Source organism: Onychomys torridus, chromosome 13 (assembly GCF_903995425.1).
Source record: "Onychomys torridus chromosome 13, mOncTor1.1, whole genome shotgun sequence".
NCBI classification, from domain to species: Eukaryota; Metazoa; Chordata; class Mammalia; order Rodentia; family Cricetidae; genus Onychomys; species Onychomys torridus.
Window position 1 is genome coordinate 42,501,433 of NC_050455.1, and position 144,179 is coordinate 42,645,611.

Here is a 144,179-nt window from a genome sequence, read left to right on the forward strand (position 1 = left end):
TGATTTGTTGGTTAAAGAAGCATACATAGCCATTTTATTAATGTGACTTTCTTATTGGTTTTGAAAAGGGCTACTTTTGACTTAAAATTTCAGTGGCTGTGCATGTTACAAAATTCTAGAGCATGAGAAATAACATCACTCAGTTAAAAAGGCACAGGCGAGGGGGTAGGGAGAACGAGGTTGAAAAATCAGCAAAGTGACAACTAGGGGAAGGTGCCACCCTTAGCAGCCAGGAGCATGTTTAAATTACACTGAACGGCGTAAAGACACAAAACATCTCATTTTTTCTTTGCATGAAACTGGCCTGACCTTCACAGTTCTGACATAACAGGATGTGTTATTGCCCTGGTTAACACGACTGCCTTTTTGACTAGCAGTTAAGCAAGTACTCAGCATGAATAAATATAGTTAGAAATTGTCAGGGAAGATCCCCAGGAAGAGTGCATGTTAAGCAGTAACGCAAATGTAAGAGCTTCTAGAAAAAGGGAATTCATAACGTAAAGGTCAAACCTGCCTAAGAGAGACTTTCAGGTAGACTATTGAGTTGAAACACCAGTTCTCGTTTTTGTCTTAATAGTTTGTGCCGTATGGTAGCTGAGGTGATGGGTTTTGGTTGAGTGCAGCATGCAGCCTTATTTCATGCTTGATTCAGCAGAAATGTGGATGACTTCTGTAGGACCATGATAAATGGCCGAATTCCCTCTTCCTGAAGCCGAAATGGATGACTAAAGACATAGGCTGTCAAAAAAAATAGTGTAGGTACTTTTTAGCAATGGTGTGCTTTTCCTTAAACACTAGGATATTGTGGGATACTTTAAAATAGAAAAGAGTCAGAAATGCTTATTTTTCAAATCTATCACTGGATACTTAGAATTGATGCCACAGATGTAGCAGAACTTGTACAAAGATCGGAGGATCCCTAATACCATGTCTGAAATGGTACATGAGCCATCAAAGGAGGCCATATCCTTTGGATTTACTTACAAACTTCATAGTAATTTTGTCCTGACCAAATGTGTACATTTCTCAAACATATTGAGCCCTAGGTTTGTGCTAGTCACTCTTTTAAAGATATATGGAGATGTAAAACTTGATTCTTGCCTTCAAAGCTTTGGGGGAGAGCAAGGACGTGGGTTACAATTTCAAGATCCTTGATTTAATCTACTTACAAGGCCCTATTGTCATAGAAAATAAAATTAGCAGTGCTGAGGGAATTTGAGGTTATGAGAGAGTCTATCTGATACCATCCAACCATACCACAGGGAGAAATGTAGGAAGCTTTTAGGGGACCTATAGTTCGAGGAGGGAAGCTTACCAATCTTTGGGCCTGTTTTTAATTTTTCAAAAGATTTGGAAACTGTCACCTGTTCTTATCTGTTCTTCGGGTTCATAAAAATAATTTTACTGGATCATGTGTGCGAGTGCTTGGAACGTGGTATGTACACCATGCTTTCACGGGGGGGGGGGGCATTGTACATGGTGTTTATTTGTTTTGTTGTTTTTCTTTTTCTGGCCTAGAAGCCATGGATTCTAAAATCCGAGTAGGAAAGGTAGAGGTAAAGAAATATTAGATGAGGTTAGCTCTTGGCCAGCTGCAGGAAAAGCTCAATGATATTACTAAGCATTCTGGATAAGGAAGATATATGTTAGTTTTTCAGTTGCGGCTGTAACAGTTACAAGACTAGCAGCCAGTGGATTTGTTATTTCTCATTACTGTGAATCAGAAGCCTGAAGCCTGAAGCCTGAAGTCAGCTTTGCAGAAGACAGTCCTGGAAGGTGGGGGGTAGTTTCTACTGTAGGAAGAAGCCTTAGGGGAGAATGTGTATAAGTGTTACAGCTCTGAAGGGAAAGGTCTCCTGGCAAAGGTATCTGGGCAGTTGGGAGCCAAGGAATACCACAAAGTCACACAGCACAACAAACCTCACCCAAGAGATTTACTGGGAAAGACACAAGAAGGGGGCTGCCTCTGCTTGGAAGAAAAACAGCAAAGAACTAAGCAGGAGGCAGGCTTTATATAGGGTTTCTTGGGGTGGGGGTGGGTGGGAGGTTTTCAGGGTGGTTGGGAATTGGTGGGATTTTGTGGCCTGGTCTTGGGCAAACTCAGGTTTTAGTGAGATTTTGTGGCTCGATTTTGGCCTTTTTTTTCTTTGTAGGGTGGAGCTTGGCCAGCTGCATCTCAAGGGGCTGAAAACAGCTCTTATGGCCATTACAGTAGTCTAGGGGTAGGACCTGGCCACTTGTACCTTGAGGGGCTTACAATATGCCTCTTCAGCATCTGGAAGATAATGACATTACTGAGTCTGTCACTACATTATGGCTAGTGTTCCTCTGACCACGTTAGCTTTTTCTCCCTCTGAAATCTTAACTTGTTCTTTTAAGGGATTCTTGGAATCACAGGTGTCTCAGTGACTTTTCTGTTGTGATGAACACCGTGGTCAAGAGCCAGCAGGGAAAGAAAAGGTTTGTTTCCATTTACAGCTCTTAGGTCACACTCCATCCTTGAGGGAAGTTGGCATAGGAACCCAAAGCAGCAACCTAGGGGCACTGAGACCCTGGAGGAATGCTGCTGAGTGGCTGCAGCAACTTGACAAAAAACTAGCTGTCATAATGAGTTCTACCTGGGTAAGAGCCCAATTAATTACAGGTCATGATCCTTTAATTCAATCATATCTATAAGTCCCTATCATTGAAGCAACTTGACCATGTGGTTCTGGCAGGCCTCACCCTTCTCCCTGATTTCCTCTGCCTTGCTAAAAATCATTAGATTACATTCCTAAAGCTAGTCACCAAGGTCTATTCCCTTACTTGACTACTTCCTCTTTTTTCCAGTGTTCAGCAATCAAAAGCCTCCTTTGGCTTACCTAACTAACATGCCCAATTAAATACCTCATCCTACCATGGAATTTCCTATTTTACCATTTTCCTATGTGCCACATCTGTCTTCCCTCTGTCCAGAGGCAGTTCTTTGCCCTCCTCCCAGGACAAATACCCCATCCCTTTCCCGTTGTTCCCTTCCCCATGTCCCTCATCCTCTATCTCCTGTCTGTCTCTTATTCTCTGTGCTCTGTCCCTCTAGGGAAAATAAATCTCCTCTGTGCTGAGAATTTGGTCTTGGGGGTCCTGAGCTGATACTTTTCCTTTCAATCATCAGATAAATTTACATTGATAGCCTCTAGAGATCACTGTGTGACCCTGCTGGAAGCATTATCTAGCCAAGTACCAGATGTAAAGGTGGAGGAGAGCAGCACTGTTTGTGGTGCTACTGTGTTTTGATCTTCATTTCTAGTTGTTCCTAGCATGTTTGCACCACTGCACGTAGATAGGGCTGCTTGATAAAGAGAGAAGTCTACTGGGGACGTTGAGCTCTTGGCCCTTATGTGACTTCCTGGGGACATGAACAAATTCCTCTCACTCCAGATAGAGTACCATCAACGGACCAAAGTAATGATTCCACAAAAGTGCAACTTGGCAAACAATGAGTTTATTGGTTTTACTCATAGTGTGTGGGAGGGGTTGCCTAGAGGACTATTGGTGCCACAAAGGTAGCTGTATCACCATAATGCATGGGTGAGGAGCCACTGCAGCTGCATCCCTGGAGCTCCTTGCAGAATTGCAGGCAGCTTGGCTGGCCAGATTCTCTTCTCCCTGGCTGCTGCTGCTGTTTAACCCCTTGGGTGGAGTCTTATGAATCTTGTAAGTTTCAGGAGCTTCTTGAGACTTGTAAGTTTTGTTTATTTACTGAGTCTTATGTGCCTCTTCCACCTTTATCATGACATTGATACACAACAGAGCTATATGCTATTCCTGTGAGTCAACAGAAAGTCTTATTAGTTGGTTCTGAATTTAGAATTCTCTCCTATCCTCACATAGGATTTATCTATCAACTGCAATCAATATCTCTCAACTTCACTTAAATGTGTACAGCAGCCCTGTTGTGGTCAAGTCTGAGCAGAATAATGACACACTAAAACTCTTGGGAAGGTTGAGTTTTTTAAAAGACTATATTTTTATTCTTCAAAAGTTTCATACACTTATATGATGTACATTGATCACATCCATCTCCTACCTCCCCTCTTACCCCACTTCCAATCCTCACTCCATCTCCCTCCAAACTTTATGTCCTCTTTTTATTGTATTTTATTCTTGTTTTTAATAACACCCTGGGTCCAGTTGGTGCTGCACACATGCAAATGGGTGTGTGCCATCCACTGAGACATGGGCAACCTACCAGTGGCCGCATCCCTAGGAGAGTGACTCTCTTTCCCTTGGCATTCATCAACTTCCAGTAGATCCTTCAATAGGGGTGGGACCTTGGAAGCTCCTCCCTCAACCGTGAGGGGATTTTGAGTAGTTTGATCTTGTGTAGATAGCCACAGCTCCTTGGGGGTTGGTCTGTGGTAATACTGAGCACAGTGCATTTGTGCTAAGGGGACATTTGAATAAACTTGGATCAGGAAGGAGGAGAAACAAATTAGGGCAGAGGTGACAGTTAAGTGCAAGGTGTGTCATATTGCTTTGTTTTTAAAAATCAAATTAAATCTGAGTCCATGTTCATACAGGTAGGTAAGATACCCAATATCAGCCAGGAATTGGAAGCTCTTACTGGCTCTAGAGTTAATAACTCCTTGAAAAATAAGTCAGGCCAGAAACCTGGGAAGGAGTTTGGTCTTTGCTGAGCACCACTGGTCAGACAATGCTCAAGGTTTTTTGAGCCCATGTGGACCTTAGAAGTGGGTTCCTTTCAAATCCTCTGTAAAATGAATACATGACTTCCTTTACAGTGCAATTTATACATGATGATGACATCTTCATAGTGTGTCAATGATTGTGTAGTACTTTTACTGAAAGGAGCCAAAAAAGTAGCTTTTCTTAATGGTATATCATTTAAAAATGTGTCTCACTCTCTTGACTTGAGCACATCTACTTTAGTGGATAGGTTATAGTATATAATTTCAAATATTATAGCTTAATTACAAATAACTTTGGGAGCTCATGAATAGGTTCACCAGATTTTATTTACTTATTCATTTATTTAATTTTAAATTGTCATTTGTATAAGCCATCTGAACTCATTTACCCCTCTGAGCACTCACAGTATATATTATTTCTGTTTCTTATATAGGAGTGTTGATTATACACATGCTGTATTTCCTTTGAACAAACGACAGATTGTTTTTCTAATATTTTAATTCTGTTTCTGTGTTTTCAGACATGGCTTTGTTTCCTTTGAGTGCATCTAATATAACCCTGCTGTGTATAAGTTACAGTGTGGTTCTAACAGCTTGCTGACAACCTGTATTTTCTGATCTTCCCTAAGTCCCTCTATATTTCCCTGAAATTTTTGTTTCAGAGGTGCTGTAATTTTGAAAGTTCATTTTACTTAGGAAGTATTGTTTTATGGGTGCCAGATTTGTGTGCTGTTCCCCTTATTTGTGTTATGGTCTTCTGTATATTTTTTTTCTTGTTGTGGGGTGGTGGTGGCCTCCTCTGTGACGTATTCTTTTCTTTAGGTTTTTAAAAACTAATTTCCTTTTAAAAGCATATTCAATTGTTCCTCAGCTTGAGCACTATTGCCATTTTATTTTATTCTTATTTAATTTTCAGATAGCATCCCTTTTATTCCAGGCAGGCCTCAAACTCTGCTATGGACCCCAGGATAGCCCAGAACTTCTGCTCTTCCTGCCTTCACTTCATATATGCTAGAGAGACAGGTGTGCACTGCCATGCCTGGTTTTATGTTGGCGATCAAATGCAGGATTTCATGAATGCTAGGTAAGCTCTCTATGGACTGGGGCCACATCCAGCGCCCTAGGCCTTTTTCATTTATTTGAAAACTTACAAGGACTTTATTTTCCCTATTTGACTTCTCAAAAATGTGTCTTGGCCAGGTATGTTCTTTAGTAAGGCTTTATAGCTCTGTTCACTTCCACTCTGTTCTGAGACTTTCCCATAAGAACATTGACTCTAATCTGACACAGGTTACATGGCTGGGGGCATGGTGAGCAGCAACCCTTTTCCTTGACCTGTTTTTATACTCTCACACTTCTGCAGAGGGGGCTGCCTCAGGCTTGCCTTGGATCTTTGCTCTATACATTTTTCTGGAATCGTGTGTTCGCGGTGATCTTTAGTTGCTCCTGCTGTTCCCGATTGCTCGTTTTCCTCCTTGTGATGCTTGGCAACATCTTCAATAGTGTTGCTTTGCTGGGGCTGGTGGTTGTCCTCAGTTCTGCTCCTAAGTTCCTTAGCCGGTCCTGCTTGATGTACTCACCTCTCTATTTGTTTCCTCTCTCTCTTGGTTACTCAACTTTTTTTTGTTTGTTTGTTTGTTGTTTTTGTTTTTGTTTTTTAGTCTTTCTGTCTTTGTGTTTCTTCCACTAACATTTCTGACTTTATTTCATTGCTAGTGGCTTCTTTTTTTTCATCAGGTCCCCTATCCTTTTATTACAAGGTTCTGCTTTGGCAAGCCAGCAGTCAAGAGGAAGCACTGGAGACTCCTCTAGGCAGTTTTGAGTTATGGAGCCTCTTTTTGCTGGTGTCTGCACACAATCTTGATCCATCTTCTGTTCCCTGGAAGGTGCTGGTCTGCAGCAACATTGGATGCTTTTGTCCAGATCAATACTTTTTGACTGCCCAGAACTTGAGGGCAGCTGTTCTCTGCAAACAAGTGTGCCATGAGCCCAAGCACCAATCCCAGGTTGCTTTTTAATTAATGCCTTGAGAATTTCATACAGCATATCTTGATCATATTTACCCCTCACTATCCCCCCACAACTTCTCCCAGACCTGTGTCTCCTAGTGTGGGGCCATCCACTGCTGCATGTTTGACCTACCAAGAAATACAAACTCAAACCCAAATGGGGCATTTCTATTCCATCTCCTTCCAGGGCTCAGAGATCATCATGGAAGGGGGAGGGGCAGAAAGGTCCTAAGACCCAGAGGTCAGAGGGAACGGAAGGAAACAATGTCTTCTGCATATGACAAGACTGCTGCCCTCATGAACTCCAAGCAGCTGGGGTTGGCTTCATAAGATCACAGCGGTCAACATGCTAGCATGGAGTGGGAAGGAGTTCATGAGCCCCTTTCCGTAACTGAGGAACTATGGACACTTCATGACTTCTGGGGAAAAGAGTCAGTTTGCATTTCCTGTACTTAGGGCCCTGGGCTTATCTGCCACTTACTATTGTCCACTGGAAAGAGAGGCTGATTAAGGTGGAGAGTAGCATTTTTTTTTCTATGAGTATAAACACAAATATTTAGAAAATGGTTCGATACTCTATCAATTTAGCTAAACAGTAGAGTCAGTTCCCTCCTGTGGTCTACAATCCCCCCTACCATGGGTTTTTAGAAATCACAGTGTATGTACTTTTCTGTGGAGTGGGCCTCAAATCCGAGCAGAGGGGATTTGGTTATACCCATAACAGTGGTGCCACTATTACACAGGTGAGCACGTCTTACCTGGCAAATGGTTATCACAGTTCCTAGGCTCTCAGTTTTCATAGCGGAGTGAGATCTTTATGCCTTTTATTTCCCAGCAGCCTTTGTACCTCCTTTTGCAATTACAAATGCTGTCTGGCAGAAAAGAAGCTGTGCCAGTCAAGATGTGACAAGACCTTAAGGAAGAGGGTCTTATCATGTAGCTCTGATGGGCAACCAAGAGGAACAACAGGAGCTTGTATTGTTCTGGAGGCTCCTGGGGCCTCCCTGACCACACAGTCATAAGAAAACATTCCACCCCCCATGGTGGGATTTCCAGGAGCAACGTCATACCTATAAAAAGAAAGAATTTGGAAAGAGATATCCTGTAACCCCAGGTTTTTGTAACTATCTTTGTTTATGCCTGAAGCTGATATATATATTTTTTCTATTATTTACCCTCAATGCACAGGAGAACCAGTCATTTGACAGATAATACAGAGGAGGGTTAATGGGAGTGCAACAGACAGTTTGAACTTTACACTATTGCTTTTGAGCATATTTGCACTAAAATTTTACAGCAGAGAGAGAGACCAACTATGAGTTAGGAGATCTCTCTGGCTTACAGGAAGCCACAGTCTATGTGTTCCTTCCTCCCTTCCTCCCTCCCTCTCTTCTTCCCTTTCTTCCTCCCTCTCTTCCTCCTTCCCTCTCTTCCTTCCTTCTTTTCCTTTTTTTGGTAGAGTTTCCCTTGCTTCTCTGCAAATGTACTTCTAACTGGTACACTGCAGTATCCCTGCCATCCTGTTTCACCCACAGCATCTTTCTTGAAGGTTACTATGTGTATGTCCTTACTTAGCTTTACAACACCTACCACTCTGCTATGTGATGAGGCTGACCAAGATTTCTATAGCCTCTCTGTGAATGCCCAGTTGGGCACTCAAGTGAAAGGTGGCTATTTTTGCCATAGTACGTCCTACCTGCACAGAGGCCTGTCTCAGTCTTCTCAGGTCCTGCAGAGGCTGTGACTGCTGTGGATATCTCTCTGTGTAAATAAAGTTCTGATTGGCCAGTGGCCAGGCAGGAAGTATAGGTGGGACAAGAGAGAAGAGAATCCTGGGAAATAGAAGGCTGGGGAGACACCGCCAGCTGCTGCCATGAGAAGCAACATGTAAAGACACTGGTAAGCCACAAGCCATGTGGCAAAGTATAGATAAGCAGAAATGGGTTAATTTAAGATAGAAAAAGTAGATAACAAGAAGCCTGCCACAGCCATACAGTTTGTAAACAATGTAAGTTTCTGTGTGCTTTCTTGGTTGGGTCTGAGCAACTGTGGGACTGGCGGGTAAGAGAGATTTGTCCTGACTGGGCCAGGCAGGAAAACTCTAACTACATGTGACTCTTATAGAGCTCTCTTGTCCTTGCACGGTTTCCCCTGCACTCACCAGCACTTGTGGTTTTGTGCTGTGGTTGTTTTGTAGTGTATTAATTGTCTCTTGTTAAGTAACAAAGTACTTCCCAGTCTGCTGAGTTAGCCATAACTTAGATAATTCTTTGATTATGCTGGTGGATGGGGCAGTTCTGCTGGTCCTCTGGGTTGTTACATGGCTGAAATCAGCTGAGAAGGCTGAGGCAGGTGTGTCATGGCATCTTTATTTATGTTGCTGTTCATCCTGGGTGTCTTCTTGGAATAATATTCCCAGCAGTCCAAGAGGGTGAAAAGCCACAAGGCCTCTGCTGGCTGAGGCTAGCTAGGCACCCAGCATCAATTCTGCTGCATTTTGCTATTCAGAACAAGGGTGACTGCTGTGGAACAATCTTTTTGTACACTGTAAATATGCATTACTCTCATTGGTTAATAAAGAGTGGACTGGACAATAGCTAGGCAGGAAAAGGTTAGGTAGGACTTGCAGACAAAAAAAGAGGGCAGAGTCGCCAGGAGACTCAGAAAGAAGCAAGATGAACAGGCTGTGCTGAAAAAAGGTATAGCCATGTGGTGGAGCCTAGATAAGAAATATGGGTTAATTGAAGTTGTAAGAACTAGTTAGTAACAAGCCTAAGCTATCAGCCAAATATTTATAACATAATAAGTCTCTATATAATAATAATGTGGTTATTCGGGAACTGGCTGGTGGTCCAGTTTTAAGGAATGGCAAAGTCACATCATCTGAAAGTGTTCATCTAGTGGTGGAAGGAACTGTGCATTTATTTTGTCTATCACACTTTGGTTTATCTGTTATGATTCTTAATCTTGTTTTATTTTGTCTACCATAAAGAAAGGAAAGAAAATTTACTTAGCTGCCCTTCAACAAGAGGTTAACTAGAATGAATGCCAGTAGTGATACACACACTCATGCTGATTAAAAACATAATACCGCTTACCTTTTACATCTTAAAGCCTGTACGATAGAACACAGGTAGTGACTCTATTGTGTGTGGAAAATGGCTCAAGCCTCAGTGTCGGGATGCTGAGGCCTAATGTGGGAAGTCACTGCATTAGTATAGTACGAGATGTTGGAGTCTGCACTAGAGGTCAGGTAGGCTCACCTGTTCTGATCCTAGCTTTGGAATGGGGAGAAAATCCTCTCCTCAGCCTCTCTCTAAGTTGTAGTGGTTCTTAAACTGTAAACTTATAGAAGGGTTATCAGGGGATTTTGTAGAAATACTTCAGGAAATTCTTACTTAGAGGTATAAGAGAAGACTTAAGAATCTGATTTTGAGGGACTTTGTTGTGGGTGGCCAATAGACCTGTCCCACCTGGAAACAAACCTGCTCATCTTCCCAAAACTCTATAGGTGATGAAATGCATATTTAAAGTACTCATTGAGCAGCGATGAACTGTCTAATTGCCTGCACCATTTAGAATGTCCTAGAGAATAAGCCTTCTAGCATGGATCCAATGCTTCTGCATCTGCCATTTCGTAAATAAAAGATACTCTAGTTTCTCCAGAACACCATTAAATCTGTTAATTAAGAAGTATTACCTGGGATCTGGGGAGATGGCTCAGTGATGAAGAGCATTCGCTGCTTCTGTAAAGGACCTGGGTTCCATTTCCAGAACACACATGGAGGCTCACAACCATCTGTAACTCCAGCTCCAGGGGTCAGAAGTCCCCTTAAGGTCCCTGCAGGCAACAGGTATACATGTGGTACATATACACATATACAGGCAAAACACTCATACACAGAAGATAAAAATGAGTAAACCTTTTACAGAGTAGTACATTTTTATGATTCCTTTCTGTGTATCATACTTTTTTCCTGTTAGGAAAAGTATAAATGAATTAATATTATAATTATGTTTAGTAAGCTGGAAACCTGCACCTTCCACACTGCAATATCTTCTTGGGAAACTTTTTTTTACTCAAATGTCACCCATCTACTTCAGAGGTCTAAGCAATGAACTGAAAATTATATTACCAAACCTGTGAAATTCAGCGCTGGGACTGTCACAGAAATTTATTTTTAATATCAGAAGAGAGAGTTCAACAATGTACTATTAAACGGTCCTTAATCAATGTCACCAGCACATGACAATGTAATAGACAAGCTTGAAATGCAGACATCACATTTATTAATAAGCTGCTTGTAGAGTTTTGTTATTGTTATTCTGTTACTGTTTTTCTTAGTCTTTGTGGGTCACATTGTAACATGTGGGCCATGTGAGAAAAGACTACAGGCTGTGTTTGGCCCTTATTTATGATAAAAAAAAACCACACACATCAAACTACAAACAAGGTTCATTGTAGATTTTAAAGGCGTTAGCAATTTAGTTGATAACTTTGTTTTTTGTTAGGACAACTCTCTGCTTGACCACTTGATGGCAGCATATACTATGTGCTAGAACTGAACTGCTTTTTTTTTTTTTTTTTTTTTCTTCCCCCCCAACCCCTTTTTCTTTCCTTTATGTTGTTCAGCCTCGTTTAACATTGGTGGTGGAAAAGATTGATAGCAATGCAAATGTATTTATAACCACGAGAGATAGTCCCCTTCCACCCCAATTAGCCTTTGCATTGATTTACTGAGGAAAAACATCTATTACTGAAAAAGTCTTACAGATTAGTGTTGCATTATTTCGTTACAGTTGAAATATCTGCAGGAGAAGTGATCTCACAGATCTCACTTTAATCTAACCAAAACGTACTTTCCCAATAATTAAAAAAAAAATAAAGAGATCCATCATTGAGAATGCTGCTCTAGTTAAGACTTCTGCCCCGCAATGTTTCCCCTTAAAGCCACACACTCACTTATTTGAATACATTCTTAATAATGAGCTTGTGACATATTTTAGATCTTTAAAAAGAGATTTATTCATGAGCTGTTGCTTGCATAAAGCCATTGATCTACCAAGAAAAAAAAAAAAGGAAAGAAAGAAAAGAAAATCTCATTTCTCAACTTCTTTGTGAGAATATAATTATGATCTGAACTGAAGTCTTTTTATTTTTTAATATAAAAAAGCTTCTGCCTTTTGAAATACTCTTTTGTACCCCCAAAAGAATGGAGCTGAGGCTGAGACGCTTCCTGGAGAGAAAGACCTGCCAGTAGAATTACATAAACATGCTGGCAACGCCTTTCCAGGGAAGGTTCGCGAGAACTCCCGTTTGAGATTTACATGGAGCAAATTGGGAAAGATTTACAAGGCAGTTACCATTTAGTGCTTTTGGCTTGAAAGAAGAGAATAGGGTTTTGTTTGTTTTCTAACCAGCCTCTGTTCTCTCCTGGCCCCCATTTCTCTTAAAAAATAATGGCATTTGGAAAACTTTGGTGGCTTCCTGCTTTTTAAGCTGTTAGGGAAGAAGATTCCGGTAATTATAATTCATTACCATTTGAATTTATATGTTGGGGCAAGGTGAAGGTACTCAGCAGTGAGGTTGTAAAGGAAGCTCTGCTGGGGCCACCAGGGCTGCAAAAATGGCAAGAAAGTAACATGGGAAGCCTCAGACAGCAAGCTTATATAAATACCTACCAGGCTGTATATAAATATTCTGGGGCAGGAGACTCCAGTGCTGCTGTCTGTCAGGCTCGGCTCTGTTTTTCCTGAGCTTTGTATATATTTACTTACACACAATTGTACATTTCCTTCTGTTTATATATACTTGGGTATTCTGGGCCTGTGTGAGCGAGACTTATGTTCCACATATATTTTTCCTATAGCTCATCTCATGCTAGCTTTAAAAATGTCTTTATAACAAAAGTAAGTCAAGATTACTATAGAAACCTTAGAGAATATGAATACAGGATATGAAAACACCAGAGGATAATACGTTATTATGTTGTTACTTGAGTATTATAGGCTTCTGGTTACATGAATGTGTTAATATATACATAAATACAAATGTATATTCATTGGATCATATATTAGTAGTGTATAAGTGTTCCCAATCCACATGAGCACAATTTCTATTGCTATACAATCTACCTGTATTTCTTTCTAACACAACAAACTTTCATTAGCTCTTATTATGTGGGCTATTACATGCTTTGATCTCCTAGATAACAAAGCTTAAAATGATGCTACTAGAGTCAACCACTGGCCCGATTGTATGCATATAGATATTTATGCAGAGGACCCGGCTCCAGATGGCCTGATGACAAGAGGCAATATTTTCAAACTTGTATAGGACGTTTAAATCTTGATTTGACAGGCGTAATTGTTGATATGTTCAGTCTCACATGAAATCAATATGGAAAAGAAAAGAAATAACAGCCTTGACAGGTCTTCCAGTCTGGAGCAGTGACTGTCTGTGAAGTCCTGTTAAAGGCAGCAGTGTAGGAGGGGAAAGCTTACATGAACGCTGCAGAGAGGGGCTGCCCTCTGTGTGGAGGTCTTTGTTTCCAACTTCCTTGGCACTCTGAAATATCAAGTGTCGATAGCAAAGTCCTCATCACCGGTGATGAAAGGGATTAAGAATTTATACAAATGCCAACTGCAAAGTAGAAGCAAAGCGGAAGAGTCGACCGACCCAGACCTTTCACGAGCTACTCAGGTGTGTGGGTGTGTGCATGAGTGTGCACAGGCATGTGCATTCATGAATCCTGGTATCGCTGGGTAGCATAGTGCGATCAAAGCCTGGGTCTGGGAACTTGATTCTCTGTCCCAGACCTCCTGATGTGGGGCACTCCATCTTACTCTAGCAAAGCTGACTCCATTATGCTCATCTGGGTCTCATTTCAGGCAGAACAAAAAGTCTCAGAGAAGAGAAGGAAGCAAAGATTTGTTAGCGGTTTGATCCGGTGTTAGGCGAAGAGGAAAATGTTGAAGTGATTAAGGGGTTCCTACCTACCATAATATTTTGGAACTATCCCTAAATTCTGAAGCAACTTTAAGGTCAATTAAGTTCTACAGCCTGAAGAACCTCCTTATGCTTTGGGACAACCGAGAGCTGTGCCAGATTTGCGATTTGTTTGTCTGTTCTGTGTGTTGTTTTACTGTTTGCCTGCCTGGGTCCCATCCCCTGTCACACTTTTATTTGTTCAATAAAAAATTACGTAGAAAGCTGAAATTGACATTGATTTTTAATTTATACAGAAGTTATTACAAATATTTGTCAGTGTCAATTAAAACAGTTGCATTGCTTACAACATATAGGAAATCAAATTCCATAATTGCATTTCACACATGGGGAACAGTGCTGGCTTTGGGGTTTAAAGGCCACTTATGATTAAGCTCTGGGTTTAAATGAAATTGTGCTACATTCTTTTCCTCTTCTCCAAGACTGCAAATGGGATGGACAGGAAACACCGACATGAGGTTAGTATTAATTAGTCACACATATGCAATGCCCGTTTTTGTTTGTTTCCTGTGGTGGTTTGAATAAAAATGTCCCCCGTAGGGAGTGGCACTATTAGGAGGTGTGCTTTGTTGGAATAGGTGTGGCCTTGTTGAAGGATGTGTATCACTATGGGGGTGGGCTTTGAGGTCTCCTGTGCTCAAGCTATACCCAATGAGACAGTTCACTTCTTATTGCCTGAAGATCAAGATGTAGACTGCTCAGCTCCTTCTCCAGCACCATGTCTGCCTGCATGGCACCGTGATGATAACGGACTAAACCTTAGAAACTGTAAGCCACTCCAATTAAATATTTTCCTTTATAAGAGTTGCCATGGTCATGGTGTCCCTTCACAGCAGTAGAAACCCTAACTAAGACACTTCCCTTTCTACACCACATCATCTAGAATTGCCAGGATAACAGCATTTTAACACTAAATCTCTTCCTCTCCCTTGGCCTCTCCACCTCTCAAAATATGGTGAGAAAAAAACTCCATTTATTTAGTAAAGAGACATTCTCCACAGACTGTGTTTTATCAATGGAAATAGGAATGGTGTGTTTGTTTTCTCAGTGAACATGGGAACATGACTGATAATGGAAAGAGTGCTCTTTGTCATCATGTGGTAGCTTCTGCAGTACACATACTACATTGGCAACTTTGATACTTGGAGTGTTCTAGAAGTATAATAGTTTGCTTTCTATTGCTACTACAAAATGCCTGAGGTTTTGCAAAAATATGAATAAAAGAATTTGTTTAGCTGATAGTTTTGGAGATATGAATGTTCAGATAAAGTTGTCTTATATATTTAAGGTTAGAGGACCCTTAAATATACCATAACACAATAGATGGCATCGTGGTAGCAGTGTGTGTCAGGGGAGCATATCACACAGTGAGCAGAATGCCAGGGACATTCCTGGCCAACCCCACTATTTTTATGATGATCTACTCTAACTAACTAGAGTTCCATGACAACCATATTAATTTATTTTGTATGTAATGCCCCTATGGATTATATTGCCCAATGAGGCCCTGCCTTTTAAAGTTTTCATCATCATGGTTACAGTATGGATCAAGCTTCCAATAGAGGAATCATTGAGGACATGCTCAAACCATGTGCAAGCTCTAACAAGTGGCTTGTTTATTGTAAAATGGGAAGATGAAGATAATATCATCTAGGGAGCAAAGCAGGCTTGTGAGTTGTTACATAAATGACAACACTGATCATAAGAGGAAAGTAACACTACTAATCTTCAGTGCTTTCAGCAAAAATACGTTCTTGTTTTGCTTTATTATACTTGGATGTTATAACTATAGAAGACATTTTTTTCTAAACAAAAATTCTGGAGACTGTTGACATTGTTATTTGATGTCTAAAGTCCTAAAATAGGGAACAAGTAAGAGAGTAGATTTGAAAACATTCCAGAGAGATAAACCTGTAGCAAGACTCTCATAGACCAACTAGAAGCAAGATAAAAGGAGATGGGGCGGGGGAAACCAAATAATTACAACTGTGCATGATTTAAAACTGTAATACTGGGGTTGGAGTGATGCCTCCGGGGTAGGTATATACTGCTTTTACAGAGGACCTGGGTTTTATTCCCAGCACCTATGTCATGGAGTGAATCACTGCCCTGTGTAACTTCAGCTTCAGGAGACCCAACACCTTCTTCTGGCTTCTGCAGGCACTGCACACATGTGCACTGATACACACACAAACACACATAATTAAAAAGAAAAGAAGTCCTTCAAACAATAATACCATTATGAGGAAATACATGGATGCAATTGGAAACATGGATGAAATAGTTGATTTTTGAGAATGTAAAAAATTGGTGTTGAAAGAAAAATCCTTAAGATAGCATCAGTGAAGATCAAAAACTCCCTTCCCCTTGCCAGACCCAGACTATTTGATATTAACATTTTACCAGGAATTTGAGCATACCTCTGTATTATGTAGCTTGTTTCAGAAAGCAGAAAAGTATGAGAGCCACCCAGTTCATTACCCTGATTACAAAGCCAAATGGAAAATACAAGAAATATTATGAGCCTTTTTTACTTATAAACTAGAATCAAAATGATAAATTCTAAGTAAGATAATTGAAGAGAATTTAGCAACCTAATAAAACCCGTAATAGCTAGCTAGCATTTCATCTGTCTAAATATAATGAAAACCATGCTACTTCAAAATATGTTGGAAAATGAATAATGTATCTAATTTAATACATAAGTGAGCTTTAACAAAATGAAAAAAAGCCAGCAGAGAACTGGATTGGAAGTGAATATGATGTTGAAGGTCAGAGGCAAAAGCGTGGGTAGATGTATGGTTTACCTAGAGGAGGTTGCTCCTCTCATGATATAGACTGTATGGTCCTGATAGCCACCCAAGATAAACCAAAGGGAGATGGGAAATTTGAGGACAGTGAAGGTGAAAGTAATTCTTAATATATCTCTGCAATGCTTGACAGGAAGGTGTGTGCATAAAGCACACAAGTCAGGCATATTGAGTTCCAGCTGCTAAAGTGTCTTGAAAAGGGGGGATTATAACTTTCAAACTAGAAACAGACACAGAAATAGTTAAGCACAGGTAGGATTCAGTGGAATTAAAGTCCTTCAGATATGCTTTTAAAAGCAATTTAGCCTATAAAGCCATATACTTTAGATTCTTAAGGACTTAAATATCTAAAACCCGAGAAGAAAATTAAGTGATTAGGGAAACTGTACATTATAAGTCAAAAGTATAGTCATTAAAATTATGACATAGCTGGAAGAAAATAGCAAACACTGCGGAAGTCTAGCAAGGGCCAGGAAAAGTAGAAATATGAAGTATAAGAAATGTTATGAGCCTTTTTTACTTATAAACTAGAATCAAAATGATAAATTCCAAGTAATATGAAAGACAAGCACAATGCAGTGTAAACAAAGAGAACCTAAAATAAGTTAGAGAGGAAGTAATAGCTACAAAATAAACATAATTAGAGATGTCAAAGAGATGTCAAATGATAAAATAAATATTTTCTGGCCTCAAATTTTTTAATTTTAGTATGGGTGAACATAAAACTGTAAGTATAAGTAAACGCTCTATATAACAAATACATTATAAAGTCAAAAGTAGAAAGTAACCTGATGTATTAAACTTTGATAAAAATGCTAAAATAATGAATATTTAAATTAAAAAGTTATAATTTCTTTCCTTAAAATCAGCATAGTTGAATCTTCATGTGGGAAGACCATTCCATGCACCATTGAAACTGTTATTCTGATTTTAATAGCAGGAGAGGGAGAAACAGATTTTTCAATTAGAGGAGTAGTGCTGGTTGTCTCTACTTGTCAGCTTGGTACAACCTGCAATGCCTTGGAAATAGAGGGCAGTCCCTACAAGGCTCTGCCTGGAGAACGCTGCTCTGTTTCCACATTTGTGGGGGTTGTCTTGATTGACTTCACGGACACGGGGGAAGACCAGCCTAAAGGCGGGCAGCACTGTTTGCTGGTTCAGAGTTCTGGACTGTAAATGAGTATAGAAAGCCAGCTGAATACCAAGCATGTTCATACTTCTTTCTTTCTGCCCTTGACTAGATGTGACTAACCGCTTCGGGGTCCCACTAACTTCCTTGCAGTGATAGAATGTAGCATGGGACTGTGAGCTAATATAAATCCTTCCTCCCTCTAGTTGTTCTTTCCAGGGTATTTTATCCCCTCAACAGAAATGAAGAAAGGGCAGAAGCCATTCAGCAAAATATTAGTGTATAACTAGTTTGGAACCTTAACAAGCTCAGGGAGTATGGCTTTGAAAGAAAATATTGTATCCAATTTAGAAATAGTACCGTGTATATTACACATATTCAGTTACAGAAACAAATAGGTAGACTGATAGAGAACACACACACACACACACACACACACACACACACTACCTTATAATGTTGGAAAGACACAAGTATCAAAAGTTGGAAGGGGAAAAATAACTGCGGTAGTTATGATTTATAATTGCTGATACTTACAGTTTAGCATACAAAGTCTATAAGTGAAGTAGGAATCATCTGCGTGCTCAATAGCTGAGCGTATCAGATGTACCTAACAGAAGCTGTGATGACCTTTGAGACCATGTATAATGGAGTAACAGCCTGTGTGTGTGCACGCTCTGTTTCCATGCAGTCCCCTAAACGGAGCTACAGAAAAGAGCCAATACTTGCCAGTGTTTCCAGTGGTTCTGAGGGGAGGGAGTAGCAGAAGCCAACTAGCCACTGCTAATGCTCATTCACAGTTGGAAGTGGCTCTGAATCTCCAAAGCAACCCTGGACAGTGAGAACGATTTGGAAGGCTCAGATGGAAGATTCAGTCTTTATGTCGCTGGAGGCCTGAAATGGGCCAAGAAAGGGAACAGTTAACACCAGGAATCATGGAGTGTTGGTAAGGGGGTATGCATAAGAGGCTGCCATCTTGTTTTCTCAGGTGTAATTGATGGAGGGTGGAAGACAACTCAACCTAGGCAGTTCTAGATAAGGACAACCTTTATGTACGTGGAGGAAGGTAAACTGAGGCAAGGCTTCTATGTATCACTTGAACTGGTAATCTCTCTCTCCTCTCTCTCTCTCTCTCTCCAAGGCTGTAGAAGAGCTAAAATAAGACTACATTTGCCTAACATAGCAGAGTATGTACGTTTTCAAGTGTCGATAAAACATATATCAGCATATGCCATATCCTGGGCTATAATATATAGACTTCAATACAGTCCAGTGGAATCAAAGTGTAGATAAGTTTGTCACAAAGAAAATACTTCCAAACACTTAGAAACTGAAGGTCTTCTAAATAAGCCTTGTCCCAAAGGAGCAGTCTCAAGGGAGTCAAAATATGCATAGAAATGAGTGAAAACAGAAGCACATCTGGAGGGAGACAAGGAAGCCATGAGTGAGTGAAGCACATGTGGGGAGAGATGAGGACGCCATGAGTGAGCGAAGTCTTGAGGCATTGTGTGCTGTGGACACGGGCATGGCATGTCAAGGATCTCAGAGCATCACACTCATGAAGGAATGGTAAAGCCTTCTACCCGGGAATGATGCTCAGATGGACGTGGTAGTGCCCTTCCTTCTGGTCCAAGTGTGGATGTTGACAATGTGTGCAGAAAATGTCCACAATAACTTTCTTCCCCTGGATAGTCAATCCCTTACTGAGACCGCTTCTACTGAGACTAGTTAAACTTGTCTACTTGAAACAGGTGCACTGCCGGGCAGTGGCGGTGCACATTTTTAATCCCAGCACTCGGGAGGCCACAGAGAAACCCTGCCTCGAACAACTGCACCCTAAACCCTGCCTTTTGTTTAACTAATCCTGCCTTCCTGTTCAGCTGGATGTGGTAAGTCCACGTCTCAGCTCAACTGCATGTAACAGACCAACTGAGGTTTCAGGTTGCTGTGGTTTCTCCATCTGAAAGCCCAGATCACCTGATCCCAGTTTTCTGTCTGTGTGCCTTTGTCTGCCTTTCCTTCATTCTGTTACGGTCAAGTCCAAGTCCCAGGAGCTGGGCAAGGATGTGGCTACATCCTATCAAAATTTGAGTCCACAGTGAAGTCACTGTGGAATTGACCACACTCATCCAGCTGTCATATTAGTCACCTAAGCTCTTAGAGGAAAAGCAAGAAAAAGAAGAGAGAAATCAGCCCCAAGTAAGAAGGGAGGGTGCAGCTCTGACTAGAAATCAATGATACTGCAAGCAGAAAAATAATAGAGAAAAATCAATGAAATGAAGACTTACTTCTCTGGAAAGATCAACAAAATGACACACTTTTAGCAAGGTTGACTGTTTTGGAGAGGGTTCTCCAGAGAAACGGAACCCCTGGGATGGATATTAAAGAAGGGAAATTAAGTAACTGATTTAAAAGGATTGGCTTACATGATTACAGAAAACAATGACTGTAAAATCTGCAGAGTAGGCTGGAAGGCTGGGGACGAGGGGAAGAGTGGACTGCTGTGGTTCAAGTGTGAGGGCCTCACACTTGCAGAACTCCTCGGGCTTTGGGAGTTCATCTTTTACTGTCTTTGGCCTTGCTTGTTGAAGAATTTGCCTCTTTTAGATTGCAATCTGATGTACTCAAAGCCCACCAATTTAAATGCTACTCACACCCGAAAACATCCCCACAAAAACTTCCAGAATAACATTTCATCCAGTTTTGGGGCATTGTAAGTCAGCCATGTTGACACATAAAATTAGCCACCACACTGATAAAGAAAACATTGGAGTAGACACAAATGATCATAATTGGGAATAAAAAATGTGTAGATGTCACTACCAACTCTAGAGACATTAAAAAGATGACAAAGGGGACCTTAAGAAGAACTTAGTGCAAATTGGACAAAATTGATGACATGAAGTACTTCTTGGCGACTACGACTCTCCCAAAGTGGAAAAAAAATGATTTCAGCAGTCCTGAAACTATTAAGGAAATTGAATTCATAATTGTACCCCTCCAACAAATCACTGAGGCCAGATGTTTTCACTAGTGACTTCACCAAACATTTAGAAAATAATTAGAACGAATTCTCCATAATCTATTACAGAAAACGGCAGAAGGGGAAACGTGTCCCAGTTCATCTTGTGAGGCTACAAAACCAGCGGCAATAAGAAAGAAAAAGCACACGACAATTTCCCTCATAAATAGAGATGTGAAACTACTCAACAAAACATTAGCAATTATAATACAGCAATATGCAAAAGACATTATAGCTCATAACACCTTGGCTGTATTTTAGGAGCAAGGCTAGCTTAGTATTTAAAAGCAAAATCTGCAATGTAGCATTTTATCAGCTTAAAAAAATCACAGGATTATATTAATCAGTGTAGAAAACATTTCATAAAGTAAGTTTTTTATGATTTAAAATTCAGAAAAATAGAAATGAAATAGCATTCTCAACTTGATGAGCATGCACAAAATCTCTGCCACGGACACTATAATTAATGTTGAAATAGTTTTGTCCTCTCAAAATCAGAAAGAAGGAAAGGGTGCCTGCTCTCAGGGTTACACAAGAGTAACCAAGTCTCAGCCACCAAAGTGAAGCAACCTTAGGAGACAAAAGACTTGCAGATCAGAACAAAAGATGTTAAATTGTTCCTAGTTGCTGGGGACATAATTGTCCATGCAGAAACTCTCAATGAATCTTCAAAAATAAAATAGGCCAAAACAAGTTTGGGACTTGACTGAGTTCATCAAGGTCACAGGATACAAGATATACACTACGAAAAAAATCAATTCCATTTTCATATACAATCAATGAACATGGGCACTCAAATTATATGGCTTGTAACTGCTTAAAAAATGAAATACTTTAGTGTAGATCTAAAAAAATCCTGTACCAGGATTGTATGCTGATAAGTACACAATGGTGATTCTCAAAATGAAAGGTCTTTGTAAGTGGAAATGTCTGCACCTGAATTCCAAGTCTCAAAAATATTATGAAGATGGCAATTATCTTCGACTTGATCAACAGGTTTAATGCAGATGTTATAAAAAAAAATTATAGGAATGTATTTTTTGCAGATCTAGACAAGATAATCCTAAGATTTCTGTGTAAAAGGGAAGGATCTATGAGAGTTACAACAATTTTGAAACGACAGCAACAAATCTGGAGTAAGTTCAAGAGTGATATCCTCCTAACACCTCGCATTGTGTGGTGTTTATTCACTGAGAAACAACCATGTGAACCAAGTGGAGAGCTCAGAAATACACTGTCATAAAAATGCTCAACTGAGTCTTGACACCCAGTCTGAAGCAATTAACCAGTGTAGAGTTTTCAACAAGTGATTCAGGAGCAAGTGCACACCTATGGGTTGAACTAAGAGCACAAAACCCCTCAACCTTACACCCCCACCTCGTAAAAAATAAAGTGAATCTCAGGGTTCAATGGGAAACATAAAACTACAAAACTTTTAGAAGGAAATGGGAGCAAATGTTTAGGATCTGGGACTAAGCAAACACTTGCAGACTTTTCACCAAGGTGCAGTGCATAAAAGCAGTAGCGAATGGATTGGGATTCACCACTACAAAGCACCTCTGTTCCATGAGAGACTTGTAGAAGAAGGCAAGCTACAGAGCAGGAAAAGCACACATATGTGACATGGGACAGGCTACAGAGCAGGAAAAGCACACATATGTGACATGGGACAGGCTACAGAGCAGGAAAAGCACACATATGTGACATGGGACAGGCTACAGAGCAGGAAAAGCACACATATGTGACATGGGACTAGGAAAACACATATAGACAAATCATTAGTATCTAGCATATATAAAGAATTCTCAAAGCTCACTATTGAAAAAGCACACAATTCATTTCACACCATGGGGAAAACCATAAAGAGATGGTTTTATATAAGTATGTATGTATGTATGTATGTATGTATGTATGTATGTATGTATGTATTTATTTACCAAAGATAGCCAGAAAAGAAGCACATGAAAAGTTAGTATCAGTGACCAATAGGAAACTAAAACCAAAGCTGCCATGGTGCCTCATTGCTAGAGCATTGGAATGGCTTAACCAAATATGACAACTGGGAAAGCAGAGAACAGAGTCTCTCCCTGCTGCTGATAGAGAATGTGAAATGTCAGAGCCTTTCTGGAAAATACTTTGACAGTTTCTTTAAAAAATTAAGTGTGTAAGCAGCATAGCAATGATGCTTTTGGAAATTCAAATGAGAAAAATGAAAACAAGTTCACGGAAAAACTTGCTTGTGACTATTTCTATTGGAAGGTCATAAACTGTAAACAAACCACGTGACTGACTTGGAAACAACAGCACTTCAGTACAGCCACACCACAAAGTACCGTGTGCTGTAGAAGGACCTTCCATAATAACGCGGCTCTATCTCCAGAGAATGGGCCTGAGGGAGAAAGCCAACACCACAGGTAACAGGCTAGATAGATTCATGTGCATCACCTCACCAAAATGACAAATCATAGACATGTGCTGAGAGTTAGTCACAGGGTGGATGAAGTTGCTGTTGTAAAAGGCAACATGAGAGATACTTACGGTGCTACAAGTCATGACTGTATCCAAGTCAGTGATATTATAAAATACTATAGAGGGCATACAGGAGTGGGAAAAGAACTCATGGCTTTGCATTGAAGGCTTCATTTTCAGTTGAGTTTTGTATATGGTGAAACATCAGTTGAGTTTTGTATATGGTGAAACATCAGTTGAGTTTTACATGTGGTGAAACAGATTGTCTTTCATTCTTCTTCATGTGAAACTCATGTCTCAGGACTCTTGGTTAAGGAAGTTGCTTGCTCTTTCTCTGTGAGTGTTCTTAGCACCTTGGTGTGTGCTCCTAGTCTGTGGATATGTAGACTTTCTTTCAGGCTCCCTATTGTGGTTGGTGTGTGTGTGTGTGTGTGTGTGTGTGTGTGTGTGTGTGTGTGTGTGCTGTTTTTTGGTTACTATGGCTTCCTAGTCATCCATCTTGCTCTGGCCTGTTACATTGGTTAGTGTGTGTCTTCATCAGTGTCTCACTAGTTTAATTAATTCTGCTTCACATTAATTGTGCGACTTTTCCAGTGAGTTTCCCTTCAAGAGATTTTAGCTATTATGGATTCTTTTATTTTCGTCTAGAATTTAAGTTAGTGGATTTCTTTCTTTCTTTTTTTCTTTTTCTTTTTGTTTTTTCATGACAGGGTTTCTCTGTAGCTTTGCGCTTTTCCTGGAACTCGCTTTGGAGACCAGGCTGACCTCGAACTCACAGAGATCTGCCTGCGTCTGCCTCCCGAGTGCTGGGATTAAAGGTATGTGCCACCACTGCCCGGCTGTGGATTTCTATCTACACATTTACTGGGATTTGTGTGTGTGTGTGTGTGTGTGTGTGTGTGTGTGTGTGTGTGTGTGTGTGTGTGACATGTAGGTATGCGTGTGTATATTGTGTGCTTGCCTGTGGGGTCAACATCTGGAATGTTCCTTTCTATCACTAGCCACTTTATTTACTTATTTACTTATGTATGTATGTATTTAGCTATTTATCTGGCACAGGTACCTGACTGGCCCTGAATCTTGTTGTTTTGGCTAGATCAGTTGACCAATGAGCCTCTTGAGACCTGCCTGTCTTTAGCCTCCCAGCATTGGGCTTATAGATACACACTGTCATGTCAGCTCTTACGGGAGTTCAGGGGATGCTAACTCAGGTCTTCATGCTTGCACAACAAACACATTACCAAGTGAGCTATCCCCAGCCCAGTTTGCTGGGATTTGGAATATCATTGACTCTATTGAGCTGCCATGGAAACCCACATCTTCCGAACAGTAATCTCGCTGCCTCTCTACACTCTCTTGAGCCTTTTCTTTCAGTAGCATTTGCTGCATGTTTTTGTTTTCATTAGATTTTTTTCCCACTCAAAACTTTCAGATTAAAACAAGATTTTTTTTTTTTCGGGGGCTCATGTACCTTAGGCTGGCCCTGAGCTTCTATGTGGCTGGGTATAACCTTGAGCTGCTGATTCTCCTGTCTTTACTCCCAAGTGTTGGGATTACGGGCATGCACCACCATACCTCATTTGTATGGCGCTGGGGCTTCAGGCACGTCAGCCCTGATATTTTTTAATATTTTTGTTGTTGTTGTTTTGGGGTTCTTTGAGACAGTGTTTCTCCGTGTGGTTTTGGTGCCTGTCCTGGATCTTGCTCTGTGGATCAGGCTGGCCTCAAACTCACAGAGATCTGTCTGGTTCTGCCTCTGAAGTGCTGGGATTTAAAGGTGTGTGCTGCCACTGCCTGGCTAATATTTCTTAAACTTTGAAAACTTTAGTTTTATTTGTTTCCTGCTGCCAGATAGACAGTTTTATGATTTTTTTCTTTCAAACTTTTTTTTTTTTTTTTCATATTGTCCTTGCCAGGGCTGTTGTGATCAGCAGTCGAGAGAGTCCTCTGTTGTGAGGATAAAATCTTTCAGTATTTCTCCATTAGTCATGATATTTGCATGACTCACAGACATCTTTTTAAAACACAACAAGCCATCCTATCTCTTTCTAGTATTACAGTAATTTTTATCATGAGTAAATGCTTAATTTAATAAAATCATTTTCTTGAGTCTACTAAAATGATCATATGATTTTTCTAATTTAATCTTTTTGCATAGTCAATTACATTGATTTTCAAATGTTAAATCAGCCTTGCATTCCTAGAATAAGCCCAATTTGATCTAGGGAAGAAAGAAAAAGATATCAGCCTTTTTTTCTTTCTGAGATTATTTATATCCTAAGGGAGGGGACATTCAGATCTTGAGCCATATTCTCTCCTTTTGGTCAGAACTGGGTCACACACAGATTCTCAGAATAAGCACTAGTAGATGAGGGTAGGGTGCCTATGACAGCATTAGATTAATCCCGATTCATCTCTTGAGTTGTGTGGGTTGGGAGCCGCTTTCCCCAGAAACCACCAAATCCGTCCTTGCTACACAGTCTGTATTCCATTGACGGGTGAAATTAGGGAAGTGATCAAAACTATGAACAGTTTAAGAAAGACACTATAAGACTGTCATGAATGTAGATACAAAAGCATTAAATGTTAGGAAATTAATCCATCAACAACAAGAAGAAAAATCATAGTACATTTTATCTGGAGAAAAATGCCAGTCAAAGATTGGGACCATGCTTGAAATACAAAACCATAGATATGGAGTAGAATTTAGTGCTCAAATCCAAGTCCACATGGGATCCTGACACTTCACAGAAATGGGCTTAAACACAATGATCCTAAGAAAAGTATTATTTTTTTTTTTGTGTGTGAAATGATATTGGGAAAACAAGCCAGTATATAGAGAAGAGTAATGAATGTAAATTCTTAAGTATGCAGCTTTGATTACAAAAATTAAAACCTTCAAAAGAGTAAAAATATATCAGAAAATATCTCTATGATTTGAATTGTTGAAAAGATACTGAGATGCCAATGTATAAGACAGAATATAAAATAATGAATTTGATTGTAGGAGATTTATTCTATGAATAAATCTATTCAATGAAGAACAGTATCCATGAATAAACTACCAGGGAGTAGATTGGGATAAGTTATTTCAGAATGAAAAGGGTGACAAAGGATTAATGTCTAGAATACAGGGAACCCTTAGCAGTGGTTCTCACCCTTCCTAATGCTGCAATCCTTTAATACAGCTCCTCATGCTGTGGTGACCCCCAACCATAACATTATTTCATTGCTACTTCCATAACAAGTTTCATTACCATTATGACTTGTTTTTGTTTTTGTTTTTGAGACAGGGTTTCTCTGTGTAGCTTTGGTGCCTGTCCTGGATCTTGCTCTGTAGACCAGGCTGGCCTCGAACTCACAGAGATCTGCTTGGCTCTGCCTCCCAAGTGCTGGGATTAAAGGCGTGTGCCACCACCGCCTGGCTACTGTTATGACTCTTAATATAAATATCTGATATGCAGGATATCTGATATGTGACCCCTGTACGGGTTAAGACCCGCATGTTAAGAACTGTTCCCTTGGTAAATGCAGGGAGGCAAGAGAGACATGGGGGAAAGCAGACCTGTAAACCTATGGATTAAAACATTTGATCTGGTGAGCAGTCTAGTTTGATTTAGTATGTGTAGGTCCTATTAGTCACCTATCTCTCTCTTGTGGACCTGTGTTAGGCTCCTAAAGGGGTGTCTGTAGAATATTTGGGTGGTATTTCTCCAGCTGGGCATAGGGAACAACCCAGCTTCCTGTGTTAAGGGAATATAGTCTGGTAACTTTTGGCTACTTTCTGTGCCTTTCTCCTTCCTTGAGGAAGGAGTGTATCCATTCAGAGGGAAATAGCTCCATAACAGACAAGTAGGACTCAGTTATGCACTCTCGGCCAACTCGACTCTGCATTTTAGGCTATAAACTTATTATCCAAGTCCAATAGAAATAAGATTAAAATAATTAAAAGTTAAAATAATAAAAATCAAACCAATAAACAAAAACAGCAAAATAAAAATATAAAAAAATGAATATTAGCAAAGTTCCAGTGATTCTAACTTGTATGCTAGATTCCAAATAAACATGGTTAGCAGTTCAAAGAAATATGAGAGACTTTTGAATAATTATTTAATTAGTAGAAACCACTACATAATCAGCCCTAAAACTACTGGAAATAAATGAATACCTTCTTCCAAATCATAGTAGGAAATTATTTGTGGCAATGTTACTAGTGGTTGGGGTCTGGTCTGGGGGTTTTCTTGTTCTTGGTCTCTTATTCAAAGAATTGAAATAAAGGCTCATACATATTGCAAAGGGGTAAAATACTTTATTCAAAGCAAAGTGTTAACATAGATCAGAAATAACTATGCTGTCAAGATTGAGAGCAGGCCGCATGAATTAGTGTATTCAAAAGCCCTGAAAATGGTTTGGGGCTTCTTTTAATGGGGTTCATGAGAAAGAGTAGTCTGATTGCCAAGGAACACAGTTTGGGTGGTTCTCTATTTAACAGAGAGGTGTTATATAATTATTTCCTCTAAGTGCATGTTCTTCCCATAAGGCATCTGATTGTAGTCATACACACATCCAGTTATGTGTGGTGATATATTGTGTACCCTAATAAAATTTGCCTGAAGGTCAGAGAATAGAACAAGCCACTAGATTAAACATAGAGGCCAGGCAGTGGTGGTACACACCTTCAATCCTAGCACTTGGGAGTCAGAGATCCGTCTGGATCTCTGTGAGTTCAAAGCCACCTTGAACTACATGAGATTGACTCAGTCTAGGAGGGAAACAGAGCCAGGCAGTGGTGACACACATCTTTAATCCTAGTACTTGGGAGTCACATGCCTCTAATCCCAGCACTTGAGATCTCATGCCTTTGCTTGGGAAGCATACACGCCTTTAATCCCAGCTCTAACAAGTGATATGGTGGGCAGAGAAAGGTGTATAAGGCATGAGGAGACAGGAACTAAAGTCTTCCATCTAGAAACTGAGAAATCCTAGAGGTAAGAGGTGGCTGTGGCTTGTTCCTTTGTCTCTCTGCTCTTTCAGTGTTTACCCCCACTTTTGGTACAGGGTTATTATTATAAGACTGATTTAAGATTTGAGCAACAGTTATGCATAGTATTAAAATAATAAATGGTAAAGTCTCCATGAAAGTTTACTTTGGGGACACATTTTGCTTTATTGTGCATGAGCTCCAAACCAGTCTAGACTAGACTGGCACATCGCCTGTCATTCCTGGATGTGCTCTGTGATGTTTTGAATAAAAATGGGGATATTACCAAGGGGTTGCTAAGACTAGTGAGCTATTTTCACTCTTTAAAGCAGGTGTAAGTACAGTTCCATGCCTGGGAGGGTTCTAGGTTGCTAATGGGCTGCTAGGAGCAGTGTGGTGTGAGTGCGTGCATGGGTGCGTGCATGCATGCAGTATGTACAGGTCAGGGTCTCAAGCTTCCACGTGCACTACTAGAAGAGGGGTATGCACATAGCCCAAACCAAGTGGAGTCTTGTGTTCTAAGCTATTCCCTATGCTTCCTGACTCAGCAATCCTTGTTTATTTGCACTGTGTTTCAAGGCTTTGATTTCTAAAAACTACAACTGATGTCACTTGCGATTTTACTCTGTTTATTTAGATTTCATTTTACTCTCCATTTTTTTCCTCCTTATTAACAAGAAATGTTAACATTAAAACAAAACTGTTTTGGTCTGTCTGAGAGTGTCCTTAGAGAAATAGAAACAATAGGACATGTATGAGACATCTTCTAAAAGAGAATTTAAAATGATAAAGATATTAGAGATCATGGATATTGAGAAGTCTCAGGGTTTTCAATCTGCTAGTTGGACACCCAGGAAGACTGAGAGTCAGTGGTATAGACCGAACCTCAGTCTGAAGATCTGAGAGCCAAGGGCAGGGTGAAATCTTGTCCTACCTCAGCATCGGGTAGAGAGGTAGGTCACCAACCGTCTTTCCAATCAGACCCCTGTAGACTGGATAATGGCCACCCCCAGAGTCCAGCCTTATCCCTTCAGTCTGCCAATTCAATGCTGGCCTTTTCTAGAGTCATTTTACACTCACTCACACACACACACACACACACACACACACACACACACACACATAAAGGAAATACTTCATCAGACATCTGGGGGTTTTCTGGGCCAGATGAATTATTACATAAAGTTGACTAGTATTACATGGTGTCCTGGCTGGGTTTGTGTGTTGTTGACACAGCTAGAGTCATCAGAGGAAGGAGCCATGAGATCCAGCTGTAAGGCATTTTCCCAATGAGTGATCAATGGGGGAGCACCCAGCCCATGGTAGATGGTGCCATGGTCCTGGGTTCTATAAGAAGGTGGGCTGAGCAAGCCAGGAGAAGCAAGCCAGAAAGCATCACCCTCCCATACCATCAGCTCCTGCCTCCAGGATCCTGCCCTGTTTGAGTTCCTGTCCCGACTTCCTTCAGTGATGAACAGCAATGTGGAAGTGTAAGCCAATCAAACCCTTTCCTCCCCAGTCTTGCTTTTGGGTCATGGTATTTTGTGGCAGCAATAGAAACCCCAAGACTCATGGTATAGTGACTGTGTTGAAACTATTTTTCCCCATTTCTGCTGAGAATAAAGCTAGTAGAAAAGTTTGGGAGAACAGTGCTATGGTCTGGACATATTTTGTAACAGAAGATTTGATTGGTGAATCTAAGCCATACTATGGCCACTTCATAGACCACACCGAGGTTCCTTCTGATGTTATATGCTAGACTAAGGAGACTTCACATAAACTGCCTTTTTGAATCACTGGGGAAAACTTCCTGTCTTTTATGTGATGCAAGTCACATTCCTTTTCTTCTTGCTTAAAATCTCATTTTAATGTTCGTTTAATTACTTCATGGCCTTTTGAGTAAGATCAAATATAATATTTACTCATTGCTTATTTTTTTGTGTGCTAAGACACAGACGGGATTTTATCAACCCTGGGTAAGTTTTGATGACTTGAGGAGTTCACCAGTATTCGTCTAAGGTTTATTTTTAATTATGTGTGTCTGTGTGAGAATGTATGCATGTGTTATGTGAGGGGAGCCTGTGGAGGCCATAGAGGGTGTTGGATCCCCTGGAACTGGAGTTTTAGTTATTATAGTTGGGAGCCACTGGGCCTGAGTGCTGGGAACCAAACTAGAGTCCATTGCTGAAGCAGTATATGCTCTCAACAGAGAGCAGTCTCTCCAGCCCCACTCACGGATACTGTAATGGAAGAGAAAGCAGTCGCCAGCGCTGAGTAGGACTTTGCTGTTTGTTCACAATGTGACCACAGCCAACATGATCATTTGGGAGCTGTAAACACTGGCCTCGCCATCTGCTGAACTAGAGTATTTTAGCAAGATCCTTAGGTGATTCTTATACACATCATCTGAAGAGCAGCGTGAACTACTTCTGAGGATTCAGATAGCCAGGTCAAGGGAAGTGAAGCCATTTTAAAACTGAATTATTGCTGTAGGGATGTCTGTGATTTGCAATAAACGTATCATATTTCATTCATCGATGAACATAGATTAGGGCTCAAATGTGTGGGGCGCAGACATAAACAGGGCAGGCTAAGGCTCATTTTGAATGAACAGGAGACATAGGAGGAAGCCAGAAGCTGGGGTGAAATATGCTTCTGGTCTCCTGGGAAAGGTTCCAGTTCAGCAGCCTGGCAACAGCATCACAAGTCACAGAGGAAACCAACATAGACCCATACAGAGACTGTGGTCTGCAGGTTTCAGAAGAACCAGGCTTGCTAGGTGATGGGGAGCTTGTTTTCTAGGTTCCCAATCAGGCCTGGGCTAATCCCAGCTCCCTATCTCAGAGTTGACAGCTGTACCCAGGTCACTCTCCTTGGCTTTGTGGCTGGGAGGCCGGGCAGAGAGTAGAGTCTGGAGGCCAGGGATAGAAAGGTTATGACCAGGTCTTCGGGAGTCTGTTCTGTTGTGAGCCTGTGTCCTTTGATGACAGTGCTGTAGGAGAGATTTCAGGTATGTGAGGCAAGAGAGGATTAGGCAGATTCCCACTGTGCAAAGCCAAGAGCTGTGTCAAAGCTTACTCTCAAAGGACCATGAAAAAGGAAGGGCCCCAGGCAAAATCCTTATTTTTAAATTAAAGTTTGTTTTCCCTTCTCGTTTCATACCTGATTATTGTATTACCTCCTTTCCACTTCTCTATCTTCCCCTTTCAACCTCTCCAATGTCACCTATACCCTCTGAAACTCATAACATCGTCTTTTTAAGTTATTCTAACCAATGCACACGGGCGCGCGTGCACACACACACACACAGACAGACAGACAGACAGACACACACACACACACACACACACACACACTGCATTCACTTATGGTTGCTCCTATATGCATGTGGTTAGAGCTCCCTCAAAAAAGGGAATTGTGAATCTCCCCATCCATTATATAGGTCTTGTTTACACAAACATATTGAGATTTCATGGATATAGTATGTCTAGAAAATGTCATGGATGTAGTCATGTCTAGAAGACACTTTCTAGCACATGGTGTCCTGGCCCTCTGACTCTTGCAATCAGTTGGCCCTCTCTTCTATCATGTCCCCTGAGCCTTAGGTGTGGTGCTTTCAGTAGAGATGTATCAACTGGTACGGGGTGCCCCACATTTGCTCAGTTTTGGTATCTGACTGGTTGTAGATCTTGGTAATAATATCAATCTGTTGCAAAAAGAAACTTCTTTGGTGAGGGATGAGAGCTGTACTTCCCTGTGGGTGTAAGGATAATATTTGGACCACAGTTAGAAGCTACACTGAATTAGGAAAATGGCAGTACAGTAGTAGGTCCTCCTCTTGGGTCTATGGACTCTCCAGTGGTAGGGAGTGTACTGGATTTGTAGAACAAGGCATGCATGCATTCCTTCCTACTGAGTGGTTCTTAAGTCCAATTATACAGCTGTTGGTTACTCCTAAGATGCAAGTGCCACTATTGTTCCATTAAATTTGTCTTGCTGGGCCTGGCATTGTCTTGATTCATGAGTTTTGCAACTGAGTAGGACTGTTGATTTCCTTTTCCTCTTGACAGCTTACATAGCCCCTTCTGATGGTATGAGAACTGCTCCTAGGTTAGTTCTGGCTTGATTCTTCCAAGTCTTTGAAGTATGTGGTGTCTTCAGCAATAAGGGTCTTACCTTCAAGTTCTGAGATACAAAAAAAGGCAATGCCAATAGTTTCTGCTGTTTTAGAAGTTTCTTGGACTCCCCTGGCCAATAACTAAAAGAGAAGCTTCCTTGCTTGCCTCTAGGGTTTTAGTTGGGTAGTCTGTAGCACCCTGTGTAGTATAACTCCATTTAAGCTTATATGTGTACACACACTTTATATATGTAGTTTAAGGTAAGCTTATACAAATACACTTCCCTGTGGCCTTTTTAACTGTCCTTAGTGTTCTGTCTTTTCCTTCTTCTTTTCCGTCTGTATTACCATCCCTCTCACCTCCCAGGTTATGTCCCCACCCCTGGTATTTCCAAACACTTGGATTTCCCCATGTCTAATCTTTGTGTTCAAGAAGCTAGAAATACCCTAAGGAAGGAGGAAAGAAAACGCTAGTTACGGGAGAAAAATCTTGACTTTGAGAGGATGGTGTTCCTTCTTGTCTTTATTCCCACAGTGCACACAGCAGTCATTTGTGTCTGGGTGAATGTTACCTCATATCCAAGTGGATGAACAAAGAAGAACACATTCGGAGTGACCCATTCATTGAGGGCTATTTGTGAAATAATGTTAGCTTCAGGTAAGACTTTATCATATCTTTATTATATACAAGATGAAGCTTATCCTTGGGCAAATTCCTTAGTATTTGCAATCCACTTTCCTATGCATGAAGATGGAATGCTAGTACCAACATTAACTGGACTGGTGTCCTTCACCCTTAATTAGGGTGGTGCTAACTAGCTCATGGTAGGATTTGACACACTCTGGCTGTTACAGGATTGCCAACTTCATACATAATGACTGATGTATTTATTCTAAAAGATGAGTCCTCATTTTAATACTAAACCAACATTGCCCTTCAGTCTTCCCGGAGCAGGCAGCTATCATTCTTGAATTGTCAGTCAACTCAGTGACCCTTCAACTAAATTCAAATATCATTGCAGTCCCTGTTCAGTTTCTGTCTCCGTTATGTGTATGTACACTGTCAATCTCTGTCTTAGATGTTTTATCTTTTCATTTCTCCTTCTTGTCCTTCTTGCTGTTCTTTCCCAAGGGAGTGTATATAATATTTTAGCATACTGCCTGGAACGCATGGTTTTGTTGATTTCTACTTGGGGCTTCTTAGCCTGCTTGAACCTGAGGCATCAGTTTGTGTCATTGTGGTACCTATAGTGATGATCCTTGGTGAGTCTGTTTCCTCAACATTAAAACTTTAAATTACATCCCTCACCCCCGTGTGTGTGTGTGTGTGTGTGTGTGTGTGTGTGTGTGTGTGTTTATGTGTGGTGATGAGGGAGGGTGCATGTCAGTGTGTGTGTTGTATGCATGGGGGGTGGGTGCATGTCATGGAACTCATATGGAGGTCAGAGGACAACTTATAAAGTTGGTGCTCTTTTTACACATGGATTCTGGATATTGAGCTCAGGTCATCAGAAAGGTAAGCCTTGACGATGGATCCATCCTCGGTATCTCAATCCACCACCCACTGAGGAGTGGGGCTAGTCCAGTGGTCTTTGAATTCAGGTGCTAAAGCTCTGAAATGTGCTGCTCTTCGGTCCTGACATCAGTCCTCTGCCTGCTCACCCCTGACCTGTGCCAATCTTGCTCGCCTTGTTGCTAAGCATGGAGGTGTTAAGAACTTGTTTTTTAAAATGAGCTTTTAGGTTCACATACAAAGAAAAGGATGCCAGCTTGGCATCTTCATGCACATGGCATTCATGCTCTGTGCTTATTTACCCACCATTGCTTTCTTCCATCCTTGTACCTCTCCAAATGGTTCTCTTTCTTTTACCTAGTTACTACTCCCTCTGCCTTCTCTTTCCCTACCATATGTGTATCACAGTCCTTTGTTTCCCACCTTCCTTAAGATCTCTACCTCCTCTCTCAAGATCTCTCTTCTAGGTTTATGACCCCCAAACATTCCCCTCCTGCACACACACACACACACACACACACACACACACACACACACACAATTTTAATTCAGGTTTCCATTTCACATAATGACTCGCAGTTACATTTTCTGCAAATGTCTTGATTTCATTTTTTTGCCACTTGCTTGAAGTCTGTCTTAGTGTTCTATAGCTATGAAGAGACACCATGGCCACAGCTGTCTTGGTTTGGGTTTTTATAGCTATGAAAAGATACCATGACCACAGCAACTCTTAAAGGAAAATATTTAATTGGAGTGGCTCGCTTACAGTTTCAGAGGTTCAGTCCATTATCATCATGGTGGAACATGGTGGTGTGCAGGCAGACACAGGGCTGGAGAAGTAGCTGAGAGTCCTACATTTTTCAGGCAACAGGAAATCGTCTGTCACACTGAGAGTAGCTTCAAAGTCCACACCCACAGTGACACACTTCCTCTAACAGGGCCACACCTACTCCAACAAAGCCATATCTTCTAATAGTGTCACTCTCTTTGGGGACCATTTTCTTTCAAACCACCACAACAGCAGTGCTTATAAAAGACAGCATTTAATTGGGGACTTGCTTACAGTTTTGGAGGTTTAGTCCATTATCATCATGGTGGGGAGCATGACAGCACACAGACAGACATGGTGCTGGAGGAGCTCAGAGATCTACATCTTGACCCACCAGCAGCAGGCAGAGAGATTTGCCATGATTGGCTTAGGTTTTTGAATCTTCAAAACCCACCCCCAGTGACACACTTCCTCCAAGTAGGCATACCTACTCCAACGAGGCCACACCTCCTAATCCTCAAGTAGTGCCACTCCATGATGACTAATCATTCAAATATATGAGCCTATGGGAGTCATTCTTATTCAAACCAACACAAAATCTCCCTGGGCACATGTACCATTTCTTTATCCATTCATTTGATGATTGATGTCTAGGCTGGTTCTATTTCCTGGTTATTGTGAATAGAGCAGCTGTATGCATGGATATGCAAATATCTCTGTGGTAGGCTAACTTAGAGTCCTTCAGGTATCCAACAATGATATAGCTGTGTTTTAAGGAAGTTCTGCTTCTAGTTCTCTGAGGAACCCTGACACTGATTTCTACCGTGACTGCACTAGTTTACATTCCCACCAGCAGTGAATAAGGGAATTCTTCATGGCTCTTCCTAAATCTTTGTGGCTGTTTGTAGCTGAAGTTTTCCTGGTTCCTCTCAGCTTCTGTGTCCCTGTGTCCCTGTGGTCCCACGGTCTGGCAGCCACTCAGACCCAAGTAAACACACAGAGGCTTATATTAATTAAAACTGCTTGGCCATTAGCTCAGGCCTACCACTGACTAGCTCCTACATTTAAACCCAGCCCATTTCTGTTAATCTATATATTGCCATGTATTCTGTGGCTTTACCTATGTACCATTACATGCTGCTCCCTAAAGGCTGGATGGCATCTCCTGACTCAGCCCTTCTCTTCCCAGAAGGGCTGCTTATTTCACCTATACTTCCTGCCTGGCTACTAGCCAATCAGTGTTTTATTAAACCAGTGTACAAAAGCATTATCCCACAGCAGCTGTTCCCATAACCACCTGCAGGCAGCTGTTTGGACTCTCTTTCCTGATACATGTAGCACCATGCTGAAGATGAGGTTTTCTAGGAGGCTTCCTGTCTCTGTGAGAGTGGATGAGAACACTAACTTTCTGTTTACCAGTGGAAGTCTGAACTGTCTGGATTCTTCTTCACTGCATGGGTCTTGTTTTTCCTTCTGAGCTGTAAGTTAGGAACCTTGAGTCTGAACATTTTTCTTTTGCTTTCTGCTCAGTCCTCTTCCCCTGAGCCAAAGGAAGGCTTATTGTGCCCTGTGTAGCACGTGTTTCTTTATGTCACTCTACACTCTTTATTCTATGGATCACTATAAAAAGTCTGTGACAGTTATTCATGCTTAAGTAGCAGATATAAAGCTTTAAGTGTTTCCACCCACCCCAATTTCTCCCTCTTGCTTGTCTATTGTAAATCCAAGAAAGAAGAAAAAAAAAAATCTCTGAAGAAAAGTGTTTTTTTTCTTTTTCTTTTTCTTTTTCTTTTCTTTTCTTTTCTTTTCTTCTTCTTCTTCTTCTTCTTCTTCTTCTTCTTCTTCTTCTTCTTCTTCTTCTTCTTCTTCTTCTTCTTCTTCTTTTTTTTTTTTTTTGGTTTTTCAAGACAGGGTTTCTCCATATAGATTTGGTGCCTATCCTGGATCTCGCTCTGTAGACCAGGCTGGCCTTGAACTCATGGAGATCCGCCTGACTCTGCCTCCTGAGTGCTGGGATTAAAGGCATGCACCACCACCGTCCAGCTGAAGAAAAGTATTTTATAAATTCATTCATATGTATATGAGCAATTAGTGCTATTATCAAAAGGTCAGTTCCCAACTAACAGCTGTACTTGGGGATAAGTCATATCAATAAAGGGATTATGTGACAGGGTAACTGGTGTCTCCACCATGCACACCCCCATCTCCAATATATATTTGCTGTAGGACATGATCATGATCCATGCTGTGAACCTTGTGTGTGCTGGGCCTTGCTTCTTGGCATTCCCATGCTAAAGATCAGACATTGCATCCTTCATTTCTAATAGCAGAAACAACAAAACCTTCCATGGTTGAAGGTGGCCTCCTAAAGAAGCAATGCAAGCCAAGACTTCACGTCTTATTATTGGTCAGCAGTGTCCTCTGAGTTGAAACATTCCATCTCTGGGAGGGGAGTGCCAAGGATTTAGGAAGTTGTAAAGGGAAGTTCATTCATACTCAGGAAGTAAAACACTCACACATCTCAGGAAGTCCCTTACAGATTTACAAGACCAGTCCCTTCCTAGGTTGAAGAGAAGGGACTCTCTGACCTATCAAGCTACCTGAAAATCCTGCAGAGAGAGAGCTCCAGAGATTCCAGCTCTGAGTCATTCTGGGCTGGGCTTTTGGTGACATGGTTAACTTCGAATCATCCACATTTCTGAAAGTAACCCCTCACCTCACACTACTGTAATCAACTCCAGAAAACTCGCTGGTGCCCCAAGTGGAACTTTGGTGATATTGTTTCTTCGGTCTCTTGTTGGTTCCCTATCTGAGGTGAGTAGACATTCCCATCTCCCCAAGAATAGTGTCACATAACACCCACGTCCTTCCTAAGTCACAAGGAAAGATATCAGCTTGGTGGAGACCAGGTGGTGAGGGGAGCTCACGCTGCGCTGCAGGCTGGAGTTCCTAGCTCTCTGCCTCTACTGCTACTAGTCTGTGAAGTACCTACCTTTCTACAGGGTTGGGCTGGAGTTGGGAGCTGATAACTGGGGTAACTGATAACGTTACCAAGGAAGGAAAGTTCAGATGTCTCTGTGCGCAGTAAAGGAGGCAGATGGAATTCTTATTTGAAACTGATGATGTTTTTGAAAGCAATTTCCACTTAGGCTCATTTCACATTTAATGCCCCGAAAGGTGGCACTTGTACAAACGTCCATGGATGTAACTTTTTGGAGAACAACAGGAATGAACCTCACCCAAAGTGAAACGGCTGACCTGGACTCTGGTGAGTAACTTTTATTTATTTATTTAAGCCTCTGACAAATGTCAACTAAGACTAATTGTAGTGTCAGCCCATGAACATTTAGGGTATATGCACTGTAGTAAGCCAGTTTTGGTTAATAGTGAGAGGATTTACTGTGTTCTACTGTTCTTACCAAGTCATGAGATTCTGTACTAGCTAGGAAACTTAGGTGAAAGAAATGATTTATTTACCAAAACTATAAGAAGGAGGGTAAAAGCAGCATCTTCAGTGAACCAGCATGTGTGTAAGATCTGACACGAAGCCAGGGTGATTTGTGTGCAGGTGAGGCTGGAATTCCGTTCTGCGTCACAGTTCTTGCTCTGCTGTAAGTTCCATGCTGATAGCTCTTCAAGTCATCCCCACGCACCCCACCACACAGAGGAAAGCCCTTCCCATTCCCTGGCATCTGACTTGAGGAGGTTGGAATTTTCTGGCCGACTTGTGACTCTTCTTCAGGAGAGTCAGTGGTGTCCCTTGGACTGCTCACTGTCAGGGTCACTCTGCTTTCTAGCACTTAGGAGAAGCTTCTTTTCTGCCTTCCGAAACCCCAGGCTTACCTGTGTCATTTACTCTAGAATGAGGATTTGGACTGGATCTAGCGAATAAAACAGGTTGCCTGTGTGTGGTATCTTGTTGTGGAGCAAGCAGAGATGCATGTTCTAATGTGAAATGACCCAGGTACTGTATTTCCTGGACCTATCATATCCCACTCAGGTTGGTACGTGTTTCCTATTCTAAGTTGTCATAGCCACATGGGCAGGAGAGCGGTTCAGTAGGTGAAGAACCAAAGATTGTACAGACCAGACACACAAGCCTATTAAAAACCATGGACTTTTAGAGGCGCAATAAAAATTTCAATGAACAGTCCCTCTCCTGTGACTGTGACTGAGACTGTGCTCTTTGTGAATGGATACCTTTTGAGGAGTCTGCCATCATGGGAAAAGGAACGGGATCTCATTGACACCAAGAATCAGTGTTCTCAAAGTGAAGAGCACAAAAGGTTTTATTTACACAGTTTGTTAGGATGAGTATAGTTCTAAACAGAGGAAAACATGTCTCGAGGTCCCGTGCATCTTAAGGACACTGGTGACATGTGAAGCTCCCCAGCCTGTCATGTGATGACTTTGCAATCTGCTTCTCTATCATTTTATTTGTCATCTGGGTTATTTTGGTACCTGGAAATTCCCCAGAGGACAAAGTTCTGCTGTATAAAGAGGATAGTTTGGTTTCGTAACCTCTTACTTATATACCTCCTAGAAATCATGGGAGTGGATGATATAATTAAAAAACAATCTCCTTTGTGCTCATTGCTTCTGATGCTATTTTTCTGAAGCTGAATTTCGCTTCAGGTCACTGTGTTGTGTTTGACATCAGTGCTGTCCAGCTCTAGAACCAATCTGGCAAAGTAAAGACCAGCGAGTAATTGGATTGTTGTTTTGGTAACTCAGGGGGCCTCCTCCCAAGTACTAGGGATTGAACCCAGGGACTTGCATGTGTTAGGCAAGCACTCTGCCCACCAGTTACAACTCAGAGAGTTTTTGTTTTGAGACCAAGGTTTGCCGAAGCAGGAGGGACTTTAAACTTGTATTGTTCAGGCTGGCTGCTCACACTTACAGTCCCTCCTGCTTTGGCTTTCTAAATGGTCAGGATTTACAAGTGTGTGCCCAGGCCAGGCTTGCTTTACCTCCTAATGACTTGGTTTTGGGATATATTTTTATTGTGGTTAAGTGTGTGTGTGTGTGTGTGTGTGTGTGTGTGTGTGTGTGTGTGTGTTGCTTTGTGCCTATTTTGCTTAAGAATCTCCATTTTAATAGCTAATTTGCACTCACTCTAACTTTCTAGCACTGTAGATATACCTAGAAACACGTACTAAAATAAAATATCAAGACAGAGTGAACTGAGGTGTTGGAGACTGTGGGCTAGTACAGTAGACGGGGTCCTGTGTGATCAGAATTGGCCACATGTGAACCCATATTCCTGCATCTTACTGCACCTAAATGGGATCTAGGTAAGATTTTAACACATTTATTGCATTTGATTAATTTATTTTTAGATTTTTAAATTCTATTATTTAATTATTTTATGAATATGGGTGTTTTATCCGCACATATTGTGCCACATGCATGCCTGGTGCCTGGAGAGGTTAGAAGAGGACATTGGATCCCTTGAAACTGAAGTTACAGATGGTTGGGAGCTGCCATGGGGGTTCTGGAAATTGAACCCAGGTTCCCTGGAAGAGCAAAAAGTGCTTAACTGTAGATCCAACTCTCCAACTTGACCTTAACACTTGGAGCCTTGGTTTCTCCACCCAAAATATCCAGGGTGTTTTTTTTGTTTTTTTGTTTTTTTTTTTTACATGAATGCTCTGATAAGTCCTTAAGTGGTATTTTACTAATCTTAATTCATAATGCGTGTTATAGACAAGAGTCAGATGTAGCCAAAATCTGATCAATAAATAATAATAACACCTTGTACTTTCCATAGGAATGTCTTTTGGTTTGTCCTCAAACCCCTGTGTAATACTATTTACAATAAGGTGGCTTCAGCTTTCTAAGCTGTCATCAGTTAGAAAGTATAGTTTTCCAGGGTTCCTGAGATTCACTGGCAGATTCACAAAGGGAAAAACTTACAAAGTAGAGATGTAGCTAAGAAATTGGCAAGAATGACCCCAAAAGTGCAACCTAGAAGTCTGGGTTGAGTTAGATTTCCCACATTAATTCTTCCTTTATAGTTCCCAAGAGAGGGATGGGTGCTATCCAGGGGCCCATGACTTCTGACCCTCCACTCTGCTTTCTCTACTCATCTGTTGGTAGCTGTCTTAGCAATGTCTTTTTTTTTTTTTTTTTTGGTTTTTCAAGACATGGTTTCTCTGTGTAGCTTTGCGCCTTTCCTGGATCTCTCTCTGTAGACCAGGCTGGCCTCGAACTCACAAAGATCTGCCTGGCTCTGCCTCCCGAGTGCTGGGGTTACAGGCGTGCGCCACCACCACCCGGCTACAACTAACTGTCTTTATACTCTCCACTTTCTGCAATAAAATGTCTTCTCAGAATGGGAACTGGAAGTTCTCCAGAGAGCAAAAACCCAAGCATGGAACTAAAATTTACCCACTAACCAGGAGGTTGAGGTAGGGATATAGCTGTATCTTACATATACTCATATAGACAAGATTTCCAAAGTAGAGAGGGTGAGACTATGCACAAATAATCCAGATCAGAATACACACATATGTACATACATGCTTGCACACATAATCCTAGTTTAGAGTGACTCTGACTATGCTTTTATAACTATATTAGATTTTTAGCACTTTGGACATCTGTATGAAATATAGGCACATATCTATATCTATATAGGTCAGTAATTATTTCAATGGTCAAACAAATCATCACGTCAACCATTGTCGACATTGGTTATCTAGCCCACCTGTGCAACTGACTTTGTTTTCTAAATGTTCCATGTAGCACTCACTTAAACTGTTCTGCTTTGTAGTGTCTGCTTTGGGGACTTTGGTTCTAAACAATCACAATCGAATATATTCTTTCCAAGCAAGAATTAATTTGTGAGCCCTTCTGAGCTGGAGTCTGAGGTTTTGACTTTCACAGGCTTCTATCACATCTCATTCCTAGCTCAAAGAAGAGTTTAATTACATTCTGTCCAGAATATCCTGGAAGCTGAATATATCTCATATATAATAATTCCAGAAAAAGGGATAGTTTTATTTCAATTAGAATAAACTATTTCTCATTATTCTTCTAATTCATTCTAATAGTCAATGAATACATTCCCCTTACCCTTCTTTCTTTAATCCTTAACTATTATTACCTGTTCATTCTTCCAACAAAATTTCGTCTTAATTTTATTGAGCTCCAAAACAAATTGCCCCTGAGACTTCCGCTATGTGTAGATTGATGTTACGACTATATACACTTTTAGGAAATATTCTCTAGTCATTCCCTTCTACTTCTCATCAGAGAATTACTCCTTTGCACACATCCAAATTTCATATTTCATAACCTACAGGTTTGGCACCTATTTATAAGACGCAGCCAGAAAAGTTGAACATATTTGAGGGTAAACACACACATGTTCAATGCTTTATCACCCATTCACTCTTCTGTTAATCCATCAATCTGCAGCTTATTTTTTAATGCATTTCAAGGTAAATGACAGATAACAGTGTAACCCTCCGAAAGCACCAGCATATATTAACCAGAATTTAATATTGTTTATACTTTTATTCCTTGAATTAGAAAAAAAATAGATGTAGGTGCTGGAGAAATGGCTAGGCTGGTATAGCGCCTTCTGAATGGCATGTGGAGCTGAGTTTGAATCTCCAGCACCCACACAAAAAGCCAGTGCAGGAGGGTGGAGACAGGATGATCCTGGGAACTTACTGGTTATCCAGCTCTGCTGAATAAGTGTGCTCCACATTCAGTGGGATACCATGTACCAACAAATAAGAAGGCAAGTAATCAAGGAAGACACCCAACCCTTACCTCTGACCTCCATACATGCATGTGTAGCATACAGTACACACCCCCACATGAAGATTTGCATATGCCAAACAGCAGGGAAGACAGCCTGAGTGGAAGTTGTCACAAGTGGGGTCACACAAGCCAAGGGGATTTTAACAGGTGAGATAATTTAATATCAGAGTGCTTGCCTTTGCTCATCAAGGTGCAAAGGGAACATTTGCTTCTCAAAGAGAACATGTTATAGAGTAAATGTGTTTTAAGGTTTCAGGGGATATATTTGTCCTATGCTCTAAGAAAATGGTGACTTAGACATACATGATGTGATGATTAATTGTGATTGTCAATTTATTTGAATTATGACATGCTCAGGTAGGTACTGAATAAATGGTTCAGTGGTTAAGGGTGTTTGATGCTCTTGCAGAATATCTTAATTTGATTCCCAACACCCATGTTGGGGGGCTCACAGCTGCTTGTGGCTCCAGCTTCAGGGAATTTGGCCTCTTTGGGCACCTGCACACTGCCCCCGCCAGATATAGACACATACACACGATTTTTAAAAAAGAAAATCCCAAATAATGAAACACACTGCTAAGTGTGTCTGTGATAGTGTCTTCAGGGATGATGTGACTGTGAGTGAGCGGATATAATGATGTAATGATATATTTGATAGATCTATACTATGATGATATCAGTGGGAGATGGCAGAAGTTGGGAGGTGGGCCTAGTCGGGGAGTGGTGCCCCTGGCCTCTTCCTGCATCCCCCTTCTCTCTGATTCTTGGCCAACACAGTGAAGGCTTTTTTATATCACATGCTCCTGCTGCCATGAAGTCCTATTCAAGCACACAGGGCCAAGTAACCATAGATTGAAACCTGTGAAACCATGAGTCCAGATAAATCTTTTATTCCCTTAAATTATATATGTCAGATCTTTAGTCATAATGACAAAATCTTACTCTTTCTTGACACAGAAAGAGAGTCATAAAAAAAAGGAGCAAGAATATAAATGTATGAATCACTTTGAAAATGTCTCCTGTCTTGGATCACTTGTTGGAGCAATCCCGAAGAGTTCACAGCGCTAACAAGACAGACACACTCTGAGAACGGCAGCATTTTCTTTTTCTACTCTTTCAACCTCAGCGTGAATGCTAGTAGATATCTGATCTTTGCTTTGGGTGTTTCCCCTCCTTTCTGCAATCTTGAGAAATAAATATTTCCTTACTAGTTCTTCTTTGGGGTTGTTGAATATTTGCTTTGATAAGAATAATTGAAGATGTGGGAAACCCTTCATTACCTTGCAGAGTTCCATAAATAGAGTACACATTCCATAAATATTTGTTGAATTGAACTATGTTTAATCAACATCTGTTTAAGGCAAATAAATGGAAAACACTATTCACTGGTGTCCAAGCTGCTTCTTTTGTTTGACTTTGAATAAGATTGACTCATCTCACGCTGTAGTTTAAAGAAGAAACTGTATTTAACAACGTCAACAACATCTTCTGAGTCTCACTTTTTAAAAAGGCGTCTCTGAAAAGAGGTTTCATTGAAATAAATCAATACTTACGAATATTAAGATGGTGATAAATGATAGCCTGTAATTGGGTTTATAGACTTAGTTTTTTACAAATTTGATTATTGAAATCATAGTCTGTACATGGGTTTATATAGTTAGTTTTTTTCTTTGTGTGTGTGTGTGTGTGTGTGTGTGTGTGTGTGTGTGTGTGTGTGTGTGTTTGCATGTGAGTGCAGGTGTCTGTGGATGGAGGTCAGCAGGAGCCTGTTGGATGCCATGGAGTTACAGTGGTTATGAGCTGCCTGAAGTGGGTGCTGGGATTCGTATTTGGGTCATCAGCAAAGGCAGTGCATGCTCTTACCTCTTTAGCCATCTCTCTTACCCCTAGTTACTTTTTCTTTTCCTCTAAGTTGAAGGATGTGAAATAGAGTGTTTAGTCTGTGTGGGTCTAGATGAGTCTCATCATGGTGCTTTGAAGTTCATCTTATAGTGGGTATTTATACAATAGAGGAAAGCAAAAGTTTCCTGCACACTAGGATTTTTCCCTTTAGAGAACTGTTACAGGCCAGAGGACAACATGGGTGCCAGCTCCCCCTTTTTGAGATATAGTCTCTGACTGTATCTGGAGCTCCCCAGGTAGGCAAGGTTGCCTCGTTGTTAAGACTCAAGGATCTGTCTGTCTCTATCTTCTCAGGGCCTGGATTGCAGGCACATGCCACATTATCTGGCTTTTTTTCTTGGGTGCTGGAAATTGAATCCATGTAACTCATGCTTGTGTATAAAGTACTTTACTGAGCTGTCTCACCAGCCCTTAGGGCTCACAGTCTTCATATCTCCAGCATGACTCTGAATATGAAGAGATTCCAGCCCCTCTAACTTGAATGGGTTATTGAACTTCAGGTCCTTGGTGCTCAGTTTTTTTTAAAGCTTCCCAGCTGCTGTTTCCAGCTGTGCTTTCTGTAGTACAGTCCTGTGCATGGATAGCTGTCAGCTTAGAAGAAAGATCTGTTTACAGATCGCAGGCTCTTGCCATTATGGCCCCTGTTCTTTGAGATTTAGCCTTCACATCTCAGCCTTTTGGCTGCCAAGCCTTGCATCTCTGCCTTGTCAGTCTATTAGGACCACTGCTTTTTTTGGAAGGCTTCATTTATCCTTCACCTCTGCAGCATGGGAAATGTTCTTAGATGGGAATAAAAAGCCACAATGTCTGTAGACTTCATTTGCTGTCACATAGTCGCTGGAATACCCTGTCACTGACACTTCTGTGCCTCTAAACAGTTTTCAATGGTGTCCAGCCTCAATAATTGCTTTGAGCAGGAGAATAGGTCCAATAACATCTGCATTGCTATAGCCAGATTTAGAAATCCAAAAGAAAGTTTTTTAGGTTAGAAAGTATTGAATCTTTAATGAAACTAATTTTAAAATCATTCAGGAGTAGAGACATAACTCAGCTGATAGAGTACTTGTCTGGCATGTGTGAAATTCTGAATTAATTTTTAGCATGGCATAAAACTCAACATGATGGCACATCCTTTGAATTCTGTCACTTAAGAGTTAGAAGGAGGATTGGAAGTTCAAGGTCATTATCAGCTACATTGTGAGTTTGAGTCCAGCTTGGGATATGAGACCATATCTTAAAGGAGGAAAAAGCCATTCAGTGTTTGATAGTTATAGTTGAATGTAGTTCTTGTTCAGGATTTTTCAGTCTTAACCTAGAACTAAAAAAAATGTAAAAGAAAAAAATTAGCTATGTGGTATGAGAAAGAAGAAATGCCATTTTCTACCAATAAATGCATAGAATCTGCATGGATTTCATGCAGTTTTTGTGGATTACAAAATATTTTTCCATGGATTTTTTTTAAGCTTTGAAAAACCTTTCTTAGTTCATAGACTATCCAGAGATGATATCGACTATAGAGCATGGTTTTCTGCATCTTAGTACATCTGAGGAACTTAAACATTTTGGAACTGGGGGCGGGTGCAGATAGCTAGTGGCTAAGAAAATACACTGCTCTTGAGTGGACCAGAGTTTGGCCTCAGCATCCATATGGGGTGGTTCACAACTGCCTGTAATTGCAGCTCCAGGAGAGCTGACGCCCTCTTCTGGTTTCCGTGGGCATCTGCACTCATGTGCACACATCTACACATAGACATAGTCATAGACACAGACAGACAGACAGATACAGACACACAGACACAGACACAGACACAGACACTCTCTAAAATAAAATGAATTGGAAAGAAGCCAAGAGTTGTTTGACTCCTTTCTTTGAATTTGTCCTGTCTCCAGATGACAAACTTCCTCTGCCCTTCTGTACCTTTCTGTGATACACTCCTTGGTCTAGAGTAAGTTACTTCTGTGTGCTTTAAGTTTCTTACTAGAAAATATAGATAATTGTAATCATGGCTCAAGGCTGCTTTGATGACAAAGTGATTGGATAAACTTGAAGTAATGAATGTGGTAGTCTGGTTATTTTGAACTATGGGTGGTAGAAAACTCAAGGGAAATATAGTAAAAGCTCAGAACATCTCATGAATTAAATACCTCATAATTATTGTATTAGTATAATTACTCTTTTTCAATATTGTCATTTTCAATTGTCAACATATTTTAAAGTCAAATTTCAGTTGTGTCCTGCAAGCTTTGGTATGCTGTGTTTTGTGGGGTTTTTTTTTTCACTTATCTCAAAATATTTTCATTCTCTTGTGATTTTTTTCTGAGATTCTTTGGCTATTTAGAGGTATGTTTTTAAATTTCCACATGTTGGTAAATTCACTAAATTTCTGAGATTACTAATTCCTGCCATTTTGGCCAAAGAATACATGTTGTTAATTTCAACCATTTAAAATTTATTTAGGCTATTTTTGTGTGTGCCCAAGAATATGGTGTATCCAGGACAAAGTCGTTTGTGTGCCCTTGACATAGATCTGTGTTCTACTGTTGGGTGCTGTGTTCTGTATCTCCAGAGATACTCTTCAATATTTTCCTTCAATTCTGCATATATTTTGGGTTCATGTAGTAAGGTGGAAATGTCATTACAATTTTGAATTATTGATGCATGAATTATCTTATCATTATAACATGTCTTTAATCTTATGAAAAAGTGTTTGTCTTAAAATGTTTTGTCTGATATTACCAAAGTCATACTAGCTTTCTTTGGCTACTGGGCTTGCAAGGTACTATTTCTCATCCTTTTCATCCTTTTCACATCATCTTTTAATCTAGCGTATTTTGCACAGTTGAATCATATTTCCTTTTTGTGTGTATGTATGATGCATATATATCTGTGCTGTGTATATGTATGTGTTGTATGCATGTGTGTACACTCAGGTGTATATGTGCACGTGGAGGCCAGTGGTGGACACTGGGTGTCTCCCACTGTTACTCTCCTTACTTCCTGAGACAGGCTCTCTCATTGTTTTGCCTAGACTGGCTAGCCAGCAAGCCTCTGGAGTCTTCCTGCCTCCCTCTTTGCAGGGCTAGGGTACCCAAGAATGTTTTCACATGGACATTGGAGATATGAATGCTGGTCCTCATGCTAATACAGCAAACATTTTACCCACTGAGTCACCTCCATTAGACCAATATGTGCTTTTTTGACTAGAGTGTTAATAGTTTCCTATAGGTTCTATAACAAATTACACATGTTGGTGGCTCAAAACAAAACCAATTTATTCTATTATATGAAGTGGGAAAAATCTGAAATCTAGCATGCCTTTACTCTCTCTGGCTGTAGGGGGACTAATCCATTCTTTGTTGCTCTCAACTGAAGAGCACCATCATTCCCTGTTTAGTAATTATATGATTTCATTCTCCAGTTAGATCTCTAGTGGATGTAGATGAATTTATAAACAGTCTTATTGAATAAGAAACATAGAGCCAAATACAGAGGTAATAGCCAAAGAGATTAGAGAAATAGCGAAGACCCATGGTTACCTTATCTTACCACCCCAGAGAGAGTTTCTTTCTGTCTAACTTGTGTTTTTATTGCCTTCCTGTCCTGCCATCTCATTGGCTCTAAGCCCAGGCACATGACTTCCTCATCACTGCCTGTCTATACAGATCTCCAGGTCTCTATGGTTGGTCTAGCATTAAAGGCTCTTGTCACCACACTTGGCTGTCCTTGACCACACAGAGACTCTGCCTGCCATGTGTTTGGATTAATGGGCATGTGCTACCACTACCTGACTCCTGTTTATGGCTATAATCTGATCTCCAGGAAAACTTTATTAACATACAAACAAAATCACATTTCAGCACGATTAAAATATCATCACAAGTGGACATCACATTGTCATCTCCTTTGCCTGTATAGAGACCTTAGCAACAGCCTTATCAGGTGGATTTGACCTCAAGATCTTTAATTTACATTTTCAAAACTATTTTTTTCCAAATGAGGTAACATACAGTTTCTTAGAATTAAGACCCAGCCATAAACATTTTAGGATTACCATTCTGCACACTGTAACTTTCCTCTGGACCCCCAAATGCTTGAAACATAGTAGATGTTAAAGTAACTTGACCTCATCCCCACCACTCCATGATTCCCAATGCACTATCACACCAACTCCATCCCATATCTCATCTAAGTGCCATCATCTCAAAAGTTCCAAATTCTATCTTCTGAATTATAGTACTCAGACCCAGCTGAGATTATGATTATGATCCATCCAGGGACAGATTTTGCTTTTAATTTCTTTCACTATATATTTTTTGTAGTCATTTCCCTCATGGTTAAATTAACAGTTTAACTTAAACTAATCTGGTTTGCATTAATGCCAAACGGTCCTTGTACAAGTATAAGTCCATTCTTTGCACACTTCTTTACATAATTATTGTACAACAAAATATATCTTCCCATAATGTAATTCCATGAAACATGGTTTTATAACCATTGCTTTGCACAGTTGTCCTATAAATCAGAAAGGGCAAGAGAAAAGTTATAAAAATGTATTTTCACTGCCTGAGATTTGCCTGTGTAATCATCTTTGCCAGGGCTCTTCATTTTTCTTTGTATGAATTCAAATTTCTCCCCTGTATTTTTTTTTTTTCATCTACTTAAAAAGAATCCTTCACTATTTCTTAAAGGTTTCCCTATGGACTATACCTAGAATCCTAGCACTTGGGAGGCTAAGGCAGAAGGATCAAGAGTTCAAGACAGGCCTCACCTATATAGCAAGTTAGAGGACTTCTAGGGATAAACACGAGACTATCTAAAAAGTAAAAACAAACATCCCCCACCCATGTCCCTGACTGTTTTCAGTATGTTGACTATGTCAGCCCAGTCTCTCCAGGTTTCTGAGGAGAAATCTGCTGTTAATCTCAGGAGAATCCCCTGTATATCATGAACCATGTTTGTTTTGTTGTTTTCCAGATTTTCCCCTTGGTTGTTGTCTTTAAGAGTTTAACTAGTACATATTGAGATGTTGATATCCTTGAGTTCATTTTACTTGAAGTTTTTTGAGCCCTTTGGGTCATATAATAATGTTTCTCATAAAAACTGGGGAGTCTCCAGCCATTATTTCTTCCTTTATTCTTTCTGTTCTCCCTGTCTTTTGTATTTGTGACTAATTAGGCACACACTGCTTTGCTTGATGGGCCCCCCGCCAAAGGGTATGTGAACATCCATAAAGTAGTCTTTATTTTTCCTGTTCCTCAGACTCACTATTCTTATAATCTAGTCGACATACCCTTCTTATTTTTCCTTTGCTTAGCATTGAACCTAGCTTTGTGCATGCCAAACAAGTGTTTATATTCTTGGTTAAAATCTACCCCTGACCTGACACACCTCAAAGTTTGTTGGTTGTGTCTTCTGTCAACCAAAATCAGCTGTGAAGCTGGCATAGTGAAACTTTTATTTCTACTTATGCCAATAATAGACTATGCATTTTATTACAGCTTCTTAGCTGCTGATCTTGGCTGATATTTGCTGACATTATCATTCTACTTTTCACCCCCCTTTCCTCACCCTCCTCCTTCTTCTCTTCCTCTTCCTTCTTCTCTTTGATGCTGAAAATCAAATCCAGGGCCTCGTGCATGCTACCATTGAGCTACACCCTAAGACCAATGTGTGCTTTTATCTATTTAATAATTAATTTAATTTTAATTAAATTTTTCGGTACTGTGCACAGATCCAAGAGCCTCCAAGGTGCTAAGCTACCTCCTCTGATCTATATCCTTAGCTCCCTTTTCAACTTTGTATTTTGGGGCCATGTCTTGCTAAGTTGACCAGGCCACCCTTCAATATTCTCTCTAGGCCAGGCAGGCCTTAAGACTGCAATTCCCCCTCAGCCAGGGTTGTAGCTGTGTGTGTGTGTGTGTGTGTGTGTGTGTGTGTGTGTGTGTGTGTGTTACTAGTAGTAGTAGTAATAGATATAAATACTTTTGTTTTCTTGGAGTGGCTTTAGGCTCATAGTAAAACTGAACAGAAACCACAGCAAATTCTTTTACCCTGTTCCTCTTTTCACACACATTTTTCCACCATCAGCACACTACACAGGACGGTAAAATTGTTAGAACTCAATGAACCAATAATTATGCATCCTTATCACCTACAGTCCACACTTTATGTTGAGATTTATATGTGGTGTACATTGCCTACTCAAAGGAGTCAAATACTCAAAGGGGGGTTGCTTCATAGAGCATATTAAAAGAGGCCCCAGCAGGCCAGATTGAACCAGAACGGAGGTACTTGTGCTAAGTGCCATGTAATCAAATTTAAGTTTGAAATGGACCAGCTTTCTAGAAAAGGCAGATTATAGCCAGCCCAAGTCCACTCTGTTTTAACCTGTAGGGAAAATAACCTTGACACTACTCATCTGGTGTTTTGTTTCTGTTTTTGCTTTCTTCAACCCTTTTCTGTTTACAAACCTCCTTGACTCAGCTCATTAGAACACACACATACTCTATGATCAAATTCACCCCCTTCCCTTCCTTTCCAGCTCCTCCTCTAGCCTTTCCATGACTTTTCCCTCTGACTTCATGTGCTCTTTTATTATTATTTTTCTTTAAACCCTCTGTTTCCACTTCATGTTGACTTTATGTGCATGGATGTAGTGCCATCTGATGGAGCATGGGTAGTCTCTCAGGGTTGCATATCTGAAGAACACTGAGGATCCCTCTCCAGAAGCCATTGATTGCTACAGCTTCTGAGCTAGAGGTGGAACTTTCCCCTCAAGCTAGGCTGAGATTTTGGCTAGTCTGACCTTGAGCAGGTCTTCTGCATGGAGTCCTAGACTCTGTGAATTCATGTGTGCAGCAGGGCTGTCAGGTCAAACAAATGCTCTTTTACTGTAGAAGTCTGCTGCTCGGACTTTAGACTCTGCTTCCCTCTTCCACAGTGGTACTTGAGCCTTGGGGGAGAGGGTACGATGTTGATGTCCCACTTACAGCTGACCACCCGACTGTGTCATGTTTTCTGCACCATGACCTGTGGTGGGTCTCTGTGAAAGCTGCCAACTACTGTGAAAGAAGCTTCTCTTTTGAGAATTGAGAGATGTGCTAATCTGTGGGTATGACAATACATCATTAGGAGACACGGTAATACTATTTTCATTTAATAATAAAATTATTAGTATTAGGTTCTCTCCTAGGGCATATGACCTGGCCAGACATGGGTGTTTGGCCCAACATGAGTTCTCTTTTGTGGGGTAGTCCTTAAATCCAATCAGAAACTATTTGGTTACTCTGGTAACATTTGTGGATATCATTGCACCAGTGGGCATATCTTGCTAGCCAGTCAGTATTGTAGCACAGGTTGTTGACTAGGTTTTTTTTTTTTGTGTCTCAGCAGCATGCATAACACCTTCCAATACCATGAAAGCTAGCCATTAGGGATGATGTCACCTTGAGTTTTTCCATGTCCCATGACTCAGGTATGTGACGCCTTCAGCAACAGGATCTTACCATTAAGTTTTGGAGGGTAACCAAGAGCACTGGTCAAAGCTTGTATTGTTTATGGGGGATGGTGGTCTGTGGACACCACTGACTAACAATTGAAAAACAGGTAACCCATGCCTGTGGCTGAGATTTTTATTTCATAACCTATTGTATGTGGAGGAAGCAGTATCCCTTGTTATGGGTTAATTCTATTTAAACTCTTTTCATATATATTTGTGTTCATGGCTATATGTTAGAAAGCTTCTACAGCAATGGGTTTCCATATGGCATTTTCAAAGGTCTTTATAATTAGTTATTCCTCGCCACAGTCACCTCTCTACCCTGCTGTCCTGTCTTCTTACCCTGTTTAACCTTCCTCTTTTTATTGTAAAATTAAAACTGTTAATATTTGTTACTATTATAATATGTGTGCTAACTGCTGTCATATTGATTTTGTGGTGTTTCTTTGACTTCCTTTGATTGACTGTCCTGGTATTGTTGATTTGTTCTCTATGACATCTTGGCTGTTTTTATCCAGTAGACTACATCATTCCTTCCAGGATTCCCTGTAAAGTTGGCTTAGTGGTTATAACTTCCTTGGTTCTGTTTTTACTATGGGAGTTTTTAATTTATCCTTTAGTTTTAGTAGATAGTTTTTCTGAGTCTAATAATCTAATCTGATTGTATACATACATACATACACACACACACATATATGTATACACACACACACACACACACACACACACACACACACACATATCTTTCACATCTTGGAATACATATTTCCAGCCCATTCTGGATTGAAAATTTTCTGCCAAGTAATCAGACATTATTCTGATGATCTTGCTTTTGTGAGTGAGTTGACCTTCATTTCTTGCAGCTTTTAATACCCTTTCTTTGTTCTGAGCTCTTAATGTTTTTCCTATAATATAACATGAAGCATTTCTTTTCTTGTCCTTTCTATTTGGGGTTCTATGTGTCTTTCATATCTGGATGGGCATCTGTTTCCCTAGGTTCTGAAAATTTTTCTTCTATGATTTTACTTAAAATATATTATATGCCTTTCATATGACATTTCTCCTTCTATGCCCATAATCTAAGGTTTCAGCCTTTACATGGTGTCCCAGAGTTTTAGTGATATAATTTTTCTGCCCTGTCTTCTAGGTCTGAAGCTCTGTTTTCCACATGATCCATTCTATTGATAAAATATTTTTTTTTACAGAGGTTTTATTTGACTTAATTGAGTTTTTAATTTTCAACATCATTTCAGGCTTTTTCCCAATAATTCTCTTTATTAAATTCTATTTTCACATCTTGTATTGACTTCCTTAATTCATTCATCTTTTTGTCTTCTTTGAGTTATTTGAACACCCTATCTTTTTTGTTTTTTAATTCTTGGTTGGAAAGTTCTCTGAGAAAAGGAGTCTGCTACTATGGGATTACTCATTTGTAAGAGAGACATTTCTTGGCTTGTCATGTTGACTCTGATTTTGTGTCTAGATTTTCACAAATGGAGTTAATTGAGTTGAGTGTGAGTGTGAGCCTGAGGCTGGTGGTCTGGGAATTACTCATCTGGCAGTGCCAAGAGCTAGGGGAACTGTAGAGGTGCAGGCAGGCTGTTTGTAGCAGGAAAACCCTTCCTGGTAGGCACTGGGAGCTAGATAGACCAGGAAGTGTAGACCGGGTAGTCAAGGCATGGTGGGCCCCTCACCCATTGACAGTGGGAACTGAACTGACTGAGAAGCATGAGCCAAGTGCCATTCTATTTTTTCTTTTTTTATATATATAAAATGGGTTGATCCTCAATTTTACAATTGTAAATGAAAGCCAATCAGATCTTTGGGTGCAAGTTTATTTTGTGTTTTGATAACTGCATTTCTTTCTCAATTCTATTCATTTGCTTCAAATACAGAAATAATCACCAGTACAAATTAATATCTTTCATTATAACAATTTAAAAATAATTTCAGTATAAACTTACTCTTGTGTAGGTATTTACTATATTTTTGTAGACATTGAAACTGTATGTTATATTGTGTATAACTTTTTGTTTTACTCAACTGAAAGGCTCCAGGTGCTTCTGTATTAATATGGGTCCAATTTATTAATTCTCATTATAGAGTATGACACACTTAGTCCTTGGTTAATGAGCATTTAATTTTTTCCAAGCCTTTGCTCCAATAAGTGATACTATTAAGAATATTCTTATGTAGGTTTTCTGGGGCTTGTGAGCAAGTGTCTGCAGAGGTCTAGACAGTATAAGTCCAACATTTTAAAGTTGAATACATCATGTATTACTCACTATCTTTATCATATACTGGTACCAAATCTCCCTTCCAGACAATGTGTAAATCTAATTATTCCACATTTGTCATCAATCTTTGAGGTTGTCTGACTTCAAAATGCTTGCAGTGTAATAGACTAATAGATTAATAGTATAAAATTATACTTTGTTGCTATTTTAATTTGCATTCTGCTAATGCAATCCCCTAGCTTTGAGGATGAACCCCTTCTTATAACTTTGTTGGTTACCCAGATTTTCTCTTGCTTTTTATATTCTTTGCTCCCCCTGCTTTTTTAAATTCAGCCTTTTCTTTCTCATTAGTTTACAGGAATGCTTTATGTCTCCTGAATACAAATTCTTTACCGAACATGTGCCTTCCCCCAATTTGCAACTTGATTATGGTTGTGTTTGCAGAAGCTTTTAATTATTCTGTAGTAAAAATAGCAATACAGATTTAGGGTTGTATCCTGTTTAAGAAATTCTTCCCCTCTTCAATCTCCTACAGACAATCTTCTCTGCTTCATTATTCGACCTGTTACTGATTTTTATTTTTAGTGTGAGGTAAAGAGCTCATTTTGTCTTATCTCAAATTCATGAACAATGTCTGAATCCATTTATTGACTGGATCATCCTTTCCTCTCTTGCAGTGCTTCTTGTCTTCAGCCTTATGTGGCTGTGCTAGACTGGGATGTATAATGACAGGACTCTTGCTCTGTTTTGGTCACTCACATATCCCATGCACCACAGACAGTGCCTAGACACAGAAGCTATTAACATTTACTAGTGAATGAACAAAAATGTGGATGGCATCTCTGGTCTGAAACATAAGCAAGCGTGGCTTCTAGGGCATTTAAAGGTATCTGGTGTTTTCTCTTTGTTCTCAGACACAGTCAGATCTCTGAAGGGTCACAGACATCCTAGGCTGCTTCTTCATCTGAGAGCAATAGCCCCAGAAATGCCATCTGTTCTACTGAAAAGAAAAAAAAACTGTCCCAATATAATTAATAGTTACCGCAGAATTCATTACATAGGCTTTCGCAGTAATATACAGTTCTAGGAAAGCGAGGATGAAGGATAAAATTCCATTGATCAAGTGTACCAAGTACATTTCACCCTTTCCCTTCCCTTTCTACCACATACATGCAGACACTAATACACACACACACACATACACAAACACACACACATATTAGTTTTAGTTATTGAAATCAAAATATGATTATATCATTTTCCCTCTTCCTGTTCCTCCCTCCAAACCCTCTCTCAAAAATCATAGCTTCTTTTCCTTTAAGTGTGTGTGTGTGTGTGTGTGTGTGTATATATAATGTATGTATAATATGTAATTACTGTGGAACAGAATATTTAACTATGTAAAGATGTGTTACATTTCTTTGTGTTGCATAATAATTAACTATGTAAAAATGTTTTGCATTTGTTTATGCTTCATTTGTTTAATAATATAAATATGTGTTGCTGTTTCACCTTGCCTGCCTAAGGCACCTGACTTATCTAGTAAAAAGCTGAATAGCCAATAGCTAAGCAAAGGAGGGATAGGCAGGGCTGGCAGGGAGAAAATGGGAGCCAGCCAGCCCACCAGGGGCTAGATAGCCAGACACAGAGGAAGCAGGAAATCAGGATGGACAGTATGTATGTAGAGGTAAATGAGCCTCAGAGCAGCACATAGATTAATAGAAATAGGTTAATTTAAGTTAAAGCCAAAAAAAGAATAGTTAGCTAGAAACAAGCCTAAGCTAAGGCTGAGCATTCATAACTAATAATAAGTCTTTGTGTCATGATTTGGAGGCCGGTGGTTCAAGAAAGTCTGCTACATATAAAAATTATATATATATATATATATAAATTATATACATACATACACACACACACACATATATATATATATAATTTCAATGCTGACTACTTGGTATTGGAGGGAGACTGGGGGACTCTTCTCTGAGGAAGACTGTTTCTCCTGCTCTCAGCATTTATTAGCTGCCTGTAGTTTTTGTCTAGGGCTAGGGCCTTGTGAGATTTTCCCCTTCCATGTTAGCCTGACTATTAGGTGTTGTCCTTGTTTAGGTGTTGTTTAGCCATCCATGTTGTTGAAACTCCATTGGTGTAGCTTCCCTGACATGCCTAAGAGACTAGGGTTCACAGGAGACTGGATCTCATGGAAGACTTCCTGTTCCATTTGCTCTTACATCTTTCTGCCACCTCTTCCGTAATGTGCCCTGAGCCTTAGGTGATGGAGTTGTGTTGTAGTTGTATCAGTTGAGGCTGGACATCACATGACCACTTGTTCTGTGCATTTCGATCAGTTGTGGTTTTCTGTAATAGTCTCTGTCTGTCTAGGTTTCCAACACCAGGCAAGATTGCCCTCTTGTTGAGTGGGTCTTAAATCCAATTAGAGAGATGTTGGCTACTGTCAGGATATGCATGCTGTTTTTGCACAGTGGGACCACCATGCCATTCTGGTCACTGTCATAGTTCATAGTTGTCATAGCTGGGTAGGACCATTGTTTTCTCTCTTCCCTTGGAAGCTTTCATGGCACCTTCTAGCACCGTGAAAGCTAGTCTTCAGGGAGGAGACTATCAGGTCAGATCCAGCTTTGATCATCCAGGTCCTGTGTCCAAAGTGCTGGTATCTTCAACAATATGGACTTGCCTTTCTTCTGAGAGGCAGGCAAGGGTAACAGCAATCACCCACGATGTTTTAAGAGTCTTGTGGACTGTCTTGACCAACAACTCAAAAGGCTTTCCTTATGGCTGGTATTTGAGGTTTTGCTTAGGTAGTCTATGGCTCTTGAGGGGAATTTTGTCAGCCCAGGTGGAAAGTTTTCACTTAAAATATGTATGTCTATCTATGCACATCAATTATATGCATTATGTATAATTTTAGGCAAATATGTGATAGTATGATTCCTTAAGACTTTTCAGACATCCATACTGTTATTTTACCCTCTTCCCATCTCCTTTTCTACTGACTCCCTATATTTTCCTTAAAGGTTCCTTCTTGTTTTCACATTGTACCCTGCTCTTCCTGTCTCTAGTCCCCATCCTCCATGGTCTCTTTGTACTTTCCTGGTTTCCATGGCTAATCCAATTTATGTATTCATATCTGAAGATTTGGAGTTAGGAACCACAGATAAGAGAGAATATGTGACATTTTTCTTTCTGGGTATAAGTTACCTCACTCAATATAATCTTTTCTAGTTCCATTCAATTACCTGCAAAGTTCATACTTTCATTTTTATATGCAGCTCTATGGTATTCCATAGTGCATATATGTTTTCACTATCCATTCATTAGTTGAAGGACATTTATGTTGTTTCATTTCCTAACTATTGTGAACAGCTCAGTAATGAATATGGCTGACCAAGTATCTGTGGAGTAGGATGTTGAGTCTTTGGGCATATGTCAAGGAGTGACATAACTGAGTTTTATGGTAGATTTATTTTTAGCTTTTTGAAGGTTCTCTACACTGATTTCTATAGTGGCTGGACCAGTTTGCAATTTTACCAACAGTCAATGAGTGTTTCCTTTCCCTGACATCTTCTCTAGCATTTGTTATCAGCTGTTTTGTTTATCTTTGCTATTCTGAATGAGGTAAGAAGAAATCTCAAAGTTATTTTGACTTGCATTTCTCTAATTGTTAGGGATGATGGTCATTTTTTGAGGTATTTCTTAGTCATTTTTATTTCTTCTATTGAGAACTTTCTGTTTAGATCCCTAGCCCATTTTTTGAGTGTGTCTTTTGACTTTTATGACTCTTGTTGTTTTAAATTCTTTATGTGTCTTGGATATTGATCCTCTATTAGATGATTAGTTGGCAAGATTCTTTCCCACTTGGTGAGGTTCCTCTTTACATGGTTGATTGTTTCTTTAGCTGTACAGAAAGTTTTTAGTTTTATGAAGTCCTACCTCTCAATTGTTGGCCTTAATTCTTAGAGAAAGGAGTCCTATTCAGAAACTCTTTTCCTACATATACATCATGGATGATGCTTCACATGTCTTTTTCTAGTAGTTTCAGTCCTTCAGGGTTCATGTTTAGGTCTCCAATCCATTTGAATTTAGTTTTTGTATAAGGTGGTAGTAGATATGGATCTAATTTATTTTTCTGCATATGGAAACCCAGTTTTCCTAGCACTGTTTTTCAAAGATGCTTTCTTTTCTCCAGGGTATGTTTTTGGCATCATTGTCAAATATTAAATGGATGAGGTTATATATACTCATGTTTGGGTCTTCAATTTTGTTCTATTGGTCTACATGTCTGGTTTTGTTGTTGTTTTGTTATTTTGTCTATTTATTTATTTTTTTTGCCAGTACCATATTGTTTTTACTACTATGGCTCTATAATATATCTTGAGGTTTGGAATTGTATTCTACTCAGCATTGTTCTTTTTGTTTAGGATTGTTTTGGCTATCTGGGGTCTATTATGGTTTTATATGAATTTTTGGATACTTTTTTTTCCTATATCTATGAAGAAATGAGAATGAGAATTTGATTGGAATTGCATTCAATCTTTAAGTGGCTTTTGGTGCAACGGGCATTTTCACAGCATTGATTTTACCAGTCCGTTAGCACAGGATGTCTTCCCATTTCTAGTGTCTTTCTCTAGCTCTTTCTCTGGAAGTTTAAAGTTTTCATTGTGGAGATCTTTTACCTTCCTTGTTAGGTTTATTCCTGGATATTTTATTTTCTTTGGGATGTTGTAGGCTCTCTCTCTCTCTCTCTCTGTGTGTGTGTGTGTGTGTGTGTGTGTGTGTATGTGTGCCCATGTGTGCTTGTTGGTGTACAGAAGAGCTATTGACTTTTGTAAGTCGATTCTGTCTCCTGCTACTTTGCTGAAATTATTGTTCATTTCTGTTCTGGTGAACGTTCCACCTCAATCCCCTTTACCCATCTCTCTCTCCCCAAACCCTGCTTCATCTTGGAAAGCCTGCCAAACATGGTACCTCCCCCAGAGGATATTTAAGGTCTGGCCCAAGACTTCACCTCATGGTTTCTCCTCTTCTCCTGGGACCACCCAGGAATGCTCTGCTCAGATTGAACCCGAACTTACTAATTTGGTCTGATTTGACTTATTGCATTGGCGGCGGCATTACTTTTTCTGGTAGATTTATTTTATGAATCTCTTTTGTGGATATCATGTCATCTACAAATAAGGATAATTTGACTTCTCTTCCTATTTGTATCCCTCTAATTTCATTCTTTTCTCTTTTTGCTCCAGCTAGTGCATTGCACATAAGATTGGAGAGGAGTGGGGATAGTCGATATCCCCTTCTCATTCCTGATTTTGTTGGGATTGCTTCAACATTTTATCCATTTGGAATGATGTTGGCTGTGGATTTTTCATATATAGCTCTTATGATGTCGAGCTATGTTCCCTCTAGGCCCACTCTCTCTAGGACAGTAGTTCTCAACCTTCTGAGTGCTGTGACCCTTTGATACAGTTCCTCTCGTTGCGGTGACCCCCAACCATCAAATTATTTTGTTGCTCCTTCATATCTGTATTGTTTTACTACTGCTAAGAATTGGAATATAAAGCCTGATACACAGGATATCTGATAGAGAGCCCTGTGAAAGGATCATTCAACCCCTACAGGGGTTACAGCCCACAGGTCAAGAATCGCCGCTCCAGGACTTTGATCACGCAGGCATAGATCTCGCTTTTATATGAGTATGTACAATGTCCTCATGCTTGTGAGGCAAGTGCTTTACCAGCTGGGCCCTCTCCTGAGCCCGCTTTGCTTTTGCAAGGACTATGGCTACAGGGATTTGGAAGGAGGTGAGCGGCAGGTGGTATTGGGGGAACTGCAGTCTCATGGGCCACAACAGTGGTCACATTCATTTATGGAACTTTCCAGAAATATTGTCCTCCATGACTTCATTCAGTTCGAAAGGAAAAGAGTTTGAGTTTTCATTTTTATTGAAAATGACTTAAAAGGGCTCCTCTGATTGGAGTAAAACTATCCTGGGAAGATGTATTAGTTTCTTTTTTCATTGCGGTGACCAAACTCCTGAAAAGAAGCAACTTAAGGGAGGAGGGCTTATTTTGGCTCATGGTTGGAGCGCACAGTCCATCCCAGCAGGGAAGACACTGGAGTGCACAGTTTATCCCAGCAAGGAAGGCATTGGAGTGCAGTTCATCCCAACAGAGAAGACACTGGAGTGCAGGCCATCCCAGCAGGGAAGACATTGGAGTGCAGGCCATGCCAGCAGGGAAGACACTGGAGTGCAGTTCATCCCAGCAGGGAAGACAATGGAGTGCAGGCCATCCCACCAGGGAAGACACTGGAGTGCAGGCCATCCTGGCAGGGAAGACATTGGAGTGCAGGCCATCCCAGCAGGGAAGACACTGGAGTGCAGTTCATCCCAGCAGGGAAGACACTGGAGTGCAGTTCATCCCAGCAGGGAAGACACTGGAGTGCAGGCCATGCCAGCAGGGAAGACACTGGAGTGCAGGCCATCCCAGCAGGAAAGACACTGGAGTGCAGGCCATCCCAGCAGGAAAGACACTGGAGTGCAGGCCATCCCAGCAAAGGAGGCATAGCAGTGGGAGTGCTTTAGTTGTGACAACAGGACCTTAGCCTATTTTCTCGTGTCTAGGTAGAACAGGAAGCAGACAGGACAGAAAGCAGACAGAGTTGGGTTATGGATCTCAAGACTACAATCCTGCTCCATCTACCCCAAGTGACCAACTTTCTCCCAGCTGAGGATCTACCTCCTAAATGTGTCACAGCCTTCCAAAATAGCACCATTGGCTGAAGACCGTAGCACAAATCTTAAAGGGTCTTATTAATAAAAACAAACCTGGAGCCAGGTATTGTGGTGAATCCTGGAAGATCAGAGAAGCAGAAAAAGCCACAGCCACCTCACCTTGCCAATTCCTCAGCTGATCCTGTTTACTTAGACTGGAAGCCTTGGAGTCTTCATCCAGAGTGAATCTCAGCTGAACTGTTTGTTGCTCAAAAGCCTAAAAGCTTAACCAGCTCTAGTTCCTGGTTTTCATGCCTTACATACCTTTCTGCTTCCTGCCATTATTTCCTGGGATTAAAGGCTCTTTTTACCACGTCTGGCTGTTTCCAGTGTGGCCTTGAACTCACAGAGATCCAGATGGATCTCTGCCTCTGGAATGCTAAGATTAAAGGCGTGTGTGCCATTATTTTCTGGCCTCTACATCTAGTGGCTGTTCTGTTCTCTGACCCCAGATAAGTTTATTAGGGTGCACAATATTTTGGGGAACACAATACCACCACAGAAGACCAAGTGTTTTGATACATGAGCCTGTTGAGGAACACTTCCCATTCCAACCGTCACAGAAACAACAGTGGTGTTAGTTTTACATAACCCATGTAATTGAGGAGAACCTAGAAAAATCATGTTAGCACCTCAGTTAGAAAGTCTTACTTTAGTGAAACCTTTCTGTCCATTGAGATCACTGCCATAATGTCACAGAAATCAACATCTCAGCATAAGCTGGTGTCTATTTAGTAGTGCAATAGTGTAAATGGCACTTGGAGCTGTCTGGTGAAGTCCCTCCGCTTCTGCTAGGCACACACACCTTCATTTATGCACATTGGGACATAAAATGAGTTACTCAATATGGATCAAACTGCTGCTGTAGTCACACCTGATAATGTACCTGTGAGGTGGGCCAAGAGTGGAAAGAGAGTGCAGGGGGATCCCCTGACCTGTTCCAAGGCAAATTGCTCTGTTAATAATCAACATTCACAGGTTTTAGCTCAATAGATAAGATGTGTCCATCCAGTGAAGGAAACGACATCACTTGGTCCTTCTCCAATTCTCCCTGGCAGGAAATTTTCACTTCCCTCTGACGGGAGAACTGTGAGTTCCTCTGCTGTGAGACCTTAATTCTTCACTCCTTTCTTACTTCCTATGGAGGATGAATCAGATTCCCCCCCCCCCCATCTCCACCATCAATTCTTTCCCAACTCCTCGCCCCTCCTATCTAAAGCATGCTTACAGTGTGTATCATAAAGCTTTATGTTTCTCTCATTTAATTAACTGAAAGGTCTTTAAGAGTCAGGATTCGGCTTCATTTGACCTGACAATTGTGGGCCCAGGATAGTACCTAGAGCCAGAGGGAGCAGAATGTGTAAAGTGGCAGGAGGCAGAAGCATGGTGCGGTTCACTGGCTGCTGGTGGCATAACATCAATTTCCTGTCATCTGGACTGGCTGTCTGTGATTAATCAGTTGCCTTTCTTTTCAGTTTGTCCACGGACTCCTTCATTTTTGTTTGTTTTTATCTGTCTCCAGATTTCAAATGTTTATAGAAACGGGTAGACTAGGCATACATGTCACTTTTAAAGAATGACAATTTATTTAAGTCTCCTTCTAAGCCCTAGCCTGGCCTGAGTCACTGGCTGCCAGTGTCAGAACAATTTGTAACATTAAGCAAGTGCTAAGTTCCAAGTGATGAGTTGGAGGGGGCGGTGAAGGCTGTAAGCTTGCCAATGCATCAGAACTGGTACATTGAGCTGGGTTCAGTATGAGAGCGAGGGTCTGATAGTTGGGTTATCAGGATGCAGTGGGGGCTGGGGGCAGCCTGCAAAACTAACTCAGCAACATAACACTGAGCCTTTTACTGTGAGGTGCGATGTTGTCTTCAAGTAATGATATTTTTTGAAAAGATGGGCAGCTAGTTATTAGACACACATCAATATATAGGACGCTGAAAAAGGGAACTGTAAATAGGACGACATTTACTTTTACTTTTTTTTTTTTTCTTTGCTGATGTGATATTTTCTTTGATGGATTATATTTCTGGGGAAAAGGAGGTTTTGGGATAAGGAGCATGTCCTTTCAATTTGAAAAATATGAAATGGGTTAAGAGCTCCTGGGGACTTGGCTGAGTGATCAGATCTGGGAGCTTTGTCTGTCTCTAAGACATACATTAGCTTCTCTTCGAGAGTGGATTGGTCCTTGGAGCCTACAGGAAGCAAATGTTGACAGCAGCGCTTAAATCAGTGTGGCGTTCTTTACTGCAGCCTTTTTTGCCTTGTAGAGACATCGTGGCCATGGCTATTATATACTCCCCACACCAACTGTAGATTACATTTTCCAGGTGAATAGAGCCGGATGCCCTTAGAAAATACGACATCCCTGTGAGAAATTATGTAGCCCAGTCTAGAGACCTAGTCCTAAACAATTACCAAATAGGGCAGCCTTCAGAGGCCACACCATGCTAAGGCTCACAACCAGCTCCTGCCACCGGAACCATTTGTTAGGCAGGAAACATATCGTTTTTGGTGGCATGTTGTGATCTCCCCATCCACTGGGTCAGATGGACTTTAGGTGCTGGGCCTGACAAGGACTTTTTTTTTAAAGATTTTATTTTTTGTATGTACAGTGTTCTGCCTGCATATATGCCTGCAGGCCAGAAGAGGGCAACAGATCTCATTATAGATGGTTGTGAGCCACCATGTGATTGCTGGGAATTGAACCAGGACCTCTGGAAGAGCAGTCAGTGCTCTTAACCGCTGAGCTATCTCTCCAGCCTGACAAGGACTTTTTTCCTTTTCTTTCTCTTTCTCTTTTTCTTTCTTTCTTTCTTTCTTTCTGTCTTTCTTTCTTTCTTTCTTTCTGTCTTTCTCTCTCTCTGTCCCTCCCTCCCTCCCTCCCTCCCTCCCTCCCTCCCTCCCTCCCTTCCTTCCTTCCTTCTTCTTTTGCCATTCTGGCAGTTGTTAATCTAACATAAGCCACCGCACTTTGAAGGAAGGTTGTGGACACTTATCACATGCTCACTCTCTCTCCTTCCTTCCTAATTTAGAGTCAAGAGTCTTAGAAAAATCAGGTTCCCTGTGTGCTCCATGTTAAGTGCTGACTCATCCTTTTCTAAGGCAAGCAGTGTCTTGGTTTTTGCTTACCTGGCTACCCCATCATTTTTAATGCTCTGGTCACTTTTTAAAATGCCTTGGGGAAGCAAGCTGGCAGTGGGCATGGGGAGAAGAAGAAATTTATGGAAATGTTTGCTGGGCTGTATTATTTGCGAACATATTGGGGGTATTTATTATCCTCCCAACAGACGGGCAGTTTCACCATCTTAAAACTGTCATTTTGATATTTTGTTCTAAGCAACAAGCTTATGTCAGAGTTTTGTAAACAAACACCGTAAAAGCTCTAAAATGATACATTAATAAGCATAGCACTAATTTACTGATATGGCTAAACTGTATACTCCTCATAAAACATAACAAAGTCATAGAGTTTTAGTTTGGTTGATGAGAATCATATTTGTTTAATACTAATTCCTTTAAAATGTTAATTTAATTCCCAATTAGGCATCTGTGTGTGGGCTTGTGCACTTCAGTGAGGGTGCCCTCAGAGGCCAGAGACATCAGATTCCTTGGAGCTGGAGTCACAAGTTGTTGTGAGTCACCTAATATGGGTCCACTGCGAGAGTAATCCATGCTCGTAACTGCCATGACGTCTCTCTAGTCCCCTAATACATTTCTAAAAACACCCCTGACACTTTACCCAAATAGCTGCCTAGTTTGAGCAGATAAATATTAATTAGGTTTCAAGGAGATGTGGCTCCTTACTTACTCGAATGGTTTGGGGCACCATGTGGCGCTTGAGCCTAGTTTATACATTTAGTCATTTGGATGTGTTTTCAAACTGACAGAGCTTCCCAAGCCAGGCCAACACCCTTAGTACCTTAGCCATAAGAGGAATGTTCCATGCCACGGGAAGATACAATTGTGCAAAAGGAACAGAATAGAAAAAAGGAGGCTCTCAAAGTGACTTTAGGCACAGCATCACTGGATGTGTCCCTTACTGGTGCAGACATCTTATTTGCTTTCAAATAACTGCAAGCAAGGGAATAATATTACCGTTTCAGACACCAGAGAATAAAGCTAGAAGAAAGTAAATACTGGGCTGATGACTACAAAGATGAAAAGTAAACAGCCCCAAACTACACTTTTCTCATGCCAAAGCCTTCATCCTGTGCTGGCTAGAGCTTTCCAGCTCAGTTCCTAGGGTGAGCCAGCCCTGCTGTCCACACTGCCTTGACTTCAGAACTCATTTCATTTCTGGTGACAAGGCAGACACTGTGCCACATTTCTCAGGATTTAAGTTGATAGTTCAGTAGAGACAAAAAAGAACAAGATGGTTTTAGAAGTGTCTCCAAGGCTATATTACTTAAGAATTTATGTGTTGAATTCATTATTTTTTTTCCAGCAAGCTGAAAGCTTTGATGTCTCCACTATTACTTTGAATTTTCTAGGTTAAGAAAACACTTAAAGGAACGCTCAGTTCGACCTCGGGTGTTACAAATAATTTGAACATTCCCCCACGAGGCGGAATTCCTCGCAAGCGTGATCATTTCAACCTTCTAATTTGGTAGTGAAAGTGTGAGCTCGGACAGCCTCTGAACTAACCTGGCCCTTGGTTTGGGGTGTGACCCTTCTGTCCAGGATGGTTCTCAGCAATGCTTATTAAAATGAATCAAGTGTCCTGTGAGCTGACCTTGGGTGGACAGTGTCCCAGGTAGAACTGGTCTGTGGCTATTAAATGACATGTTGAATGCCATCTGCTCTCTTCAGACCTTCACAGTTGTGTCTTGTCAGCCCCTGAGTGGCCAGTGCCCTTCAGAAAGGAGACAGACAGTGCATAAAGGCATGTTGCTTGAGAAGCAGGGAGAGCCTTCCAAAGGGCAGCAAGCAAGTGGTAGATGCTGGGGGATATTTTTATTCTTTCTCACAGGAAAGAATATGAAGCATGTTTACTCCAATATAAAGTAGAGAGCTGTGCCTATTTTTTTCCTCTGAGCTATCTGTGCAGAGCTCACCATGCTGGCAGCTGCAACGCATTCATTTTTAATGCAAGCCTTAAATAAGGATGATTAGTTTTGGCTGGAAGTTATAACGAGCTTTTAAAATTTATAACTTTCAGATGTTAACTTTTTATTTATTGATTGTGTGGTACCCAGAACCGAGCTCAGGGCCTTGCATGTATCAGGCAGGTATTGTACCTCTGAGCCACAACCCCAGCTCTCAATGAAAGCTTTAAAACAAAAATCCTACTTCGTTTTCCTGAATACATTGTTCTTCCCCGGTCTCTAGTCCAAACTCTAGGATCCAATAGTCTTGCAGACTGTAAATAAGAGCAACAGCCTCTTAATCTGAACATAAGCACGGAGGCAAGGAAATGTAAATCATTTCCATGTTCGGTGTGGTGTCAGCAGAGAACACCTTGTATTGGATGCCTCCATGTTCAGAGTTCTGAACTCCTGTTTAGAACACTTTCCTCACTTTGGGCTGTGAGCAGCTCTAAGTCAACCTTCAAGAAATGTATTCTGAGCTAATCTAATAATGTAATATAACACAACAGAGGATACAGGGCACTTTAAAGAGGCACTTGAGGATCAACTTTCATGAACTAGGTTTTTGAGAAGTCTTTTGATCACCTTTTCTTTTCCAAATTTTTATGGTTACACTCAACCCCATGTCTGCAGCAAGTCTCCTGGGAATTCCAAAGAATTCCCAAGTATTCCAAAGAAACCTTTAACCTGTGTTCAGGGTTACAAGGTAGAAAAGGAAGATTAAACAGTTGTATACATACACCTAAAATTTCAGCACTGATTATTGTTTTGTCTTTAATCAATATTTTCTAGAAATTTCTAGATTCTAGAAACCAATGCCATAGTTGATTGGATGTGTCATATTTACTCCTTTTACATTGAGGTGTCAAGTTGGTATCCTGGGATACTGTGCCAAGAACACATCAGTGGAAGTTTTGTTTGGGTTTCTCTTTCTAAATTTCCTGAAGTTTCTATTTATATTGGATTCGATTAGAACACGTTTCTTGAAAGTTGACTTGAATTTGTTCACAGATTTAACAGGGGTTCCATTTTAGAGAAAGTGAAATTGGTGCATGAAAATTCAAAGTGCAGTTAGCCCACGCAATGGCCCAATAATGCTTTTAGAACCAAAGTTCTAAGTGCTATAGCAATTTCTTTTATGGGTACAGAGATATGTAGATAAGAGAAATCCTACAGTGGCTGATTATATGCAATCTCAGAAACACTAAGAAAGGCCAGCATGGCTTCCCACTTATGAAACAGATATAAATTGGGGCAGAATATTATGAAAATGTATTATTGGAGAAACATAACGAAACAGAAACGTTGGCCGCAAGCTTTAATATCCCCTCTGACAGATACTGTGCTTGCTTTGGTCCAGTCTTCCCTTGTTACTCTCTGACCAATCTCGATTGTCAAATCCATGGTGATGATAAGACTGGAAATCTAAAGTGCACTTACCAAATTGTCTAGTCGTCACTTCCCATGCAGCCATAAAGTGGTTTAGTCTTTGGGTATTTTGTGATTTTACTCACACACTTCTAACATACAGCATTATGTTACCTCATGGCACAGTTTTGCCCAGTATTACGAGGCGCACTTTGGTTCACAGTGTATTTGAATTGTTTAGGATTCAAAGTAAGGGGGCTGGAGAGGTTAAAAGCACTGGCTGCAACCCAAGTTCTATTCCCAGAACCCACATGGTGGCTCACAACCATCCATCTCCAGTTCCAGGGGATCCAATGCTTTCTTCTGGCCTCGGCAGGCACCAAGCTTGCAGATGGTACACATACCTATATTCAGGCAAAACATTAGGTCACATAAAATTAATAAATCCAATAAAATTAATGTTTTTATTCTAAAAGAAGATTCAAAGAAGAATATAAGAAAGATTAGCTAGCACTCAAACAGGCTTCAGTAATTGCAGGCATAGTGTTTTACATATTAACATAATCCTGGGGGCTGGAGGGATGGCTCCTTGGTAAAGAGCTCATTCTTTTTGGAGAATCCAAAAAGAACACCCCATGTCAGACAGTCCACAAACACCTGCTACTCCAGCTCCAGAGACTCCAGTGTCCTCTTTTGGTCCCTCTGACACTTGCACTCATGGGGACACATAATAATTAAACATATTTAATTAATATTTAATAGTACATAGCTAATAAAATACGTTTCTATGTTTGTGCCGCTGTGCAGTAGTCCTTTAATAATTTCTGGGCTTAGTCAGAATATTGCTGGATTAGGAGAGGAGCTGGAATGTCACTTCCTCTCATGTTTTCTGCACGTGTCTGCAAAGATCAATTAGTGTTTCTTATTTAAAAGCGAGGCTTGGTGCTTGCCTTGATAGTGAGTAGAAAAAAGATACAATTTCTTTCTTACTTTTATAGAACAGGAGACCTCGATAACTCTGTTACAGCTTATGTAAGAATCAGAGTGATGGCTGGGGGAATTCAGGAGTTAGAGAAAAGAGGATGTCTTCTGTACTGATGGTCCTGACTTAACCTCCATACTGCCTTTCACCAGGAAGGCCAGAGGCTACCACCTTAGCAGCTGTACATAGAAACACCATAGGTCTAGGCTGGGAATGTACCATCAAGACATGTTGACACCACTGCTCTAAGCCTGGTAATAGCTGCTGTATTAAAACCCAGCATTTCACAACGGTTGTTTGCCCAATAACGTAGTCTGTTTCGCTCTACTCTGATAGTTTATTTAAGTAGTCTTTTCCCCATGTTTCCCCACGGATGCTGGAAATAATGTCTGCATTTCCACTAGCTTGTATTCCGGTTGTCAGAAAGTCAAAACACAAACACTAGCTGAACTGACTTAGTTACATCTTAACATGGTAATTGTTAAGGCACTTTGTAGGAGAAACCCACCCTCCCCAAAAAAATCACACAAGAAGTTATTATTATGCATATGCATTTTTAATGCCCTATTCTCTGTATAACCTTAAATTACAATGCAGGTTAAATTTCCCTTGCTGATTTATACGCATAATGTAAACTCTAGACACAGTTAATGATATTGCAACGTAAAACTGTTCCATGGCAGACTAAAGACCTTGCTTAGCACTGCAAAGCTCTGGGTTCATTTCAATGTGATCATTGAGGCACTATGCAGAGATTATGCATTTATTGTATTTTTTTCATGAATACATGAATGAATAATAAGTTCAACAAACAAGAGTTTCCTACTGGGAATGTCAAACAAATCATTCTGCAAAGTGTTCTGAATTTCAATCAATCACTCTCCACAGCACTTGCCCCACGGCTTCCTTCGGCTTCCGCGGAGTCAGCACTTGGAATCAGTGCAGTCTTGGGTGGGAGGTACAGGTCAATGGAGCAGAGTGTCCTCGGGTTTCTCACCCTAGCAGCTTTTCCTGCAAGAATCATTCTGGTGGCCTCTATCCATAAGGGCCTAGGCAACTGGTGAGTCATATTCCCACAGTTTTGCTTCAGCTACACCCTAGCTGATCCTTAGAATCTGGGATCCAGGGTGCTCTAGCAGGTGGCCCACTGGAGAAAAAGTACCCACTGGAGATGAATGAATTGATCAGCCCAACACCAGGAAACAGCACCACAGGCTTAACACTTGAGACCCTGGATGAATGCTTTGAACTAGGTAGCATGAAGACGCCGGTACAAGTTTCAGTGTGGACACTAGAGTCTTTGAGGAGCTGAGTTGAATTTTAGCCTTTGGGGTAGAGCATCACTGATCTCATCTTGGGAGTTCACTATTAGTATTATATGGAGTTTTGACCTGCATAAAAAAAGGGGAAGATGAGCCTGGCAGGGCCAGACAGTTCTTTATTTAGAGTTGTTTGTGCAAATGTAGTCGGGGAGAAGCAACTTTTTGGATGAAGCTGTTTCTTCCTCCAGCTTCTACCTACTTTGTGACCTGAGGCAAATTCTAGTGCTGAAGCTCCCTGGTGAGAGATGACTGAGGTACATTGTCTATAGCTCCAGGCAGCTTGCTTGGTCTGAAATTGGCCCACCTACCAAGAGTACTTGCTATTCATCACCTACCAAATCAATGAATATGTAACAAATTTGGAGTGAATTCCAGAAGCTGTGATAATCAGATTTCTACTTCAGTATAAATGAACGTCCAGACTCCCCCGACCAATTAAATGTTACTGAACAATGCAGTTGCTTATGTTTTATTTACAGCCTCCAAAAGAAGAACATTATTCTTTATTAGCTCTAATTAGATCCTCCTGGGACAGGACCTATCTTATATCTGCTGTTACTTGTCAGTTTTTGTTGTATACAGCACAGTGGTTATTTAATAAACCTGGCTGTTTCTCCTTCCAATTCTCAAACATTTATTGTAAAAACAAACAAAAAAACTGTAAGTTGCAGACTTATCAAGGTTTGTTACAAAGATGTTGTTGCACTATGGGTCTGATATGAATAGATAACATATTTCATTTCATTTTCTATAGCTAAAACTGGCTGGATAGGATGTGACGGTTGTTTTAAGCTTTAGGGACAGACCTAGGCTTATCTATTTGTGGCTGGGGAGTGCTTTCAGTTGAAATGGGCTCTCAGATTCCTGCAGTGGGAATGATTGTCCTGGCCATGGGCAGATCAATGATGACACCATTGTGAGCCTCAGTTTCCTTGTTTGTAAAATGTAAAGTTGTACAGATTGCTTCCATGGACCCCTCTGCTGATGTAGCATAGATTTTAGTGCACCAAGTCTGCACGAGGTTGAAGTCCTCAGTAAATTATTTAAGCTGTCTGTGCCTAGGGGACCTCTCCTGTGAAAAGACAATTACAAGGATCAAAGAAATTTAGAAACTCAAATATTTGAATGCCCCAGTTGTGATGGCTAGTCTTTATTGTCAACTTGATAGAATTTAGAACCAGCCTGGAAAGACATCTCCAGGTCTCTTTGAGGGTGGAGGGTTTACCAAAGGAGGGAACACCCACCCACCTTGAATGTGCTTGGAACCATGCCATGGGCTAGAGTTCCAGACTGAATAAAAAGGAGAAAGTGAGCTGAGAACCAGCACTCACTTCGGGACTGTGGATGTCATGTGACCAGCTGCACAGTCTTCCTGTTGCCATGACTTCCTGCCATGATGGGCTGCATCCCTCAAACTGTGCACCCAAATAAACCCGCCCTTAAGCTGCTGCTTGTCATGATTTTGCTCACAGCAATTAGAAAAATGACGTGCCAGGTATTTCTGCAAACAAGCTGCTGATTCAGACTCCTTTGGCTTCAGCAATGTCTTGTTTATCGAGTAGTCAGTATGCAACTGGCAGGAATGGGCTAAGTCTGATTTGTAGCTTATAAAAATGTAACAGTAAATATATGGTGAGCATACTGTAATTATCTCCGTTTTACAGTTGTGGAAAAATGAGGCTGAGTGTGGAGATAGTCGTGTCTGCTGGTCAGTTACTGAATAGGAATCTAAGTCCAACACGGCACTAACATCAAATTTTGTCCCACCCTCTCTGGAGGGCTCCTTTGGGAGTAGATCAGGCCTGCAGTGTTTCTGGACAACAAAGGAAGGAGGAAGAATGGGCGTGTGTGTGTGTGTGTGTGTGTGTGTGTGTGTGTGTGTGTGTGTGTTGGGAGCAGAGGTTGATATAAGGGTAGTTTGTTCATCACTCGATCTTATTTTTTAAAGACATTAAAATTGTTTTAAGCAATTAATTATTTGGCTATGTGTGGTATAGATGCACAGGTGCAAGTGTGCACATGTGTTGGCACAGAGGCCACAGGAGAGTTTTGGGTGCTCTCCTCTATCACTCTCCGCCCTATTTCTTTGAGGCAGGGTCTCTCCCCAACCTGGATCTTGTATTTTTGAGTCATGATGGTAGTCAGCAAGCCCCAATGATCCTTGTATTGTTGCTCCCTCGGTACTGGGGTTACAGGTGTTCATAGGCCCACACCCTGGCCTGTCACATTGGCGTTGGTATCTGAATCCCCACATTCATGGTTGCAGAGCAAGTGTTTTTGACCACCACACTGTCTGGCCCCTACCTTATTTTTTGAGCCAAGGTCTTTCCCTGAACCTGGAGCTTCCTGATTTGGCTAGATTGGCTGGCGAGCAAGCATCAGGGATCCCCACCCTACCAGCCCTGGGATTACAGGTGTGTGTCACTACATCCAGCTGTTTACATGAGTCCTTACACTTGCAGGACAAGCACTTTACCCACCCTGAAGCCATCTCCTCAGCCTCAGAAGGGATCTCTACACCTCTGCCTAGCTACCTGTCACTTGGTGTCTGTCCCTTGTGCCACTGACATTGACACTTAGCTTCACATTTGTCCAGTTCTGTCTGAAGGAGTCCCCATTCCATAGGAATCCATGGTGCGGCCTTGATTCTGAATCTGTTCCCAGTTCAGGTTGCCGAGATTGTGGCATTCCCTTGTTTGCCCCCGCCCTGCCCTTACTGTACTCTTCCCTGTCACTGTGTTCTCTTTTCTTCTTCTTTTTGGTCTCGACGGCTTCCTGGGAACAAAGGGGAATGTGGCTACCTCTCTCTTTGGCTCACATAGAGCACGCAGAATTTCCTGTGTTCCAAGTCCTCTTTATAGTTTGTGTGTGTGAGCTCACACGCTCATGTTCGAGAGAGCCAGAGGCTACCTACTTCTCTCTTTAGACCACCCGCCAGCACATCCTTAATGCCTCCAATAGGCTATTGTGACCAAAACATCCATTTCTGACCCAGAACTCCAGCAAGCCCTGGATTCTGGTAACAAGAGAAAACCTTGGCAGATTGTCTTTCTTGTCCATAATCCCTTTACACCCATATCTTTGAAGTCCATATTTGATGTCTCAGAGGGGTGCCTTACTCTCTGATGGGCAGGCAGTGCAGCTGCTCCTGTTAGGTCATTGACTGACAAACTCAAATACTTTGTTATGGTATTAATTTTAAATAAAATTCTGCATTTAGTACCCTTTCAGCTCAAGTCTTGTATGATTCTCTTAACTGTTATAGAGAGGTGATTAACAGCTGAAAGAGCATTAGATTATCTAAACTGGGTTGACATTTGCACCTGTAAACCAAATAGACCTGATATTTTACTCCGTCTCAGCTACAGAGTGAAGGAGAAATTTATTTCTTCATCGGAAATTACAACAGATGTTCATGTCACTCTGCAGTGTTTCTCATTTTCCCCTTTCCTTACTGCCATTAGGTGAGAATATCCAGATGTGTATGTGTGAGCATAGTGGGAAACTAATGGTCAGGGCACTATTTTAGCTTTTTGCTACTGGGGTCAATGTCAGAGGGCTTAGTTGCTGGTTAGTTGGCCCATGTGCAAGAGAAGGCTACGATGGTGTTGGGCCTGGATGTCAGAATACCTTCCTTCCTTTATGGTGGATAGGAAACAGAAACAGAATGTGGTGGTCTGAATGAAAACGGCCCCCAAAGGCTTACGGGGAGTGGCACTATTAGGAGGAGTAGCCTTGCTGGAGTAGGTGTGGCCTTGTTGGAGGAAGTGTGTCACTGGGGTGGGTTTTGAGATCTCAAACGCTCAGGCCAGCCCCAGCATTGCTCAGTTTTCCTATTCCCTGTCAATCCAGATATAGAACTCTCAGCTACCTGTCCAGCACCATGTCTGCCTATGTGTTGCCATGCTTCCTGCCATGGTGATGATGGACGAAACTTCTGAACTGTAAGCCAGTTCCAATGAAATGTTTTCCTTTGTAAGAGTTTCCATGGTTACAGTGTCTCTTCAGAGCAATAGAAACAGTAAGACAGAGAGGGTTGAGATAAGATTGTCACAAGGTCCCGCCTCAAGTGATCATTTCTTATAATAGGTCCTGCCTTTTGAAGTTTTCAGAATCTTTCAAAATAATGCGAATGTATATGGACCAAGCCCCAACACATGAGCCTTTCAGGGTGAAATTTTATATCAAAAACACAATAGGGCCTTTATTGAGAACTGGGGCACCCGGAATTGTAAACATATTTTGTTACTCTTAAAAGAGGATAATGTGACATGATTTGACCTTATACAGCTGTAGAGATAAGACAGATTATGATCATATGCCCCATAATTTTAGATATGATGGGTGTACATATCATTGTCAAGCAGGGGCTAGACACAGGAGAATTTTTCTATAAGCCCCACTATGTCTATGGAGCATGGCTCTGCATCAATCTGTAAAGGAGCTGCTCCCCAAATCTACACTTTGGATTTCATCAGCTCTGTTTCCTGTCTTAAGGGTTCATACTGACAGTTAAAGTGATCTTGGCCCATGGCACTTCTGATGCCCTCTCTGAAGTGTCTGCACACATAGACCATCGTCACAAGTCTTCCTTCCTATGGGTGCGTCCTTCACAGTGTCAGCACATTCCATATAAACCCGGTGGGTTTCCTAGTGTGTCCTCAGCTGTCATCTCATCTGAGGACAAGATCTTTATTCTGACTGGTCTATTGGATCGTCGTTTTTACCAGCTTCTGCCTCTCAAATGCAAAGTTTTTCTCAAAGCAAAATTCATTATCTCCTCCCCCTTGCTCCAACCTACCCCTCCTACCAAGCCTTCTCTCTGGTCACAGACTAACCATGCTTCTTTCTGTAGTAGATACTTTAAGGCGTGTTAGTTTTGTTTATGTTACATTTGTTTAACTCTGTGAAGCTGTGTTACTGTGCCTGCCTAAAACACCTGATGGTCTAATAAAGAACTGAACAGCCAATAGCAAGGCAGGAGAAATAGAGATAGAAAGAAAGGATAGGCAGGGCTGGCAGGCAGAGAGGATAAATAGAAGGAGAAAATTAGAGGAAGATGAAGATCTAGCAGCCAGAGGAGGAGGAAGACTCCAGGGGTCAGGCACCCAGCTACACAGCAAGCCACTGAGTAAGAATAAGATTGACAGAAGTAAGAGAACAGGAAAGCCCAGAGGCAAAAGATAGACAAGAGGACTTAAGGAAAACTGGCAAGAAACTAAGCCAAGCTAAGGCCTGGCATTCATAACTGAGAATAAGCCTCTGTGTGTGATTTATTTGAGAGCTGGCTGACACCCCCCCAAAAGGGCAAAAACCTCCAACAGTATCCTTTCTCCCTCCCCCTCCACACCCTTCCTCTCTTTTATCTTTCTCCCTCTCCATCTTTCCCTTTTCCCCTTCTCTCTCTCTCTTTTTTTTTTTTTCTTTCAAGACAGGGTTTCTCTGTGATGTTTTGGTGCCTGTCCTGGATCTTGCCCTATAGACCAGGCTGGTCTCGAACTCACAGAGATCCCCCTGCCTCTGCCTCCCGAGTGCTGGGATTAAAGGCGTACGCCACCACCGCCCTGGCCTTTCTCACATTTTTAATCCAACCAGTGCTATCAAAGTCACTCCTACAACTAGATTCTTTAAGAAAAAGATTTTGTTTGACATTTTAATCTGTGTGTGGGTATGTGTACTCGAGTACAGGTGCCCACAGAGGTCAAAAGGGTGATTTGAATACCTTAGAGCTGGAGTTACAGGTGGATGGATGCTGAGAAGCAAACTTGGTTCACTCCAAGAGCGGCAAATGCTCTCAACTGCTGAGCCATCTCTCCAATCCTACTTCAGGTTCTTATAATCTCTCATTGGAGAGCTTCACTGTCCCCCAGCTGGACACCCCATGTTCAGCCTCTTCTGTAAATCCATCTTTCCTATCAGTGTCAGAGACAGAGTTTAAAATTCAGTTCTTATGTTGGCTTCCTTACCACACACTTGGAGAGGCTCCCTTTGCTAGATTTCTACACAAAGTGGACAGCTCTGCTGTCTTATCCATGGGATGCTGTCCCTATATACCCACAGTGCATCTGCTTTTCACCTGTTTTCTTATGCATTTGCTAATTTTTTTTTGTTGTTGCTTCAAATGTGCTGTTAGGAAGCTGAACTGAACAGATTATGTCTTTTTTGTCCAGTATTGAATCCTGAGGAGCTCAATCAATGTTAAACACAGAAAAAACCTGAAGGAGTAGACTGCTACATTAAAGGACTCAAAAATACTGGACAGAAAGAGCTGGTGTTTCAACCTCTTAGTCATCAGCCTTACCTTTTCTCTCTCTCTCTCTTTTTTTTTCTTGAAGATGAATTTTTTCATACAATGTATTCTGATTACAGTTTCCCCTCCCCACCACTTCTTTCTGGTCCTCCCCACCTACCCAACTCCACACCCTTTCTTTCTCTTTCCTATTAGAAAACAAACAAGCATCTAAAAATAATAAAATAAGATGAATAGAACAAAACAAACAAAAAACCCAAACAGGTAAAAACAAATCAAAGAAAAAGCACAAGAAACACATATAGACACAGAGACGCACATTCACACACACACAGAAATCCCATTAAAATGAAGTTGGAAACTATAATATATAAGCAAAAGACCTGCAAGATAAACAAAAGTAGAAAAACAAACAAACCAAGAAAACCACACAAAGCATTAGGAGACAAGACCCTCCAGAAATACCATTGAGTTTGTTTTGTGTTGGCCATCCTACTGCTGGGCCTGCCCTTCCTAGTGGTTTATATGTCCAGTGAGCCACCATTTTAGAAAACTAAATTTTCCTTTGCAAGTGGCTGTCAATTGTAGATAGTGTCTGGGTTGGGGATGAGGGTTTATGCCTGCTTCCCTTCTCAGGATTAGGACCCTTAGACCTCTGCAGGCCCTGTGCACGTTGCCACAACCTCTGTGAGTTCATATGCATGTCAACTATGTTGTGTCTAGAAGGTCTTGTTTCCTTGGTGTCTTTCATTCTCACTGGCTCTTGCAATCTTTCCACCTCCTCTTTCAGAGTTCTCTGAGCCTCTAGCGGAGGGATCTGATGGAGACATCCCATTTAGGACTGAGTGTTCCAAGATCTCTCCCATTGTCCAGCTGTGGGTCTCTGTATTTCTTCCCATCTATTGCAGGAGAAGGCTTTTCTGAGGATGGCTGACACTGATCTAAAAGTATAGCAGAATGTCATTAGGAGATATTTTATTGTTCCTTGAGAAGAACAGTAGTATTTGTTTTCCCCTAGGTCCATAGCTTATCTAGTGTCAGGTTCTTGGCTACCTGAACAGTGTCAGGCATGGGCCCCATCTCATGGAGTGGGCCTTTAATGCAATCTAATAGTGGTTGGATACCCATGAGTTTTGTGCTATAATTGCACCAGCATATCTTGCAGGTAGGTCACCATTGTAGATCAAAGCATTTGTAGCTGGGTTGGTGATTACTTTTCTTCTCTGGTAGTGTGCAGAGTACCTCCCAGTACCAGAACACTAGTCAGTAGGGGTGAGGCTCTAGGCAGGCAGTGGCTTGACTTCTCCATGTTCAATGAGTTGTTCAGGTGTTGTCTTCAACAATAGGACCTTACCATCAGTTTGTAGAGAGTAATCAATCGCCCTGGCAATAGTCTAGGTTGTTTAGAGATGTTCAAGGGCCCCTTTGGCTAACATCTCAATTAAATATAACCCATTCCCAGCACTGGGGGTATCAAGAGATGTTTAATTGGGGCATTCTCTCCCCATTATTTGGTGATTACATTTAGATTTCTTTTATATATGTATATACTTTAAAAAGCTTCTACGGTATTGTTTCCATATAACCCTTCACTGAGTCTTAGTTTTAGTTGTCCCTCCCCATATTCCTTCCCATACTTTCCTCGTCCCTCCCCTTCTCCATTTCCCCCTCCTGTCAGGGAATCGTCTCCCCCATTTATCCATTGCTATCTATTCTGTTCCCATTCCTAGGGAGATCCTTCCCTCCCCAAGTCCGTTACTTTATACCTTTCCTCTGTGGTTATGCCATTTGTAGCCAGCTTGTCAAAGACTTTAATCACTAACATTTACATATAAGCAAATACATACCATATTGGTCTTTTTGGTCAAGATTTCCTCACTCAGGGTAATTTCTCTCTAGATCCTTCCATTTACCTGTGAATTTCATGATTTCTTTTTTTTTTTTTTTAAACAGCTAAGTAATATTCTGTTGTAGAGATGTGTCACATTTTCTTAATTAGTCATCCATTGCTGGACATCTATGCTGTTTCCAACTTCTGGCTATCATGAATAGAGCAGTAATGAACACAGTGAGCAAGACTCTCTGTAGTAGGCTGCAAAATCTTTTGGCTATATTCCCAAGAGTGGCACATCTGTATCTTGAGATAGAGTGATTCCCAGCTTCCTGAGGCACCTCCACACTGATTTCCATAATGGCTGTAAAAGTTTTCATGCCCACAGCAATGGGTGAGTGTTTCTCCTGCTTCACATCCTCCTCACCAGCATGAGCTGTCTATTTTTTTTTTTTTTTTATCTTGGCCATACTGACTGGTAAAAGATGAAATCTCAAAAGTAGTTTTGATTTACATTGTCTTGAAAACTAAGGATGTTGAACATTTCCTTAAGTTTTCTCAGTCATTTGTGTTTCATCTTTTGATGAACTCCCTGTTCAGATCAGTTTTTAATTGTTTTTTTTTTTTCTTGATGTCCAGGTGCTGCAAGAGTCAACAGAGGTATATATATATTTCCCACAACACTTTCCCTTTTCTGTCTAAATAAAAGGACTCTAATCCTAATACAAAGCTGTATACAATAACAATTATCAAATATAGTCCAGAATAAAGAAAGAGTAATAACATAAACAAAAATGGAACTACAATCAACAAGAACAACATCAAGCAAGAAACACATACTAAATGTCCAGACCAAAGGTAATTGCCAAGTTACAGAGATTACTCCAATCTAAATCTTGCACCTTATATGCTCCTAGTTAAGACACAAAAGTATTGTAATTGTAACTATCTAGTCTTTAACCCCACCAAAGACCTGAGAAGGAAAATAATAATACCTGAGTAAGTAGGAAGTGCAAGCAAGCAACTTCCAAAACATGCAAGAAAATGACAGAAACAGCTGGCTTCCTGGACAGTCACCCAATGTTTCTCTGTAATGGTGGGGCATCTGTCTTTGGCTACATGCTTTGAATATCTGACAGCCATTTTCAGAAGCAGGAAGATTTGAAAGACTACCCTATTCTATCTTGGCAAGGTTCAGAAGTCACTTTTCCTTGTGCCCTGTTAGTATGGAATGGAGAGCATACTTATTGTCAGCAGTCTAGGCAAGGGCAGTTCTTTGCCCTACTGGCCATTTTTTGCCAAGAAGAAGACAAGCTCCATATGGAGTGTCTTCGATGCCCATCATCCTCTCAGGAGTAGATCAGTGCTGCCAGGAGCAATCATGCCTCACATCAAAAGAATTCTAAGTTATAGAATCATTTAAATGCCATATTCTCTGGGTCTTTGAAGTGTTTGAAGATTATCTATCCATCTGAAATATCCCTGTTTCCCTAGAAAATCTAACATAGCTATAAGTTTGACAAGCAATGTTGTGGGAATTCATTCCATTCAGCCAATGACCTTGGGTTATCTGGCCCAATGGGCATGGCCCTTTCTAGGTACATGACCAATGAAAACTGAGGAGGGGTGCACTTGTTCTCTCTTGGGTGGTCAAGATGGAGTAAAACAGCGTGAAGCAGCTTGAGGTTGGTCCCCTTCCCACCTGGGACAGAAGGAGAGGGCAACAGCAGCTGGACCGGCAGGATGGCAGCAGCAGTGTCTTCCTTGTTCTATATTAGTGAATCTGTTTCCCCACTGTACCCTTAAAAATATATATATATATCTGTGGGCTCTCACATCATGTGGCACCTAATGTGGGATATGAACCCATGACCCTGAGATTAAGAGTCTCATACTGTACCAACTGAGTTAGCCAGGCTCAGAGCCACCTGGGCCAGGAGAAACTTTCTCTGTACAAGTTTTGACACTCACCAGCGATGAGCAATGGGTGAGTGTCTTCCCTGCTTCACATCCTCCTCACCATCAGGAGCTATCTTTTTTTTTTTTTTTTTTTTTTTAATCTTGGTCATTCTGACTGGTATAAGATTAAATCTCAAAAGTAGTTTTTGATTTACATTTTCCTGAAAACTAAGGATGTTGAATATTTCTTTAAATTTTCTAAGTCATTTGGTTTCTTCTTTTGAGAACTCTCTGTTCAGATCAGTACCCCAGGTTCTAATTGGATTATTTTCTTAATGTCAAGTTTTTTTTTAAAGTTCTTTATATATTTTAGCCATTAGCCATTTATTGGATGTGTAGTTGGTAAAACTTTGCATTCTGTTGGCTTCCACTTTGTCCAAACGATGGTGTCCTTTGCCATACAGAAGCTTTTCAGATTCATGAGGTCTCATTTATTAATTGTTGATCTTAGTGCATGTGCTATCAGTGTTCTGTTCAGAAAGTCATTTCCTGTGCCAATAAGGTCAAGACTGTTCCCCACTTTCTCTTCTATCAGATGCATTGTATCTGACATTTTGCTGAGGTCCTTGATCCGTTTGGACGTGAGTTTTGTACAGGGTGGTGAGTATGGATCTATTTGGATTCTTCTACATGGACCAGTCCTGTTTGACTAGCACCGTTGGTTGAAGATTCAGCCTTATATTTTCTCTTCTAAAATATCTGATGATCTGGGTGTCAAGGAGGATGGTTTTTACTTGTTTAGCCTTGAGACTTAATTAAATATATGTCAAAAGGAAGCTGATATTTTCTTTGGCCATAGGAAGTAATCCAGTTCTTGTAGAGGGTTTGATTTTTCTGCTTGATTCTGACCATATAAAGAAAACTACAACAGTGCTTCTCACATGTAGCAGCCATACAAATCACCTGGGGATCTTGTTTAGGTATCTGCTGTGCTTTGTGGGGGTCTATTGGCTCATATGAGTCTGCATTTCCAACAGTTTACCAGGTGATGGCTATAGTGCCAACCCCTGAACCTCATTCACACAACATAGTGTCAGGTGACCTCTTAGAGTGATGCTGATTCTTTTCTTTTACCTGACCATTTGCTGACTTTTCAATCTAATGATTCTATTTCATTATAGTCTCCAGAAGTTGTCGATTATCATATCAATATTTAGAACTGGTGATCTTAATGTTTATGCAAATCAAACCCTAGTACATACAGACCAAGGACAAACTTGATAACCAGAATTGATATTCAAGTATAACATGTGTCTTCCTGGGCCTCATTTCAGAAGAGTAAGTTTTTTAAACTGTCGATCAAGTAATGATTATTGGTCAGTGTTTTGTAGAGGATGAATTCAGTATAATAAATCCAAAGGAATACCATACCTGACCTGGGAAATGCACCCTAAGGACATGGAAGTCACTTTCAGTGAAGACAGCTGCTTCCCATTATAGCTGGGTGTCTGAAATCAGGTCATAACTATATTAGCTGATGTCTGATATATATAGACTTACTGTATTGGGAACAGCTAAATCTAGACTCAGAATCTCTCTATTATTTTGTAAACTTTGAGTTTAAAGAATATAAAGTGGGATTAAGCACATACCAAGTCAACAAGAAGCATGACAGATGTCATTCAATGAAAGCACAGACTAGGTTTCAGTGTCTTTGCATTTCTGCTCTTATATCAGGCGGCCAGTGTTTCACTGCTGGTCAACACCTGGCAAATTGGCTTGTGGAGCCATCACAATGTATCTGTGGAAAGACGGGTACATATTTTAGTCATATAAGTGTGACCCCTGCAGGATATTGATTTTTGTGTTTTAGAAAGCTGACAAAAAATTAAAAAGAAATAACAACAGCTGGTAAATGGCTTGGCTCATAGACATTTCCATGTACTACATCTAATCTGCTTAAAAGTGCCTTGTTGGTAGTTCAAAGAACATAGGCTGATTTTCACTGTAATTGGATCAATGGGCACATGGGAGCTTACTGAGCTGGAAAGAAACTGGGATGGTCAATCTGGGACCAGAGCCCTTTTATGTCTCTGGCTAATGGCAGTGCACAGATCCTTATGAACAATGCTGAGTGTTGAATTATTAAATGAGATGGTTGAGGAATAGTTTTAAATTTTAATTAACAAGTCCTTCTAAGTCTTTTAAAGGACCCTCAAATTTCAGCATCCCATAGAAGACCAAGCATGTCATAAACATTGTCTGTTTGGGTAATAATTAAAAAAAAACAACAACAATTTTTCCTGTCTCCAAACTTAAGCTGGAGGCTCTTTGCATGACTGTTAATGTTGGAAGAAGTGGGCTCACTGGACTGCTATAATACTATTTCTGAAAGAAGGTTCTCAGCTGATCCCTGACTCCCTCAAAATGAAAAAGAAGATGTGCAGGGGAAAACAGATATTCCACTGTTTTTATTTATTAAGAACCTGTCTAGATGTTGACATTTCAATCCCAAGGGCTCCCAGGGTTCTTTTGGGGGGAAAGAAGTGAATGGTGAGTGATCTGCCAGATTCCTTAGAGCTGACATTTTTTGGTATGGATCAGGAACTACCCTTGAATGATTTCACACTCTTTCAGGGTGATAGGGGTGAGAGAGGCCCCTCTGTAAAAATGGGAGGTGGCTGAGGAGGCCTGCATAATGCTGAAGTGTGGGGCCAAAAGCCATATAGTCTTTGATTGTCAGGCTTTTCCCCTTGCTTTTCAGTGGGACGGCAGCAGGAAGGCTGCTTTGGCACACATTCATATGTTTCTTAAAGTGCTCTGGAGGCAAAACAAAACATCTTCTTCAAAGGCTTCCTCTGTGGAGTCTATTTCAGGACTAAACACTTTCAACTCTGTGATGACTTTAATGAAGCCATGTCTGTTTTTCTATCAAGGTCAACATCTCCTCGAGGTCCCCAGTGAATTCAAGGGAAATGTGTGAGTCAGACTCCATGAAATCACACTGAGACTAGAATGGTGTTGTTACACTGTCAGACCCAGGCCTGGCTGTTTCTACAGATGGCTGTTGTACTGGGCAACAGAGGAGCCAGTGAGAATTAAAAATACATGCAAGTGTGTTTTGAAAAGGAACTGATTAAGGTAGTTTTCACTGAGAAACTAGCCCCAGAGTTTAGGACATCTGAACTCTGCTGTTAATATCTTAATCTTGGGCAAGTGACTCATCAGTTTTGGACTTCTATTCTCCCATTTAAAAAAAAAAAAAAGGAACCACATGAACTTTAATGTCCCTTTTGGCAAGATGGTTCTCTAATTTCCAGACAATGAGCCGGAAAATTCTCTGAAAACTTGTTTTAAACGTAGCAACAATCTGATAAAAACCAATGATGTAAAAACGTAATCACTGATAGATGCATATGGGATTTGGGGTAGTATGTGTTTCTTAAATGCTAATCCTCAGTAAATTGCTTGATCATTTGGTATGCAGCATGCTGTAGTGTATTACATGTTGTATTTATATTTTATATTTGGAAGTGCCATTGAACATTGCATATGGCTGCTCTGGTTCTGTCAGTAACATTCTCTGTGCATTCCATATGTGAACAGCATCACAGCCCTTGGATGGCAGTATCCCTTTACTCTCGGTAATGGCGGTTTTGATTTGTGCAATTAATGCATATGCATTTCATAGTCTTGTACTCTTCTGAATTACATCCATAGAGAGAAAATAGTGTTTGGAGCAGTACTATATGGCAAAAAGTTGTTTTTGAAACCACCCCCCATCTCTGTCTCTGCCTCTGTCTCTTTGTCTGTCTGTGTCCCTCCTGTCTAGTTAATAGAATCTAAAGAAGATTATTTTCCAGAGGAAAATCTGTAGTATTATTATTAACTTTCAGGAATGGTTTTATATGTATACATGTACATATGTATATATATATATATATGTATATATATATAAACTTTTATATTATTGACTCAGTTAAGTATAATTTCAAATATTTTAAATTTCAAATCTCTACTTTTGATATGGGCACATTTTAATTGTAAATACTTATTTTGCATATTGATACCATTGTATCATGAAGACTTTAAAAAAGATTAAAGTTTATGTCTGTTAATAATTCACATCCTTTTGGTTCCAATTTTTATGGTCTAATCAAGGTGGAATATATTAGTAAATGCTCTGCCTTGTGTAAGAAGGCATTGGTTTTTATTGTTATGAATCAGCTAGAAAGTATCTCATTTTCAAAGAGAAACACAGGACATATGCTTGCACATTCTGTTACCAGCTAGCAATCCAAATGGGGAAACCATTTCCATGAACTGAGTGAGTTATGTAAGTCAAAGGACCTTCAACATACTGACAGGACTAGGCAGTTCACTCCAGACCACCCCCTGGATGGTGTGCACTGTGTAATGCTTTGAATCAGAAGTCTTCTCCTGGCAGAAGGTCATTTGTCTTTAGTCAATGACCTAACCAGTTCATCTAGGTTACTTTCTCTAGAAAAATCCTCCCCTGCTCAGCAAGGCATGCTTACTGAAGACAAAGAGGCCCTTCTCTCTTGCTGTGGGTTGGAGTGTGCAGTGTGTGTTCAGCTGATACTCATGTTCCTTACTCTTTTGGGGGTTAAAAATTGCTTTTGGTTTGATTGTTTGAAAAAAAAAAAACAACCCTCCAGTATTTTTTCTCATGTCTGAAACGGTTCATATTAAAGTTTTCATAATACCCTTCAGTTTCTGTGTTAAACTGATGTTTAAATTGGAAAGAAAGTGGGAAGCTTGGCAGTTTAGATAATTCGCTTCATCTGGTGGCCAGCTAAGTTAACAACCACATCATATGCCAACACTTAGAGAGGATGAAAGGAACCCCCGGGGCACCGAGGCCGCGCTTCAGGAGTGGAAGGAAAATACAGTTAGAGTTCTTTGTCTCATCCTTTTAGTCTATAAAATGGTCAATTATTTTGACCGGAATCCTGAAGTGTTAAAGGAACAATTTATAGGCTGCACAGTAGCTTAGCTGTGAAGCAGAATGCAGATCAGTGATCAGTATTCTGGACAGAGAGTGTTGAGTCCTATGTCAGCAAATGATGTCTGGTGTTCCCTTGCCTTGAGTGCCGCAAGGAAGTGGTGATGTTGTTAGCATATGAATAACATCAAAGCTCTCTGTGGGAAGACAGAGAGAGAGAGAGAGAGAGAGAGAGAGAGAGAGAGAGAGAGCAGCCTCCTCTCTTGGATGAACAGGCCCACTCCCCTGGCTGTGTGTCCAACCCCAGAACAGTTTCAATCCAGACTAGGCAGGTTGATATTCAGCAGCAAGTGGCTGGTACAGGACCACACACACTATCACTAAAGAGCAAATATTTTTACATCAAATTACCATCCTACGTGAAGAGCAGGGAGACTCATTTTTTTTTTTTTTAAGATTATTGGAGGGTGGGTTTGAGGTCTGCAAGGTGCTCAGAACCTGATTACTATTGCCCTGGACAGGGTAGCTGATCTAACTGTTGACAAGAGAGTGGATAACTACCTCTTTAGCCCTGAATTCAGGCATGGTTCTTTGCTGCTGCATTCTTCAATCAATACTGACATGCTGGCCAGACACAATTTAAAAATAATTTGGTGGTCCCATTCTTCTCCCCTGTGCGTCTTATTTGAGCATGATAAGCCACTTTCTTCAAGCCCCTCTGTTCCCTCCTGTCTGGGTGACCAAGACACGCTACTGCTCACTCAAAATGGAATTTAGCTCGGCAGCAGAATTACTGGGGCTTTTCAGAGCACCAGCCACGTCAGAGAGCCTCTGGGATGATAAACTGTATGATGGCCCATAGCCCAGCAAGTAATTCCAGATGCCTTGGATGTTTAGTCTATTAGTTCACGGGAACATGTTAGAAATAGTTGGTTTCCATTAATGTTCCAGTTATTATTGGCTGAGATGCTTAGGGTATGATGGTGCTAGTCATTTTGGGTAACAACTTTATTTATAGGGGCAGTCTTTTCTGAAAGGTACATGGCTGGGATTTCATTTCTGAGCTCATCTGTTACGCTGACCAAAAACGTCTGTCAGAACTTAGATCAATGCCGTGCGCTGTGTTTTCATTGTCATGACTCTTGGACTCTTAGAAAAACAAAACAAAACAAAATCCCCCCCCCCCCAAAAAAAAAAAAACCCTCACGTTGCCAGTTGTTATACTAACATTCAGCAAAGTTTAGGTTAGCTGAATTCCAGCCCGTGGTTGAGAAAAGCAGAGCATATTGTTGACATGATTGACTTCCAGTTATTTTGTGTGGTTTCTTTTGCGTGTTTAGAGACGTTCTCTGTTTATAAGAGCAGAGAAACAACACATTGGTGTTTATAAAGATCTGACCATCCTATTGACGGCTTCGTCAGGATCGTAGTGGGATAGCGTTTCTTCCTTCTGGTCTCCCACCCCATATTCAGTGACTGCTCTCACACCCCCAGAGAGTGACAGACATTGAGAATCTGAGTCTTTGTCAGTCACGCTTTCTGACGGTTAGAGTCTGGGTTGCTTCCAAATGGGAGGTTGGAATGAAAAGGAAGGGCGCGAAGACTTCCAGGGTATGTTAGGGACACCACATCCAAGTTCCAGATTTTCTAATTAGCTTTCAGAAGAAGTGAGCAAAAAATTACAACCATGTACCCGGTTCAGCTCAAGTTTCCAACAGAGCGAATATTTAATAAGCATTAGTGTTCGTATTTCCAGAGAGATGCATGTTAGGATTTGACTTCTTCTAGTCATATATTTAAGCTCCAGGGTCACATATATTCTCATTCTCACTGCCACTACACCCATTTTTTCCCTTCTTTTTTTATTTTTTATTTTTTTTATTTTTTATTTTGCCTGACTCACACATTCAGTGGGAAATGCCTTTTCCTTCCTGCTGGATTCTTTTCTCTGAAGAAATAGCCTCTTTCATAGCTATCTGAAGAAGTTGAGAGAGAGAGCTTATTTCATTCAGTGATGGCTGGATTTGTGTTTAGGCAGTGCAAAGAGCCTGCTTCATGCTCTACTAATTATTTTTTATAATATCCCTTGGTAATTCTTTACCCATCTAAAATAATCCTTTATGGACAAGTTAGGAGGTCGGTAAGAACCATAGGATTTTAGTGATCAAAAGGATAGTCTCACTAGGCTGAGGCAGGAGGATCACTTCAAGTTTGAGATTAGCCTAAATTACATAGTGTTACTTAGTGATGCCAGACTTGAATGGACTAATGGTTTTACATGTCAGGGAAGTCAAGGATCACCGGCTATCCTGATAGTTGGCTATTAGACATCATACATAATTGGTAATCTGGATGCTAGCTAGCAACAACAAGATGACCAGCCTGAGCTCTAAAAATAAAAAAATATCATATTAGCAGATTTAAAAAGATCACTTTGCCACATGCTGTTTTGAGGCTCCATAGAGTATCAAAATATTGTTTCCAGTACAGTTCTGTGTTACTTAATTTTAAGTCAACGGGCTAGAATCATTTGGGAAGAGAGACTCTCAATTGGGAAAATGCCTCCATCAAATTGGCATAAGTTGAATGTATACAATTTATTTTTTATATTAATACAATCTTACAATTATGATATTTGAGATTTTGAAGTATTGGGATTTTTAAAGAGTTGAGGGAACTTTCAATGCATTATATTTCTACTATAAAATAAACATGAAACTTAGGGGGCAAAATTATGGTTTTTAAGTTTAATTTAATTACCTTGAATATATTGTAATTTATCTATTTAGTGTGTATGCTTGTGTGTTTGCATAAAGTTATATCTTTTTAAGTGTTGTATATGTGTGTTAAGTTGCCAAGGGGTTTATTAATTATTATTATCATTATGCTTGTTTTTTTTTTTTTTTTTTTTTTTTTTTGAGACAGGGTTTTTCTATGTAGCCCTGGCTGTCCTGGAACTCACTCTGTAGACCAGACTAGCCTTGAACTTGGAGATCCACCTGCCTCTGCCTCCCGAGTGCTGGGATTAAAGGCACACACCACCACTGTGCCCAGCATATGAGTGGTTTTAATGTCAACTCACAGTAACTTAGAATCCCTTGAGTAGGGACCGCACCTGAAGAACTGTCCTGATTGCCTTGATTGACGTGGTAAGGCTGATCGCAATGGGGATGGAAGCTTCTGGTACCAGCTCAGATTAAAAGTATATTTCCGAAGGGATTTTATTTTCTCCTTCACTCTCTTGGCTTTCTGTCCTGCCACAAAGTTGATGTGCGCTGTTGTGGCTGCCTTCTTTGACAGTAGAGTCAGTTTTCCAAGCTCTCCTTGTGGAATAGCGACCAGGAAGCTTCTCTTCTGGGCTTCGGGCACCAGATTAGGACCAGTGAAGTGCCCTATCTTTGGACTGAGTAACTACCATGTGGCTGTTGCTCCCGTGAGATAAACAAGTTGTGTGGGACTGCTCTGACTATTGAGGCATTTAGTTTCAATATCAAATGAACTACCAGGTTCTCAGCTCTTGGGTATGAGTTAATGATTGTTGCTATTTTAAAGCTAACGTACATTTCACACACACACACACACACACACACACACACACACACACACACACACACACTTCTTAATCTGTGGGTCATGTCCCTCTTGGGGACCAAATGATCTTTTCACAGGGGTCACCTAAGACCATCAGAAAATACAGACTCCTAACCACAGTTATGAAGTAGCAATGAAATAATTTTATGGTTGGGGTTCATCACAATATGAGGAACTGTATTCAAAGGTTGAGAACCTTTGCTATAGAGAACGCTGAGACATTCAAAGAAGCTGACTCCTTTTCTTTTCTTGAATAATAATTGAATAAGGTCATCTTTCTGTCCAGGTATCAAGACTTGGGTACTTGATAGTTTGCCCAAAGTCTAGTGAATAATGTAGGCTTTCTCGTTCAGCTTTGAAAACATTGGTTATCTACTGTGAATTTTCCTGAGAATCACCTTTCTCAGATTTTGTCACCACCTTGCTGTCTATGAAAGCACTCCTTTTAAAGTCTGTAGGCAAATTTCAAGCTACAGACTTATAAAATGTGTGTGTGTGTACGTGTGTGTGCATGTGTGTGTGTGTGTGTGTGTGTGTGTCCGTGTTGTGTATGTGTTTGAGAAAGAGACAGAGAGAAAGAGAGAGAGATTACATTTCCATACCTATAGGGATTAGCAATTATAGTTGAATAGCAATTTCAAAGGAATCCCCTGAGTGTATTCACAAAGTTGGCTGTATTATTTTAGTTGTCTCACAAAGTACTTCCTCTCTGTTTCTACAACATGGTACTTCATAGCACTCACTTGAGAATGACTCCACTGTACACACGCTGGCAGTCTAGGAGGTAGTTTTTCAGCTATTTCACTCACCTTCACATTTAAAAAAATATGTATATGGATTTCCTTCATATTAGAATGATGTGTTTTGACAAAGTGAAATTAATTTAGGAAGTTAATAATCAAGAGCACATAAATACCCATATACTTACACAAATTTTAATGTTACGTGTATGACTAGAAAATACCTCAAGATTCAAAGTGTATATCACATACATTTTCAGTACTGCACTATACGTGTATAGTATCCCTTAAGTAAGGTTTTGTTTATAACATGGAAACAAATGTTTCAAATACTAAAATATTTCACAATCAAATTGGTTTTTTTGACTGATATCGGGGTGTCATGAGTGTAGAGAATTATAAACAGGTCTTAGTGAATCAAAATCAGAAGTCAACTCTTCATTTATTTATTAATCTTGCTACACATTTATTGAAGGTACCATGCATAAAGACAAGGATAAGCCATAAAACATCAAATAGCCCACGGACTAAATAAGAAATGGTAAAGTCTTGGATGAAGACAGGGTATGGGGTATTCGGTGTACAGGACTTTGTGAGTTATGAGGACAAAAGCAGAGGCCTGTAACCTCAACTTTAGGATCTCCACCCCAGCCCCCAAGGTGATGTGTCTGAGACTCATCCCTAGCTATTTCTGAAATCAGGTTCCTGCTTAAAATGTTCCCAAATAGAGGCCACCACATTGGTTCTCTTCTGAACTATTCATGCTGGCCCAGGGTAGCCTTGAGAGGTCAATGTGCCCTTGGCACAAGGGTAGTTTGTAGCACCCAGTGTTGTCGTGCTTTGGATAGGGAGAGGTGACACTTTAGGCAATGAAATGCGACTTAAAACAATATATGGGCTCAGGTACCTCTATAGTTCCCCAGAGTGTAAGAATTTTAGCTGAAACATTAAAATAATGTTGACTGTGAAGCGCAAGAAAGAAAATCCATTACTTTTTCGGAGACAGGGTTTCTCTGTGTAGCCTTGGCTGTCCTGGTAAATTCCATGCCAAGTGTGCCAAGTGTGCAGACTTGGGTTTGCATCTTCAGAGCCCAAGTAAAGCCAGCTGTGGTGGTACACATCTGAATTCCCAGTGTTCCTCAGGAAAACGAGAGGCAGGAACAGGCACATCCCTGGAAGCTTGCAGGCCAGCTGACCTGGCCTCTGTATCGCAAACAACAAAGAGACCCTATCTCCAAGCCAAGTGGGAGATGGGAATAATAACCTAAGGTCATTTTCTGATCTCTACATATAACCTGTGGCATGTGCAACCTCCCCCAACACACACACACACACACACACACACACACACACACACACACACACACACACACTGCAGAGATGAAAAATTAAGACTATGTTCAGCTATGACACCTATGAGGTTTCAGATATAAAATCTAGGAATGACTGAGAAAGATAGAAACTTGCCAGATGCCTTTATCCATCTCTAACTTGTCAAGGCGCAAGTGTGATAGACCAGAGTATAAAGTCATGGGCCTAAAGCATGGAACATGGAAGAACAGTGGAGAGAATGCAAGGGCCCGGGACTGCTGGGAGGCACCTGTCTGTTGAATGGAGGAGGACATGGTGGGCAACATCAGCGATATGACTAGATTCCTTCTTGCTGAGCTTTTCAGTGCCCCCAGGAAGGAGGCGAGTGAACAACGGGATGGCTTCATCCTGGACTAGGGAATAGCAAGCACCTCATATGACTTCTGAGTCAATTTAGGAGCTGGGAGCAGCAATTCAGAGGCCCAGCGTGACTAGGAGGAAGGAGCCAGAGTACATTTCCCAGCAATCCAAATTCTCAGGCAGTCCCGAGCTCTCTGAGCAGATATGGAAGCAGGATGATGTAATGGGCCCTGATCCTTGGAGGCAGTATGAGAGTGCCCCCCCCCCCCCCCCAGAAGTGGAAAGTATGGGGTTCTGAAGTTATGATGGCTACACTCCAGGAATGTAAAATGAAGAGACTAAGAGGTCTCTGTGCAGTTAGAGTTAGGTATGGGGCTCAGGCTGTGGAGCCAGGGAGCCTTTTCCCTGCTCTCTTTGTGGACCACTCAGCAAATCCTCAGACATCAACTTACTCTGTCAGCATCACTTCTGAGAGGAAGATGACAGATAGAGCCTTACTGCACAGATAGGAGCTATCTTTAAATTGTAGCTGGTTATAACAACCAATGTTTCTCCCTACTCCCCCCCTCCCTCTCTCCCTCCCTCCCTCCCTTCTTCCTTTCTTCCCTACTTCCTGCACTTTTAATTTTTCATCTTCTTCTTCTTCCTCCTCTTTGTGCCTCACTTGTTTTAAGATAGTGTTACGTGACTCAGGCTGACCTCAAAAATATCATATAGCCAGGGGTGGCCTCGAACTCTGAATCTTCCTGCCCCGACCCTGAACTGCTGGGATTTTGGCGTTGGCCCGCATGTCTGACTCGGAAGCATTTATAGTTCCAATAGAACACACTCCTCCATATAACCGTTTGTCATGCGGTACACGGGCCTTCCTCCTCCTGGACTTCTGGTTTCCTCTGTGAGGGTCCTTGTTTCTTCCTCAAGGCACTGGCGGGTCACTCCCAACACTCCATTATAGGGTAGGACATTACCTTGCTTTCCTAGTTCTCCTTCATCTGGATGGTGAGTACCTATTTCAGATACTATAGGCTGTTACTTTCTTAAACAATCCAACTGTCTTAATGGAATGCAGTATGTCCCCAGCCAAATGGTTGGAAAACTCAGCCACATTTTGTAATGTTTCTTTCTTTCTTTTTTTTTTTTTTTTTTGCCACTTCAAAAATATTAGAAGAAAACAAATCACGCTTGACAATCCCTTGCTATTAAAATGTACTTCTGTTAGTGCAGATCACCCAGGGCATAATGAAACTAGAGGCAACAGATGTATCCATGCATTCTAGCATCCTGGAATTATGCGTACTATTCTGTTCTGAATCATGACAATTTCAAATGTTGCTATGCATTATTTTCTATGGCAATTTTCAACATCTCCACAAAGAAGGGGAAGCCAGCCCTCGCTCGGCCCTAACTGCAAGTTTAAAGACATAGAAAAGCAATAAGGTCAAATCCAGCTCATTTCTTTCCAGAGGAAAAAAAATTATAGAGTTACTACTTTGAGACATAAAATTCTATTATTGATAAATATGAGCATAGTTCTTAACTTGTAGATTCATTTAGGCAAGTTTTCTGTAGATATTGCCTAGGGAACATGGAGGTAGGGTTAGGTTGGGTAAGCTGTTAGAACACAAGGTGGGTCAGAATGAATATTTTTTTTTTTTTTTTTGTTCTCATAGAGTACTCCAGCCATGGAAGATGAGAAACCAATGGGAAAATAAGAGACGTGTGTCTGACAATTTTCTTGGATTTTAAAACAAAATTAATCGTTCTCCTCAGTAGAAGTTCAGAACTATGTTGATTACATGGAGTTCTAAGGTTCCTTTCTGATTTTGTTCATGTGTTGCTAGGTTCTTCTGAATACAGGCTTAACATGCCTTTATTTTCTAGGTTTGACTTACTTTGTTTCCGAGCCTGGAGATGTGGAGAGGAAAACACTGTGAACCTCCCGTCTGTACATAAACTGCACGACTCATCACTCACACTCCTCTCAGAAAAGAAGGCTGTGGCTATTATGGTCAGAGCTAAAGATAAGTACAGATATCAAATTCTCTGGGTGGTGGTGGGGGGAGGTAAATACTAGTTGTTAAACATCACATAATACTCCATACATATGTGCATTTTATTACACCAACTAAAATGTTCGCAGAGGAAAATAGTAAAAATTGACTCAGTTATGTGGGCATGAGAGCCTTTTGGTTGCTGTAGAAAGACAGAGAGTGGCTCTTGATGCCATCTTCTAGACAATTCTGCTGTGTTAAGATGGTGGTTACAGTTACAGAATGAGAGAGATGTGGCCCCGTTAACTCATGCCTGCAATATAGGAAGATCTGCCAGAACACCTACCATATTGCTCACTTGATATAAAGTGGGTTCAATAGTAGACAGACCAGCCCACTTCAAACCTCTTTAAAAATGCCTTCTGTGACCACCTTAATTGCACCTCTATGGCTCTTGTAATTAAATTATCTCCTGAAGTATAACAAAATCATAATTATTTTCCTTCTACTTTACCCTGTCGTATGGTTTAGAGAGACAATGATATTTCTATTTCATTCTGCAGTCAATATCAGTTCCACTGAGTCACTAGGGGTGTGTCCTGGAGTCACAACAGTATGTTTTAGGTAAACAATCAGAAAATGCTGACAGATCTTATAAAATATCCCAGAGTTTATTATTGTTTTGTTTTTCTGGATGGCCACTTTGCTCTCAGCCAGGCAGCCTACCGAGTAGAGATGCTGGCTTTGAACTGCATTCAAAGAGTAACTGGAGAGGGTCTGGGCTGTGGCAAAGATTTGAATATTTCTTCCCACTAAAATGGGAAGTCATGGCGTATTCATAACTCCCAAGAGTTGCAGAAGTACGACACAGCTGGTATGATTAGTAAGACACTTGTGTCCCCAGATGATGTGACTTGGTAACTATGCACTGAATGTTATTACCCACAAAGCACTTCAAAACAGAGAAACTGGCTCCATTGACCGTGGCTTCTGTTTCGTTATGCCTAGCAACCTTACAAGTACAGGAGTGGAAATGTTAAAATGAAGGAATTAAGGTATATGGGTAAGGCATAAGGTAACTGTACCCAGAAATAGTCCTGCTATTTTGGAAAATGAAGTTCAGAGTATCTACTGTGGGAATTTAATAAAACTTTTCATCTTCAATATAAGATAGGCCATAAATCAATGAAATTTAAATAGCTCTGCTCTCTTGAACACCTGCTTATCTGTCTTGAGAAAATTCTGCGGTGGTTTAACCATCATTTTACAACATTAAAAAGTAATGCTCGCTAACGTAGTTCTTGAAAAGGCTATTAAAGTTAAGGGCCTGTCAGCCATTCTATTAGAAACCTGATTTCCAGGAGTTTAATATAAACCAGACATCACATGTAATAAACCCTAATGCAGAAATCTGAAGCTGGAATCATCATTTTCTCTATTTAAAGACCATTTTTCCCCACCAAGACTGTCTTTAGCCTTGGAAAATATCTTTTGGATAAGTTGTAATTTTAAAAATTTACCAAATGCTCTTTTTTCCCCCTTCCTGTGATATTTTACCTCTGATTTAAGATAAAAGTCCTAAGGAAGAAAGGCTTGCCTGAAATAGCTTCTGAATGGAGTTAATCTACGCATTAGGAAAAGAACACTCTCAACAGAATTTCTTGCTTCTTTCTCCATAGAAGAACCTGTGATCCCTGTGTGGTACCTTGCTTTTGCATTTTTGCTATGACAATGACCACAGATGTAGTGGTTCAGACTGTTAATTCTCATCTCTGTTCTGGAGGTTAGACATCCACGGTCCTCATCACTGGACCACCGTCACCAAATCAAGCAAGGCTGCCTCTGCTGGAGGGTGTGAAAGGAGGGTATTTCAACGCTTTGTTTTTGGGGACTTTTTTTTTTGTTTTTGACACAGCTTCACTCCTCTGGGTCATTTCCTCCACCTTCAGATTCGTGCTACAATCCACGCTTTTACTGGAGTGCACCTGAGGCTATGGGCCCCATTTAAACAGCTGTGTGAAGGCATTTTAATCATCTAGGACGTGTCTTAGGATGCCCTAAGTGTTGGTGTTTGTTTAGAATGAGAGAGAAGTTTCACAAATGAGCATTTTAGAGCCCTATAGCTCTTGAATAGTCCCAACCTTAGCATGGGCTTTTCCTTTTCTACACAACTGAGTTAGCAAGGAAAGATCTAAGGGCGGCTGGGGGGGGGGGGGTGGAATCTAAAGGCTGGACATATTCTAAAATTAAGTCTAACCTGGGAGACAAATATTGTCCATCTGAGTTCCAAAACTTTGATTTGCATGAAAAACAATGAATAAAATAAATAAAAAAACTGGGAGGGAAGAGTGTGGTTTTGAGGGGCGTGTTCCATGATGGAGAATTGCTGAGACAGAAAGCTCAGGAGCATTCCTGAGAGGTATCACAGTCCTTCTCTACCTTAGTGCTCCTCCACCGCAGTGCTCCTCCACCGCAGTGCTCCTCCACCACAGAGCTCCTCCACCACAGAGCTCCTCCACCACAGTGCTCCCCCACCACAGTGCTCCTCCACCACAGAGCTCCTCCACCACAGTGCTCCCCCACCACAATGCTCCTCCACCGCAGTGCTCCTCCACCACAGAGCTCCTCCACCACAGAGCTCCTCAATCACAGTGCTCCTCTACCTCATTGCTCCTCCACCATAGTGCTCCTCCACCACAGAGCTCCTCCTCCGCAGTGCTCCTCCACCACAGAGCTCCTCCACCACAGAGCTCCTCCACCACAGTGCTCCTCCACCACAGTGCTCCTCCACCACAGAGCTCCTCCACCACAGAGCTCCTCCACCACAGTGCTCCTCCACCGCAGTGCTCCTCCACCACAGAGCTCCTCCACCACAGAGCTCCTCCACCACAGAGCTCCTCCACCACAGTGCTCCCCCACCACAGTGCTCCTCCACCACAGTGCTCCTCCACCACAGTGCTCCCCCACCACAATGCTCCTCCACCGCAGTGCTCCTCCACCACAGAGCTCCTCCACCACAGAGCTCCTCAATCACAGTGCTCCTCTACCTCATTGCTCCTCCACCACAGTGCTCCTCCACCACAGAGCTCCTCCTCCGCAGTGCTCCTCCACCACAGAGCTCCTCCACCACAGAGCTCCTCCACCACAATGCTCCCCCACCTCAGTGCTCCTCCACCGCAGTGCGCCCCACCGCAGTGCTCCTCCATCACAATGTCCCTCAGTCACAGTGCCCCTTCAACACAGTTCTTCTCCATCATACTGCTCTTGTACCACAGTGCCTCTCCTTCAACATCCCCCTCCATCATAGCCCACCCTCCGTAATAGTGGTCCTTCTGCACAGTGCCTAAAACACCAGTGGTGTTAGTGTCTGATGTCTGGGATGTACTCCTGATCTTCTGGTTCCAAATACTTGGGGTCATGTCCTCTCTCTGGCTCTGCCCTCTTCAGCAGATACTCAGGCTCAGGCCAGTTCCATTCCTTATCTGCTGCTGTCTATGGGAGTAGTTCCACAGAACTGGGGGTCTCCAATATGTTGGTGTTTCCACTCAGTTGGGGATATACTCTCAACCAATGGCCTTCTGGCCTCTCTTCAGGGACTCTGTCCCTGCCACTTGGTGTCAAGCCTCACCTTCTCTCTAGAAGTTTTTCATTTTTTCAGCTGCCATGCTGCCCAAACTTGTACCCAGTGGAATATTTTTCCATGTGACCAAGTTCTCCCTCTGGCTTGAGATGCAGCCCTGGCCCCCTTGGACCACAGCGACTGTGTCCTGACCTGCAGAAATACATTCCAGGAGATGTTTCCTCAATTATGTTGGTCACTTATTGATAGATCACAGCTGATTTTTTCAGCCCCAATTAATCAGTATTGATCACTACAGTAAAAGTTTTACTTGAATGTTTCTGGCTTCTTGTTAATCAGTTTTGACTCTTTAGCCCCAGTTGAACAGAAATCACAGCTTCTTAACAAAAAAAAATATCACATGAGCAGCCCCAGTGGGGGAGTCTTTGCTTCCCTCTGAAACTTTGCAAGCTGGGCTACATTGTCTACACCTCTCTCAACATTTCTATCTTCCAATTTCCCATAGTAGCCCACTAAGCTCTGAGCACTCGATGGCTTTTCCAGCTCACTGTCCCAAACACTTTTACAATCCTTCACAAAAGCAGTGTGGTTAGGTCCATCACAGTAATGTTCATTCTGGTGCTACCAATTTCTGTCCTAGTTAGCTTTTCCTATTGGTGTGCAAAACACTGACTGAAACCAGCCTAGGGAGGAAAGGGTTAATTTCACCTTCCAGGAATGTCAGGGCAAAGAAGGTGAGAGAGATTATTATGTTTGATGGATGGGAAGGAAGACTGCAGGATATAGGCTGTTGGAAGCCATCTTGTCCAGGGTACACAAGATGGGAGAAAACAGTGGGAGAAAAGGGGAAGCTAGAGGAAATTCCTTGTGGAGTTGACAAGGAAGGTCCCAGAGTGGAGGTAGCAGGAATGGGTTTTCCAAGGTCGATTTCCCTTGTATCAAGAGGGACTACAGAAAGGTGCTCCTGTACGTACCTCACATAAATCAGATATCCAATGGCTTTTTTTCAGCCCCTTTTTATACTTGTATGAAGATTTCATACTTCCTCCTCAAGTTAGGCTCACACTTCTCTGAAATTCAACTGCAACCACATTGGGAATTGCTTTCCCAACATTACCTGGCCTTTTGTCCTTTAAAAATAAGGAATAAGCTTGCCTTATCTTTTTTTTTTTCTTCTGATTTCATTTGCTTAATGACTTGTCTTCTTCAACTGAAACATTCTCCAAGTTTCCTGCTTCCTCCTGCACTGCTCCACAATTTGGGTTACCAGAACAGTCTTTGTAGTTATCTGCAGACCTCTAATCCGGACCCTAACTTCTGTACTTCCTATTTAACTTATGGCTACAATAGCTAACAGTGTTCTCCAGACACCTTGATTTCTGGAGCTCATATCAAGTTGCACACATTGATGGTTATCAGGAGAGCAGAATTTCTCCATTGGCTTCCTTTAGCTCTTTGACTTAATTGAATCAGCTAACAGATACCTGTTAAACGTTTTCTACATGGAGACACTGTTGGTAATGGGTCACATTGGTGTTTATCAGAAGGAATCTTGACTTTTTAGCGCAGCTGTGTTCAGCTTTATCCCCTCTCTTTCTCCATGCTGCCTTTAGATTTTGTTATTTGAATTTTTGGAGTGTGAGGTTATATAGGTTTAGTTTCAGATGGAAGGGATACAGTCATCCTGATCACAAGCAGAAGCCTAGACTTTGTGCTTTAAAACTTGTAATTGTGTCCATCTGGGACAATATTTTATGGCATTCAGTGGCTTACTTAGCATTGATCCTAGTTTCTAGATTTCAATAATTTATACTCTGAAACTTCTGATAATCCCATCTGAGTACCTACTATGTGCACATTCTTTTCTTTCAATTTCTTTTTCAGGAAAAATAAAGACTTCCTTAGAGTTCAAGGGAAACAGAAAAGCAAATGTTTCGTAGAGAAAGCATTGGCTCATTTCTGTTCCCTTATCCCTCCCCCCTCCTCTGTCCCCTTACTCTTCCTGCTGATTTATTGACTTGAAAAATGAGGGTGTAAAGAAACAACAGAGCTGTGTCTGTGTGGCCACAGCACTGTCCAGAATGCTACCATGCAATCTGGAGAACACGTATGTGGAGTCGTCTTACATGTTTATCAGCCATGTGAATTGCAATGTCTTGGTTTGCTAAAGGAAGTAAGTAGATTAAACTCCACTGCCTCTAAAAAGGGCCCTTGGATGGAAAGCCCCCTGCTCTTACCATGAAAGCGGCTTGTTTGGATGGGTTATTTGATTCCTTTGGCTTATGTTATTATTACAGGATTGGGTTCGTGTGTAAGCCTCGAGCCTTATGGATGTGATCGTACCATTATGTCATGACTTTCGAGTTGTTTGAAGTTAACTGCTTATTTTATTAGAAAAATGTCTGGACTTTTGGGACAGAGCCAGTGTGTCTCAAATTTCATGTGTTGTGAATAATGGATGGCTTTTCTCTCCCTCTAAATACACCTCGCATAGATTTTATTGATACTCACCAGATTTGCAATCTGGAGTGCCCTCGATTCGGCACAGATGTCTGGTTCTAGTCCTCTTCCGTTGTCATGGGAGTCTACCTAGTGATGCTCCATCAGCCTGTAACCCTGAGCTTTTAATATCCAGCCCCAAAGGAAACTCATACTATAGTCTCAAAGCCTCCCAGCTACTGTGTCTGGCACTCCCGAGTCCTGTGGGCTTTTCCTTCTCCTCTCCAGGGATCCAGCACTGAAATAGTTTCCAGGCCATGCAAGACAGGCAAACACATTATTCTGGATCAAAACAACCTGCTTTCTTTTATTCCAGGATCTTTCTGTAAATCACTAACATCTGTCAGTAACATGAAACCTGCAGGCTTTATGAAAAGGATTTCCGTGAGGACTCTTGTAGCCTCTACTTCTCACTGATCTGACATAATTTAACCTGGGCACTGCTCTGCATCTATTTACCTTGAAGTTTTGATATATTGTTTACAGGCTATTTTTGGAGCCACTGTGGGGGAAATTGCCCATGTGCAGTACATTGCTCAGGACGACCATGTGTTTTTAGTGAAGCTTCAAACAAAGCCGTGCAATGGATGCTAATGTGAGGAATCTCTCTCTCCCTTTCTCCTCACTCCTTGCATCCTGAGCCAGGCAGGCAGCCGGTTGTGTGTGTGTGTGTGTGTGTGTGTGTGTGTGTGTGTGTGTGTGTGTGCCAGCCACACTCTGGAGGAGAGGAGAGGCTGCATACAAACGTGCTCTCTGGCTGCCTGTCAGAACAATGGTAAACAGCACACCTGTCGGCTCTTGGCAATCAGAGACGGTTAAAATGACTAACATTGTTTTCCAGGCTTTCTTTCCTTGATGAGCATGTCACCTGCTACAATTCTTTCTCCTTTGGTTCTACAAAGGCTTAAATTTCCCCCTAAAGGTACCAAAGGGAATGGAAACAGTTTTACTGCTGGTGCTAATAAAACAGCTTCCTTTAGGGAAGGTAAGTTTTCTTGTAGGACACGATTCATAGCTGTTTCCCCACTCCCTTTCCCTACCCTGGTCCCCTTCAGCCTCCCAGGCAGCTGACAGGAGTCCTCTCTCTTCTAATCTCTGCTCTGCATCTGCAAGCGTTTCCCACTCTGGCTTCCTAGAGGCAATCCAAAAGCCCCTTCAGCTAATGGCTCATTTAGCGATCAATTTGTCAAATAATGTTCACAGATGTTTTTCTGATGGAGCAGCATGCAGGGCAGGTAATGACTGAGTGAGTGATCACTTGTGATAGGTGACAGGATCAAGGCACTCCCTGCCTCACCACATGGCTCAGAGGTTGAGGTTGCTGGTCAACCCTCAGTGAGGACAAATTTCGTTTTATTTTTCAAACATTCAAAGAGCCCTGTGATTCCATTTCAGCTGAGACCTGGGCTGGCAACTTAATCAGTTCCACACTGGAAGAGCCACACTGGTATGATGTGTAGGTTCAATTTAAAGCAGCATCGCTTTTGACTGAGCTTCCTAGTTTGTGAGCTTTGATCAGAACTCTGCGGCTTGGTACAGAAAAGGCACACAAAATATTATACACGCAATAACATCAGAGTTGCTTCAAACAGTCTTGATACCTGTTGACATTTTTCAGCTTCAAACACACTTTAGAATCAGTCCAAAGAGACATGGGTTTTATAAGAAACATGGGAAGCTTTGTGGCCATTAATCTACAATGATCTGTCAAAGGTCTAGAAGAATGGAATCCAGCTGAACTTGGCCTAAGCCAGGCTGGGACCGTCAGCCAAGCAGCCTAAGATTCCCAAAGCAGTACTAACTACACTTTCGTTCATGGCCTTGAATTGTTTCCATCAGCTTGAAAAGCGTTATAAAACCTACAATCAAGTTAGTTTCTGGGGCATTGTGTTTTGAATACCGTTTAATAGGGTGTGACAAAACCTCATACTTTTTCCACATGTTTTTACACTGTAGGCAGATCTTACGGGGTGCTGGGCACAGTACCAAGTGCTGTGAACAGTACTGGAAGCTGTGGAATTAGCCTGAAAGGAGCAGTCACAGACAGCTGGAAAGCTCAGAGGATGAGGAGAATTTTAAATTTACTCCTTACCAGATTCTCTATCCTTTACTTCCAACCCAGTTTGGAATTGGCCAGAGATAAACAAATCTAATTATTTCATATGCAAAGAAGGAAATCTTGTCTCTGAATAGAAAAGATGAGCTTGAATACAGATGGATGGAAGACATTTAATGAGAACATTAATAAGCAGAGATGGGCTGGATATCCGCAGCTGCGGGTGTTGTGGAGTAAGGATTTCTGTTCCCTTTTGATGAGCAGAAATTGAACGGCTCTTCCAACTTGATGCCCCAAACCTTTTTTTTTTTTTTTCTCCTCAAATGAGCAGGCTCATTTATTTTAATGAGAGTTTTTGACTGAGGAGAGAATGCGGCTTAGCTGTGCAACTGCTCTTAATCCATTTCCTGCTGTCTGAGTTGTCTCTTTTTGTGGGTGTGCTGTCTTCTAACGCTGTATTGGATGGCTCAGGAACAGGCTGGCCCAGTGCTTGTTAAAACTGCTAAATTTGCATACTCTGGTCATTTCCTTGATTGGCATGCTTGTGACAGGGGTGTTTTCGGTGACTCACAGAGAAAGGGACTGCTCAGCTCTCATGCGTCACATTCCTAGAACAGGTGACCCAGCGACCATCAAGATGTTTGTGAGTTGTTCCAGCTCCCGGTATTCTGCTCAGAACAGGAATAGTGAACTCTCTTCTCCCACGTTTTGTCTGAAAGCAGAGTAAGAAATAGTTTCTCTTCTCCCACGTTTTGTCTGAAAGCAGAGTAAGAAATAGTTATGGTGGTGTCTCCTTAGTCTGACCGCTGTGTGCAGGAGACCAGGAGGTTGTAATTCTTCATTAGCTTAGATGTTGAAGTTCTCCCTTGGATGTTTGACTAGGATGTGTGACTAACTTCTCCTAAGCAAACCGATTTGCCATTCTTTCGACTCATTTATTGAGTACTGCACTAACACTTAGAGGATATTTAATTCATTTCTCAAAATGGGTCTATGTGTTTGGTGGGGGTGTTCTTATTTTATAAGTGAAGTATCTAAAGGTTGGCAAGATGAGAAAAAACTTGCCAAAAAGCAGTGATTGGAGCTGAAATCTCTGAAATTCATGTTGCTATAATTTTTAATTAAAAGTATCTTGTTAGATGGAAGGCAGAATCTCACCAGGTTCTACCCACAGACAAAGAATTATAGGCAACTAAGGAATGCTGAGTGGAAGAAATAGTATTCCCAAGTGATGAGCCCACTAATTGGTTATCCAATACCAAGTGATGAGCCAGAAATCATATATATATATATATATAGTAATACATACATATATACAAGTAATATTATATGGACAGAGCTGATTATGTTAACATAATATTTGAGTGTACATATGCACATACATACTGTACAGGAATTGAACTTGAATTCCTCTACATTGCATGTATTAGATTATTTCTGAACTCTTTTTCTTTTTTGTAAGACAGAGTCTCTCTATGTAGCCTAGGCTGACCTTGAACTCTGGATTCTACCATCTCAGAATCCAAGTACTGGGATTATTCATAAACATGAATTTCTGAGCCTTTAGCTCAGTCTTGACTTTATAACATAGTGATTAGAAAACCAAGATTTTGAGCGCTGGAGAGATAGCCTAGTGCAGAGGACCTGGGCTCAGTTTCCAGCATCCACACAAGGTGACTAACAACTGACCTATAACTCCAATTCCAGAATAGCTGATAATGCTTAGCCTCTGAAGGGACCTGTATCAATGTGTTGCACAGAAACTCATACAGCCACACAGTACACATTTAAAAAATGAATCTTTAAAATAAAGAAAATAATTGAATATCTTTAAATTTTCTCAGTCATTGAAATTTGTGTATTCTTAATAATTCAGTAAGAAATATTCTTGTTGTTTGGTTTATCTTCATTTAAACTTTCAAGGATTTCTTACTGGGGTACAAAATCAGTCATTGCAAATATGTTTTTCTATTTTTCTCCATATTTATTTATTTATTTAAACAGGCCATTCATGATGCTGAATTTTTGGGTAAATGAGCTAGCTGATTGTAGAGTTTTTGTTTTCTATTTAGTCTTCAGGTTGGACTTTTCTATACTCTTTATAATGTCTCCTATAGTTTATTTTAATAGTTCATTGGTTTTGTTTTTATTTTAAATGATTTTCAATCTATAATTAATTTTTGTAATAATAAATTTATAAGATTTAAAAAATGCTCAGAAAAATGTTTAGAGTTTTCTTCACTGACACAGCATAGAAGAGGGCATTGACTTTTCACCATGAAATATGATATTAGCTGTGAGATCCTGTAGAGGATTTCCAACCAGGAAGTGGGCTATCTTTTCAATTCCAGGTTACTGAGAACTTTCCCATGACTGGTGGTTGAATCTTGTAATTTTCTATTTTATGCGTATGTTAAGAAAATGATATATACTTTATATTTTTATTCTCTTAATATAATGCATTGCAGAGTTTGACTTTTTAAAAGGGTAAACTATCATTGCATTCCTGGTACCCTTTTACATCCCACTATATCATGCCATATAAGTGTGTGTGTGTTCATAAACCCAGGTTACTAATATTAAGGATTTTACATTTATGTTTATGAGATATTTTTGTCTATAGTTCATTTTTTTTGAAATTCATTTGTCTAATTTTTGGTTTAAGTCACAATTTGTAAATATATTTTTACCTTTATTTTCTGAAAGATGATGTGTAAGATTGCCATTAATCTTTCCTTAAACATTTCATAGACATTACTAGCAAAGTTCTATGTGAATTTTTCTTCTGAGAATGTTCCCAATCACCCAGTTTGAGTCTTTTTGTTGAATTCAGTTCTGATCACAAGCAAGCAAGGAGTAGCTCTTCTAGTTTTGACAAACTTGGGTGCTTATGGGCTGGGCTAAGAAATCCAAAACCTTACAGCTCAAAATCCTGAGCATTGCAGAATATTTGTTTAACTACACAAAGATGCGTTGCATGTGTTTAATTATGTCAACATGTGTTGTTGTTTCACCTTGCCTGCCTAAGGCACCTGAATGGTCCAATGAAAAGCTGAACAGCCAATAGTAAGGGAGGAGGTATAGACAGACCTTCCAGGCTGGGGAGTAAATAGGAGGAATTTAAGCTTGAAGAAGAAAGAAAAGGAGATAGCAGGGATGTGCCAGGGGCCAGCCAGACACAGAGGAAGCAGGAAAGTAGGACATGCAGAATGAAAGACAGGTTAAAAAACCCCAGAGGCAAAACATAGATGAATAGAAACTGGTTAAATTAGTTAAAAGAGCCAATGAGACAAGTCTAAGCCAAGGCCGAACATTCATGATTAACAATAAGTCTCTGTGTCTTTATTCTTTGGTGGCCCAAAGAAAATGCCAACTGTAGCTGAATACTAGAAACTTGTCACTCCTGGCTTCAAAGGCCAGTATCCCACAAATCTAGTGCAAAGAGGCTCATTGCTTTGGGCAGCTAGTGCAATTCTCAGTTCTTCACAGCAGCCAGGAGTGCTGTGGCCAGCACCAGTTGGTGTTATAGTAACCTTGGTATCAGGGCCATGGTTTCCAAGCGCTGTAATATAGCTCTGGGGCCAAGGGACTTGCTTCCTGGCACTTGTCTAGTGACATGGGCCTGCAGTCTCTCAGTTTTGGTGTCATAGTCTTCCACGTTCCAGATACATCATTTTCCCTGTCTTCTTGCCTTGCTTCCAGCATCCTTTGTCTCTCTGGCAGTTTCTCATGCCTTTGCGTCTTGCAGTGTCAGACCCTCGTTGCTCTCTGGTACTCTTGAGCCACCTTTTGGCCTTTGCTGCTGCTGTCGCTGCTATTGCTACTGTTGCTGGGTTTTTATTTTTTGTTTGTTTGTTTGTTTTTTGTTTTTTTCCTGGTCCAGAGCTCAGCCTACTCTACCTATGAAAAAGATCACAAATAGGCAACAAAAGTACTAGGAAACTTTTCATAAGGAATATTGTTGCAATGCCAGTGGAGGAGAACAGGAAGACATGTTCCAACTGGCTCAAAAGTAAGCTTGGTTATATAGCCAGAAAGAGGGGTGTAGTATGACTGCATTATGCAAATCAAGAGTCGTATGTTCACCAATGACTACACAGGATCGGTTTCTACCAATCACAGCCCTTACATAGGGTTATTCCTAGGCCTCAGCCTTGTACTGATCACAGACTTCCTGCTGAGTTATTAACTTAAGATCTCCTCTCCTTGCCTGAGTGAGAACAGCTGTGGGTAGAGCAGGGTCAACTACAGTTTACCCAGGCACAGGCTGTCTGGAGTGGCCATGACTAGAACAAAGATTTCTGGAGCATGACTTGTGGCTTCAGTTGTAATGTTCCTTTTAGCTGGAGTGATAGATTCCTTAAAGGGCTAGTGGATGATTTAAGATAGCTAGGCTGTGTTGGACATGGTCTGATTGTTTGGCAAGAGACTTCTTGGCCAGTGGGTTTCTACTTGATGCAATGAGATGGGGGAAGGGATATGCCACTCAATCAGTTAAATAACTCATTCAGTTCAAAATAGTCAAAGGAGAAAAAATGAAGGCGTATATGTCATAATCAAGAGACAAAGTGGCAGGTTTGAGAAAGGAGCTCGTACAAAATTATCTGCTAGGATGGACTTTATAGGGAGAGAGCCTGATGCTCATGGGGTGTTGCAGTCAAATCTTGAAGGGGGAGAGCAATTAGGGTGGATAGAGCATTACATCAGAGGTAATATGATCGTGGACTTGAAGGGAGAGAGAGACTTTCTTTCCATTTCCTTAGGAGAAATAGTTTAAAGCAGAAGAGGGAAGATAGTTGCCAAACACAAAGTGAGGTGGCAAAGTGTGAAGGGAGACTGAAGGGCAGAGACGTAGTCTTCAGAGAAGCTCCCCAAGCAAAGCACAGTTTCTGAGTTTATAGATGTCTAGACGCTGGCAGGAAATTGTATGCCACATGACACAGTCTGACCCAGCTTAAGTGACCAGAAGCCAGGGACTGGGTAAGACCATCTTGTAGCTGTATCTTCCCCTGGAGATCTGAGACCTGTGTACTCTAGGCTTCACAGCAGGGGCCTGTCAGCAGCCGGGGTTGTAGTTTGAGGGTCTGTGATCTAACAGCATATATACATCAAGGAATTAACATGTTATTAACATTCCAGAGCAGTTCCATTCTTGCAGTGGCCACAGGGAGGGCTGAATCCTCCTGACCTGCGTTAGAAGGATTTTCCTTTAATAGAGCTACTCATGTTTTCAACTTATTCTATGTCAGTTTGGAACTTATTTTTTTTAACAAGGAATTAATACATTTGCATGATCTGTTGTGGTGATTTCTTATCTGTGTCCCCCAATAAAGTTTATCTGAGGATCAGAGGAAAAAGTCAGCCACTATATTAGACACAGAAGTCAGGCAATGGTAGCACATGCCTTTAATCCTATCACTTGGGAGGCAGGGATCTGTTCAAGGCCACACTGGGAACAGAGCCAGGCCTGGTGGCACATACCTTAAATCCCGGCACTAACCATAAAGGTCTGGAGATCTGTACAGACAGACAGGAAGTGACAGAGCTGAATTGGAAGAGGAAGTGATGTAGTTGGATAGAGAGGAAATGTGTTAGCAGAACAGAAAGGAATACAGGCATACAGGAGAAAGGTCTCTTTGGAAGCTGCAGAGTTGGTGAGGTGAGGTTGGCTTGTGACTTGTCCTGTTCCTTGAGACTCTCATCTTTAACTCCAATTTCTGGCTTTTTTTTTTTTTATTAATAAGACCATTTAGCAATTTATCTTTTAATAAATGCTGGATTTCAAGTGATAGCTCTTTCAACAAAAAACCATTTGCTTGCTTGCTTCCTTCCTTCCTCTCTCTCTCTCTCTCTCTCTCTCTCTCTCTCTCTCTCTTTCTCTCTCTTTTTCTTTTTCTCTTTTTCCTTCAATGGTCAGGTTGAGCTGATAGCCAATTTTATAAATAAGTCCAAGAAAACAGGGTTTGGCTTTCCTCATTATCTGCACCTGGTCCTCATCAAAAGGCTGAGAATCGATCCCCTCTCCCCATACGACTTGTTTTAGAAAACAGAGAGCAACGAGCCAGGCTTCATTGATTTCTGTTCTATTTATTATTTTTGCTCTACTAATGATATATTTAGTTTGCTCTTTCTTCTTTTCCAACTTCTTAAGGTAGGGCATAATATTATAGTTTTCTTCTTAAAATTATGCATTTCTTTCCAACCACTATTTCAGGAGCATACTACAAGTTGATATATATTTTCATTATCATTCAATTATATTTTCATTCATTATGACTCGGGTTTTTTTTTGACTTCTTCATTGGTCCTTAGTTAGTTAGCCATATGTAGTTTAGGAACTGGGGAGATGGCTTGGTGGGAGGTGTTTGTTATGCAAGTGAGGACATATGTTGTATAAGTAATTTGAATTAAAAACTCCACCACCTCTGTAAAATGAAGACATTACTGAGAATGCCTATAACCCAGTGTTGTACAGGGAGGCAGGTAGCTCCTGAGAACTTGTCAGCCAGCAGCCTGACTGAAATGGTGAGCTCCAGGTTCATGAGAAACCTATTCTCAAGGAATAAACTAGAAAGCAATAGAGGAAGATACTCCCAGCATCCTCCTTCGCCTCTACATGCATGCATATGTATATATACCCAACTCACATACACACACACACACACACACACACACACACACACACACACACACACATATATATATATATATATATATATATATATATATATATATAGAGAGAGAGTTTAATTTTGGAATGTTTGAGAAATCATATTGTTATTCATTTCCTATTTGTTCTATTAATATTAGATTTGCATGCTGCAAGATTTCAAATGACTTTATTGTACTATTGATGCTCAGCCTGTGCTAACTTCATCTTTTATATGAACTTGGAGAGAATGTTGTTCAATATGGTTTTCTGTAAATACCAACCAAATTAACTAGGTGATGGTGTTTTTCAGGTGTTTTATATCCTCATTACTGTTAGCAATATTTTTTTTGTATCAATTACTAAAAAATCACTTTTTAAGTTTCCAACTATAGTTGCAGATCTTTTTCTGTGCTTCACTTTAATTTTCTGATTATTGTGATTATTTCATGGAGTTTGAACCTCTGTTATGGGGAGTATATGCATGCATTTTGTTTTCTTGCTACATTGATATTAATATATATGAGATATTAATTATAAGTATGAAACATTCCCTCTGCATCTCCAGTAATCCTGTCTTAGCATCTACCTTATTAATATTAATACAGGCCCACTTTTTAAAAATGCTTTCTATTTATATGGGATATCTTTATATCATTTTATTTAAAATTCATCTTTGTTTAATAAATCATAGACTATAGAGTATCCAGACATGTAGGTATTAATCATTCATTTATGGTCCATGATTAAACTCATTACTATTTACTTTCCAACTTTTATTTTTTAAAACAGGTACTACTTCAGCCGTATTTTAAGTTGCAGCCAGGAAAGGGTGATGAATCTGTTGAGAGAGCATGGCATTTCCTCTGTCTTGGTGTTTGGAGAAATGGTCTGTTGGCGCAGCCAGCACTGGTAGGGGTAAAGAAAAAAGTTAAAGAAATGTGCTATATGAACTTTGGAGAAATGGAAAAGTTTTATTCCAATGCAGTGAGCTAAGAGACAAGATCTTGTTTGGGGGAGAGTTAAATTTATATAAAGTAAATAAATTAAAGAGATAGAACTTTATTGGTGAAATTATTAAGGCCACTCCACGTAGTTAAAAGGGAGGTTTATTTTGTGGGGTAACTTACAAATGAAGGGGTAGGTTGCAGGGTCTGGCAAAGGTATAGCGCAGTCTGAAAGTGTTCTCTGGAGAACTCTGCTCTGTCTCCCTCCAGCGTCCAGGGTCCCGGAACCAAGAAAGCACAACCTCCTCTGGATCCTCAGTCTTCTGCTCCCTCCTCTGCCCCGCCTTGTGGGCGTGACCATTACCGAAGCCTCAATGGGGGTTGGAACTTCCAGGCCAATGCTGGTATGACTATCCACTACATCTCCCCCTTTTGTCTAAATAAGAAAGTTCTAACCTAATACAAGACTATATACAAAGAGATGGTTATCAAATATTGTCCAGGAGTAATGAAGGATAATGACCTAGATAAGTTGGAATTACAATAAGTGCAAACAATATCAAGCAAAAAACACATAGTAAAATCCAGGGAAGTCTAGGGCATGGGTAGGTGGTGTGTTACAAAGATCATTCCAAAAGGTGTCCTATCCTAAAGAACCTAAGTCTATTACTTAATATATTCTATCTAAGATATTATATATGTATATATACTCAATTCCAATCAGCCTTTTATGCAGTCCTGCTGGGGACAGCCACTAGGAAACCTAGTGGGCTTCAACATTTCTTTTATGAGGGGCACATGTGAATGGTACACAATACTGCTAGAGACAGAGGTAAATACTCTGGGTTGATACTTGATGGGAAAGTCAGTTTCTTTGGCTACGTTGCTGTTTTGTGGTCCTGTTCATGAGTTCGATACTGTTCCCACTAGTAACAGAAGCTGCTTGGGAACGCACAATCAAGTGAACTTTGAAATTATGTCAGAGTGGGGACTTTGAGTCAACTGATTATGAAAAGTTCTTGTATGTCCAAAAAGAAGGCTGATGTGCCAACATAGGATGCCATTGGCTGGGTTCATGACTTCAGTTGTATTTGTATTGTCCGTGATGATTTTTCTGGTGATGATATTGACAGGCCACAATATGAAGTACTAAAGAGGCATAAATAAGCAAGTGGGTAAGTAACCAGTGGCAGAATTAGAGTTGACAGCTGTCACAATGAAAGGACAAGCCATCTGCAGTCAACGGCATTCTCCCAGGCTAAGATGAGAACGTAGAAAAGGCTAGAGCAGTGGTTTGGAGGAAGAAGACTTGAAAAGAGACAATGAGCTGATATTTCTTCTCTGATATGAATATTGATGGGATCTTTACAATCTCTTAATACCTCTGAGTTCTGACAATTCCTCGGCTACTGGGGATATGACCCTGTCCTATTTCATAGACTTTAAGGTGCAGCTTAGATAAAGTATATGCCAGAAGTTTGGTGGGGTAGAGCTGCACTCATCTGCTGTGCTTTGGCCACACCTGTGTGGTGGTTGGTGCTCAAACGAGAATGAGGCAAAACTCCCACCGCTGAAGGGAGAGCAGTTTTCTGCTTCTGAAAGTATGGCAATCGTGTATGCCTTTTTGAAGAAAGACAGCTAGGAGACAGTATGAAGAGGAAAGCAGAAACCATGAAAACACTTCTCTCTCTGAAACAGCCATTTTCTCAGGATGTGATCACACGATCCAGGCTGGCCTCGAACCTGTGGCTGATCTAATAAACTACTTAGCATGTGTATGTGTACGGGTTTTCATTCTAGTGCTCTGGATAATCCTGACTGGTACAGAATCGCTTTCTTTCTTCTTTCTCATAAGTTCTTCCACCCAACTGTCAAGCTTTGTCTTGCTGTTGTTGTTATATTGCTCAGGTCACTTTGTATTCTATAATCAAAGTTCCCACAGTTGCTTAGTCTCGGTTCTATATAGTGTCAACTATATCTTGTTTTGAATACATCTCTAGGATAAAACACACACACACACACACACACACACACACTCACACACACTCACACACTTGTTCGGAGGAACCACAGACATGCTTACACATCAGGGAGAAACCCAGGCAAATGCGTCTTAAAGGACCAATATCTTGAAAACAATAAGCTGTGTAAGACCAGCACCCCAAAGCACTTGGCTAAATTATTAAGATACAAAGGGGCTAAGAAAGATGCACCTTTGGGAGGGGGGTGTAAAAGAACACAATTGTAGCTCATGATATGACAAGGAGGAAGGTCTCCAGCAAGCACTGTAGTTCATCACTTAAGGACATCACAAAGTCGCATCCTAGAAATGAAGGGAACCTACTGGAGATGACAGTGGAGCTTGGTCAGACTCAGACTAGATCAAAATAGAAGCCATGTCCTCTTCACCAGCGACCAGGGAAGTGCCTGGAGCAGGCCCTGTCAGAGCAGCTCTGCTCTCCCACTGTTATTCATGTATGGTTTAGAAGTAATGCAGCTGCCTCCTAAGATAGGCATATGCATCACAAAGCACAGTCTGGAAAACTAGTGGTAAAAATAGATTTAGATGTCCTGCCCGGCTAGGGTGATGGGCAAACACAGATGATAACAAAATTGTTGTTAATATATTCAGAAAAACACATCAAGATGGAAATTTACCAGGAAACAAGACATTGTTATATTAAAAACAACAACAACAACAATCAAATAGAAAGTATAAAACTAACGACTTCTCAGATAAAGGAGTAATCCATAATCTCTGGGTCTGAGCTCTGTATCAGTCCTCTCCCATCTTTAATGGGAAGCCATGTTTCTTTTAACCAATTTTCCATTACGTTTTTCCCAGTGATCTTCTCTGTGAAAAGAATAAATACTCTGATGTATTTTGAGATAGTCCCAGCTAAGCATAAAGTGTATCAGACTTGTGAAACTTCATTATCTTATGGGAGGAAAATTAACAATTTCATATGACTTGATTGAATATGTGGTTGAGAGCTATTTTCTTTACAATTATCTTTAGCATTTCTGAAGTAATGGTGGCACTTCTAAATTGTCCTTTAAAAGGGCCATCTTCCATTTGTGCAATTGTGTATTTTATTATTTCTCAAATAAAGGGGTAATTTTGATCTAATCATAGACTGGGCTTTCCAATTTTATTTTTTGAATATAAACATTTCTAAGGTGACAGTACCATATTTAAGAAATTTGCAAAAAAGCTAAATTACATATTTTAAGTTTGTTGAAAATCCAGTATTATCTTCTGATGTCTGTTTTCCATGTCAAACATAAAGAAAAACATATCTCACTATGATATCACTATATTGACGTCTTCAGTTATCACACAAAAGTATCATTGACTTTCATATTAGTTTTCTGTTGCTAGGAGAAAATGCCCCTACAAAAAGCAAGTTAGGGAAAAAAATAGCTTTTGGCTTATCGTTTTTTGAGGGGCTATAGTTCATCATGGTGGGGAGGGCAGGAGGCAGGGGTGTGAGGCTAGCCACACAGGAAGCAGACTGGTCACATTTCATCCACATGCAGGAAGGAGGGGGAGGTGGGAGGGGAGGAAGAGAGAATAAACAGGAAGGGGAGGGAAAGTATACAAACTCAAAGTTTCCCCTGAGTGACATACTTCCTCCAGCGAGCCTCCACTTCCTACAGGTTCCATAACCTTCCTAAACAGCAGTGCCAACTGGAGACAAGGTATACAAATACATGAGCCCCCCTCCCCAACTCCCATTGGGAGCATTTCTTGTTCAAACCTCAACAACTACTTAATCGAATGCATTCATTCAGACATCAGGCTCTGAGTAACTGCTGCAATCATGTTCTCATGCTGGAGAAATTACAAATCTAGTGGTAGAGGCAGGCATCTTTCATCTTAAGAAGACATCCAAGGCAGTATGAGTCTGAGCATGAATTTCTTATCTCCTGGAGGTTGAGTAAAGGTTTGGGAAAGCTCTGTGTTCTACGCTGTCTTCCTCCCTCATCCAAGGGTCTTCCCAGCCCTTGCTCTTTCCTGGGGCTACTTCTTTGTGATGCTCTGCTCAGGGGTGAAGAAGGCTGAGTGCAGATATCTCCTTCTAAAGCCCTCAGCTTTGAGTTGCTCATACCTAGGGTAGGAAGAGACAAGGAACTGTCGAAGGAAAACCAAATTTCAGACTGAGCATACACAACAGTGGGCATTCTCAGGCTCTAGTGCATACCAAGAATAAAGGAAGGGTTTAATAACATGTAGGTTGTGTGGCACTGGATGACTGTCAGAAATGATTGCTATCTAGCTGGGCTGAGGGTACATACAAGTTTCCCCCCGGGTGAGGGTGAAACTGCTTGTCTAGGTGAAAACCTCTCCCCAAGAGTTAAGTTTTTCTTACCAGCTGGAAGAACTCGGCTTTTGGAAACAAAATAATAGATAAACTATATGGTGATACCCAAAGATGTGATAATTCCTAAAAATGTTACGTCCTTATTTGGTAAAGTAGGGTGTGGAGGTAAGAAGGCAGCAGTATTGGTAGCTGGTAGGTAATGTAAGCGAAAATTTTGATGCTTTCAAATGCCAAGTCCTTCAAATACAAAGGAAAGATGAAAACACATACATAGGCTTTAAAATGTAATGTCATCCAGCATGTCTTTCCTCCTTTGATAGGCCATCCGCTTTCAGTGTTGCCTTAAAAAGAGTTGAGGGCCTACAGAGACAGCTCAGCAATTAAGATCACTTGCTCCTCTTACAGAGGACCTGGGTTCAGTTCCTAGCACCTACATGGTGGCTCACTACTGCCTGTAACTCCAGCTCCAGGTCATCTGGTGCCCTCTTCTGGTATCTGGGCACATAGTGTGCATGTGGTGCATGTACAACCTTACATACTTTACAAACAAAGTATATTAAATATAAAAAGAATTTAATTTGAACTTGTATTTCTTTGGATAAAGTAGGAAAATACTTCATGGGTGATGTGTATATATAAGTAAATATATGTTCAAATGCATTTGCTTGACTGGAGCAGAAAGATGAGGATTTGTTAATGACAAATGAGAAAAACTGGTCAAAACAATTTTTGAGAGTTTTCAATACTAAAATATTAGAATTTTAAAGTGTTTTTCTATGAATAAACACTTCTGTGTCTTTACATGTATCACCTCAATTTTAAAAAGGCAGCTGTAGCCAGGTGCATTTACACACAGGTGTCACCTCAAACTCTGGAGGCAGAGGCACAAGTTCAAGGACAGCCTGGGCTACATAGCAACAACCTCAGAAAATGAAAACAAAGATTTATCTTGAGAAGAAGCTTCTTGTAGCTTCTTGAGGCTGGCCTCAAACTCCCTATAGAGCTGAGGATGCCTTTGAACTAATCCTCCTGCCTCTTCCTCCTCCTCCTCCTCTTCCTCCTCCTCCTTCTCCTCCTCTTCCTCCTTCTCCTCCTTCTCTTCCTCCTCCTCCTCCTCCTCCTCCTTCTTCTCTTCCTCCTCCTTCTCCTCCTTCTCTTCTCCTCCTCTTCCTCCTCCTCCTTCTCCTTCTCTTCCTCCTCCTCTTCCTCCTCCTCTTCCTCCTCCTCCTCCTTCTCCTCCTTCTCCTCCTTCTCTTCCTCCTCCTCCTCCTCCTTCTCTTCTCCTCCTCCTTCCTCCTCCTTCTCCTCCTCCTCTTCCTCCTCCTCCTTCTCTCCTCCTCCTCCTCTCTTCTCCTCCTCCTCTTCCTTCTCCTCTCCTCCTCCTCTCCTCCTCCTCCTTTCCTTCCTCCTCCTTCTCCTCCTCCTCCTCCTCCTCCCTCCTCCTCCCTCCTCCTCCTTCTCCTCCTCCTCCTCCTTCTCGCCTCCTCCTTCCTCCTCCTCCTCCTCCTCCTCCTCTCCTCTTTCCTCCTCCTCCTTCTCCTCCTCCTCCTCCTCCTCCTCCTCCTCCTTCTCCTCCTCCTCCTCCTCCTCCTCTCCTCCTCCTCCTCCTCTTCCTTCTCCTCCTCCTCCTCCTCCTCCTCCTCCTCCTTCTCCTCCTCCTCCTTCCTCCTCTCCTTCTCCTCCTCTTCCTCCTCCTTCTCCTCCTCCTCCTCCTCCTCTTCCTCCTCCTCCTCTCCTCCTCCTCCTCCTCCTTTCCTCCTCCTCCTCCTCCTCCTTCTCCTTCTCCTCCTCCTCTTCCTCCTCCTCCTCCTTCGCCTCCTCCTCCTTCTCCTCCTCCTCCTCCTCTCCTCCTCTCCTCCTTCTCCTCCTCCTCCTCCTCCTTCTCCTCCTCCTCCTCCTCTCTTCCTCCTCCTCCTCCTTCGCCTCCTCCTCCTTCCTCCTCCTCCTCCTCCTCCTCCTCCTCCTCCTCTTCCTCCTCCTCCTCCTTCGCCTCCTCCTCCTCCTCCTCCTTCTCCTCCTCCTCCTCCTCCTCCTCCTCCTCCTCCTCCTCCTCCTCCTCCTCCTCCTCCTCCTCCTCCTCCTCCTCCTTCTGAGTTTTGGGATTATAGGCACGAGCCCCCTCACACAGCTGTTTTTGTTTGTTTTGTTTTTAAAGCTACTTAGAGAGGTCAAGGCCAGCTGGGACTATAGGTGAGACCCGTCTCAAAGGCAAACAAAGAGAATCCCACCTTTTCAGATGCTAGAACTGAGCTAAGCTGAGCTTCCCAAGCCACAGGTCAGTGTGGCCGTGCTATTTCTCAAGTCTAGTTTCTATTTTTGATGCTCCCAAGGGAAGTTATCTAGATATTGGGATTGGTCAAGCCGTGGGGATGCTATGAAAAGGAGGGGGCTATCTGATCTTCTAGAGTTGCACTGTCTGACTTCTTGTAGACAGCTGATTTGGATAATCACAACTCTGTCAAACTGATTTGTAAATCCTTAAATTTTATATACACTCCTTAACAAATTCATATTTGCATGTTTGGCTTTTGTTTTCTGTTTTTCTGTTATCAATTATACATAATTATAGATATGAATTACCATACATATGTATGATACTAGGTTTCTTTTTGGCCTATTAATGCATGTGTACAGTGGATTTTGATCATCTCCCATTTCTCTCTCTTGTCCTCTCCTATTGATCCTTTTCATCCTAGCTACCCTCATTCTACTCTCCCTCCCTCCCTCCCTCCCTCCCTCCCTCCCTCCCTCCTCCTCCCTAACCAACAAGTTTAATCAGGATCATGCGAGAGGGGTTATTTACAGGAGAATGGACAATTTACCAGGTGCTTCATCACTGAAGTAAGACTCCATTCCTCCTCCAACAACAATTAACTACCCATAAGTCCTCAGGGAGGGCCGGGGCCTCAGGAGGCCCTCCCTCCTTTGGAACAGGAAGTCGACCCATCCCTTCTAGCACAAGTACTCACAGCTGCTGTGGGTTCAAGAGTCTGATGGTGTTCTATGTTCAGAAATCAGTGTTGCAGGCTGATCCCACCCCTTCCTTCAGCTCTCACATTCTTTCTGCTCTCCTCTTAAAATTGTCCCCTGAGCCGTAGAGAGGGTGCTACAGATGTCCCATTTAGGGTTGAGAATTTCACAGGGCTTTGGCAAGTTATGAGTCTCTGTGGTAACTGCTGCCCAAGGCAAGAAGGTTTGTCTTGTTTTTTGTTTTTATGTCATTGTTTCACAAAGCACCAGCCTATGGGGATAAACATAAGTACTTGGAAGGTAATCTGATCTCGCCAGTTTAGAAAAGCAGCAGCAGTAGCTATCCCACTAAGACCTATTCCCTTCTCGGCCACAGATTTACAGTGCCGGATGGAACTGTTTCCCATGCAGCAGGCCTGAAATTCAGTAAGAAGTGGTTGGTTGCCCACATCACAGCTATGCCACTATTGTTACCAGTGAACACACCATGCCCGGCTGATCCTAAGTACAGCATGTGAGGTTCATAACTGAGTAAGACGTGATGGTGATTCTCTCCTAGAGGCCTGTTCTGACATTATGAAAATTCGTCAGCAGGTAAGAAGCTTCTAGACCAAGGCCAGTTCAACTTGAGTTCCCTGTCTTTCAACCAAGATTATATGGCATCTTCAGCAATATTTGATTGCTGTATATTTTTGAAGGAAAGCATAGCCTTCACTCACTTTGAATTCCCATATCCCAGACTATCCTTGAATTTACAGTGATTCTCCTGGCTCAGCCTTCAAGTGTTAGGATTATAGGCTTCAGATATTATAACTAGCTAATGGATATATTCTTAGTAAGTACTATTTGAAAAGCAGAAATTAACAATATGATTGGTATCTATATTCAGTGTTGGCTGTCTCACATCACTCAATTTTCTGTTAAACATAGTTATTTATTTTCTGGGCTTATTATTATCTCTGGCTGAACATTGAAAACTATTGTAGAATCTGTATTCTATATTCATTACTTTTCTGTTTCTGTGATAAAACTCTGTGACTGAGGCAACTTATAGAATGAAAGGTTTATTTGACTTCTAGTTCCAGAATCTGTCATGGCAGGGAGGCATGGCAGCAAGCAGAGTCTTGGCTATAGTACAAGCTGAGGCTAATGTCTTAAATCACAAGCAGGAAGCAAAGAGAGCAAACTGGGAATGGCCTATGGCTTTAAAACTAACCTCCATGACATACTTCCTCCATCAAGGCCTAAACTGTTTAAGTCTCCCTAAACAGTACCACCTACTGAGGAAGACACATCCAAATGCCAGAGCCTATGGTGATACTCTTATTAAAACCACCACAGCTTTTGAGCATCATTGTCCATTTAATTTCTGCAGGTGAGTCTAACATGTATCAAAAGTTGAGAATCATGGCCCTATCTGTGAGCTAGAGGTAACCTTTATATCATGACTCAAGATTTGATTGACTTTCCTACAAAGTCCAGAGGAATGAAAGTATGTATGAAAGCCTTTTGTTTTCCATATGCCTTGATGAACTGTAATTTCCACAACTTTGGCAAACAAAATCATGAAATAATGCTGGGTGCCATTTATTGTCAGCTGGTACAGGAATCATATCTCTCCTTCAAATGAGCTTCATATTACATATGCAGATTAGGAACCAATTTTAAGAGTGACAAGTTGTGACTGTAGGGAGAGGAGACAGATCATGTTTCATCAACACGACAACAATGATGGACATTCTCAGAGTCTTGCTGGCAGCCAAGTCGTTGACAGTGATGCACAGATCATGTAGGTGCCAGGTTGCTTGTTGTGTTATTTAAACTGAAGGGAGCTTCAGGTTAGGAGCTACATCGAACCTACATCAAAGTGGACATGAGTCTTGAGAGTTGGGCTCGCCTTAAGAAAGAGGTTGATTAGTGACACACAAACTTGATTAACCATATAAATTACTTGGTGCCACAGATTTCAGTTTAGAATCAGAGGTTCAGCTCTAAGAGTGGAATGGAATGTCACTGCGTATGGTTGTTAAGCTACCATGGCTATGTTAAAAGGCTAACCAACAATTTCTTGTCTGTGGTACAGTGCTGATGCAAATTTAGAGTTATTCTTACAATATGGTATATACATGTATTTTTGTTCTTGTTTAAAATATTGTAGCTTTACAATATATTCTAGACTACTGAGGGAAACACAAGAAAGACTTTGGTAAGAATTTCTGTGTTTAAAACATAAGAAAAGAAAAGGAAAAGCAGAATTTGTCTGGAGTAAATGTCTGAGGGATCAAAGGAACAGACTGAGGGTACATGGAAGGCTATAGCAAGTCAGAGGGGGGTGTGATGTGAACTGTGTTTGTTGTGGTTTCTTATACCTGCAAATACTGAATTTAAAAGTTAATCATGGTTGGTTTTCATTTTAAAATTAGCTGATGATTCTGCAAACTGCTTATGTTAAAAATGGAGATATATGTGTGTGTGTGTGTATGTGGACATGTACATGATTTGGATTTAACTACATATGTAAACGTAAGCAAGCTTTAACTGTATGTATTTGTATGTAACTTGAATTCAACACTGCATATGTGTGTAAGTAATTATTGTTTAGAAAAACATGTTTTAAACAGCAACCACGTGGCTTTCATCCATCTTGGCTGGTGACCTCATAGGCAGCCATGTGGCTAGCAGCCATCTTTTACTAAGGTTATAAAGATTTATTCAGGTTAACAAAAGCTAACTTAGAGATTTACACCTAAGTACTTATGTCTTTACCAAGTGTCCAAGATTCTGGAGAATTTAAATAGATGGCTACATGTGTTTAATAAATAAGGTATTTGATAAATATTAAAGCTGCACCTCAATGCTTTTGTACACAAGAATTTAACTTGCTCAGGCAGCTAAACTTTGTAATTCAAGAGCCATCCAGGTGATAGTCCCCAGAAGCACCAGCCACAAGGAAATGGAGCAAGCAGGCTATGTATAAGCTGATAAGGATAGGGTAAAAAAGGATAGTCTCTAAGTAAAAGAACCAAAAGAATTATGAATGAGTCAAAGATATTAAACTTTGGGATTGTTTACACTTTGGAGCTTGATTTTACTTTATGCAGATTGTGGCGATGCTATGTTTTCTCCTCCTTAAAGTAAAAGAAGGTATTTTGTTTTTGATATTGCAGAAAGACATTTGAGAGATCTTAACCTTGTTAAGAACAGTTTTTAAAATATTTAAGTTTATAAGGGCTATGGAAAATTTTAAATGAATAAAATGCTCTATATTGTTAATATTTGGACTTAAAATAAAAGGCTAAAAATTAGGGCTTTAGAATAGCTTCTGACTCCATGAGTCTTAACCCTTTGGGGGTTGAAAAACCCTTTTACATGGGTAGCCTAGGACCACCTGTATGTCAGATGTTTGCATTGAGATTCATAACAATGGCAAAACCGCAGTTATGAAATAACATTGAGAAAGTTGGGAACCAGTGACTTGGAGAATGTTTCTCCTTACCCAAGATACATTCAGGCTCCTTGTGTTTGCTAAGTTTGTTAAGCTTAAACTATTTGAATAAACTTTTATATATATATATATATAGGTTTTTCGAGGCAGGATTTCTCTGTGTAGTTTTGCGCCTTTCCTGGAACTCACTTTTAAGGCCAGGCTGGCCTTGAACTCACAGAGATCCACCTGGCCCTGTCTCCCGAGTGCTGGGATTAAAGGCGTGCACCACCACTGCCCGGTGATATTTTGTTTTGATTTCTTTACTGAACCCATATTTGATGCTAGAAGAGCTTCAATTTAAAATCATCATTTTAAAGGCTACTTATTGTAGACTGTTAGAGAACATAAGTAAATAGTCATAAATAATCAAGTTTTTTAAATTGTAGTCATGCTAAGTACTGATGTAATTGATTACAGGGATTACAGCTTTACTCAGTCCCTTGCATATATTTTCAGGGTTAAACTTAAAAACAAGTAACTAGAAACAAAAGTTATCTATTCAGATATACCTGGACAGCCCTCATACTTCAGAGATTTGCAGAATATGGGATTTAAAATGTTGACCTAAAAACTTATTATATCAGACAGACTTCCAGATCCTAGAAGTGACCCAAGGTCTCCAAAGAAGATTCTGTGCTGTCATTGGTACTTGTGAAGTGGGGAATGTGAAGGCAATACAGGCTCCATCTTAGGGTAGGGTCACCATCTTAGACCACCTGCTGTACTCAGTTCCAGGAAAAACCTCAGGAATGTGCCATGACAACTTGAACAGATACAGGGCAATATGCTCCGATAGACATTCTATCTGCAGTTTATGGTCCTAGAAGCTATCTCAATAATCCTACTGAGCAGCCCAGATAATCTTGTTCAGTGAGTTGTGGTTCCCACCCAAAGTCTAACCCAATGGTTTCAAATGTGTAAGTCTAGACCAATAGTTTCAAAAACTCACCTTGCCCCATATCCCTTCTACCCAGTCCCAAGTTGTCAATTCCTGGCTTGTGCTTTTTCCCTCTAAAAACTGTCTATGCCTGGGCTTATGGCCACCACATTTTCCTCCATCTGCTGTGTGGTGGCCCAAGTTGAACCTGACAATAAAAAGAACCTTATGTGCTTGCATTGGAAATCAGCTCCTTGGTGGGCTCTGGGGGTATCGAGAAATGGGTACAACAATCTGAGGCAGAGTGACTTCCATAGTGTAGGCTGGTGGGAGCCTGTGTAGTGTTCACCTGCCACCAAGCATTAATGCAACAGCTCCAGAAGTGCCAGGTAACTTTTCAAATTCATGCCCAAAGAGTGTGAGCTGCAAACCTAGATTACCAATAGTTTGGTGTTGGGTAGATACTTGCAATGAAAAAAAAAAAGTTATATATTGCTGTTTTTAAGAATCAAGGTTTCTTTTTAACTTCTTTAACAATGGGGATTATTTGTAAATGTTGAAAAGGCAAAAGCCTTTTAATCTTTGAAATCATGTAATCCTGTATTTTATCGAATACTATGTTTTATTTACTCTTGATTGTTGTGTATAACTGTTCCTGCCTTTGTCACACGACAATTCAGTCACTCTTAGCTAAACTTGAAACAGTTTTGGAATTCTGAAGAATATAATTTTGCGGTGCCTGTTAGACAAGCAAGTTGGTCATGTTAAAAGTGATTTGAATGCAGGGTTTTGGGTTGGGAAGAGCAAAGGGATGATTGACATGGCTGACATGTTACAAATCCTGGAGTTAGTCATTGGGATGCAGATAAACTCAAGCAGAATTCTTGAGAAGCAGTTTTTGAAGGTCCCTGTGGAGCAGTGAAGCCAGAGACCTGAACAGCAGTCCTTCTGAGTTGACAGTTTAACTGAGCACTTTAGAGATTTCCCAGCGTATTATATTTCCTAGAACAATGGTTCTGAACCTGTGGGTCCCAACCCCTTGGGGGTCGGATGACTTTTTCACAGGGATAGAATATCCGATACCCTGTGTATCAGATATTTATACTACAATTCATAACAGTAGCCAAATTACAGTTATGAAGTAGCAACGAAAATAATCTTATGGTTGGGGTCACCACAGTGTGAAGAACTATATTAAAGGGTCACAGTATTAGGAAGGTGGAGAACCACTGCTCTAGATAATGGGCTGATGCCTTGCAGTGAGTGTGATACTACATCTACAAATGTGGCATTGCAGGGGCATGACAGATGTCGTTCCCCTGAGACACTGAATTCTATAGTGCCCAATTTTCACTAGAGAGCAAAGCACCCCGGAAATCTGCTTCATCTGTCCTGCTGGACATGGCACTCCAAATATGGTACCTTGGCATCTGAGAAAACTGCAGAAGCAGGAAGGCTACTCTCACCCCCACCCCATGTCCTCCTGAAGCAGGGCATGAGATCTCATGTGACAGTAAAGAGTATCCTTGAGACAAGACCTCATGTAGCCCCGGCTGGCCTCAGATTAGCTAACTATGTAGGTGAGAATGACCTTGAACTTCCGATCTTCCTGCCTCCACCTCCTGAGAGCTGTGATTTCAGGTGCATACTCAACACTCAGTTTGTGAAGGGCTGGATGTGAATCTCAGGCTTGGTGCATGCTATGCTAGCTGTCTGCTAACTGGTCTATCTCCCTATTCCAACCCAGAAGACACAGGAGAATGCAGGCACACCTACCCTCTCCCCTTTGTCTAGCCATACTTCTCTGCAGCTGTCCTATTCTTTATCAACTGAGTATAAAACTATGTGCTGACACGCTTTGGGTCTTCATTTCCTTATGAGAACTCTTGGGTTACATAAAACTCCTATCAAATAAATGTGCATGCTTTGCCCTTCTTAATCTGTCTTTTGTTATAAGGTGTCTTAGCCAAGAAGCTGACTCATATGAAAAAGAAACTATTTAGGACACCACAGAGGCCATGATAGCCCTGCTGTCACACCAAGGTAATTGTCTGCTGCAGCAGCAGTCCAGGTGGTAACCCTGCTGACGCCAGGTCAGAACTTCCCCTCAATGGGCGACATGTGTTAGAGAATCCCTGGCCAACAGCAGCACTCTACAAGAGGGATGGGTCACCTGTGGGCTGGCTAAGAGGCCAGCAGACACTTTTTATGGTGAGTAAGAATTTGAAGAGAGAGTCTGCTGATATGAGTAGGGGACTTCTGTGAAACACAGGCTTGTCTGTGGTTGCTCCAGCACGTTGGCAAAAGCTGTGGGAATGAGTGACAGCATTGCTCTAGCTTAGAGGTCTTTGTGCCTGAGCAGAATGCAAGTGAGCCCTCTTCTATACCCAAAGAACATGTGTCATTGCTGCTGGCAATGGCAGGGGGAGACCACCAGTACCATAAGAATGCACAGCTATTTGTGTGTGTCCAAAATGGCTGTCCACAGGCTGAGTCTCTGCAAACCAATATTGGTCTTTGAAAAGAACCTCTATAGTGTGGGAGGACATTCCAGTCTTACTTGTTTTAATTGTTTGAGGTTAAAAAATGAATTTGATTCAATTGAGGAAAAATTATAGGGGCAGTTAGGTATTTATTACATAAGATAGTAACTCCAAAGACTCAAATCTGGTGATCTTTGGGCCATGATTCTGAAGTGAGACTATAGGTCTTTGTCTACTGAGAAGGACTTTCATTTATTTAATGCAAATATTCATTTTTTTCATTTACAGATGGTAAATATATACTTATATTGATACCAAGTAAGTATTGTAAGAAAATGATTTGATGAGAGCTAAGCATATCTTTTTGTAACAAAAAGCCAAAAGAGACATCATACTTATGGCTTCATGCAACACTGTAATTTTGGGGGGGAGGTGAGGGAACAGGCTTTTCTATGCAGCCGAGTCTGGCCTGGTCCTCACTACTTCCTCTTTCAATCTCTTAGGTGCTGAGATCACAGGCATGAGACATCATGTCCTGCTCAGGTAACATAATCCATCACATAATGTATGATTTTTTTCTCTCCTTTAGCAAAGGTCTATACTGTCGAGTCATTTTTGTCCTAACATCTGGAGATGTGCCTGCACATGCCACAATGTTTCCAGGTAGGTGGTAGTTTATATTGGGGCCGAATTATAAAGCTAAGCAAATCAGAAATCAAGAACCATAAACAAACTCCTTAGAAGCTTTAAAATCAATAATAATAATAATAATAATAATAATAATAATAATAGTAGTAGTAGTAGTAGTAATGTGTGTGCTATATGCATATGTGCATGCATCTGTGAGTGTGCTTAATGAACTTACTTTTAAAGAGCAACAACTTGTTTAGAAATGTTTTACATTGCTGTGGATTTTATTTTATTGATACAATTTTAAACATAATATAATACAAGTTTAAACTGTATATATATTTCTACTCTTGTTTGAGGTACTATATTTATGTAACTCATTTAGATTATAATGGATAATTAAAAAATACAGATTAATAATTAGTCTTCTATGATAGCCAAACTTATAGTCATATTAAGTTTTCTAGGTATACATAGATACAATCCAATTAGATAGGTCATCTTCAAACACTTCAAAGACCTATAGAATATGGCATTTAAAATGTTTTAAAAATTTAGACTTTCTGGACACTTTATATGGAGTTTATCTTATTCTTGACAAAAACAGTCATTTGGGCAAGAAACTGTTTTTGCCTGAACTGCTTGACAAAATGATGTGCTGAGTGGACATGCAGGACCCATAGGAAGGTGACCACTGAACTTTGCTTGGCAAAATGGTCCTTCAGGTTCCTGCTTCACTGAGGAAACTGACAGACATTCTACAAGACACAGAGAGAAGAGACTGAGAGACCCTAGGCCTGTGAGCTGAAGACAGATGCCCCAACTTTACAGAGGAACTTGGGATGACTGTCCAGGCTGCCATCTGTCTCTGCCTACTCTTGCAAGACTCCTGAAAGTTGCTTGTATCCTTCTCCCATTTCTCAGGCAATATTATATCCTTCTGAGGTCTTTGATGTAGTTGAAGACTAGATAGTTATAATTTCCTTAGTTATGATAAAAGATAAGTTAGATATGAAACATTAGACTCACAAATATAGGATAGATAAAGTATCTTTTTTAATTTTGCCAAATACAAATAGACTAGATATTATAACTGTAATTCTTGCTTGCTAACTGTTTTATTATTTATAATTTTACTATGTTAAAGTTAAAACTTTCCTTTTATTAAAAAAAAAAGAAAAGAGGAAGTGCTGTGGATATCACTTTGTATGCTCTGAATGTGTTGCTCTAATTGGTTAATAAATAAAGTGCTGATTGGCCAGTAGCCAGGCAGGAAGTATAGGTGGGACAAAGAGAGAGGAGAATTCTGGGAACAGGAAGGCTGAGTCAGGAGTCACCAGCCAGACACAGAGAAAGTAAGATGTGAAGGCAGAACTGAGTAAAGGTACCAAGCCATGTGGCTAAACATAAGTAAGAAATTTGGGTTAATTTAAGTGTAAGAGCTAGTCAGTAATTAGCCTGAGCTAATGGCCATACAGTTCATAAGTAATATAAGCCTCTGTGTGTTTACTTGGGTCTGCGTGACTGTAGGCTTGGTGGGACCCAGAGAGAAACTTTCCAGCTGCATGTGCTTGCCTATGCAGGTGCATGTGGAGGCCGGAGGTTGATAGGCTATCTTCCTCAGCTGCATCTCCACCTTATGATTTTTAGGCAGAGTCTCTCATTGAGCCTAGCTGGCCAGTGAGCCCCTGGGATCTCCCCCCTTTAAAAAAAACTTCTTTATTAAATCTTTGGGCATTTCACATCATGCACCCCAATTCTGTTCACCTTCCAGTTCCTCATGTTCCCCTCATCCCTGTTGCATGACCCCCAATGAGAGAAAACAAAACCAAGTAAACAAAAGCAAGAACAAAAACTAAACAAAAAAATCCAAATAAACCAAGATAGAACAAAAACCTCACCAGAAACAGAAAAAACTCTACTTCTTCTCTTCTGACTCTCCATCACCTCTCCATCCATCCTGATGACATTGGAGGCTTCAGTGTGTCACAAAGTCTACCCCATTTGTCCCATCAGTTAGACTGGCAGCTGTTCATTGGGATGAGTCACAGGTCTGGTTCAAGGCCCCTGGTTTTTGGTACACCATCTTCACTGGATCCTAACCAGAGCTCTTTTGGGGTATCCTCTGTCTTAGAGATCTTGCAAGTATCTTAAAGTAGGACCAATCCCTTCACGACCTCCAGTAGGACCTAGATGGGGTAGATGCTAGGGTGGGCCAATCCAAGACCCAGTTGTGGGCTTAAGTGTTAGCTGGGCAGGTCAGATGGAGGCACTGGACTACCTGTCTAATGTGTAGTGGTGGAGTCAGCTCCCTACAAGCATGCCCTCAGGGTAGGTTTATCCTCACCTGTGATGAGGGGTAGGGGCCCTCTCTCCCAAGTGCAGAGACCAGCTCTCTTGCTGTAATGGCTCATGGTAGGCTAGGCCACCTTTCCCAGGGCAGTGAAGGGCAGGGCTGGCTCAGTATAGCCCTCCAATTTCATTTTGCATGATTCCTAGGGCCTTCTGAGGTGACACTGGCCACAGGCACCAACATAGACCCCAGCTACAGATGGACCATGAACACAGACATGGCCCTTGGCAGCAGCTTAGGCCCAGGTGACATCCTGGCACTGGGTGGAAGGAAGGGCCACCCAGGAGGGAATGGTTCCAGCATCCATGTGGTCACTGGACATCACCAAGGCCTCAGGTTGCCACCCCAACCCTGGGGCTCTATATGACTATTAGTGGCTGTTCTGGTGGATGCTCCACCTTAGCTCCCCTCCCCCATCTCTCTCTCCCAGAACCCTGTCCTATCTCAAGCCCACCAAACACCAATCCTTCCCCACTGATACTCAAGACCACTCTCAGAGGGTATTTAAACTGCACCTCAGAAAACTGATCTTTGGTTTTTTTGTTATCTCTTCCCCGTCTCCTCTCTGGCAGCTGGTAAATCACCCATGAACGCTTTACCCATAAGACCTGACTTTTTCCTTAATTTGATTTGATTTGGATTACTGTGTTGGTGGAGAGGCTTATGGGTTGCAGAAACGTTTCAGTGGCGGACCTCAGGTCAGACCCCCAGCAGTGGTAGTACCATGGACCCTAACATGGTCCTTAGCTGCACCTGGGTCTGGATATCACCAGTGCTCTCAGCGAGGGCATATCTTCAAGACACTAACCTGGCCCTTGATCTTGGGTGTCTGTATGGCCTTCAATGGCAACAAGAACATTGGATATTAGCACAGACTCTGGCTGCAGTGGGGCCACGGACTCTGACATGGCCCTCAACTACAGTTCAGGCCAGACATCGCCATATCATTGAGTAGTGGCACAGGCCACTCAGACATGGATGCATCCTGGTCCTCCAACACCAACCCAAACTCAGGTGGCTAGTTTGACCCCGGGACTTCTTCATGGCTCTCAGTGGTAACCTGAGCCATATATGTATGCCAATCTGGACCCTGGCTGCTACAGGGCCAGTGACCCAGACATGGCCCTCAGCAGCAGCCTGGGCCTGGATGACACCCTGGTCCGGGGTGATAGCATATCTATATGGCCCCTGCTGTGGTGTGCCCCCCCCTGACTCCACCTAAGCTGCAGGCTCTGTCCCAGACCCCAGACCTCTGTATGGGTGCTAGTGTCAACCTGTGCCACAAAGTTCAACACAGACCCCAGCTGCAGGTGGGCGACAGACCCTGACATGCCTCATGCAGCAACTTAGCCTGGTTGACATCCTTATTCCGAGTGATAGGCCAGGCGCTCAGAATATGACTCTGACAGCAGCATGGTCCCTGGACACCAACAAGGCCACAGGATGTAGCCCAGACCCCAGACTTTGTGTGGCCTTTGTTGGCACCATGGGGACATGGGCATCAACATAGACCTCAGGTGTGGTAGGACCATGGGCACAGACATGGTCCCCTGTAGCAGCCTAGGCCTGATTGTCACCATGGCCCCAGATGATGGCAAAGGCCACCCAGATCAGTATGGCTCCAGAGGCAGCATGGCTTGTGGGCCCAAACTCGGACCCAGGAGGCGGCCTAGCCTACTGGAGTCAGCATGGCAAAATCAATGGTAACAGGAGACATGGATATCAACACAGACCCTATAGACTACTGTAAGACCCTGTAGACTACTGTAAGACCCTGTAGACTACTGTAAGACCCAAGACCCACACATGGCCTTTGGTAGCAGCCTCATCCAGACTGGCAATAGTGCCAGGTGGTAAGCAGACCTTCCTCCTCAGTCTGCTCCTCATCACCTTCACCATAGACCCAGGTGGCAAGTTAGCCTCCAACATCTGCCCAAACCTCTTCATCTACCTTCTTCCTTTATGTCTTTCCATGGCATATGAACCATTCCAATTCTCTTAACTCTCCCAATTCTCCTCCCCTTATTTCCTTAAAATGAGGGGGCCCACACGCCTGACCCAAGGACTTGGGCTGGCTTTCTTCTCACTTGCTGGGAGATCCCAGCAGGCTAGGCCTTGTCAGGGATCTCCTTTTTAATAGCCGCTTTGGTTCAGGTTAAAGCTGAGGAAGTGTGTAGAAAAAGACTAATGTTTGGGCATTTCATCCCATTTGACATAGACAGCAGCCATCAAAAACAACTCTCAAGTCCCTGTTGGGATGGGGGTGGGTGGGTGGAGGATTTTTACTGTTTCTGCTTTTGGACAAAGCTTAACCCATTGCATTTTAGTATCAGGATTTTGTACTTAATGCTGTAAGTTTTTTTTGTTTTGTTTTGTTTTTTGATTTGGTTGTTTTGTTTTGTTTTTCTGTCATGATGGGAATTAAATGGAATAGCTGTATGCCATCCCACAGGGATTGCTCTCCAAAGGTGGTGTAGAATGCCACAGGGTTCACCTGCAGTCTCATGGTTTTGGGGTACATCATGAAATGAAGACTTTGGTCCCCTTACTCCTTGTCATTCTGCTGTATGATACCTTCTCCTGTGGGCTAACGGAGTATTTCCTCACCAGGTACTAGCAGCTTAATCTTGCTTCTCTCCCTCCAGGGCTGTGAGCTGAAATATTTTAAGCGTTATAAATTATCCAGTCTCAGACAATCCGCTATTGAAGCACAGAACAAATTGGTAAAGGGAATGAAAATAGATTACATTTTCCTAAGCTGATAAAGTTGGTTTGCCACATTTTCCATGAAATTGGATTTTATAGATAGTTACATCACATTAGTTGCTTCTTACAGGCCATTTTGTATCTGTGGGATATGGTGGTGGTAGTGGTGTGTGTGTGTGTGTGTATAAGCAGGAGTGTCTGAGTATGCAAAGACATCTGGTATAAGCTATTGTCTGGCATCCCCTGTGCCCTGAAGGAGTAGGTCCTGTAGAAGCCATTCCATAGCAAGGCAGAGGAGCCTCCAGTGAAAGGTCAACCTGACAGGGGTGGGGGGAGGTCTGTCACTGGGAACGTGGTCAGGAATGGAGGCTCTGCGGTGGTGGTGGAGAGGACAGACCCAAGGACAGTCTTGAACTTGGCACTTCAGCCTACCATTTGTTGGACTTTTCTGACACCTTTGGAGAACAGGGTTAGCTGTTCTGGAAACTCTGAAGACCGTGTGACGCTCATGTGGAGGACCCCTCAAAGGACAGAACGGGACGGAAGCTGTGACTCACAGGAGGGAAAACTTCAAACGGTCGCGGCTGAGCATTGTGGATGACACGGGCGTCATGCCTGGAGATGCCTGCAAATGGTGGACTCACAAAGCACTGACATTTGAGTTGGTACTATGAACGGGACCACATCTGCACCCATAGGACCATGCGGCCAAGAGAAAACTCCGTCTCCACCTCTATGATTACTCACAGAAGGGTAATTATTTGTCCACACATCTGCTCCCCTGCTGTGTCGGAAGGCCCTGAAGGCCAAGAGACCACGTTTTATTCATCTTTGTTTTCTAGAGTCTAGCCTTTGCCTCTGGTGGACAGTAGATGTTCATTAAATATAGTTTTTAAAGGGCAGAAAAGAGATTTTGCTCTATTGAGGGTTACAGGAATAACTATGTGAAATGTAAAGTTCCTTGGTCAGGTTTAGGCTAGTTTTTTTTTTTTGTTGTTTTTTGTTTTTTTTGTTTTTGTTTTTGTTTTTTTAAACCATCCTAATCATCTTCTCTGTCGCAGGTTAGTGCTGTGGATGGGGATAAGATTGGTGAATGAGCTTTTCCTGCCCAATAGGAAACTTTCAAATTAGAATTTTAAAAGGAATCTCCAAATGTCCCATTAGACTAGGGCAGTCATTCCGTTTATGTATTGACTTATTTTTATTATTTATTTCTTTATTTTTGAGAGAGGTTGTATAAAGGAGACAGGCAATCATTTCAACATCTGGAGCTGGAAGGCCCACAATGAATGTAGCATACAATATAAGCCTTGGTTTCTCAATGCACTGGGCTCTCTACACATCTGCTTTCCTGTGGGGAGAGGACCAGCCAGGGAGCCTGGAGAGGAGGTGGCTGGGTTGTGAAAATAAAGCCAGTGTGAGAGACCGAAGGGAGGTTAGCAATGGCTGGGCTCAGCCGCTTCCACAGCTCTGCCACATTCCTCAGAACAAACAGCTATTAAAATCCAAGCACACAAAGCCTGTAGCTGGCTTAGTAATGACAAGCGCTGTCAGCACACTATAATTAACACGGGGTGGTATAATTTATAAGGAATGCACTATGCAGTTGAACGCCAACACGAGGGTGGGGCGGGCGGTATATCTGCTGCTAGCCTGCAGAAACAAAAGTAGCCTCCTTTTAGATGTAAGCAGCTTTCCTTCCAAATGCTCTTTAATTAATCTTTTCTCCCCCCACTCCCAGAAGCCTTTTGGCACACCGAATTCTGTGCAAGGCAAGAGTGAGCCTTGTCGGTGACCCTTCCCCTCCCTTCCCCCTCCCGTGTTAATCAAGAAGGGGACATCTCAGCAGATTGTCTTCACTGTACGTAATTAAGCAATTCTGAATGCTCACTGAAACTCCAATGGGATGGCACAGAGCCCGGTAATATGACAGTTAATGGGATGAGACCAGCACTTACTCTGCCTCTGTAATAAGCAAAGGCTTTTTGCTTTCCAGTGGAGGGCAGGAAGAGAGGGAGGCAGTCACCAAGGAGAACCACAGCGACATGGGCTTGTTGGGCACGGCTCTCCGCCTTTGATGATTGGCTCCCGAAAGGAACATGCACCCTAAGTGGAAGGGATGACCTCTTCCTTGGCCTTACTCAGTGGTGACACTAAACAGTCCCAGAAAATAGTTGTAATGGAAGGCTTTCTTACACCTTTCTCTCTCTCTCTCTCTGTCTCCTGCAGACCTTTAAGCTGGAAAAAAAAAAAAAAACAACCTGCCTCAGTCTTACTTCCCTGATGAGGAGGATGCTTCAAAACGCGGCGAGTTGCTTGCTTTCAGAGGACGGCTAACATGAGCATTGCCATAAAGGACCCTTTGCTACGTCTGCGGTTTTCCTTTCCCTCCGCACCCATATCTCTTTACTCTCCATAGAGTAAAGAAACCGGGGGAGCTTGACTATGAAGCAGAGAAATACAGTGATACATGTCAACAGCTGTTTTTAGCCTCATCACCTTGCATCTCAAATTAAACATGCTTGTTTGTTTTGTCCATGGAAGAACTTCATGAGAAAAACCTCTGGGCTGCCTGAGCTGTGGGAATAGCAGGCTAATGTGGTCTTTAAATGATCCTGCAGAGGAGAAACATATCAGACATTCATCTGAGAGGAAACCAAGCAGCGCCATGCATCTGCAGTCTGTGCTGTGAGACATCATGGGAGCAGAGGCACAGGGAAGAAATGCCCCTGGGATTCAGGAGCCAGTTCTAGGGATGACTCACAATCCTTTAAAACAGTGGTTCTCAGCCTTCCTCATGCTGCGACCCTTTAATACAGTTCCTTGTGGTGTGGTGACCTCCCAAGGATAACATTATTTTCGTTGCTACTTCATAACTGTAATTTTGCTACTGCTATAAATTGTAATGTAACTATCTGTGTTTTCCAGTGGTCTTATGTAACCCTTGTGAAAGGGCCATTTGAACTCTAGAGGGGTCACAACTTATAGATTGAGAACCACTGCTTTATGCTGTAACTGTCTGCAAAGAGATGCTGTAGAGGAGGGCCTTGTGGGTTTAGGTTTTCAGGAAGGAAGGGGTAGGGTGGTGGCCCCATAGACTTGGCTTTTCAGAAAGGCTTTGGTTTGGAGTTTGGGTTTATATCCTGGGCTCTGCTACCAACTTCCCTGAGTTAGTCCCATTATTTCTTGAAGAAGCAGCCAGAGAAATCTTTCAATGTCTTGAGGCTTTCAGATTCAAGGGTATCGTGAGAAGCTTGGTCAGCGTCCCAAATTCTATTTCTTGGGGGGATTATGTTCTTAGATTGGAGATAGCATCTGGCTCCTGAGTGTGTTTGCTCTAGATTCCGCTGGGAATGCAGGTGTTTCCTTGAGAAATAGGCTGGAAACAGTATGAACCCCCCTGTTTTTGAAAGGCACAGCTTGTTGCATTGGAAGCCTTCACTTCCTTCCCAGAAGGACAAACATAAGTCCTTTCATTTACATCCATCATATTTTATCTCATATCCAGAAGCCTTTTAATTTCAGCCGAAATCGCAACATATGTTATCTTGCTCCAAAACAGCAAACGGTGGCTTAAAAATATATGTATGCATTTCAAGTGCTCACTGTCCAAACAACATATATGTGTGTGTGTGTGTGTGTGTGTGTGTGTGTGTGTGTGTGTGTGTGTGTATTTCCACCCTACTCATATGGCACATATTTCAGAGAGGGTTTTCTTTCTTCTTTCTGTTGTTTTAAAGCATGAAAGCACAAAGCAAATGTAAAGAGAATCCAAGAGCATTTTGTAATTCTTGAAAGGTTAATTGTACTATTTATAGACTAAACTGTAAAGCAAAAACCCTCGGCATGACCCTTCAGGGTCACCATAGTAATAGCAACCTCAATGGAGCCCTGACCAGTCATGAATTACTGTCTGTGATACTGAGGATGCTGACAGTTCAATCACAGCACTGTTTCAATAGAGAACTCCATATATTTAAAGCGCTGATACTGTTTTCCCTCTAAATGACAGCCTTGACAGATGGGCCGAAAGCAGCGCAGACGTTTGAACAAGGAAATAGAGAAGGAACCTGCTGGAAGCTGGGCTTCATGCAGCCAGCCGAGGATGATGAATAGAGTGTGATTGTGTCTGACAGGTAGTAATATAACTATTCGTTCACCACAGAACACCTGGAGCACACTATATTAAATGGTACAAGATGGAGAGATTCTGGGACAAGAATAGGAAGTGTGAATCCCAGGCAGAGTTTAGGCACAGCAATATAAAGGGTCAGGGGTCAAGCAATATAAACTGCCTGGGAGAAGGCTATAATTAAATGATTTGCTTACTAAAGTGTTTCTAATGTTTTGCTAACATGTCGCCAGGATCATTACTTCGGCATGTCTGAACACTTGGAATAAAAAGGCAGCCTCCCCTACCTTCCCCTCTCTCTTTCTCCTTGGCAACACCGGGATTTCTTTCCCTCGCTGGCCTCATTCTCTTTTCCTGCCTCTGCCAGGACCCCGAATGATAGTCCTGGAGAAGACAAGAGAAAGCCCGAGTGGCTGGAGGGCCGTCTTTCTGATAGAAGGATGGCTCCCTGACCCAGTGGAGTTTTGTGGGGAGGACGCAGAATGGGAGCAGGGTTATCGCTGGGCCATAGCACGGGTGCCTTCCTCCAGAGGTGGGGGAGGAGAACGTCAGCTGGAGGAAGAGTGGGCTTCGGAGAGGGAGAAGGACTCTGTCTTCCAATACTCATCTTTTGCCTCTGGCGTCAGCCAAGGCACTGGAATGTTACTGAGCAGCAGAAGAATTGTTTTGAAAGCCGAGTGCAGGGATGAGGAGGCGCGGGGGTGGTGGTGAGGAATATTGGATGGTTTTCGGAACACCCTTCTCCAAGCTTCTGATGCATCTATGACTAAATATTTCTACACCTGCTTTTGAATCAATTTTTAATTACGTCGTGTGGCTTGTCACGCTCTGAAAGCTTCATTTCTGGAAAGTGTCAGGTCACATAGCACAGCTGAGCAGACGCTTTCGGATTTGGTGTTTTCTGTTATCTATGTGTAGACCACACACATCTACAGACGTTAAGAGAGTACCAAGTTCTCTGTGTGTGATTAAGTATTCACAGACATACTCTCCAATCAGAATCCCCCTTCCCAGGAGGCTGTTGTCCCGACCAGTCTCCTCCTAAAATCCCTGGGAAGGAGCCCACTCGGCAGCGGCTTTTCCATGGGCACATGTTCATCAATTGCCACGTTAAATTAGTTTTGCTTGTCAATTTCTTTATTCACAGAATCCTGTGGCAGCTAAGGAAGGTTACAAGGCTTCTATCACTGTTCTGTTGGCTGGGTCCCTCTGGGACTGGGAGGCCGGCCACTTTTGTCTTTTCAAACCCCATTTCCCCCTTTTGTCTCGGAGGCTGATTTACCTGCTATGACAGCAAGCTCACTGCTCTGGGAACCCAGCTTCACAATTTCAGATCTGCCTGGCTCATGAAAAATGCATTGCAAATAGGTCCATCCTCTTCGCTCAGCCTGCTGCTGAGTGAGAACATGGAGTTAACACTTACAAAAGATTTTGCACATGGCCCCTCTGATGAGCTATGGAGAACAAAATCCACCCCCACACGCACCTAAATCTAAATCCCACATCTAAATCCTCGCTTCTTAATCCCTTGTGTGCAGTTGGTGTTACTCAGCTGTTTTAATTACTATGGGTTACTGAGTTAGGGACCTACCTATGTCTTAAAGACACCTACAGATAGGTATATTTTATCTTATAAAGGAATATTTGACAGTTGATAGCTGTATTCTTACCTCAAAAGAATGAGTTTTAGTGAATTGAGCAAATGTGCACAATCTTATTTGGTGAGTGTTTTATTATACTCAAAAGTTTATCAGAAAAATCTCATGTTTTTTAGCCTCAGTTAAAATTTCTCTAAGACATTGGACTTCCTATGGACATTTGGTGCACCAGATTTTTACAAGCACCTAACCAAACATTTCTCATTCTTGTCTACCTTCTTTAAAAGCGAGCTCTTTTGACTGAATTGGGCACAGTCACTGTAGCCTGGTATATCCCTTTTTCCTCTAGCCGAGAGCCTGCATGTTGCTAGTGCAGCCAAGAAGGGAAAGGGGGCTGTTTTGCAAAATAAGCAAATTGGATTATTCAGTGTGTAAATAGGCGCTCGCTCTCTCTTCCCATGTAAATCAGGAAAAGCAATTTGCTTATGTAGGGGGAAAAAAAAACTCTGTACTGCTGTTCACAGCTCCCCTATCTTGGCTGGCATTGGGAGTTCATTATAGGCGAGAAAAAGGAATTTGCTAGCATCCATATGGCTGGAGACAGTAATTAACTAATTTGCTTCCATTTTCCACAGCTTAAACAAGGTACTATGAAAACTATTCTGTTGAGTAATTTGAAATCTTGTGTTGTATTCATATTAAGATATGGATAGGAACACTACGTTCTAGAGTCTCTATCATCCATTAAAAGGAAACTGCACACAACTTTGACCAATAATTTCTGATTTGCGTTTAGACAGAGTCAGACATGTGCATCCCAAGGACACATTGAGCCTTGGTTTCCTTTAGGGAACAGTGGTCCATGGTTACCATGGTTAAATGGGGGCATCATTTGAAATAGGAAGAAGCTGCATTGCTTCATTTGTGCACTGAGGAAAATTGCTAATTTTTAAGAACTGGTTTCATCTCCTGAGAGTAAACCAGAAATGTGGTTAAAATTAATATGAGCAATTTAGCAGTCTTAAACTCACGCTGATTAGGACTCCTTTAATCATCGCTAAGAGTGCGGAATTACAGAACCGTAGAGTTGAAAAGAGACTTAGTTGGCGTTTTTTTGTCCTCTTCTCTTATTCTAAACACGAGCGAGCTCAAAAGTTGTGCATTACAGTGCTACACAGTGGCTGGTGAGAGTGAGAACCCACATTTGCTTCAGCTGAAATTAGGGCCTGTTTCACTCCCTGTGGCAGCAAAGAGCTGGAACGCAAAAGCTGCCATTGGAGATGTTGCCCAGGTCTGCGAGGGACTCCATGGCCTGAGGTTAAAATGGTTTCAAGTTTGTTTAACAACCTACATGAGCACATGTAGGAATGGTTCATTCATATTTTTACCTATTATTTTCTTCTTCTAATGATATCAAAGGTGGGCATTCTTTTTTCTTGTCTTCTATTAGTCAGGATGCAAACCCCGAATGGTTAAGCAAAGAAAAATGGAAAAAACATCCAAAAGCTCTGTGTGAGGGTTGTAGTCTCTAAATAGGGGATCTTCCAAAAAGGAAATTAAAAGACAAGACAGACAAAAAGAAGAGAGAGAAGAGGAAGAAGAAGGAAGAAAACATGAAAAGGTCCAAAGAGACAAAGCCGTGGACTGGGGGCAGGGTGGGGAAGGAAGGAGGAGGTAGGTCTCAGGGGCAGATTCTCATGTTTGACGTTCTGAGCAGTGTTTGACCAAAGATTATGATTTTGTCACACACTTCTGGATCAGTGATATTTGCAGCGCTCCTCACACCAGCTAAGACAGCATGCTCTGAAGCAAACCCGTGTCCCTAGGCAGAATGAAGTCAGGTCTATCAAAACAAACCAAGCATACAGCCAATAAAATGGCAGAATCACATCTTCCCATATTTTTAATTTATGGGGGCAAATTATAGGGGATCAACTGGAGGAAAAGCGGATTTAATGAGGCATTTTGCTTAACATTGTATTTGAAAGTGCAAAATGGCATGCTTGCAGTGGGAAGAGCAAGGCGGAAATACAGCAAGAGAGCACTGTGCTAGAGCTTGTGGGTAAATATTAGGCTTGAAGATGAACAGCTGCATTTCAGAAGTATTATTGATTGGAATTTTCTCGGAAAGCACCATTTTAGGACACATCTACAGGATTTATTCCATACAACAGAGCCTTGAAGTCTCGGTGGCAGGATCTACCTTGCTTGGCCATCAGACTTCAATTAGATAATGACCATGGCAAGGAGTGAATAGTCCAAAAGTCATTCATTCATCATCCTCTGTACATGACACAGTGTGGTGGGTGTTTCTGATGCTCCATGCACACTGAATTAGGTCATTGCTGAGTCTGTTGGCCTCTGAGAGGGGGTGGCGTGCATTTCCACGTGATGGTATTGCCCTCCTTTCCCTCCCCATTCCTCTGCAACAGCACGGATTGTTCCCGATCCCATATTGCACTGGGATCCGAATTTATGTCCATGGATTAGAAGCAAGAGACACCGCCACAGTCCATAATCAGCTCATTAGCATTCTGCTCACGTGAGCCCGTGTGAGTACAGTTTTCAATGGCCTAATGTGACAGGTAATCATAAATTAGTATTTGCTTTAGAACAACAGCGGCATACACAGCCTGCAAGCTGAAGGCTCCGTAAGTAGCGCAGTCCTGTAATGAAGTGGAAACTCATTAAGCAGATACCACCTCCTTCACTGAGCTGCCGAAGCCGCAGACAGCCCAAATGGAAATGTTTCCGCAGAACACTGCAGTCAACCACAAGAAGTTCAGGTTCATTAGCTGTGGCACAATCTACAGGAATTAGTCAGAGTAATAATTAAATAGTTGCTTGCTAATTTATCATTTTACATTTGTTACTACATTTGCATAATGTGTGTCCCCACCCCATCCCTGGTTACATGAAAATGCTATCATCTATGTGTGAGAAATGAAAATGCTGCTTTTTTTCCCCTCTCAAAGACTTATCAGAAATGGCCTGTCTTTGGCAGTTGGTTGGTGATAGCCTTGTTTGCCTCAAACATTTCAGCTGGAAGCTAGGTCCCTATATAATATTGGCATTGTGTCATTTTGACACACAGTACTTACGAGGCCATCCTGGGAGATGCTAACAGCCCAGCCTTGTCCTTAAACAACTGGGGGTGCACTGGGTAAAACAGAAACCCAGCAGCCGATATTGCTAATTTAGCCTGCTGTTCGAATGAGCTTTGCATGCAACTCTACAATCTCAGTGTCCAAAAATAACAGAACCCTAGAGTGACATGTAATGGCCTACAGAGGTCAGGAATGGCTTCTCTGTGGGCTTGCTGGGGTCCTGGTGCATGATCTGCCTTTCCTGAGGGACAAAGTCACATCACCTCTTCTTTGCAGGGAAGCAGTTGTATGTAAGACTTTTGGAAAGCACTGAATTTTGCTTGACTTGGTAGATTTAGGCTTTCGAGAAGGAATTAGAAAAAAAAATGAGGTCTTCACAAAGTGTTCTTATAACCAAATGGTTCAGAGGATGAGGAATGGGAACAGTTGACAGGCTGGAGTGGGTAGGAAAAACCAAATTGCAATTGGAAGGAGACACCCTGCTGCTTACAGGTCCTGGTTCTGTTTGGCTTGGTTAATGATGTGGTGATAAATTATTCAGCAGAACAGCAGAGAACAAGGACAATTTTCAGGGTTTTAATTAATTATCTTTCATTGTTATTGATATGGGGTCTCTTTATAATGCAAAACAAGCCAGGGAGTGCTTTCTCTGTGTTCACAGTCTCTTCTTTCCCAGGGAACGTTGGTCTTGGTAGCAGCCTAGCCTCTGAGGACATTGAGAGGTAGAAACCAAGTGTGGGGCTAATGCCAAAGGAGGATTGTCTTTATCTGCTAATGTTTGGTCAGAGTAAGATGACAGCTGGAGGTAACAGTCCTCTCTTCTCTCTGCATCCTTGTCAAGACCATTTGTACCCCTAATGCTTTCAACCCCACAAACTGATGAAGCATTCCATGACTCTTAAGTCTTGGAGTGCATATACACAACACCTACCTTCCTGCTATGTTCTGAGAGAAGGTGAAGACAGAAAAGCATTAGTGGCCAATTAAAAATGAGGATGCATAAACTGAGAAGAGGTGTAAAGCACATTATGTTTATGACAGAGCAAGCAGGCGATGCAAACTGCCATTCGGTGTGTTGGCAGGGGCCATTAAAACTTCCTGGTGAAGTCAAAACAGGCTTCGTGTGAGGAGTCGCAGAACATACATATCGCCTCAGCTCTGTCAGCAGATTTAGGATAGTAGGATATTAATTTTTAAAAAGGGAAAAGAATTCATGGTAGAGCCTGTTCACAGATTTGTATCTGTGCAGTGGCATCTTTTTCTTTCACTGAGTGTCTAGGGAAGCTACACATACATGGAGCCCTTTCCTGTGTCCTAGGAGTTAGATGCTACCTGGGCTGGCTTGTAGAGCCTGTTATTCCCCTCACCACAGTGATCAGGACATGTTTGGGCACAGCACCGACAGACAATTAGAACCTTCCTGAGACACTTGCTAGAGTGTATGGAAAAACATCAAGAGACTGTTCACTGAAAGGCTTTGAGCCCTGGGCTGTCTTTGACTCTGTGGAAAGAGCTTGTCTAAGACAGAATCAAACACAGAGAAAAGCTGAGAGATTGCAGAGTGAGCCAATGTTTTTCTTTCTTGCTTAAGCCATTTTGTACTTATTTTCTAGTGCTTGTAACTAGGAGAATATTCTATATTTTAATTACCTAAACCTTTAGTTCATGGGGGAAACAGGTACCATTTGCAGAAGGCATAGCCTATTAACTTATAGCCCAGTGCCTTTTTCTTGTGCTCCGAAGTCAACATATCTCAGGTTTGTTCTGCAATCTGAATGAGTCCTTTTAAATGGTGATGGCTTACAATATTACATAATAACATTTCACAGTAACACTAAGCACTAAATGAATCAACAGTACAATGTCTGAACGAGTAGATTGTGAGTTCATTTTGAGAAAACCAAATCTTTATGTTCTCATCTTTAAGCATTTTTAAACATCCCAAATAGCTTCTGTCTGTTGTGTAGCACCATTCTAAGGACCTTCAAGGCTGATGAAATCAGCTCAAATTTGTCTCCAACTCTGTAGACGTGGGCAAGCCAATCCATCTGCCCATAGCCCATATTTCCTTCAGGGTTCTCACCAAACTTGTTGCCTTTACCTCCAGCCTTAGCTCATTTGACCAATGTTTGGTTCCTTTATTCCTAGACTTACGCTCCTTGGAGAAGTAATAGTATTCGTTACTTCCTATTACTGTATCCCCAGACCCAATATAGAACCAAGAACAGGACATACATATGGAAGATTATATGTGTGTATATGGTATGTGTATAAACTGATAAAGCTATTGAATGGATCATCTCTATGCATGTTGAACTTCAATTAAACTCATGAGGATGCAACTGATGTTTTCTTCAATTTTACATTTTTCAACATCATTTGGATATGGTCAATAATTACATCATGTGGCTGCCAAGGTGGATTAGTAGATGAGGGTAGCTGCCACCAAGGTTGATGGCTGGAGTTCTATTCCCAGGACACACGTGGAAGGAGGAGAGAATTGACTTGTAGAAATTATCTTCTGACCTCCACAAGCATGTTCTGGCACTTGTGCCCCCCTCAATAATAAAGATGTGTAATAAAAATAATTCTATAATGATGGTACTGATCTTCTAATGGGACATTTAGTTAATGTGCAACTGCAAGCTACTGACTGGGTAATGATGGGGACGTGAGTTGAATGCCATCTCAGAAATAAAAACTTAGAGTACTACTAACTAAGCCTGAGCCAGGGGGAATAGTCCAGAAAATATAATTTGTATTTGTTTGAACATTTTATCAAAGAATACTTTAAAAGATGAATTCCAGTAATTCAGTTTTGTTGCATAAGAAAAAGCATGATGTTTGAGTCAGAGGCAATGAATGGTTAGTGAACTGGTTGCTTGAAAGAAAGGGTGTATATGTTTTCAACAGGCTTAACTATGATAATTCAATAATTTTCACTTTCCATTTGGAAAATCTGATAAATTTTGTTTTTCGTAGTCTGGGGATGTAGCTCAGTTTGTAGAGTGCTTATCTAGCTTGTACAAGGTCCTGGGCTTCAACCCTAGCACTGTATAAGGCAGTTGTGGTGGCATATGCTTGTAATCTAACATCTGGAGATGGAGGCAGGTGGGTCAGGAGTTCAAGGCTGTCCTCAGCTATATTGCAAGTTCATGGCCATCTGATAATACTTAAGCTGCTGTCTCAAAAGCCGGGCAGTGGTGACTCACGCCTTTAATCCCAGCATTCGGGAGGCAGAGGCAGGTGGATCTCTGTGAGTTCAAGGCTAGCCTAGGCTACAGAGTGAGTTCTGGGAAAGGCCCCAAAGCTACATAGAGAAATCTTGTCTCAAAAAAAAAACAAAAAACAAAAAAAAACCACAACCAAAACCAAAACCAAAACAACAACAAAAGGATGCTGTTTCAAAAACAAACAAATCCATTTTATAACTTCATGGAAGGTAGGACTGTATAAGTCAGCCTTTAGTAATAATTTGAATTTGAACTTGGAGGTATCCTATGACTACAGATCCTTGTGTGTCTTCCTGTCTGCCGCCAAAGGGGAGCTGCACAGTAAAACAGGGACTCATTGAGTCTCTTCTGGAAACTGGGAGCATGAAGCCATCAGCCCCCCTCAACTGCTCTTGATCTCATTCTTGTGACAGTCTACATTGAATTAACTTGTTGGTTATGTTATGTCCCTTATCTTTCCACGTTCAGGACTCACCAATCCTTGGGTGGGAAATGACCATAGTAAGGACAATCTCGGGGTAGTGCCTGCCATGTTGGGGGATAGTGAGTTGCTATACAAAAAAACAGAGAAACACATTTCACCATCCTTGAGTGTGAAAGACTGCACAACCTGCACTTACAAAAAAGCAAACATTATTTTATCCTGAAGGTTAGGATCTTCTAGTCATTGCCAAGTTTCTCCTTAGTGCTAATTTAGGGTTTCTTTAAAAGCATGGGAACCATAGAGCAAAGGTCAAGTATTGGTGAAATTATTAAGGCCACTCCACGTAGTTAAAAGGAAGGTTTATTTTGTGGGGTAACTTACAAATGAAGGGGTAGGTTGTAGGGTCTGGCAAAGGTATGGCGCAGTCCGGCGGTGTTCTCTGGAGAACTCTGATCAGTCTACCTTCTGCGTCCCGCGACCCAGAACCAAGAGAGAGACCTCCTCTCCATCCTGGGTCTTCCGCTTCCTCCTCCGCCCCGCCTTGTGGGCATGACCATTACCGAAGCCTCAATGGGGGTTGGAACTTCCAGGCCAATGCTGGGATGGCTATCCACTACAGTCAAGATTATTATCTTCAGTAGTTTTATGACTGTAAATTTAGACATACCTTCATCTTTCTTGGTCTGGTTCTATATTTTCATTTTTAATCACCCCCAAATGCTTTCTACGGAAATGGCATTTATTAGTCTCATAAATGGTATGTAACACAGAGATAACAAACACTTTTTGACAGATGTAAACTTCTAAATAGCTGCCACTGACTCTTTAGGCTGTGAATTTGGTCACTGTTGCCAAATAGAGATTAGGAGGAGGGCAGAATGTCTCTTACTACTCAGAAGCACCGAATCATGGATAACACTTGAACTTAATTTATTGGGGTTTTGACTTACTGAAGAATTTTCATAGATGCTTTGTAAACTTTTCTAAAGGAGAAATTTTAGAAAGAGACTTGCTTGATGAAATATATTTAGTAGTTGGCTAACTGTTTCAGGGGTCTGAAACTATTTTTTTTTTTAACTCACAAACCCACTCTCTTTAGGGATGGGAACCCAGGAGAAATGCTTTGTGTATCACAGCATATTCCAAAATATGAAAATAGCCATGTACAAGATCAACCATTCCTGAAGACAGTGTCTCATGTGCAATCTAATATTTCCTTGTGCTATAGCATGGAGACCACAGAGATAACATTTACCTACAACTGGCCTGGTATCCAGTGCACTTTATAAGTACAAAATTCACTTAGTAAACAGCTGGTGTGTGTCTCTATTTTGAATTGAGGTCCTTTAGCACTTTGAAGCATTCACAGTAATGGTTACTGGAAGGTGATCATTTCATGTTAACCAGATATGATGCCTATGCAATTAGTTTGAATTCCTGATTCTCTAAATTACAGTTTATGGATTTGCTTCATGTGATAATATTATGTTCAGACCAGTTTGAAAACTAACCAAGACAACCTTATTGCAATTTCTAAGAAGAGAAGGACTATCAATACCAGCTCTGAAAAAAATCGCCAATGATTTAGTTTATGGAAACCATGTTTTGGTCCTCACCTTTAAAAGCCCATCTGGTTGCTGAGGGTTGATGTTTATTCTGTTTGAATTACACATGCGTACTAAGAACACTGAAGCCTGCATTACTGAGTTAACCAGCAATCTAGACGCCTTTGCTTCGATGTTATGGTACCCCTCTTTCTGTTTGCTTTTGGCTCTGTCTTAAATGTGAATACACTCCAGGGGAAAAATCAATGTCTCCATTTCTTTCACTCTACACTTCAGTATTGGCTGAGTGTTGCAATGTCAATCCGTGTTCCTAAAATAAGCCACAAATTACCTGATGTCCTAGGAAAGAAGATGGGGCTTTTGGTCTTAAGATGTCATCTAAAGGACCCTAGCCAATCAATTCTGGGCTACTCAATTTATCTGCCTTCAAAGGGTGAAGGACTGAGTCGAAGCTTTTTCAGATTGGAATCTGTAGTTCCAGAGAAACTTGAGTATTTTGACCCTGAGGTCTCTACTGCTAAGCCAGTCTTCTCCCATCTGACAGTTCATATTTGTTGAATTCCATAACCTTGATCCTGGTCCTGTTTCCCAGTGAAATGTGTCATCATTTTTGTTTGCTCCTTAAATGCTCAGCATATGTGGCAAAATAGATTTGCTTCTCAATAGGAGGCAAACCACAGGGAATCTGAGACTTTTTTTTTTCTTTTTTGACTGCAGTGGCATCTGCAAGCTGCTGAATGTTCCTTTTATGTGGGCAAGGCTGTCTAAATAGGTCACCAGAGCAACAGCGGTTCTTACATGTGTGCAAGTAGCTGAGGTCCATTTCAGATATGCTGGTCTCTTAGTTCCTTCATTAACTGCTTTGCTGATTATCCCAACCACTTGCAATTGTTGGAATTTATACATGCTTTCCAAAGTCCCATGTTCAAACTCAAACTCAGTGTGGTAGGTGGGCCCGTTGGGAAATGGTTGGGCCATGAGAATTCTTCCCATGTGAATGGGACTGCGGTACTATAAAAAAAGGCTTCACACCGAGTTTATCCTTCACTGATCTTCTGTATTCCAATATGTGAGGACTAGGTACTCATTCTTGCTGGAGGGTACAGCATCATGGTGCCATCTTAGAAGTGAAGAGGCCAGGTACTCACGGAACTTGCCACTGATTTAGACCTTAGACTTCTAGACTAACAAACTATGAAAAATTAATTCCTGCTCTTCATAAAGTACCTGTTCTGTGACATCATCTTACAATAGCCCACCAGGCTGACACATCACACTAATCCATCATGCCAAGGGTGGCTTAGTAGAGATCTTGCCAGTGCCAATATTTACAAATATTTTCTATTTTTAGACTGAAGCATCTCCATCCCCAGTTATCACCTACAGCCTTTGGATCCATCTCCCTCTAACATCACAACTCCAAAAGTAATTTCCAACCTCTTTAAGGCCTACAATCACCTTCTGCTCTCCCCATTTCCCATTTGCGTTTCCATCTTCACTAAGCTTTGGCTCTGTAATCCACTCGTACTGTTCTAATTTTTTGTCTGTGGCTGAATGAAAACACCATGGCCAAAAGCAACTTAGAGGAGGAAAATGTTCAACTTCCCATTGTTGAGGGAAGTCAGGAAAAGAGCTCAAGGAGGAATGCTTCTTGTTGCTTTGATCAGGCTCATGCTCAATTAGTTTCCTTATACAGCTCAGGGTCAACTGCCTAGGGAATGGTGCCGCCTGCAGTGGGCTGGTACCTCCCACATCAATTGCCAATCAAGATAATCCCCACAGACACGCCCATGGGCCAATCTGGTCTGAGCAACCCTATTTTCCTTTTGATTGGCTCTAACTTGTTTTGAATTGACAAAATTAAAAATGAAATATTTTCTACCTTTTTCATCTTCTTACTTTGCCTGCATGCCTAGGAAAGCCTCATTCTAGGAAATCCAACTCTAGTTCATCCCCTGCCTGTTCAGAAGAATATGAGGAAATGCTAAAACAACAAAATAAGAAAACAAACAAACAAAAAACCTTTGATGCTCTGCCCCCTATTCTCACTCTACATGCATGCCGTTGACCTCGATTGCCTGCACGTTACAGCTTTCACCCTCCATTGCTTAGTTGGCTGTTTATGCCCCTTCCCTTTCCC